This window comes from Phaethon aethereus (assembly GCF_964289735.1).
Source record: "Phaethon aethereus genome assembly, chromosome: 6".
Lineage (NCBI taxonomy): Eukaryota > Metazoa > Chordata > Aves > Phaethontiformes > Phaethontidae > Phaethon > Phaethon aethereus.
In genome coordinates, this window is record NC_138580.1 from 29,443,468 (window position 1) to 29,565,363 (window position 121,896).

General features: G+C 37.8%; 1 protein-coding gene across 1 annotated transcript; it reads left to right on the forward strand.

Moving 5' to 3' along the window:
- Window positions 1–37,004: 37,004 nt before the first annotated feature.
- On the forward strand, window positions 37,005–113,523 carry ADAM23 (ADAM metallopeptidase domain 23; the record flags this gene model as incomplete). The annotated part of the gene is given in 30 exon segments (XM_082001870.1): window positions 37,005–37,354; window positions 38,436–38,662; window positions 48,922–48,998; window positions 62,537–62,600; window positions 67,075–67,157; window positions 67,896–67,959; window positions 69,210–69,282; window positions 69,819–69,892; window positions 70,786–70,851; window positions 74,638–74,709; window positions 77,460–77,626; window positions 79,740–79,824; window positions 80,591–80,681; window positions 82,344–82,392; window positions 84,663–84,762; window positions 87,365–87,436; window positions 88,217–88,303; window positions 88,458–88,538; window positions 90,482–90,532; window positions 91,011–91,074; window positions 92,710–92,815; window positions 94,276–94,395; window positions 95,356–95,524; window positions 97,061–97,172; window positions 105,879–105,969; window positions 109,175–109,229; window positions 110,083–110,134; window positions 110,137–110,178; window positions 113,386–113,447; window positions 113,449–113,523. Coding segments are annotated over 30 exon segments (2,697 nt in total). The 5' UTR covers window positions 37,005–37,188.
- Window positions 113,524–121,896: the final 8,373 nt, after the last annotated feature.

Here is a 121,896-nt window from a genome sequence, read left to right on the forward strand (position 1 = left end):
TATTTTGGCTGAAGGCAGTTATATTGATATTATCAGGGATGTGACAGAACAAGCTAATAGGCATGTCTATGACAAATTAGCCTAGGACATGTACACATCACTACAAATAAATAAATTAATCCTTCCGTCTTAAATAAATAAATTTAATCCTTCTAGCTTAAGAACATCCACAGTTTTTTGCTAAGGAGAAAATACAGGATTCATTTTAAGGCAACACCCATATGAAGAAAGCCCTCTCTTGAGATGTTGCTAATACAAGGTTTTTCCTTTGGTGAACAAAACCTACTAACTAGGATAAAGAAGCTACCCATGTTCCTCTAAGTTGTTGGAAGAAGGAATGGAATTAGAAAAACAATGTACAAAATCTAGATGAAGATGGAGGGAGAAGGGGGAGGAATAATCCCAAATCTAGACAGAGTTTGGAGGAAGAAAAGCAAAGATGGAAAAGAAAGTATGAATAGATTTATGTTGTGATCCTGCTCTGAAAAATGACTGAATAAAAATGTCACGTTCTTAACTGACATCTGAGGTAAGAATTGGATTCTTTTCTTTATTATATAAAAGACTTGGATTGATACAGTTTCACTTGGTTCTTACTACCTGTTTTTACTATTTAGCTGAGCTTATACAAGGGATCTTAAGAGTGTCATTTACTAGGATTATAGAAATATTTGTGAGACTTGATTTGTTTTGCAGAACTAGTATACCTAGTATATGGTATATGATGTGGAAGAAGGAAAAAATTAATCAGAGCTTTGCCTTATACTGAACTTCAAAGGATATTGGTGTTCTGCTCTTCCCTGCACCAGTAAAAACACCACAAACCAACAAATCATTCCTTCCTCCTGGAGTGGAAGTTTTTTATGTAAAGAAATAATATTGAGCTTTGAAGAGAGTAAATCTTCACTCTGCTTTGGGGGGTCATTTGTAGCAAAACTGCCAGAAGTTCCTAACTATAGAGAATTGTAGTTCTATTCGCTCCACCTCAGAGACATTTGTTTATAAGTAATTGTTGAAAATTTGATATAGACTGTTAAGCGAGCTAGAAGCCTAGGAATTTGCTATATCTTATCCATACCAAAATCCATTTAGTCATATATTCAGTCTACCAGCAGCATCCAGATGGCAGGTGTTACACACAAAGATGGAAGAACTCTGAATTGAGAAAGCTAAAAGATTATCTCTGCTGCCTTTGGCCTTCCCTTTAGGTCCAATTCTGATCTGTAAAATTTCAAAGTTAGAACAAAGGTGCTTTATCTCAGCACTTAGGTGGACAAGAATGCATGCAGCACTAGGGCACCACAGTTCAGCTGACAGGCATTGTTTGATCATCTGGTGTATTTGATTACATTGCATTCATATGATAATAGAAATAATCCTCTTATTTTTTTTAATGTTTCATTATATGAGATTTCTCCTTTTGCTTAGTCAGTCCTATAACCCTTATTTGTACTTTGATGAATTCTATCTCCTTTTCTTGGATAACCAGAATTCCACTGTATTCTAAAGGTGATACATCTTTGAGGAAAATGTTGTATTTTTTTTGCAGTATACAAGAAACACTGCAGGTTGTGTCATAAAATTGTATTGATTTTCTTTTAAAACAATGCATCTTGAGCAGGGAGGAGTTGTAAACTGCTGTTGGTGAATCGATGTGGCTTGTTAGGGTCGCACAAAGTGTGAATCCTTCTAGCTTAAAATCCTTCTAGCTTAAAAGCTGTAAGTTTTATTATTTATCAAAATTTGACTGAACATCCCTATTGCGTTCCCTTATTTAAATTGTTCAGAGGATCTTTTTAGCATTTCACAAAATCACAGAATCATTAAGGTTGGAAAAGACCATGACTTAAGATCATGAAGTACAACCATCAACCCAACACCACCATAACCATTTCCTTGTCATCTGAAGATTTTAATACTTTTCAAAAATTTTGGAAGGGGCAAGTAAGTCATAAAACTTAGCCTGAAATGGAGGGCATTCTGCTTCTGATCTTTTATTGTTACAATGAGTGATTGCTCAGCCCTCCTATTTTATATTAGCAACCAGTTCTTAGTTTTTTTAATTGTTTTTTTTTCCTCCCTCGGTGATTATTTAGCTTTTTAACAGACTCCCAGGGACCTTAATGAAAGCCTTTTGCATATCAGAATAGTCAATGTTCTTTATCTACTCCTTTATCACTGCCTAACACACGGTCCAGAGATAGTGAGATGCAACATTTCTCTCTGTCAAACCTTGATGGTGGCTAGATCTTATAGTCTTCCAGCTATTTTGTTCTATTTTAATTGCTTTTACTTCAGCTAACTTGCCAGGTACAGCTCTAAAAGCTTTTAGTTGCCATGAAACTTTTTGTATTGCCACGTATAACTTCATTATGTTTTTAAATGTCAGCGATGCATTACTCCTTCCAGTCTTTTGTGACTGTAATTATTTATAATAGAAAAGTTTTGTTGTGGCATTTTTTTCTTCAGACTTTCAACTTGTGATTGTATTCCGTATATATTACCAGGAATAAAACCAAGGTCTGCAGCAGATATCAATTAAATATCCTTTACAGTAAGGAGGAAAAGTGTAATTTGGCGTCCTAATTATGTCAGGTTTTGTTTTGTTGTTTCCTTTAACCAAGACTTGTCTTCTGCAAGATTCCCACTTCTGGTACGCATGAGCCACAACAGCTACCACTTCAGTTTCCTTACTTTCACTTGAATTGTGTATTATTACAATACGTAAGTGTATATGCATTCACACATACTTCACTCCTACACACACACACTCTCCCCACACACTGTTTTTACAGTTATGGGAACGTGTGCGTGTCTTGTACATGCTTTTGAATATGTAAAATTACAGCAAGTTAGACAGGCATGGTGGCCTTTATCTTCTAGTCTCTGGAAAGTAAACAAAGATAAAATTTTCCAATGTGAATTTTTCAGCATTTAGTGTTTGGTCTCAAGAAAAACCTTGACTCAATTTTACCTGTGGAGCCATAGGTAGTGAGTCTTTAATAAACATTTTCTTTGAGGGGTGTGTTAATACAACGTGCACCATTAGATCAAGTATTGACAGTCAATATTTGATATGTGCATCACTTTAGTAAGTGAAGAATGACATGCTAATAGCCAAAGTAAAATATAAGTTACTTCCCTATGAGTTGCATGTAGTGCTTTATCACTTCTTATATAGCCAGTGTGATTTTTGTTACGAGTTGCAATGGTTGGAGGGGACTTCAGTCTACAGGATGTGCATGTGGCTTGCGTTTCCTTGGAAGGCTTTTTTTGTTTGATGGACAGTGCTTCAGTCTCTGTACTTGAAATACCTTGTAGGTCTGCGTCTTCTGGTAACTTTCATTTCCATGCTATTTTGCATTTAAAAACTTGCTTTGTTTATGACGGTTTAGTGGCTCTGTAGTTCTCCTCACATTGACCTCAGTAAATAGGGTTTTCAGCACTCATGATACTTAGTACTATGTGAAGCAGTCTGGAAGCTGTTAGTAATTATTTTTGAGACACCAGGGAGAATGTGTGATGTTTCAGAAGTACTGGGAAAAAACAAATGTAGCAATTGTCAATTATCAGTAAGGGCAGAGAAAGGATCTGCTTACAGACGTTGCTTAAATTACAGTATTTCCTTGAGAACCGAATAACCAAACTGTTTGTAAGACTCCAGAAGACAATGAAGTGATGAGTAATGGTTACTGCTGATTTAGTCAAGAAAAATCACATTGGGCCATCCTAAAGTCCTTCTTTAACAGGACAACAGGCCTTGTGAATAGAGGATCATCCATCTTGGTGTCATCTGTCATGTCGCATCTATTGTGCCATCTCTCAGAAGCCCAGCATTTGGCATGTTGTTGTATGAGGCTTATAAGCAAGCTAAGGAAAATGTGGTTGGAGATTAAATGGTGATGAAATCAGTATGTAGCTGGCTGGAAAACTTTTCTTAATTGCTAGTGGCTTAGAGAGAGAGAGAGCAAAATCTAATGGTGGATCACGAGCCTTATTACTGAGCCCTATCCTGAGGTTTAAAGTAGGTGCTTTCAAGTATGAGTTATTGGTGGGGTGGAGAGGTTTTTTTGTGTGTTTTGGTGGTGATCCTATGAAGTATGCTTTCCTAGAGTAATTCTTGTTAAGTCTTGTCCTGGTTTCAGCTGGGATGGAGTTGGGTTTTTTTCTTCCTGATAGCTGGTATAGTGCTGTGCTTTGGAGTTGGTATGAGAATGATGTTGATAACACACTGAAGTTTTAGCTGTGGCTAAGTGGCTGTAGTGCTTATACTAAGCCAAGGACTTTTCAGATTCTTATGCTCTGCCAGTGAAGAGGTGCACAAGAACTGGGAGCAGGCACAGCCGGGACAGCTGACCCAAACTGGCCAAAGAGATATTCCCTACCACATAATGTCATGCCCAGTACATAAACTGGAGTTAGCCGGGGGGTGGGAATTGCTGCTTGGGGACGGGCTATTGTTCACTGGGTGGTGAGCAATTGCTGTATTGGGCATCACGTGTTCCTGTACATTCCTTTGTCAGTATTATTATTATTGTTATCATTGTTGTTTCCTTCTCTCTTGCTGTCCTGTTAAACTGTTTTTATCTCAACCCACGAGTTTTTCCCGATTCTCTCCGCTGTCCGGTGGGGGGGTGGGGGGAGGGAGGGAGCGAGCGAGCAGCTGCTTGGTGCTTAATTGTTGGCTGGGGCTAAACCACGACAGTCCTTTTTGGTGCCAATTGTGGGGCTCGAAGGGCTTGAGATAATAACGATTGCAGGTCCCGATATCAGTTTATTTGATTTGCATTATGCTCTCATCTTTGCTGTACGTGTTAAAGATTGGTGTCGTGTTAAAGATTGGTGTCGGCTTCTGCAGGGTGCTGTACTCTGCAATGATTAGTAAGGTCTTGCCTGGGAGATTTGTTTTTAGGACACTGACCTTGAGCTTAATGTGGTATTTGAGCTCTGTACTAAAACTGTTACTGTATTTCGGGTACTATCTTGTGGAGACAAATAGCAATTATACTTCTTCCTCCAAAAGGCTTTTTATGGAGGAAATGCAGAATGGCACCTTTGCTACCCTCTGTCATAATGTTTCCTCCTTCATCACAGTAACTTTTCAGTATTTTGAACACCCTTGGGTAGTTAAAATAGAAGTCTATTGGTACTTCTTGTGAATATTGTTTTGGTTTTGTCTGAGGTTAGCAAGCAATTTAAGAATATCATCCAGTGATCTATCCTAAGGCTGTATAGTTATGAATGGCAGGGTGTGTGGAACAGCATGGGCAAATGCCTAGGGTGGTGGGCACCTTCAGTGTTTTGGAACTTTACTCCTGAACAAGTGCAGAATCCTGATAAACTAGCAGAATATTTGGAAGAGGTATGCTGTCGCCTTTGCAGTTTCAAGGAGACATAAAAAGGGTACTGGTGGGATTTTGGTATAGCTACCTTGGAGACAGAAGAAATTAAACAGCTGTCCACCTTGCCTGGGTCTCTCAGAGGACCCTTCTGTTGTGGGGTTGCTGAGGGTCGAAGAATAACAGGTGCTAATTGCTACCACAATAACACACCAGTGACAGTATCGCACCAACAGAGACTCCCTGATCCCCATCCATGAGCTGATTCGTCGGCTGGAGAGCCAAGGAGTGACCAGCAAGACTCGCTCACCCTTTAACAGCCCCATATGGCCAGTGCGAAAGTCTAATGGAAAGTGGAGATTGACAGTAGGCTATTCGTGGCCTGAATGAAGTCACGCTGCCACTGAGTGCTGCCGTGCCGGACATGCTAGAACTTCAATAGGAGCTGGAGTCAAAGGCAGCCAAGTGGTATGCCACAATTGATAGTGCTAACGCGTTTTTCACAATCCCTTTGGTGGCAGAGTGCAGGCCACAGTTTGCTTTCACTTGGAGGGGTGTCCAATACACCTGGAATTGACTGCCCCAGGGGTGGAAACACAGCCCTACCATTTGCCATGGGCTGATACAAACTGCACTGGAACAGGGTGAAGCTCCAGAGCACCTGCAGTACATTGATGACATCATCGTATGGGGCAACACAGCAGAAGAAGTTTCCAAGAAAGAGAAGAAAATAATTCAAATCCTTCTGAAAGCTGGTTTTGCCATAAAAGAAAATAAGGTCAAAGAACCTGCACAGGAGATCCAGTTTTTAGGAATAAAATGGCAAGATGGATGTCATCAGATCCCAATGGATGTCATCAACAAAGTAACAGCTATGTTTCCACCAACTAGCAAAAAAGAAACACAAGCTTTTTTGGGCATTGTGGGTTTCTGGAGAATGCATATTCCAAATTATAGTATGATTGTAAGACCTCTTTATCAAGTTCTTTATAAAGAACTATTTTAAATGAGGCCCTGAGCAACAGCAAGCCTTTGAACAAATTAAACAGGAGATAGTTAATGCAGTAGCCCTTGGATTATTCCAGGCAGGACAAGATGTTAAAAATATGCTCTACATCGCAGCCGGGGAGAATGGCCCTACCTGGAGTCTCTGGCACCAGGAGAGATCCGAAGTGGACCTCTAGGCTTTTGGAGTCAAGGGTATAGGGGATCTGAGGCCCGCTATACTCCAGCTGAAAAAGAGAGATTGGCAGTGTATGAAGGAGTTTGAGCTGCCTCAGAAGTGATTGGTACTTGTCCTGGTTTCAGCCAGGATAATTTTCTTCACAGAAGCTAGTGTGAGGCTATGTTTTGGATTTGGGATGAGAAAATGTTGATAATGTGCTAATGTTTTGACTTGTTGCTAAGTAGTCAAGGACAGTCCAGCTTCTTGTGCTGGCCTGCTAGCAAGAAGGCTGGGGGTGCACAGGAAGCTGGGAGGAGACACAGCCGGGACAGCTGACCCAGGCTGGCCAAAGAGATATTCCCTACCATATAACGTCATGCTCGGTATATAAAGCCGGGACGAAGAAGAAGGAAGGGGTGGAGGGACGTTTGGAGTTACGGCATCTGTCTTCCCAAGAAAGCATTACGTGTGATGGAGCCCTGCTTCCCTGGAGATGGCTGAACACCTGCCTGCCCATAGGGAGTGGTGAATGAATTCCTTGTTTTGCTTTGCTTGCATGTGCGGCTTTTGCTTTACCTTTTACCAGTTTAATAACTGTCTTTATCTCAAACCATGACTTTCCTCACTTTTACTCTGATTCTCTCCCCCGTCCCACCGTGGGGGAGTGAGCGAGCGGCTGCTTGGGGCTTAGTTGCTGGCTGGGGCTAAACCATGACAGTCCTTTTTGGCACCCAACATGGGGCTCGAAGGGTTTGAGGTAACAACAGATTTGACTGGAGTATGCTAGGTAGAATTTATAGCTGTTATTGCCGTTTAGCTCTTAATAGTCAGGCTCCTGTGCTTGCCATGAATTTGCTTGCCTTACTGTGTATTAAGAGTCTAGTGCTCGTTAGTGGCTGCTTTTTGCTTCCACTGGTTGCTGTACTGCTTATCGTCTGGCTCTGCTGTGCCTGGGAACATTTTGATAACAGCAATGAATGGCCTTGTGCCCGGGCTGGCAGATGGCCAGGGCATCACTGCGGTTTCTGTGCTGCTGTACTGGACAGGCTGGAACTCTAGTGTGAACTGGAGTCAAAGGGACTGTGACCTGTGGATGAGTCCACATGGGAGCAGGACACCCCAAAGTGTCTGTGGCCGTGGATAAGCCCATGCCAGAGCAGGTGTATCTCGAATCGTGTGTGGCCATGGTTATGTCTGTGCCGTGGCAGGTATACCTCTGATGGGATTGTGGAACAAGGATAAGCCCACGCTGGAGAAGGTACATCTCAAAGTGTCTGTGGCTTTTTTATCTCAACCCACAAGTTTTTCCCCGATTCTCTTCCCCGTTCCACTGTGGGAGGGAAGAGAGTGAGTGAGCGAGCGGCTGCATGGTGCTTAATTGCTGGCTGGGGTTAAACCACGACAACTCTGTAGATGTCAGTTTTAAATATTTAAAAAAAAAAAAAAAAAAAGTTGGCCAAACCTGTCATTTTTTTCAACTATAAAACAGTTCTTCCAAGCTGAGAATTCTTCTTTTATCTGTCATCTCAGTAAAAGGCTGAGACATAGCTGTATTCAGATAAGTTCTCTTGTGATTGTTTTTCAGTGTGAAGTGGCTGGTTAGAAATACTTGCTACAAGTTTGCTTGTTATCAGCTGGCTTTATCAACTAATGTCTGAGTCCTTCAAGGACTTCTGCACATGCTGACTATTAAGTATTGCTAATCCTATTGGCTCCTGATTGATTTTCAACTTTCAATAAATGTGGAAGCTGAATGTTTATAACCAAGGACATGACTGTACAATAAAATTTACTCACAATACTTCTGTTAGCAGATGAATGCACCATAAGAGGTGCATGGCTGTCTGCCATTTATTAAAGTAAGCATCCATTTGGGTCTCTCAAGGTCTGGTTAGAACTTTCAAATGAAACATAATATTCTTTCTTCAGTTATATTTACTTTCTTAAAAATTATTTTCATTGGATTTGGCCAGCTGTTACACATTGAAGTCCTGTAGGTTCCTGTGTTGCATAAGAGAAATAGTCCATATCTGTCTGTTCTGTAATTCTGCAATACATAAACACTTGTATTTGAGGCAGTCCTAAAGACAGGCCTGCCAGCTGCAGAATATATAAAAATCTGCTGTTGTCACAATAAGGCTGAGCAATCGTAACTTGGCTTCTTACAGAAGTGAGTCAGAAGCTGTGGTATGTCTGTGAGAAACAGTAAGCATGGAATTCCTTGGCAACATGTGCAGAGTTCCTATCAGGCAGTCACATTTTGTAGAGAAAGGGGCATTTGTAATCAATAATATTTTTATGCTGTGCTGTATTATAATGTTCCATTTCTTTACAAAAGCTCAATATTAATTAATGATAGTTTTACCAGTGAAAGAACCTCTGTATAAGCTCACAACTTCAAACATGGGAAATATCTTTTTCTTGCTTTGCTGTGTATCGTAATGTATGTTTGGCCATTCTTAATGGGTGGTTGCATGAAGAGGGTAACCGACTAATGCCTGAATTGTTATTTTTAGCATTGTGGAATGTTCCCCCCTCCTCCTTTTTTTTTTTTTTTTAAAAATTGTATATTTCTGCTAAAGTAGCAGAGCTGGTAACTTGAGTTCGTTCATTAGGTGTGATGCACCTAGGTAATTACTCTTTAATAAAAAAAAAACCCTACTGTTTGAAAAATCTAAAGCATATTTACAGTATTTATATAAGATTTTTTTTTTCTCTTCCCCTTTAGACCAACCTATGATGACATACCACTCTCTGTCACTCTAGAGGCTGCTAGAATTGCTTGCCTATCCACAGAAGAGATGGAGAAAAAGAGGATTGAAGATGAACAGGAGATCTCCAGCAAAGACCAGGAGTCTGTTGGTGAAATTGGCTCTTCTGCTCCATGCCTGTCTCATGAGGGCACAAAGAAAACTTCTGTAACACAAGCATTTATTCAAAAGCTAGAAAGAGGGCAGGAACATGTAAGAATATCCCAGCAGTCTGTAGACATTTGTAGCAATGAGAAATGGGATACCCTGAAAGATGCTCAAATTGCAAATCATAGCCATGAAGGCCAATTTACAGCTCTGAGCCCAGTACCTCAACGTTCTTCTGTCAGTCCTTTAATCCATAGTTTTTCTGTTAATCCTAAAACAGGAAAAAATGTTGGGAACTTGGCAGCATCAAATCTGATTCTACATAGTGGATGTGATAAAACAGAAATGGAGGTATGCAGTAGTGATGTGTTATCAAACCCGTGCTTAAATCCTGCTCCGGCACTGGTTCACCCCAAACGCTGTTCAGTTTCTCATCAGAATCGTATGTGCAGCCACAGCAATTCTTTATGTATTATCTCAGGTCAATATCTCTCAAAACGAGATGGTTCACAAACTCAGGATGAAACTTTGGTGTCTGATTTCCATCTCAGGGATACTGTGGGTATTAGCAGCTCCCTAGATCTTGGGACATCCCCACAACTAGCAAGATGCAAAAAAGTGAAGATGAACAGAGGTGATGAAAGTTCAGTGGATGAAACTATTGAAGATGTTATTTTGAAATACTGCCATGGAACTACATCTGAAGAAATCTATTTCAAAGAAGAGGATAATACCTCGTTAGCTTTTTCATCACTTCTGGACCATATTAATTTAGAGGGTTCTGAAATGAGTTTTGACTGTGATGTACCTATTCAGGCAGGAACAGACTTACCCAAGGCAGCTAAAAAAGATCTAGAATTCCTAAAAACAGTCCAGATAAGTTTGCAAGATAAAGACTATGGAACACAGCTCTCTTCTGTTTTAAAAAGTGAGTCCGTAGAGAAAACGGAAACAGTGAAACAGGAAGTCGTCAATACTGAAGAACCAGTTCTTCCAGCTCTGCCTCATGTGCCTCCTTCTTTTGTGGGAAAGACTTGGTCTCAAATAATGTATGAAGATGATCTAAAAATTGAAGAACTTGTGCGTGATTTCAAGGAAGGTCGTTTTCGTTGCTACTTTGACACTGAATCTTCAGCCAACTGCACAGGAAAGAGAATGAAGAAAAAAACCCAGAAGGATGAAAAAAAGAACAATATTGTTGAGGGTAATAAAACAGAAGGTGCATCAGCTAAAGCATTGCCAGAATTTAGTAATGGTTTAAGTGCTGGCTCTGATTTTGATAATCCATCTTTAGCCTCAGATACACTATGCAACCCACAAATTCTTAAAATGCCTAGGAAAAGGACATGGCGCCTGGCTTCAAGATGCCAGGTGGTTAAAGTCAGCCATGGCACCCAAACAAGTCTATTGAACTACCCTGTAGCAAAAAGAAAAATGTCTAGAAGGGAATGTGATCCAGCTGATCAGAAAGCGAGCATCATGTGGCCAGAGAATGAAAAAACTCCAAACATGAAAACTAGACTATGTGCACTTAAACTTCCTGAATCCTATAGCAAGATTATGAGTCCTGTACAGCCCAAGACAGTGGTGTATGTACTTTCATGCCCAGAAATAAAACAGTGTAAAGATAAACCTATAGATATTCCCAAAATGAGGAAAAATCCTAACTCCACAGATAGCAAGGACTCTGTAAGGTATAAATACAAACAGTGTTCTTTTAAGTATTATGATCCACTGACAAATCGAATTCTGAAAACGCCTCCGAAGAGTACCGTTGGAGAAAAGGCCAAAAAGCCCTCCCATGTTCGACAGCTTTTCAGAAGTCTCAGGTTTGATGCAAACATGAGGAAACTATCTGATGCACAGAGAGAAAGCACACCATCAAAGTCACTCAATTGGTCAGACTTCTATAGTTCATCTTCAGCATCTTTCCTGCCAGATCCAGGTAAAGGCAATGGTGCAGCCTCAAGTCAAAAGGCAGATGGATCTTCTCTTTCCACAGAAAGAACAGATTGTCTGGTATCTGGTCACACTGAGTACTCTTTTAAACACCTGATCATTTCACCTTTGAACTCTCACCAGTCTGTGGTAGAAGGAGATCTTAGATTAGCTCCATTTAACAGCAGAGTTACCAAAACTCCTCTGACTTCCGTCAGGAGTGAGTGGTTAGAGAGGGAGAATCCAAAGGCAATACGGAAGAGGAAAGAGGGCACTGCTAAAGAACCAGTTTTTTCCAGAAAGACTGCAGGACCTATGTCTGTCAAATGTGCTGTTGGGAGGAGAGGAAACAGGGTAACTGCAGGCAAACAAACTTCCAGAACTAAAAAACAGCAAAAAGAGGGGATGAGAAGGAAACTTCATCCTCATGCCCAGAAATCTTCTGCTTTCTCCATCCATAGATGCCAGACAAGGAAAACTACAGTGGGAAAGCACCTTAAGAAAGAAAAGCCTGATGCTAAAAAATTAAAGATGAGGGGGAAACCAAAAAGGACCTTTCAGAACTCAACAGTTGTCACAGGAATTCCTGAAAAGAGGCAGAAAGTCACATCAGAATCTTTTCCCAAGAAGCCAGGGGGAGCTTCTTCCAAAGTAAGGAACTGGGAAGTAAGTGGAGATCGCGGTCACCCTAGCACTGTGAATCGACCCTCTAGAAGAACTTCTACTGTACCATTACTTCGAAACTGTCTTGTTCTACCAGGTGAGAGCTAGCTACCAAAAGAACTTTTCTTTTTTTATAGCCAGCACCTGGAAGAAGATTGAAGAAAAGGAAAGGGAACAAAAGGAGGTCATAGACAAAGCAGTTGAAGTGCTAAAGCTGCAAAAAGTGCAAAGCCAATCTAATGTGAAACAACTACAACTCTAAACTCGGTTCTTGTTCCTGAAATATGGGGGCATAATATATTGCACTGTTCTACTGTGTGAAGCTGCAGAAGTTGTACATTTGAGTTAAAAAGCACTTAGAATTCTATTTACTAGACTTCACCTGTATATCAGAAGAATGAACTTGAATAGTATCATATTGTTTTTACGGTATTATCAGTGCATAATATTGCACTATAATAAGGTAAATTAGAAGCTGCATTAATGAATTGTGCCTATTCTCATTTTTCCACATAATTCTAAAGTGCAAAAAATGACTCAGTAGTTATGCTAGAAATTAAATGAAGATGCATTAATCTGGGCTGAATTCTGTGTATGTATTTTGTGTTTGTGTCTATGCACACCTCCTTCAACACATAATATATACTTGTCTGTGGAGTGGCATTAAGATTAATACAGTATGATACAATTCATATCAATTCAGTGCTTTCTTGAAATGAAATATAATTGTACATGTTTTTATATTGACTTTTTTCCTAAAACCTTGTCCAAAGCAGTTATTTTAGACAAAAAGTCACTGTGGGCTCTCATCAAGCAATAATGGACCATGCTGGTAAGGAAATATGTCTCTTTAGGGCACTGTTCAAATGGTGGTGGCTACAGTGAAATCTCAAATTCCTAAAGACATATAGGCTTAGGTTATGGGTTGTAGGTTGGTTTGGTTGGGTTTTTTTTTCAGTAGCTGATTGATTAAGTTTATAGGTGAATTTCACATTCCTTAGTGGGGGGGTGGGGTGGGGTGGAAAAGTTATAACGCAAACAAATAACAGTGAGTGATTTTAGAATGTCAGCCTTAAATTTGAGTTTCTGTGCTTTTTTGATTTTAATTGGATATGCTGTTGGTTAAATTTTTATGTACTATAGTTGAAATTTTCTTTCTAAACTTTCAGTCAAATATTTAAACAAATCTAAAGCAGCATCCATCTAAATGTATTAGAGTTCAAATATTTGTTGAAACAGATATTTAAATATCTGTTTAAAATATTTAGTTGAATTAAAATTATATTCCATAGCGATTCATGTTTGGCCACTGATGCTCTAACTATTATGATTTTATGGCAAAAAAGACAGTAGTGTTTCAATTTTTGGTTTAGGTTTTTTTTTTTTAATAGTTGTTATGATGACAGCTTATTTAATGTGTTTAGGAGACATAAACCCCAGTCTTGCAGATGTTTCTGTGCTTTAAAATCCAAGATTAATTGTTCATTTGTATTAAGTTAAGCATATAGTTAAGCAGCATGACAATCAGGGCTCTGGTTTGTAAATCTGCAGTTTGGTGTATTACGTAATCTACCTTACTTTAAAGGTCTTTGTAAATTATGTAGTTGTACAATTCATCTTTCAAAACACAAGAAAAACATAGAAAAGAGTAAACCCTGCTCTCTCTGTCATTGAACATAATATCTGTGCAGTTTCCCCTGAAAAAAACCAAAATAATTCTTGATTCATTTTCTGAAGTGTCAAGGTTTGGATTGAGATAAAGGTGGACTTTGAAATGTTTAATATACAGTATCTGAAGGAAACATAAAAGCTGTCATCATAAACCACTTGTTCAAAAATATTTTGGGGATTTTATTAATGTATGTGCATATTTCCCAGGCTAAATAAAAGATGTGCATGTACTTAAGCCAGCTGGAAACTAAGTTCCTTTACAAGTCAAACATGATCTGAGAGATTTTTAAATTAATTTTATTTTTGAAATAAAAGTTGATTTCTGTCGGTGAATTTTCGTATGGTTGTCAGTAGACACAGAATCTTATGACTGTATTGCAAATCACTGGAAAATGAAGGGTTATAATATGAGCTCTTATAGCCCTCTTAACTAATTGTGCCTGTATAATTTAATATTTTGTCTAATATAAAATGATTTTTTTTAAAGCAAACTTTTAAATGAATGGTTTTTATAGAAAGGCTAATTTTTAGATAAAGCAAAAGAAGATTTTAAAATAAAGTTTGTTTTAAAGCAAAGCTTTAAATTAACACTATAGATAAAGTCCCATTCTAACATATTTTTATGATACAAGAATGTTTTCCTACCTAACTTCTTCCATCTTATTTTTCACAATATTGTACACATGAAGAGCATGAATTGTTTTGTGTGTGAATAAGGTTTAATGCACATTGTACTTTAAAATCACTAGTGCATATTTTTTTACAGCCAAAAATGCTGTTCTCCATACTCATTCATTGCAAGCTTGTGTTTCTCCAGCACACAACTTTTCCTTGAAACCTTGAGTAATAAAAATATCTTGAGGACTATAGAATGACTAATATTTTTTACCTGTAATGTCATCTTTTTTTTTTTTTCTTTTTTGTAAATAATAGACTCAGCCTTGTCAGGATGGGTTTTTTATAAGAAAAATTATTATATTTAAATAAAAGTGTAAGTAGGTATATATTTTCCTTAAAAAAAAAAGTAGTATGAAATGTAACAATTTTTTTAGAAGAATAACACTTGGAATACAAGCCTAGAAACATTTCTGTAGTTGGTAGTGTCAAAATAAGATTTACTGTAAGCTTGGATGTTATTCTATGCCTCGCTTCTGACTGTTTAGAAACCTTTTCTGTGCATGCTCAGTGACTACTAGGAAAAAGAAGGGAGATTGTGGTATGAGAAGTAAATGTAGAAACTGCTTTGGAAAAAGAATTGATGCAGATATGTGCAAAACCAAAAATTGCAGGGGCACTCAAAATATCATGTGCATGAAGGAGAAAAGAGAAGTTTTCTGGAGTCTTGAGGAATTAGTCAAACACTTTCCTATTAGATAAATAATACAGATTCTGCTGCCATTATTGAATAGCATGTTTCATTAGCACCGTGGCTGAAACTTTGAAACATGATTGTGAAGTCTACACCAATGGAAAACTTGAGAGCTGAAATACTTTCTCACTCAAATTGATGGCAAGGTTGCTTGGGTTGGGTTTGAGGGGTTTTGGTGTGTTTTTTTGATTTTTAACATCAGTGGACAAAGATGCTTGTCAGTATGTTTGTATGGCTTAATGCAGAGAACCAAGAAAGGATAACTGGATTAAAGAGGAATAAAGTTGCGCTCTTTAAATCTAATTGGCAGCAGTTAGATGCAGGATATTTTATAATAGTTGAGAAAAATGTTACCACTTCTATGCATATGTAGTCTTGACCTTCTGCAAGTTCATAATTTTAAAAAAGTCTCTCCCCTCACAAAGTACTCATTCAACCTTTTGAAACAATCCCACTCTAAGCAGCTTGGTTATTATTATTCACTTGTATTGTGATCCTTAAGTGTGACCCAGACTCGTACTGTGCCAGGTGCTAACCAAACATAGAATAGCAGGTCCCCAAAACTGTAGATGTGTGATGCTTGCACCTAGCAGTTCTTCAGTTCCTTTTCTGATAGGATTTTTTGGCTTTCTAGTTCTTTCTGACAAGTTTGCATCCAGTGTTATTGTAATTGTAGTATGAAAGTGCTCCTCTCTGGGACTCAGATAAAATGAGGTATTTAGTTGTATTTATAATGAGACTATGTCTTAATATGAAGTTGTGTTTAAGTTTCATGCTGGGTTTGTGCCCAAATGAGAATACATGTTTTAGTGGTTTTCATGTTCTCATAACTGGTAATGTATTTTGCAGTACTTTTGCTTGATGCTGTAATTTTTTATTTTCTTCTCTCTTGCTACTGTCTGTGGTCATTTGACACAATGTGAGTTTGTAAGAATACAGTGATAGTACAAACTTGTCCAGCACTATTGCTGGATGTTCGTTCTTTGTATCTTCAGCTCATTTAATTTCAGATTTATTGTTTCCATATTTTTCTTCAGTCATGCATTTGGATTTTTTTTTATGTTGTGAAGAACTAAATTACAGGACAGGATATTCTGTTTGGGAGTAAATCAGCGACAGGTAACAGAAGTGGATGGTGTCCTGATCTGAAGTGTAGAGGGCAAGCTGGTATATGTGCTCCTGTGCTTGGGAGTCCACTTACTTCACTGAGTAGCACGAAACAGCAGTGGGATGATGATTCTTGATTTCTTTAGCTGTCTTCCTTTCTCTTTCCCTTAGGGTAGCTCTGCCTGAGAATGGAGTAATCTGAATCTGTATTTACTGTGGAAATAGAACAGTGTTTCAACTGTTGATGTTTTGGCGACAGCTAAGAAAAATAAAATGCATCTCACTTGCTAATGCAATTAAAATCCCTGAATTTTTGTCTTTAATGATTTATCTGCTATGAATTACAGCATTCCCAATAATCTTTTTCAGAAAACTTTGTAGTGGTATAGGTCTGAGCATGCCCAGAAGCAAAGGCTTTGTTCCTTGTTTGTTTATGTTTTGCAGTTATGAATGTATTCATTCCTTTAGCAGAACAATTCTTGTTTTAATAAAATAAAGACTGAATTTGTAGTTTTGGAGTTTCTTTATTCTTGAAGTGGAATGTAATTTGAAGCTATTTGCTATAATTTGTTGTGGAAAGAACACCACAGAATGCTATGGGATAAGCTAGTACTTTGAAGAAGGCCAGTCACAATTTAAACAGCTGTTCACAACTGTATGATATCTTGACCCAGTGAAGTCTTCTGTTGACTTCAGTGAAGCCAAGATTCTTCCCATCCTGTGGCAACTGAAGCAATGACTTTCTAGTATGGCACTCAAAAAGTGTCAGGTGTGTTTGAGACGTCCAATTGCATTTTGTCAGCAGTAACCAAGAAACACCAACCACGTGGCAAAACAGATCCCTGCAGAACTTACTCATGAACAGCTTTTTTTCAGAATGTGCACTTAAATAAAGGAGGGCAGTGGCTGGAAGTATCATAATGTTAAGTAGCTTTTTACTTTATGCAAAAGGAATTGGCTTCTCTGTAATCATAGACCAAATCAATCCTGAGCATGATCTTGTAGTGCATGCAGAACTGTCTTCAAAGCTGTGTGCAAAAATACTTTTAAGAGATTTTTCGGGTAAACAGAATACTAGAATACCTTGAACAATAGAATACCCCGCATAGAATACCTTGTTCTTTAAATTTAGTAGTCATTTGCTGTTTGTAACAGTGCCTGTTTAAACTAGTGTGATCTTTTGCAGGAACGATGCACACAGGTGTGTCAGTTTGGATCCATAAATGGCTGAAAGGCCTAGGCGTATTGTTTCCTGAGGCTTCAATACATCATAAAACTTCAGGACATGCCTTGCAGTTTTCAACCCATCCTTGAAGATTGCTATGTATTATGTAGCTGGCTGAACAAAGTTACTACTGTGCTGTCGGATAATTAATTCATTAAGACATACCGTTCAACCATCTAAACCTGGCGTTACAAACATGATACTGTAGCCAAATTTTAAGTCTGGTGATTGTATCTTTCATGCAAAATAAAAGCAATTAATGATGTGCTTACAGAGTGTCAGGTACAATGGAGGTCCAGTTCAAGTTGGAATATTTGAGAGTTATGATGAAATTAATAGCAGGGGTTTAGTTGGCTTTGGATTCATTGGAGTCATTAGTAGTTTGATGCAAAAAATTATTATGTTTCTGTGGTCTGGGAAGTCATAATGATTTTCTTGAAGTGCAGAAGCATTTTTGATCAAATATATGAACACAGATCACTGTTACAGCTTATGTGATTTAACAGTGTTGGTGACTCTAAACCTAGGCTTTTTCTTTGTCAGTGTTCCTTCATTAAGGAAAGCTCAAAAACAGTTCTTCCCAAATATTAGCATTCATAAACAGGTTTTTAAATCTGTCACATCCTCAAACAAAATGTACTTTAGTGTATGAAATTTGGTCAGCCTTTCCTATTTGCTGTGTCATACTGCGTTAGTGTTGCCACTGGTGCAGCTGAAGATGCTGGTTATAGCTTACTTAGTCATTATTAATATTGTACAAACAAGTTGCAGAATCAAAATATGCCCTTGCTACCTCATGCAGAGAGCTTAGACACTGTCTGCTGGCCCTGAGATTGTGCCGTAAGATTTAACAGTGAAGGGGGTAGGCAGAGTCCTCAGCATACATGTTGCATCCCTTGTGGATGCAGTGCATGTGCATGACTTGGTTTTTGTTACACTGGAGTCTTAAGATGAAGAGGGAGATAGAAATGAGGAGTAAGACTTAAAGATGTAGTATAGATTGGAACTAGACCAATGAATATTCATTTTTGGTTCTTTTTTTAGTATTTATCTCTGTTTTGTCTGAACCTTTGCAAACATTTGTCAAAATCCATCTACTTCCTGTGGTGGTTCAGTTCCATCATTCTTTCTTCTGGTTTGTTACTTTTATTTGCTTAATACATGGATAATACTTCACTGCTGCTCGTTTTGATCCTTTCAGCTACTGCTAAGAGGGGAAAAATGATTATAACAAAGATTGTGCACGTGCTTCTTTTTGAAGGCTAAAGAGAAAAATTGCAAAGCAGTATTGTGATTACAAGCAGATTTCTCCATACACCGAAAGGAGCTGTTGTGGTTTAACCGTAGCCAGCAACTAAGGCCCGCAGAGCCGCTTGCTCACTCCACCCTGGTGGGATGGGGGAGAGGATCGGAAGGGTAAAAGTGAGAAAACTTGTGGGTTGAGATAAAGACAGTTTAAGTAAAGTAAAAGCTGTGCGCACAAGGAAAGCTGTCCCAGCTGTGTCCCCTCCCAGTGTCTTGTGCACCCCCAGCCTCCCCGCTGGTGGGGCGGGTGAGAAGCAGAAAAGGCCTTGACTCTGTGTCAGTGCTGCTCAGCAGTAACGAAAACATCCCTGTGCTATCAAAACTGTTCTCAGCACAAATCCAAAACACAGCCCCGTACCAGCTATTGTTAAGAAAATTAACTCTATGCCAGCCAAAACCAGCACAGGAGCTCTCTTAAAATTCTGATTTAATGATGACCAATCAATCAGTTGCACAAATGATGATGGAAACGCTTGTGCTTTTCGTTTTAATGGCATTAGACTCAATCTGTATACTCACCTGCTCTAAGCTCCCAGACCCGCAGCAGGGGCGGAGGCTGGCAGGTACCTCTGGGGACCGGCTAGTCCAACCCTCCGCTCACAGCGGGCTCAGCTGGACCGGGCTGCTCAGGGCCACGTCCCGTGGGCTTTTGAGTATCTCCAATTAAAAAATAAACATACAATTAAAAATAAACATACTGACTTTTTGGTAACAGATACTTTATGGATTTCCCAATGTGTCTAACAGTTTAATTTTTCAGTCTGTTCTAGCAAATTGTCATTTCCTGGGTTATTGCCAACACACTGTAGTTCTGATTGAATCTGGGGTCAGGATAATGTTGGAGTCTAAGTAAGCATATTTTCACCTACCACAATTAGTTAATGTTCCTACAGCACTCTTTGTGGATGTAAAGAATGCTTAAGTGTTCAATATGATAAAGAATTATCTTCTATATTCTTATTTTAGATGTTAGTGTTCAATGTTTTTTGAGAAATGCATTGGTAAGCACGATATTTTTTTCTTTTCAGAGCTTAGAAGAGAACACACTGATGAAATTATATTGTATATATTTTTATTTCCAACTTTATAGAGACTGTTCACTTTTTCTGTGCTTAGCAAATTTCTTTTTTTCTCCCTTACACTCCTCCATCTTAAAATAATTCATCTGCAATGCAGAGTTCTCAATTTTTATTTTACCGTAGTAGGGTCTGATGCGTGTCTTTGGCTGTATCATGAATATACTTTTATGTAATTATGTAGTTATTGCCTATGCCTTCATAGACATCTCTGCCTTTTCATGGAAGCTGTAGAGGGGAGCCAAGCATCCACATCTGTGTGTCTCTGGTCCTTGGGTCTTGTTTTATCATCAAAAACAAGATGCTTTTTATCAAAAGCATCCTTTTCAAGCTCCCTAGTACAGCCAGTGGGTCAACTCCTCTATTTTCCCTTATTTCATTTAACTCTATGTTGGAAAACAAAAATTTTTAATTCACAGAAAAGAATGGGTTGAAAGCCCATTTTTCAACCAGTTTTTCCCATGAGGGACTCTCATTCTAGTGCGTGTGGTAACAACAAAAATCTGAGAGTTGTGTTTTGGCAAGCCTTGTGTTCCCACCACCTGCTCTAAGCTCCCAGACCCGCAGCAGGGGCGGAGGCTGGCAGGTACCTCTGGGGACCGGCTAGTCCAACCCTCCGCTCACAGCGGGCTCAGCTGGACCGGGCTGCTCAGGGCCATGTCCCGTGGGCTTTTGAGTATCTCCAAGCATCGACACTCCACAGCCTCTCTGGGCAACCGGTTCCAGCACCTGCCCGCCCTCACAGTTAAAAAGAGAGCGCGGTTGCCACCAACAGCCTTGCCAAAGGGGACCTGCATAGGCTTTTTCCCTGGGGTTTACCTGGCTTCTGTGGCAAAACGAGTCCTCTAAAGGAACTTCCTAAGGCTTAACCCTCCCTTCTTTTTATCCTACAGGAGTTAAGGTGTTTTTTGGGTTGTTTTTTTTCCAATTGAAGATTTTTCCTTGGTTGTCTTTTGAATATCTCAAGTTGTATGGCTCTGCTGACTGTAAATCTAAAACTTCGTAGCTGCTTGCTACAATTATAAATTCATTACAGATCTATGCAGTTCTTATGTATGTTCTTTTCATGGCTTTTTCCCCGTTTACTTTTAGCTCAGTTTGCTGTTGCTTGAGACTTTTGTATTGGTTTACTTTGTGTCCCATATTTCATTCTAACTGGCTTGGTTTTAATTTGATTTAATAAATATTTTACAAATGTAGCATTCAGGGTAACTTGCTGTGGCTTATTTCTTTTGGGCTTGTTTAGGCTGTGAGTTTTTTATAGTTGGTTTTGCTTGTTTCTTTTATACGGCCTCTCTTGCCTGTGTTTGTAAGGAGCTTGTGTTTGGTTTCCCACTGCTGATAATTAGGTTAAATAGCTTTTGATGAGAAGGGCTGGGGAACAGGAGTTAAAACAGCCCTCCTTTGCTGACTTGTGCTGCCATTGCTTTCTGCAAAGCCGGCTAGTGGCATTGTCCAAAAACCCTGCATTAAGTGGGAGTTTTATCACTTTTCTCTCAAGCATCAGTGATGTGTATGCTGTAAAGCACGGGTATGTAGATTAAAAATGTTGTGGAACAGTTAAGCCAGTGATATTAGACAGATTAGTGCATTTTTCCATTGCGGTCTCTTCTAAATTTGCTATGAACAAAAACTGGGTAAATTTACATCAGAGAGCTGAAGTTGCAAATGTTCCCAGTGTGTGAGCTTGCATTGTTTGTTCCTCTTTTTATACTTCGATTTATCTTTAATATGGCATTGTTTTAATTTTCTTTTTGTTTGAATACTGTGGCACTTCTCTACCATCAGTTTGAGTTCTTTTTCCTAGTCCATCTTAGATAGGATGATGGTGCTGTATTTTTTTTTTTTTGTAAATGAACTCATTTCTCTCAAGTTTATAAGGGGAAAGAATTGACATTTGTCAAAAGGTGACTTGTGAACCTGAGCTCCACTGTCATTAGTTTGAATGAACTTTACTAAATTCTTGAATTACATCTGAAGAAGGGGGGAAGAGATGATCTTGCAAGTCACTAAGACTCCTCTGGAAATTTTATGTGAAGTATTTAAGTTGTGCTGGGTTTGGTGTGGTGTGGGGTTTTTTTTCCTTTCTCTCTCTTCAGAGCTACATTGCACTTTTATCAATGTCTTGACAGTCAAAATAGGCTATAAGTGGATTTGAAAGGACTGACTGGTGCAATTGAAGCACAAGTTGATTCTTGTTTTTAACTTTCATTTTCATGTTTCTAACGCTTAGAAGTGAAGAGGACTATCACATACCACAGTCTCAGGTTTGTACTTTCAAGGAAGGAAAATTTTGTTTCTAAATGATGAATTTTGATGGTATTTGTATGCTAAGTGTGACTGCTTCTGTGAGGAAAGGTGGTGGTGTTTTGGTTTTTTTTTTATTTGAAGTAAATGTTTAAACTTCGTGAGCTTGATGTAAGTGAAGGTTATGTAGCATCTCAGCTGTCTAGAGATCATTTTGTAAGCAGTGTGTGGGAGGGTACCTGCTCTTTTCCAGCCTCTTGGTATTACGTCACTTAACACACATAAAATTTTTCTCTTGTGATTGCGGACTACGTGTCTACTATGCTGAAAATTAATGTTGGAAAAAAGTATTAGGTAAATGAGCAGGAAACACCGTTCTTGATTAAAAAAAAAATGTTGCATGTAGCGTGAAAGGCCTTTATGGCATTCACTGTGTGATATCAAGGTTTTATCCATTCATATTTGTGCATGCGCTGGGCTTTTTGTCAGCTAGAAAGTGTTTCATTGAAAGATGGATCTGAAGCAAATTACTATGTTGAAGTAACTGAGATTTTGTAAAGTTTGTATTGTGGATCCTAATTTTACAGTTTGAATACACGAATTTAATAAATACAAAATAATCTCTAGAATTGCTATATCTGTTCCGTTCAAGGGAGGGCAATAGGGCATGAATCCAGTAAGTCAGAGCCCAAATCATCTGAGAGATAAGCAGCAAGATTCCATCAGTTCAAGGGGACCTACTTCTGAGCTTCAGCTGAAATCTTTAATGTTTTGTGCTGATTCAGAGACAGAATACTGCAGGTATAGCAGAATATTCATCCGTGTAGTTGGGCTGAAATCAGCTGGTGTCAATGCAAAAACCTCCAGCGGCAGAAATGAGCCTGGATCAGGCTCCAAAAAGGATGTGCCATTCTGTGGGGCATCCATACCAATATTTGTGCTGTTCATTCGGCTTACCTGTATAACAAAATAATTAATATACTTATCAATAGTGAAAAAGCTTTACAACTACAGGAAACATGTAATTTTCACATGAGTCTACCTGCCTCGTGCCAAAACACCCAAGAAGGTTAGTTGCATTAAAATTTCCTACCTGCTGCTTCCAGTTAAGGACCTATTTAGCTTGCTTTTCTTCAATGGCTTACATGTTGGAAAACATAAAATCAAAGACCGCTTCCTATCACTCTGCCTTGAGCCAAAATGCTAATTCTTCCTGTGTTCTTAACTGGTGTTTTGATAGCGTGTATCACAGCACGGGCGGCTGCACAGCCAGCCTGCCAGTCTACCTTCTCCCAGCTGCGCAGCTGCCTCGGGCAAGCTAACTATAGCTTTGTTTTTGTGAGTGGTATGTCAAAGCCATCTATTTATAAACCAAATTAGAAAATGCCTTGGAACTGTAATTTTTCTTTCAGGCTTCGCTTTCAGCTATCTAGAAACTCAGTATTCCATATTCATAGATTTTGTTACAAAATTTAGCTTGTCTGAAGAATAAAAATAATATATTAAACAAGACAAAAAGAACCCTGTTCAATTATTAGCATTTTGGAATATAGGTATCAGTCATAAAACATTTTAAAATGTTTTTATGCTTTCACCTGCAAGGTTAAGTGTGAAGGATGTGGGGATATACTCATCAAATAAAGAAAACACATATTTATTTCTTCCATTTTCCATTATTTCCAATTAGTTGTCATTCTTGAAAATATTTCTTAATGATAAACTGATATTATGCTTGTTTTAAGGATTGGAAAAGTGAGGTAACATGTTTAAGAGAAACATTTTAAACATGTTCACTGGTTTTGACCTTCTTCAGTTTCAAATCAAGATGCACACTGACTAACATTTAGAGGTCTGAATGGTCTGGATGCTGGTCCAAGTCTTTGCTAGATATTTGTGAGGCTCAGGCCCTAAGTAACCGGAAGCAAATATCAATAAAAATGGCATTCAACATAAGTGGAGATCCTTGATAATGCAGGGATAAGCAACCTTCCAGAATCCACAAAAGAAACATGAACCCTCCAATTCTTTCCGATTTTCAGATCTATAAACTGTGTTGCAGGGGCTCGACTTTTCCTACGAGTCTGTTGGGACCTGGGTGAAGTGGGGGAGTTTAGAACCTGATTATATGGGCCAAACTGCATTAACCTAACTAAAGATATTAACTAATATCTTAGTCTGTGAGCAGCCAGCCTTTTCTCAGTGGAGCCGTTCTCTGAACGTGCGAGGAGGCAGCATGAGGATGGAGTAGCCTATGGTTACCCATAGGCATAATGTTAGGAGTGATGGATCACATAGGGTGATGTTAGGAGTCTATGCAAATTATTTTGGAAGTGTTTTCTTTATTAAATAATAGTCCTTTCTTGCAGATTAATCTCCTATAACTCAGCACTTGCTTTAAATATAGATGGCTCCGTGCCACTTTTAGAACACTCGGATTACTTTGTTAAATTATTAACCAGTTTTTATCATCAGTAGAGGAGTTTTTATAGAAATGAGAACAGGATCTTACTCACTGGTTATTTTTAAAATGTGCCAACATGAAGGCTTGCACTTGTGACAAGGCTCGTGAAGAATAACAGAGCTGTTGTATGGATTTTAAAGGAATTACAAAAATCAGAGTTAGAAAAAATGCTTTTTAGGCGTAAAGCTCCACCCAGATTTGGTCCTTACAGGGTATTTTATGTTCTGCTTCTGCAATCAGTGGATGCTGAGGCTGCTCAGCAGCTCTTGGTAAATTTTTATCGTATTTCAGGATCCAGCTGGTAGGCTATGAATATTGATGCAAGGGGAAAGCTGGTATTTAAGGCTTAATTTACTGGAAAGCATTTCTGCCTTGACGTAAGTCATGGGTTGGCAGTAGGCTACATGTCATCTTCTCTCTCATCTGCTGCTGCTTTTATTTGCATTAGGGGTGCAGGTAGAGAAGCACCGAGGTTCTATTTTCCTTGAAGGCCTGACAGGAGGAAGGTCCACCTGTAGGGCTATAGCTGGTGGATTGCTGTGGATTAAATATTTGGAAGTCCTTACTCCCAAGCTACCTATGACTTGCCAGGTACAAATTCTGGGCAAGTGGAATGGGGTCGGGCACGGAGAAGTCTCTGTAATGATATCTGCCAGCTTCTGAGCAGCTCAGCTTCTGGAGAGGAGAGACAGACTCTTCCAGAGCTGGAGCTCCATCCTCCTTGGTAGGCAATGGAAACCAAAACAAGTCTGTTTTGCTCCAGACTGCAATGAAACATAATGCAAGAATACATCAAAATCCACCAGAAAATTGAATTACCTTTCTGCAGAGTACAACTTATCTGTTGTTGTAACTGAAAATACCTTGGTGAAGGATGGTGTAACAAATGAGAGTTGAGAGAACGTGGGTATCTCTTCCTCTTAGGCCCTACAGCATGACTTTCTCCAAATAAATGTCAAAGTCTCTGTTTTAAATCTCACATGCCTGTTCCAATTTTCCCATTCATCTGGTTAATCATATAAGTATTTGCTGAACAAGTACGGATGTCATGAAGGTGATTTGTGAAATGTCTGAGAGCTTGCATTACATGGCCGTTTTTTCCTACTAGTGTCAGTGTGCCCAAAGTTAAAATTTATGATTCAATAACATCGCGCTCTGTGTCTTGTTATGCTGTGGTGCATTTCCACTTCTTTTTGCACTACCCAAAACCAGATTTTATTTTCAATGGAAAATTACTAAATTTCAAAATCCTATATGGATATATTCTTTCTGCAATTTATATAGCAAAATGCTTTTCTGACATTGGCAAGGCATATTCAGCAGATGGCTGGGGAGAGTCTAGTCCTCTCCCTCCTGGCACAAGGTACGCTAATTACTATGAGTCTTGAGCAAAGAGCCTTCTAGATACTCAGCCGCCTTTCATACTGGGGCAGAAATGTCTGCTGGGGAAGGTAATGGAAAGATCTCCATGTGAATTCCTGGAGGACATCTTTACTGTAAAAATGAAAAAAATACAAGAAATCTCTACTATCTCCAAATGTCAATTGGAAAAGTAACAGGGCTTGCTGTCAGCCTAATTCAGATCCCACCAGGGATTTGTGCTGGGTGGAGGTCGAGTTTGGCAGGGTAAGTGGGAAGAGATTACAGCTGCTTCCATCAAAACGGAGTCAATTTTCAGGGGAGGCAGCAAAGAATTTCTTTGTGTCTCCTCCTGACACAGCCATCAGAGACCTGTGAAAGACATGGTACGAGGGTCACCGGATGAGCATTTGGCACTTCTTGTCTCATTATTTGCAGCTCCACTGAAGTGACAATATAGCAGCAGCGGAGCCAGAAAGAGGCCAGGAGAAATGCTGCTTGCCTGACATGAGAAAACTGCTCAGTGAAACCTGGGACACTCCACCATGAAAGCAACCAAGAGAGCTCCTGTACTTCCAAGAGCTGTTCAAAACGGGTAGACGCTCCCAATGCTGACCCAAAGTCCTCACTCGCAGGTGCTTCAATTCCAACAGCAGCATGACTGGAAGCCAAAGGATGGGAAAGGCAAAAGGATGCGGCGCTCGCCCTGGCACCCGCAGGGACCTGGCTGCCCTTAGCCGATTGCTATGGCCACCGAGTCCTCCTCTGCCCCTGCCCCGCCACTCCGCACGGCGGCGAGTGTAAAAGGTGACCTGGCTGCAACAGCAAGTCCGCTGCGGGGGCTGCTGGTGCCTGATCTGCCTGGCAGCGGGCAGCCAGGGAATTTGGAGAGATGCTGACCAGCGTCTTCACCTGGCAGTGAGGTTTCCTCCACAGAAGAGCCTGGAGGTGGCGGTGGGGAGGGAGTAGGAGGTTGGTGCCTGACCTGCATACCTACCTGTGAGTGTGTGGTGGGAAGCCTCCTGAGCTGTTGGGAGGGAGAGGGTCACCTGGGGGCCTCCTTGTCTTTGTATTCCCAGCAAAGGCCAGCAGGGCCAAACCCCGCAGGTCCCGGGCATGATGCTCAGCACTTTTCCCTGCACAGCCTTGGAGCCTGTTACCCAGGGACTTACTCTGCCAAGATGACTCTCGCCAAACGAGCCCCCCATCCCTGCCCAAGCCTGTCCCCAGAAGGCAGATGCCGGATGGCGACCCAGCCTCTGGAGAGACAGCGGTCGTGAGCTCCGCCAAGCTCCGCTGCGGCAGTAAGCCAGCTGGGAGGATCTCCCTGCCCACAGGTTACGTGGGCAGTACTGACCCGTTCTGCCTGATACGGTGGCACCAGCGAAAAAAAAAAAAAAATCACAAATTGGAGATTATTATTTGCCCAATATCTGTGCTTTTTAGAATTTCAAGCTGTTACCACCTGCTATTTGCCACCTGAACGCTCTCACACGCTAGCTGCTTGAAGCTTCTGTGCTGACACTTTTCACTTGCCACTGGAAGGTCTCATTTCCGTCACGGCAATACTGGTGGAGAAGCTCTCGGGCTCGGTCGCTCCTGGCCTGCGTCGCTGCTGCGGCGGCCCTGCGAGGTGCAGCGCCAGAGCGTGGTGGGAGCAGCGGAGAGGCGAACGGGGCGGTCCGGGCCGCGGGAGCAAGCTGGGAAATCGGCACGCTGGGAGAGCGTTCCCCTGCTGCGTGGGCACGCTCTTTCCTCAGTCACCTAGTTTTATGAATAAAAAAGCCTTCCCTCTTCATAACTACAGCAACGGAGAATTTTATTAATGTTTGCCACTACGAAGAAAAGGTTACCGTGTCTTAATTTTACTAGGTTGCTTTAAAACCTATAAGATCCTTACGGAAGCTAGGAGGTAGCCTGTGATCAGCTGTCAGTCCTATGTGCACGCTTCTTCTAGAAAGGAGTCGGTAGGGATGGCTCAGGCTTGGCAGCCCAACAGAAGATGTTCCCTCTGCAAAACAGGTACATCTGAAAATGTAAGACTGTTTCTTCATTGCTCTCTTGGAAGGCGGGGTGTGTGTAAGAAATGCTAGGATGATAATGAATATTTTAAATTTGAGCTCTGCGGTTCAGCTGCATGACAGCTCATACAAGCCGAGTAACGTTTTATACCCTGGGTAAGCACCTTAGTGCTTCCAGTACCGATTCTAGTTCTGGCTCTGCAACTCATTGCCTTTACACATATGTCTGGGACCAAAAAGGGTTCCAGAAACTAGCTTTTAAATGTCACTTTACACCTATTCGTGTACTTATCTAAGCCTAGACTGAGGGCTGTTACCATATGGCCATATCTTTAAGGGCTGCTCTGGCACCGGGAATTACTAATGCACGGCATCTTTCCTTGTAGCCCAGCAGCAAAGAGGAGGTACCGTGTGAGCTCTGCCCAGCAATTTGCCTCTCTAAAAGGAACCCTTAAGAGAGCAGGGAAGGCAGATTTAGGGTTGCTGTACTGCTGAAGTTAGGACCACAGAGAATCCAAGGTTATGTGAAAAGTCTGAAAGTCTTAGTCGGTATCAACACTTGGAAACCAGGGAGAGGTTTCATGCCCGGTAGCTCCTGGGTGGTGACCAGTGCTATTTTACACTGGCCTGGGTACTGCACTGGAGTGTAGAGTGGGAAAGTCAAGTTTAAAACAACTGGGGTCAAGAGAATAGGGTGATTTTTTAGCTATCATAAAACAGGCTGACATTTTGAGCTGTACTGTTGAGGGGCCAACCTTCCTGAAGCAGAAGTAGGATTGCATGGCTTTCCTGTGGTTATAAGAAAGCAAAATAATGCCGGAGATGATATAACTCTGCATTGCATTGCTTTCATTCTAAGCATGGTTTTTCTTTTATTTTATTTGTGATGCTCCTTGTCCACATCTATTCGGCTGTTGTTATTTCCCCATAAAGATTGTAGGTGGTATAATGTCGTGAAAGACTGTTGTATTGCTTAAACTGTTGCTGAATCAATGGATGGTTGTGGCTGTTTAGAAGCAGTTTTCGACAAGAAAAGTCAATTTATCTATGGGCAGAATGAGGAAGGAGAGACATTTTGTGCTCAGCAGGATTTCTTTGGTAAATGGAAGTTTCATTGATTATGCAGCTGTGTTGGAGAGCAACATAAATTTTGGGATGGGGCTAAAATGATATAAAAAAATAAAGACAGGAAAACACTGTTCGGTGGGAAGAGTCTTGAACTGCCTTTGGCCTGCAGAGCTCAGATTGTCTTTTCGACTGTGGAGTTAATCTGCTTTGTACCTTTGGGCATGTTCCCCTGCTGTTTAATGCTTTAATCCACCAAGCTCTACCAGTTGAAGCGTATTTGCTTATTTAGTTAAAAAAATCTTTTGCACTCCAAGCTCCACATGCAGTATCAGAACATGAGAACAGTAATAAAAATTAAGAACAATTCGAGTTTCTGTGACTAAATTCTTGATTTTTCAGCCCTGGGATCCAAGTATTGTGTATGCATTTGTTATGGGAAGAGGATCTGGTCTGAAACCAAATTTAATGAGAGGTGAGATTTCTTTTTATTTTGGTTTTTGCTCAGGCACTTGATGCTTGCAATGCTTTGATTATCAGCAAACTGACCCCTTTCAGCTACAAGTAGGAGCAGCCAATTTTCTGGAGTTGCTTACAACAAACAAATATTTTCTGCTGCAAGTTAGTGCATTCCTATGGTTTTCTTACTACTTCTGTGAAATTCTTTAATGATGATAGCGTAGTTGGTGCAACTAAACCTTAATTGAAGGTGTGAACTGCTTTTGGTGGTGTCTCACTTCAAGCAGTATCTGGCACATGTATACAGACAACTTTGCCATGTCACTTTACTTTAGCTCATATGCAGCAAGAAGTTGTTCTGGCATCATTATGCATTGAAGCCTTTGGTTTCTCAAGGCAACAGTCTTGAGAAAGGAGGTGACATCCTTCTTTATTTATGGGGCTTCTGGTGCCCACATGTAAAAAGCAGGATGAAGAGAATGAGAAACTGAAAGATTGTTAAAAGTTGGGGCATTTCTTAGCCATAAGATATGGATGGAATTTAAGAGAGAAAAGCAAATTAATTCATTCCCCATAAGAAGCGGTTTTGTAAGTAATAATAGAAAAAGTTATTTCTGAAGTATGTGTTTTGAATAATAAAGATGTTCTTGGGGGGTAATATAAGAAAACTAGCATTTTTTCAATCATGTTTGCTACAAAGATACTCCATGCAGGATAAAATAGTGCTGCTTTAATTTCCAAGGAAGTCTTAAAAAAGAAAGTGCTACATTTCTATAGTAACAACAAATAACAATGTGTGTTTAAACTTATAGTTAACTAGTGGGATAAGCAACTCCAGAAAATCACAGGAAACATATGCATATAGAGAAATAATAAGATTTTTGAAGGGTGACTAAGTGTGAGTTCACGTGGGCGAGAGGAAGAATGGAAGCAGGCGGGGTAAAGGCCATAATCTCACATCCCCGAAGCGTGGGTTCTCAACATGATGATCCACACGGTCAGGCTGTGTGTGGCTCCTGCGGGTGTTAGAGAGGAATATCCACTTCCATGGTTGTGAGGACTTTTTTGTGCCCTAGAGATCTGTGGCTGAGATTTTTGTCCAGAAAATTAGCAAGAGGGCTGAGGGGTGCATACTACATTGGGAAAGACTGTTTGGGTCTTATTTGCCTTTGTACCAAGCTGACAAAGCAGAAGTAGTAATCCCCTGAAGTATCTGCTGCATTATGGCACTGGCAGTTCAAGTCTAGTAAACTAGTAAAATATTATTGGGCTGTGATTCTTTCTGTGCTTTGGAAGATTGACAATTTACGGAGCTTCCTTAGGAAGCAAGAATCTGCTCAAGGAATTAACAGCAGAAATTATGCAAAGCATTCACTGGCATCTGTGCATAATTGCGATGCAATGCTACAAAGCAATTATGTTGACGTTACCAGATGCTGTCTTTGGCAGATGGGTGATGAGAATCACCAGATCTGTGACTGACCTCTTTAAAATTTAGGAATCCATAGGTCCAGACTGATTGGCGGGGAGAAGCTGAAAGAGGACTTTGGTTGTATGTCAACCTTGTAAGGAAGTCAGTTTAGAAGGTCTTTGCTGGGGGTGATGATAACACACCAATCTGTGATACACATCCAACACCGAAAGTTATTTATGTGACAAAAGATGTATTTTAGTAACTCAAATGTGTTGGGGACATCCTAGGACTTTAGTGCAACACTTTGATAATACTTTGCACTGATTTTTCTTAAAAATTCAGACCATCTCTCTAGAGAAATGATGGTGAAACGTTTTAGGTTCTCTAGAGGCATCAGTGCCAAATCCTAGATACATCCTCAAATAAGAATATTTCAGGATAGCATGTTTCATGTCTGATTTGTCCCTACGCCTAATTAGGAAAGGAGCAGGGAAACTGGTACACGTCTTTTATGGAGAGAAGGCAGGACACCTAACTGGATATAGCAGTCTCTTTTTTTCCCCCCCCCCCCCCCATTTCATAGAGATGCATTTTATGGACATGCCAGATTTTCCCCATCTGACTAGCATTGCTGCTTCTCAGCATTTTTACCTACCTTTTATAGCATAGGATGACAGTAGTGACGGCAGCAGCATCAGGACAGGTGTCTCTGCTGAATGCAAGCCTCTGTGTGTGGAAGTCTCTTACCTGAGCAGCAGCCTCAGCACCTGCAAATTATTGGAGGAATAATAAAAATTTTTTTTATTTTTATTTTTGGATGAACATAAGAAGAGCAGCTCTAGCACCTTTAAATGCTGCATGTCCATGCCCAGCAAACCAGCTTCCAAGTAGCAGTAGCTGTAGCTAGTAAGTTCCTTTTCCCTGTGAGGTTTAGTAGTTCAAGCATGCGTTGTACTGGCATGGCCATATTCCTTCTGCTTCTCAAGCTAATGCAGCCCTTGCTATTCTGGTCATCTCAGTGCCGAAGATAACATCCTTAATGTTTTCAACTACAGTCTCATGAAATTTTCACCCATCACTTGGGCTTAGATGCTGTAAGCATTGACAGCCTGGTCATTTCTACCAGCAGAGGGAATGAGCTATTAATGCTAGCGTTGGCACAAGAACAAATGGGTTTCTGTTAGGCATGAATAAATTTAGGCTGGGAAGTAGGAGGATTTACTTAGTGATTCTAACAATGAGCTTCTGGAACAGCCTCCCAGTGGTAGTAGGAAAAAGCCCCAATTACTTTAAAATGCCATGTATAAAAGGAACCGTGCGATGGAACAGCCAGTGGCAGCTGAGGGATGGACTTGATGACTTAAGAGATCCCTTGCAGCCCTTTTCTCCCCTGTGCATGTGCAAGTGGGTCAGGGAAAGAGTGATGGTATCTTCCCTCCTCTTTGCAAAGTTGCACTGGAATAGCTGCGATCTGACTTTTTTAGAACCTACCACTTGGAAGTATTTGATCAGCTGTGGCAAGTCCTTGGGATGTGAACATGTACTTAGCTTGAAGGAAATACAAATCAAAGTACGTGTTTAAGTGAGATTCCCTTGCCACCCCATCTAACTTTCTTAACACTGGTTTTACATTTTTAACTCACAAGAGTGAAACGGGCTAGCAAGGAGCAGGCTGGTGTCACAGCCACAATTAGAAGCGCTTGCTTATTAGAAGAGCAGCATTTTTTTTTCTGCTGGTGGCATATGTTTTACTTGCTAAGTATATCCATATCAGAACAGCCGACAAATGTGTTCTAGATAGCATCAGTGACCAGCACGTTTCTGCTGCTTCTCTGTCTCTTATTAATAAATTGCACAATATGGTGAATAACTGGAGCCTTTAATGTCATGATATTTCCACCGAGGGCAAAAATACCTCACTGCAGTATCTTGTATACAGTGACTTACATGGAGTTGTTTAAAACATTGTTGAGGAATGCTACTAAACAGCTTGTAAAATCCTTTGGCTATGAATGCTTAGATAATTACACAAGAGTACCCAGTGAGTTAATAGTGAAATGGGAGTCTGGTGTGACTTATTCAAAATGAATTTTTCCTGCAGTCAAAAGTAGATCACTGATGCTAAGTTTCACCTGCATACAAATTGAACCGCAATTACTAAAACCTCTGACTTGTTTGCTGTCAGCAGCACAGCTGTGTTCACCTCCCTTCCTTGCTGAATGTTGGTAAGATATGCTCTTTTCGTCATAGTGTAAATTATCCATACTTACACTACATATGATACAAAGCAAGGAAACATGAGTGGCACGAAGTTTCAGTACAGCTTTGTCTTAGCCGTTAACCCCCTGTTGAGAGACAGAGAATGGCTGCCACCTTCTTTTGCACGCAAATTATGGGTTGTGTGGATTAGTTATGTGCCAACTAACGAGGTTCTGTTGTTGTTCAATGCCCCCTGTGTAATTACTGCTTTTTAGAGCTGCAGCGTGCTTGGTACCCCTCCTAGAGCTGTTACATTTCTTCTGTTATTTACAGCACTGGTTGACTTACTTGCTCCTGCAAATCAAAAGGAAATTTCTCTAACAGATCTGCCATTTTCTCCTGGGTCTGTACAGCACGGAGCACAGCGGGACCTTGGCCTACGGCTGAGCCTGCTGGTGGTACGACTAAGCCATAATCGTACTTGCCTACTGCACTCACCCGCTAGCAGAGATCAGCGACGGCTGCTTCTGCTCTGCTGTTGGTGCCGCCCGTCCCTATGGCGTTATACCCTTCATCACCCGAGGCCAGTCTTAAGCTGCCCAGCTGGTGTCACCTCTGTTACCAAAGTAACCGCGCCAGTCCTCCTGTGCTTAACCTCCCATTAAACTGAACATTTGGTATTGCGGTTTCCTCTTCTGTAATGGTCATTGCTATTGTAAACTTGATAGCCGGTGTTCTTAGGGCATCCTTGCAAAGACTTTTTGATACGGTAGTCGTCTCTGTTTGTATCTCCTGAACTTGTGTCCTTCATAATCCATCTGCAACAGAACTATTCCTTTTTCTGTTACAATGGTAAACAGTTTGTCTGTGTGAGGAATATCCAGGAAAACCCCACCTGCTCATGTATTACTGGACCCAACTGGATTCTTGAAATAAATGTTAGGTAAGAGGCTACTGTTGAAATCCAGAAATTTTCTTTATTTCCTAGTAAGACAGAGTCTTATTGTGCTCACTTAGCAAGATCGATATTATTTATGCCTTGGAAAGGAGCAAGTTCTTTAGGAACATATTCTACAGAGAGACTTTCCCAAATGAAGTGATATGCTGACTTTTTTCAGGTAATATCAGAAAAGTCATTTGATTGTGCTGGAAGGTTGTATCTTTACCACTGGGTTAACAGAGCCTGGGCTAACATTTCCCAACTGGCTGTCACTACGAACAGCCAAGACTACTATCAGCAGTTTTGCATCTGAAGCCTTTTTGATTTGAATTGTAGAATTGCAAAATTTCATCCCATGTACTCACTGACCCCCATCCTGATAAAGGAGGAAGAGATGGAAAAGCTCTGGGCAATCATCTGGAGATGTGATGTAAAGTTTATTTATCACCCAGATTGAAAGTATGTATATACCTTGCACAGTATACATTTGCTCCCTAGCCAGTCTTGAAGCACCGGCTACCAGCGGTCTCCTGCGTGCTTAGATGTTTCAATTTCTTTCATTTGGTGCAGGTGCTGCTACAATAATCTGCACTTCTGGTATTTTGTTTTCAGACATCTGCAGTGCGGTCCATCTGGGGTTATTTCATAGTGTCTCTCAAAGACGAAAGCAGGTTTAAAAACCCAGCAGCTGTCATTCCTAGCAGGGTATTTCATCTTGAGCCGATTATGCTCTGTGAACTGCACATGAGCATCCGAAGGTTTGTAGCAGGTTTATGAAACACAGCTTGAGTTACATGTCTGTCAGGGACTGGGAGACTAGGCGTGTCTGCTTCAGATGGCTGTTCAGGTGATTATTTCTGCTGCAGACTTCTACATGAGTTAAAAGAACTTTAGAAAGTCTTTGCCCTAGACAACGGCAATCATTATTTTCTCTTCTCAAAATCTGGACAGCAAAAATATGAACCGATCGTTTCAGAGAGCTGGTGTTTCTAGCATTCATTGTTGCTAGACTTGTTTTTTTGTTGTGTGGTGAATGTTACTTTCTGGATTGTATTTTTTTTAATTGTATGGTCATTTTAGTCTTTTGTTCTTTGCTCTTAAAATATTTTAAAAATTGTATTTATTTATTTTAGATCTAGATTCACTGACATAGCTGGTCCTTTGATCTGTTTATATGTTCATGGGGAGAAACAGGAGCTGCTGGTGGTTGAAATGTTCCAGTGATACCTAATGATGAGGAACAGCCAGGCTCCATGGACTGTATGGAAAGTGTCTGGGAACACGCACGTCAAAGACGACCATTTTATGTAGAAACCCGGCACAGCTTTTTCCCTAGACCCGGGCAACAGAGAAATTCTAAGGCACATTTTCTGTTATCTTTCACACCTGGTCAGCTCACGGGTTTGTATCTTCTATTTGTTTGTCTGATGTTACATGCTTAGATTTTGAGGTTCCACAAGTAGCACCTATTTGACGAGCATAAGATTTCAGAATTATTTTTTTAAAGTAATAATGCTACTGCTATGGAGTAGTCTGCATGGTAATGATTTGTAAAACTGCTTATACTTTCTAAATTAACAATGATAATGAATTCAGGTTAGAATCTAAAGCAAATTATGTGGAGCAGAGAAAATTCCTATGTTTCTGGAAATCCATGTGGTACCCAGATGCAGATTAGAAAGGAATAAGCCAACAAATAAAAAGCAATATCCAGACAAAAAGGAGAAACAACTTTATTTCCTCAGCAGTGAGACCCGCACTAAATTAAAACATATCTATTCTTGAGTATTAGAATTCTGCTGGGCAAAATGCATGCTAAGAACTCAATATCTAAACTTGTCTCTGAACTCAGCTTCCAGGTTTTTCTGACTCCTGCAGCCATGGAATGAATACAAAGCAGCAGGTTAATATTCTTCTATCTCTTTGAAGTTATTTTTATCTTTCAAATATTCTTCATATTGATGGTTCACCCCAGGCATGCTGGACTGAAGTCTTAGAGACACTACTCACTGTACAGAAATGCACTAGTACTTCTTTCTGTTCATGGTCCAGAATGTCTGCTGCTGAACATAGCATGCCGGAGAGGATTTACACCAGGTCACAGTCTGATCAGGCACCTTCCTGCAGTGCTCCTTTTTGTTGTACGCACTTCCATTTTCTTTGTCAATATACATACGCTCTTTTGGCAACATTGGTTCTCACCTGCACAACCACTTCATTGCACCTTGGCTGCAGTCAGTAAGGATGAGTACGTCGCAGGGACTAAAGAAGAGAACAAGGAGGGAGATGCAAGGAACAAAGCTGTTGGCTGGAGGTGTCAGGAGGGAGCAGAGGGGAGCCTGAGGGGTTCAGAGGAGGGTGTAGGAAAGGCCCCTTGCAGCCTTGCAGCCCCTTCCAGACTGCAAAGGCTCCTTTGCCTTACCTGTGCATGTGCAGAGCTTCCCTGGGAGCAGACTGACCCGCGGCTTCCTCTTCTTGTACCCAACGTCTTCTCCAAGCCTTGCTCTGGGCTGCTAGTTTTCAAAGTAATTTCGTTCTGGGAAAAGTTCTTAAAACGAATTTGAGTATTTCCAAAATCGGCTTCTCGCAATCGTGCACACAGCAAGGGGCGGTGCCCCTGTGTTACAGGAGCTTACGTACCCGCTCTGCGCCTGCCCCAGCTGCAAGTTAAAAGCCTCCTCAGTGCCCGTTAGGGCAGGGCGGAGGTCGTGCCCCGCTGCAGCTGCCGCTGCGCGCCGTGGCCTGCCCGCGCGCTCCGGGGCCGGCCGGCAGCTGCGGGCGGTCACGCCGCCGGCGGGCAGCAACCCCCTGGGCTGCTCAGCACGCGGCGTGCCCTGCCCCGGTGAGCACCTGAGGGGTGCAGGTGGCTTCGGGGGTGTCGTGTCGGTGTTCCGGCCCCCGGCTCCCAGCGGCGCGCGGCCGGCGACAGCACAACGGACAGCGGCCGCGCGGCCCCACCCCGTCCCACGCGCCCGCCGCGGGGCGAGGTCGGCGCGCGTGCGCCTGCAGTGGAGTTGGCAGTTGGAGGGGGGCGGGCGATCGGGGAGGGGTGAAAGGGAAGGTGCGCGCGCGCCGCTATACCGCCCGCCCTCCCTCGCGCTGAGGTAACGGCCTCCTGTAACGGTGGCGAGAGAAGCCACACGGGCGGCTGCCGCCGTGGGGAGCTGCCGCCCGCACCCCGCCGCCGCCTGCCCGGGCCCCCCGCCCTTCCCCGGCCCCACGAGCAGAGCCCGCCGGGGGTGAGGGCGCGGCGCTGCTCCGCTCCCCGGCCGCCCGCTCCCCGCGCCGCCCTGGGGCGCTATGAGCCATGAAGCCGCCCGGCAGCATCTCCCTGCGGCAGCCTGCCTGCGGCCGCCGCTCCGCCGCCGCCTGCCGCCCCACGCTCCTGCCGCTCCTCGGCCGCCTCGTCTCGCTGCTCCTGCTCCTCCATGGCTCTTCCTGCCCCTGGGCTCGCGCGGCTGCCGCGGCCGCCGGTGGGTATGAGGGGATGTGTGTGTTTGTGTGTGTGAGGCGTCTGCTGCTCCTCGGACCCGTCCTCTCCCTCCCCTGGCCCCCCTTCCTCCGCCGAGGATGATAAACCCCGGTAACATCCATTTCCCCTTAACGGTTTCTTCCTCCGCCCCTGCCAGCTTTGTGTACGTGTCTGCTTCGGCGTATAGAAAAAGGTGGCTCAGAAAACGTTTTCTTGGCTTGCTTACAAAAAAAAGGCAAATGTGAGGTTTCCCCCCTCTGATCTTCTGAAGCCAGTGGTGCAGTGTTTTAGATAGAAGATGGTGTGCGTAGAAATACACTGGTGAGCTATGCGACAAAAAAAGGCTTAGATGGTTTTTGTGTGTGTTAGGATGTTCGTGTACGCGGAATCTGACTGGGAAGCAATGCAATTTGTTTGGGGCTGGATTATTGTGTGTGCTTTTTGTCTGTTTGCTTTTGATTGAATATAGGTGACGTGGAATGCTGATACAGTCGGTTTGTGCATCATGTTATTACTGTTATTGTTACGTTGATTGTTGATTGACTGCATCTTGAAATTTTAATGAGGAAGGAATACAGGATTTCATCTGAAAAGCTGCCGCTAAAGAAAAGGGCTCCTCTCAAATTTAAAAGAGAGGTAGAAAACCTACGGGAATTGATTAGCATTCGGTGTGCATGGACTCTGAATTCAGTTTGTGTTAAGAACATAGGGAGTAGTCTTAGCCTTTTGTAGATGTATATTTGGGGTGTTTGTGTGTGTGTGTGTCTGAGAGAGAACTTAGCTATCAAAGAGCGTGTAGGGGGTAACTACATATCCATTAAGGGGTTTTTTTTCCTCTTGGAAGTTGAGAGGTATTAAAAAATTTATAATCCATGACTGCATATGAAAATGTATATGCATTTAAATAAATAATGTTATTTCTGAAACCATTTTATGTGTGGAAAAATGAATCAGATCTAGCTTAATGAGTAAGCTATCTTGTTTTTTTGAGTGATTAATAAAAGAGCTAAATATGTAGCTTTTTTATGGGAATAAACACATTTTGTCATCTAATTTATGTCTGGCATATCTTTCCTCCTCAGACCTGCACTGGAATAAAACAGCAGGCAGTATAGAGGGAGTACTGGCAGATGAAGAGAATACATTTCAACAGAATAAAAGCAGTAACAGTAAAAATAACAGCTACAGCAATGCAATCCAGAAAGAAATTACACTGCCTTCAAGACTAATCTATTATATCAACAGAGACTCTGAAACCCCTTACCATATCCTGGATACTAAGGCAAGGCACCAGCAGAAACATGACAAGGTAGGGTAAAACGAGGCTCAGCTGCAGAATTTTCAAAATGGTAATTTGTGATGTGGAACTGTGTGTGAACGTTTTATTCTGCAGATCTTTGAGACTTAATGGTGGTCCTTACCACCATTTTTAGGAATTAAAGGGGGACATGTAATTAAACAAAAATGTAATTTCCCTTGTGTTAATTTAAAAATAATTATTTTGAATTTCAGGATGGTTCAGAAGCTGAACTGTAGATAAAATGAATGGTAATTATGCAAAGTTGGCTTCTCTGATCAGTGTAGATTCTGGTGTCTTGACTTACAGTATACCATCATTAACAAAATATTTCTTCCAAAATAGCTCTAGACTGCAGAAATGTCAGCATAGGGAGTTTCTTTAGAATCCTGAACTTACAGCATGAGTTACTTGGCTTTGAATGTGTCATGCACTACCTAATAAATGCAGTATTGGTTTCCTGCCAGTGTATGACCAGTGAAGACCACTGTAAAATGTTACCAGTTTTTTTCAAATAATAGCTGTGTTCTTCATTTTTAATGACAAGATCTAATATTTCATTTTGTAAAGAGGTAGATAGTAATTTCTTTTTTCTGAAATTGTATGGAATTGAACAAACTTTGGTTTTGTAAAATAACTTGGTAAAGAAGTAAACCTATTGTAAACTATATCGCTTAGGAGGCACCCCTTAAAGTGATTTCCACTCTATTTTTATAAGTTCTTATTTAAAAAATTAATTTCTTCCCACAGGTTAAAAAGGTAAAGTGAAGGTAAAGATGAGTTGTATAGGAAGAGCTTGCCATGGTAGAGAAGAGAGACAGCAAAGCAGATCAGTGTGTGGTATTACTGAAGGACTTAGCTATAATGGAGTTCCTACCTATTGAATTGCATTTCTTTTGAAATTTTAGAAAGTGAATTTATTATGCATTATATATGCTTTTGTTGATATTGATTATGTACCATTTCGGATGTGGAATTAATATGGAGGCACTGTATATGGAAAAAAGATGAGATAGCTGCATAGTTTTGATGTTTTAATGGGAAGAAAGGTTGCTTCCTAGCTAATTGAACTCACCCCTTTGAAGTGAGACCACTCTTTTAAATAAACACTGGAGATTTTCTGTTCCCCTCTTTGGAGAGGGGCGTGGGAAGAAAGGGATTTGCAAGTGCTTTCAGATTTGCCTTTGGGAACAGTGCTTCCTCCATGTTTCTGCATGAGTGTTTTTTTTTTCTTGGGAATCCACATAGGAGAATGTCTGCCAATCTCTTTACTTACCCAGCATTCCCACAAGAACATTGCTGCCGTTGCCTATCCTTCTTATGCCCTACCCTGTATCTACCTGTTGGGGTAAAGCTCTGCAGAAATCGGTGCTGACAGAATTGGAATTGATTCCCTTGGGTATGCTTGCTGCTGAGCGTTGTGTAAAGTGGATCTCCTTTCTACTCGCTGTGTCCCTTTTAAGTGTAGGGAATGCTAATGCTGCAGTTTTTTCCACAGAAGACTTCTTTAAGCTTGGGGCTTCACGGAGAGTGACATTATGTTGACTTCATTCTTCTGGCCTGAAACTTATTTTGCTTTGACCCATTTAATTGAAGGAAAGGGTTGATTATGTTCCTTGTCTGGATTGATTTTTGCCTGTCTTGCTTCCAGAGCACTATAGAGGGCTTTCCCCTTCCCACCTTGCATCTTGTGTCTTTCCTGGTATGAATTCATTTCTTTGCCCTTTCATCTATTTTACCAATGATATAATAACAAATATTTTAGTTAGTTTGTTCTGTTTAACATTCACTATAATCATTTCTGTAGAGTAATAATTGAGGGGGGGAAAGTCTGCCTAGGATGTAAAAGGAAAAAAACCCATAAAGAAAACAGAATGGAATTGGATTGTGAAAGATTCATGAGTTTTGCTTTTTTTTTTTTGGGGGGGGGGGAGAGGGAGGAGAAGAGGAATTTTTTTTTATGCTAGATTGTAATAAAACCTACGTGTGAGACTTTGCTGTTTCCCACATTGGTCATAAAAAGAAGTAACCAAAATATCTTTATAGCTAGGTAAAGAAATCTATATTTAGGATTGATTTTTAGCATGTGGGGAAAAAGTGAAGATGTGATGACATTATATACATACACGGTGGACAGTAGAGGAAGAAAAATACCATTTTTTTCTTTTTTACTATTTTTGGAACCATACATCCTTTAACCTGTATTTTCTTGTCAGCCTTAATATTCCATTTATAGGCATATGATGTGGATATACTCTCTAACTGTGGATATTATTCAGTAGACCCCTTTCTGTGGAACTTCATTATAGTGGCCATAAGAATATAAGCCATATGGATAGTTTGTTGTATTAGGCCTGAATATCTCGGAAATGCTGAGTCACTCTAAGGAGAGGGGAAGAATAGAGGAAATTGTGTGCACGTGGGAAGAAAGAGGGAAAGCTAGAGAGGTATAATTATGTAAAACAATTTAAAATATTTTATTTTTTAAAGTCCTTTCCTAAAAATAAGGGTCTGCAACCTTCTTCATGGAATGTATGTAGAAATGAAGGGCTGGAGGAGAAAACAGTGTACCAGAAAACAAACAAACAAAAAATTGTTTTCTTAGCACTGATACTCTTTATCCCCTTTTGAATATGGTGAAAAGCCATCATAATGAGAGTGCCTCTGTTGATAGAACCTCTCTCATTCTTTCTTATTTTTCTAAGAAGCTTTTTCTCACTGTTGAAAAAAAGGAATGTTCACCACAGTTTTGAATAAGTGAAGTAGTCTATCTCTGAGGTGGACAGAGTTATAGTGTATAATCTATTTTCTCTTTGTGCTCTTAAAAAAAGCATATTTTAAATACTTAGTGCTTGAAGACTCTAAAATCTGTATACTTGTTTCCTCATAGTCAAATTAAGGCTAGCTGGTTTTGAGTCCTTCTGAAGTTATTTTTAGTGTGAAATGCTCAAATGAGCATCTGTTTATAAAAACACACTGAAGAAGCTCACAAGAATACTTAAACTTGCTGAAGAGGTCTGAGTCATCTGTGCTCTGTAGGTCTGTCTTTCTAAAATTCTGCAGGTGGAGGTAGTGTTCTGAATGAACTGGTAATCTCTTTATTGAACCAGATGGCTGCTTTGATTAATTTTTACAGATGGCATATACAGGATTGTTAGGGCCTAGCAGGAAGACTGCATGGAACACAACTTGTCGCAAAAAACTAGGAGCAAGTCCTTATGGTGGCCAGCAGAGGGAAAAAACCTCGCAACACAAGATGTGATCTCAAAATAATAGGATTGCCAGAGGAAACACAGCTCAGGGCAACCTTAGCAAATTTTGAGTAGAAAATGGCTTGGACTAGGTGCATATGAAGGAAGACTGTCTCTGCTGTACAGTTTCTAACTGCTTTTAGATCACTGCATCATAAGTTCTCAGAAGTTGTAAAGAAGCAATGTCTTAATGCATAATTCTAAGTTGTTAGAGTAATTCTGGGGAGGAGGGAGGTGTCAATAAAACTGTTTTGCAGACCTTAATGAGGAAAAAACCCGCAGTGTGATAGTAGTTTTGACTGCGAAGAGAGTTCCACCCCCTCTGCCTCTACCCCGCCCCCCAGTTATATTCATTTTGTGCTATTTTTCTTAGGGTGAAAACTCCAGCTGCTTGTGTTCAACGCAGCTGTTTGTCATTTAAAAAAAAATATTCCCACCAGGCTGAATGTTATGTTTTCTGCTATGTTGCCCTGCTGTAAAGATTGGGATGCAGTGCTGTCTCAGTCCTTCATGCAACTTTGATATGTAGCATATGAAAGTTGAGAGGGGGAAGCATCCTTAAGATGAAAGGAAAACAACTGTATCGCAGCCATTGCAAAGGGGGTGGTACTGAAGAAAAAGCAGGCCTGTTTTGTAAAAGATGAAAGATCGTGGTTAATAATCTCTCAAGAGGCAGCTTCCTGTGAATTCATACTAAAATCCAGGTAAAAAAGCTGTGCATTAACTATTGTATTCCCTTGCCTATTTTAGGCCAGGTCTTCACTTTTAATCCCCATGTAATAAAAACTGATCAAAATAACAAATGAACTTCATGTGGCTTACGTGTATGAGTTTAAGACTGTTGGAGAGTTTGTTGTATTTCAGCTGTCTTTGCATTTTTTTTTCAGAATGTTATGTGGTGTACCTTCAATTTACATTACTTGCAACTGGATGATTTTGTGTACTTTGTCTTTTTTTCTATTCTGTATTGAATTTATATTAATGCAAAAGGCTTATCTAGACTCTGTAACTCTTCAGTAGTTACTGACTAACAGGAGGGTTGAAGTTGGTCTTTCTATCTGGTTTGGTTTCTGGGGTAGAAGGCCATCTTCTTTATGCCACCTTCAAGTAGATCTACATCTTGATTTCCTAGCTGAAACGTGGATCATGGTATTTCTTAAACTTTTTAAATCCTTTTTTAAAAAAAAAAATATTTCTGGGTCCTCTCATGAGCCTCAAGTGACAATAAAAGTTTCAGTTCTTAAGTGTTAGGTAGTGCAACACTTGCACTTGTGAGGCCTTGTTCTGAAATTTAAAAAATGAAGTTTATAGGTTTTTCTAGTGTTTGTGGGAAGCTGGGTACTGCAGGAAAGTGGTCTGAGATACGGTTGCACTACTTTGTAGAGTCTTGTGACAAAAACCCTGAGAGGGATATGATTTAAGAGGCCAGTGTCACTACAGACGGGTATCTAAGTGTTGTCATAGTGGGAGAGAATGGTGGGTTCTGGCCCCTGGTTTAAAAGAGTAACGGTAGGATTACTTTCAGAAGTAGGCCTGAACCTTTGTTCACATGCTGACAACCATTCTTTCAAAGAACAGTCTGCAAGGCTTGAGATTCAAGTGTGTCAAAGTAACCTCGCTGTTGTTAATCATTAAAGACCAGAAACAGATAGTCAATAGGAACTTTTCTGAAATCCTGTATGTTTTAAGCATGAGTTTTTACATGCTGCTGTGACATTTATGTATGCTGTTTGTGTGAAATGCTTTATTTCCAATGAATAATGGAAGGTTATCTCTGCATATGTGCTATGTAGTACATGTTTTCCAAGCGCTAAAGAAGGGTGGCTTCTGTATGAAGTCTGGGCATAGGCAAATAAGCTAGAAGAAGAGTAAGGAACTAATATATAGTAAGTCACATTGATTTGTGACAAAACTTGTACTCTATCAGAATGAAGGTCTAGATTAAAAAATGTTGTAATGGTATAAAATCCATCTAAATCTGACTTAGGAACCTAATTCCAAAATGGGAGTGATGAAACCCCTTGCTCAGTTACTGAAATGAGAGAGGTGGCTTTTGGCCAGTATTTTAGTCAGCAGAACTATATGCAAAAATAGATTTCTAAAAGCAATAAGCTTGTCATTTGGAGAACATATCTGTATGAATATAGCAAAAAACCCATAGGTACTGTCAGTCAGTTAAATAATGCTGGTACTTTTGTTTAAAGACTTGTGACAGAACTTAGTATGTTTGAAGGGAAAACACATTATTGCATTTGACATAATTTTACTGTGAAGAAAGTAAAACCAATGTAGTACTTTAGGTGATATCGGTTGTGAAATTCCTGAAAGTCTGGAAAAAGTGAATTATGGACAAATGATGCCCAACTGCAATAATGAAAACAATGGAAGCATTAAAGTTGTGGCATGGATCAGTAGAACTGAGGTTCTAGTTACAGCCTTCTGGTCCATTTTTATCTTGAAACTTACAGTAAGCTAATGACTGATTTGAAAGAAACTGGAATTCTTTTTATGGATTTTTAGCCTGGAAAAAAACCTGAGAGGAGTTGCTTTGCACAAGCAGCTACAGCACATTTAGAATGTTCCTGGTATGAAGAATCTCTTATTATAGTGACTATGCTAGTAATCTGAGCTTTCAGAACAGTGAAAAAACACTTCTCTCGTTTAAAATTTTTCCCACCCCCAAACCCAAATTTTAAGATTCAGACCTTCATTCAGCCCTGTCTTCTATATATCATCAGGAAGTCTTTGCTGCAGGAAAACTTTATGTAATTTTGCAGCTTTGCTGCTGGAGTAGCTTATAGCTGTCAAAGCAGGAACCTCTGCAGAGGCTTTTAGATGATAAACAAACATGTACAAAGGAACTTGGTCTCCCTTTTATGTAAGTAAAGAATACTCAGGTGGATGTGAACATATGCATGTATGCAAGTGGTACAAGAAGGTGCTTTTTAATATTTTTCCTGTGAAAAGACATGGTAAGATGTCTAGCCCCTATATATTCTTCAAAATATATGCTAATCTACATTATATTCCTGTTTGAATTTATATTTCTATGCCAATCAGAGCAAAACTGTATTTCAGGTTATACTTTGGGCATTGTAATTACACAGTAGTTAAGAGAATACTGTGAAATGGTAAGCTGTATAACTGAATTCCACACCTACTTTTCTGAAATACTTCCTCCCATCATGGCGGTACGTGATGGTTGTAATGGCTAGAACACCTGGTGACAACTGTTTGGTAGCTTTCTGTGCTAACTTGCTGCAGGAAAAATGTCAGTTCCAGGATTAAATACTTTAGTCTCATTACCGTCACCTGATTTCTGGCTGATGGCTTTCAGGGGTGGCTATCTGTTATTACACTGGCTTAAAAAAGTCTGTGTTTTGCTGCAGCAGTGGTGTATCACATTCACCTGAACTCAAAACTGTTTTTGCTACACTGCAGGAATCTAAAATCCAGTGTTCTTTTTGTAGCCAATGGTTTGAGCTGAGTTTGGAGAATGTGCCCTACTGCAGGGTAGCAAACTAGTGTCAGCTGCTTTGCAGCAATTGCTTATGTGTACAGGCTATATCTGTTAAGTGAGGCACACTAATAGATAGCAAGTGGTGTTTTTATATACAAAAGTAATTGTTTTCAGAAATAGCAATGGTATTAGATATAATCCTACAAGATAAACTTTTTCTTTATGATATTGTAGACTGAGAATACAAGATAATTTTAAATTGCAGAAAGATAAAGAACACATGGTTGATGGCTTAGAAACTTGAAGGATGATATACATGTATCATTGAAAGGGCCTGATGGGACAAAAGAAAAGCTATAGCAGATCAGACTAGATGTCCATCTAGCTGTCCCTGAGGGCAATCAGTAGCAGATGCCTAGGGAGGGATATAGGAACATAAAAGTCATGGGGTGCTACTTCCTAGACTGGTCTCCCAGACTCCAGCTATTTGTCACCCAGTATCTTCTGGGAACCAGAACTTGTCTTTTGGGTTTAATAGCTGTTGATGGAGTTATCCAAGGTTTTTTTAATACATGTACATTTTTAGTATCTGTGATGTCTTGTGCTGAAGTTTCAGGATTTGGGCATGTTTTAGTATACCATGATTGCTTCTGAAGTGTGTTTTATTATTCAATGTGGTATGTTATCATCCATACTTAAGCATTTTCTTAATAAGTAGCTTGAATCTTCTTGAAAGCAAAGATGTTCAAGAGTTTAGTTTATTTAGTTGGTTTGGAATTGGCAATCAGAACAACATTAGTGACAAAAACAAAAAAAAGATTTAAAGTGGGAAACAAAATACTTGGGTATCTCTCTTGCAGGTGACTATTTAGCCTTGATGCTGCTCTTGGTCTAAAGTGTTTCAAAGAATACACATTTTAAGTAATGTGTAGTCTGTTAGGAGAAGTGAAAGAAATGCTGCACTTGTATTAAACTGAAAAGAGTGTATTTTTATTTCTAAACTAACCTTGGAAAAAATACGTAGTAACTTTTGATGTTACTTTTTTGCTCAACTTGGCCAAGTATAGTGTTTGGGATCAATGGTAGATAGTATTGTTTCTAAAATGACTTGTAAACATCGTTAACAGTATGCTGTACTGAGTAAATCCTGGTTGGGCAGTCACTTTTTGCTATGTTGCCATGTGTGTCAGGAATATTACATCATAGATCTGTAAATGATAATCTTATCTTAAAGGAAAGACTCAATCTTCATGGTTTGTATGTAAAAATGTGATGCACTCAAAATTACCATGTTTATCTTTGAACAGGAGATATTTTGACAAACTTCCAAACTGAGGTAGACAGATACATAAAAAACATAGTAAAACTTAGATACTTTAAGAAATTCTGTAGCTCTCAGTTCTCATGTTTCAGAATGATCTTAATAGAATAGTACATGCTCTTTTAAACTTTCCTGATTAGTTAATTTTGAAGTCTTGTTTGTGGCATATATATGAAGACACATAACTTTGGGTAAATGTTACATGTAAAGGAGACTCAAAGCAGTAGCTCCTGTAACTTAGGGGGAATCTTTATGGGATAAAACTAGTTGCAACCCTTTTCCTGCAACAAATTTTCATGCTTTTTTGTTTTCAATTAAATTAAAACATGTGCATGTTGAAAACATAATGAGGTTTGTTACCAACAGGTGCTTGAAAAGCTCCTTGTGACACTTAATCCTTGTTTTCACTGTGCAAAAAAGTGGAGCGGGGGCTGAAGAGCCTCTCCTATTATGCATGCCTTTAAACTAAGATTCTATCCTTTTTTTCTTTTTATATATGTATACTAGCTTTCATCCTTGCAGATTCTCTCTTGATGGAGATTCTCTCCATGTGTTTGTCTTTATACTGAAACTGTATCACTCTGGTGATTCAGAGCAGCTGTAAACTCAGTTTGCCAGGCCAGTGTTATGTCAGTGAACTGGTGAGACACCGGCTAATGTTCATTTACCAAGAAATGTAGCAGAGAGAAAACTTGACACTGGTTTGCTTCCATATTATTTTAGGTATCACCCAGGAATATCATATTTAAAATTCTTGTTCAAAGATACTGTATTTTTTAATAAACAAAAAACAGGCTTTAGGTAAGAGATTGTTTAATGATATTTAAGATCTCGGAAATATTTTGTTACTACACACTTTTTAAAAAAGAAACTATTTTGAAAGCTCTGTGACCCTGTTGAAAGGGAAATTATAACTCTGGGGGAAAAGAATGATAAACTAATGCAGGAAACATCACAGCTGATTTTAGTCACTATAGCAACTTTTAGAAATAGTTTCTTAAATTATATTGAAGGAGTTTATGAAAGGTGATGGATATCTTTGCTGAGAAATAAGGTGAAAATCAGTGCTGCTTTGTGTAGTGCAAGAATGGAATGGGAACATAAAGAATTTATCTGGTGTGGAAAAATTTCCAAAGGAGAACAAAATTGTAGGCCTCGTGGGCCATAAAAGCTAACCTTCATATTATTTAAGTTATGCCGTAAACTAGCTAGAACTTTATGTAGTTTTTGTGAGATACCTGAAGTTTCATTGTGGTGTTCATCAAAAAATACTATTTTTTATTAAATATTCATTTTAATGAAAGGGCTTAGTCATAATATTCCAACTTGATGTAATTACTAATGCTGTATCAAATTAGTGTATAAGTAAGCATGATTTAGTTAGAACATTATCAGAGAAGACATTCTATGAAATTCAGATCTAATCTCTTACACCCTGTTGGAACAGTGTCTTCACACAAAGAAATTCTTCGATTATCTCTTATCTTCTCCTTATTTTTCTAGAAAACAGGTGAGCGTGTTTTAAATGTCTTTGGCTTCAGTTACAACAGTGTAGAAAAGAACAAAGAATATAACTTACAGATCTGACAAAAATTGAATATCCTGAAAGTTAGTTAACTCCCTATACGAGACAAGCTAATGTTGTTTTGTTGTTTTATGTTGAGAAGCATCAGTCTTCTGTGCACTGGTTTGGCTACAATGCCAAGTTCAAAGACTCTAATTGTGAAGGGATTACTTTGAAGGAGTATTTCATAACATGTAAAACAAGCCTTGCCATGATTTTCTTATTTCAAGGCGTGTATTACAAATGCTTTAATTATTTCAGGCCTTTTAAAGTGTATGAATGCAATAATATACCTAAAAGAACTGTATACTACATTACTTAATGCTTTTGTTATGGTTATAGCAAAATATAGATATTTATGTGAATGTTCTTTTTTCTTTTTTTTTTTCTTGTTTTTGAGAGTAATGAGTGTGTATTTGAAAGTATGCTTTTCAGGTACCATTTGCTTCTCTCTCCCTTTACCCTATAAAAATGCAAATCCTTTTGAATCAGGATTTCGTACAAGAGCAAAGCTTTTTCATATGCCTATGAGATTATGAAAATACGCATGTTTTCCATAACTTAGTTTTTCACAGATGTTTGTCACATTTGTTGCATATAAAGCTCAGTGATTCTTTTGACAACTTTAGATGTTCTGCAAAACTGTATAGTACTCCTGTGTGTTCATGTTTACAGGCTGTACATCTGGCCCAGGCAAGTTTCCAGATTGAGGCCTTTGGCTCCAAATTCATCCTTGACCTCACATTGAATAAGTAAGTGCACAATTTGAGGTTTTTTTCTTTCCTGCTCTTACTGTATATGAGTTATGGTACAAGGTCAGTGCACCTGAAATCCCAAGATCTGTGGAAAAATGCACTGTTATCCAAGTTTGTTAATACAAAGTAACATTTAGCCTTTTTTAGGCGAGGTAACTGCTACCCTTGCTGGTGCCTGTAACATACAAACCTTTTAAAATTTTATCAGTCATGATAAAATAAACAATGATAAATGGAGAGATTATGTGCCAGTAGTGCTTGAAAGGCGTGGATTTTCATGTGCATTTTTTTACTTATTGATGAACTGTCATACAGATGTTATTTTAGTTGCTCCATTTGGTGTGCAGGAATATTGTAAATACTTGTATGAATGGCTCATCTTTAATGATCTGGAAAACATACTATTGTCACTATAATCATGAAGTTCCTAATGAAGTGGGAATCCTAATGGTTTGGCTGTGCTGAAAGGTGCAGCTAGAGTCTTTTTACCAGTAAGATAGACAATCTTATATAATTGTCAGGTCTAGAAGATCTGACTTGCAATACAGTTCAATGCCGGCTTAGTTGTTTGTATCACATCTATTTATATACCTATGTGTTTTTCTAAAAATTGTAATTAATGTTTTTTTGCCACTGAAAGTTTACACTGAGAAAGTTTAAGAATAAGGTAGAAGTATGAAATCAGTACTAAACACTGGACAGGTAAAATTATCTGCAGTGTTGCTTAAAAGTGCATTTGCCCCATCTGCTGCCCTCGAGCTTTTCAGCACACTTAAAGGAGAAACAAATTTACAGCAACAGTTGCATACTGGTTTAAAAAAACCCAATGTGTTACTCTAGTCTTGAGATCCATATGAGGCCTTATTTTGGTCTTAACTGTCATGTAATGAAAGTTTTGTTAGGGAGAAACATGCAAGCTTATTAAATTAATGGCTTTTCAAAGTGGCAAGCTATGGCTTTATAAAATTTGCTGAACTGTTATATTCACATATTTTGCTGCTTGGCTACTAGTTACCAGAAGTTTTGCTGTAAACATGAACAGGAAACATTTTCCTTCATCCTTGCATGATTTTGAAGTTAGGTTGCTCTTGCAGTCCCATCTTTTAAAATGTGACACAAAGTCTTGAGTGGCAGGCAAAACATGAGTTAGTACAAAGGCAGGGAATGGCACACAGAGTGGAAGGAGAAAGAAGGCTTGAAGGTAACTGCGTGTTCTCTAGCCTTTGGAAGAACTATAGTGTAGTGCAAGACTATGGTGTTTTATGAGAGTTGGACCCATGCACAGTAATTTCAGTGGAATAATCATGGCACATTTGTGGTATCTACTGGCCTCTAAGCTACAGGAAATTTCTCCTCTTGGTCTGCTTGCCACTGTTCCAACCAGTAGTGAGACTAAGCACACATGCCTAATATGGCATTATACATAGGATATGGCTGGTCACACAGACCATCACAGAAAACAAACATTGCCTATGCTGGTACCACATATAAGCACAAACAGCCTGATAAAGTTCTCCAGCTGATGGGAATTGGAAGATTGGTAGTCAAACATGTGCAACAGCCCTCTCCTGATTTACAAGCATGCCCACATTAACAGACTCAAATGTTAACACAGACTTTTAAGTTCATCAGTCATTCACATCTGGGCCTGAGGTCTCTTACTTGGCCACTGGCTTAGAACTTAGGTCTTTCCAGATGCAGATCTCCTCATAGTTGTTGACTGACTGAAGTTTGCTTGCACATTACACCTATGCAGAATAGACAGCAAAGTCACATAGAAAATATTGCAAGTAGGACTCAGTAAAAACATAGGCAGGCTGCAGTGATTAGGTGCAGGGCTGGGCCAAACAAACCTACTGACTTGCAGCTTACTCTAATGACTGCTTTTTATGCCACTTCTCTCCATTTTCCTGCACTTGTTCTATCTTTTGGCACTTCCCCTGAACATCCTATAAAAAGGTTTGCACACTTCCACAAGCTCCTGCAGATATAAGTTTGTAATAAGTTTGTTTTTTCCCAGAAGACCCATAATGACATTGTTTACCACTTCTTATCTGTTCTAAGGTTCTGGTTGAACCTCTTCAAGGCCATGCCCAAGTGGTTCCTTCCATGGCCTGTCAGTCAGTGACCTAACAGAGATAATAACAAAGACCAAAACTCTTATCTCCTGTTCTTTAGGGTCTGTGTGTCTGGGTGTTGATTGCTTCTTCTGTCCTAGTCTCTTATGTTGAATGGCTGTTAACTGAATACCATCACAAATCTGATAGCCTTACATTGCCCATATCCTTGCAGTGTTACCCATTGTCCAGCCCTGCTGTTTGTTCGTGCTTATTTGTTACACAGATGGTCCATAAAGAAAGTAAATGTACATATTTTTTCCAACTGTAGTTGCTTTATCAGCAATCAAGAAATGCAATGTCTCTCACTGTAAAAAGAGAGAGGGAGGTCACTTGCTGTGCACCTTATGCGAAGTTCTGCTCTTGAGATATCAAGAATTTTCTTACTGGCTGTATGTAACGTGCAGAGTGTTCAGGTGTCTTACTGGTATCCCTACCATTTGCCTCTTTGTACATTAGGTCTTCTCCTAGCTTCCGAAGTGGTTTTTGACTGCTAAACATTTGACTCTGGTTCTGCTCCAGAAAATAATGACTTCAAAAACCTGTCCTACTTTTTGACCTAAGACTCTAAAATTGTAAGTCATAAAATTTGTAACATCATAAATTGTAAGTACCCATAGACAATGATTTGAAAAAGACCCAGTCTTGTATCTCAGTTATACTTACGTGTTCAGCAAAATGCTGCCTTTTGCTACTATGTTGGATTACAATGAATTTAAGTTGGCATGCTGGTATTACTAATGTCTACTCAGAAGGAAAGGTAGAAGAACAACAGGGCCACAGACATGAGCTGTTATGTGCTATTGGCTGAAATAATCCAGAATACCCTTGAATATGTTGAATATATGTTTACATCAGTTACTCAAAGGTGAGTTAATGTCACCTACTCTGTGTATTCTGGTTTTGTCCCTGCCTCTTTTAGGAAAGTTCTTGGAGTATATAAAGCTAAAATCAGAGGATGATGGTTGCCTACAAATAAGTTCTAGTTTTAAGTTTTCTTTACCTTTGTTGGAATCTGTGCAGTTGCCCATGTTCCATGTTCCAGCTGCTCTTTTTTTCCACAGCAAGTATTATAACCAGGAGGTGAAGAAAATTGGATATTCACTTGCATTAATAACTGTCAAGATCTTGTAAGAACAGCTGGCAATCTGAAAGTTTCTGGAGCATGTTAATATACATTTTTACTTGGTGTTTTCTATCTTGCTGTAGTGCAACGGCACAAACAGCTTGAAGAAAATATAAGCCCATCAAACCTCTTGAATCCAGTGTGCAGACACAGTTCAAATGTAAGATTTGTATGGATTTTGAATGTGTAATCAGCTTCAGTTGCACAAGGCCTACAGGTGTTAAAACAGATGAGATACAATTTGTTATCCTAAAGGTTATTGTTGGCAGCTTTTTCTGACAAGAAAACTCAAGAAAAAAGATTGGTTTTGAACTCTTTAACAAGGTGGGCTACTCTGAAGTTTCAGACATCTTGCCCCTCGTTACACTTAAGTGTTTAACCAATTTCAGGTTGTCAGTGTGATGTCATTTATGACAATGCATAATAATTGCAGATATGTTGATTATGTAGCACTGTCTTAAAACACAATTTATATAAAGAGCCTTTCAACTTTTTTCATTAATTTCAATAAATTCATATTTTTGTCCTGAAACAATACTGTCAATTCATTTGTTGTAACAATATATTTGAGTGATCAATGATCCTAGCAGTCTGAACAATTTCTTAGTTTTCGGTTTATGTATTTTATATATACATAATTATATATATATATATAAAAACACAAATATCTGTGAGGTGGTGACAAATTCCTTTTTAGTCATCTCTCTTCCACCAACATGTAAAACGCTTTTAAGTTGCTGCTCTTCTGTGGAGGCACAAGTGTGTCTGCAGATAACTCTTACGTCCTATTTAAAGCTAGCAGTCTATGTTCTGGTGTAGTACTAAAATACATTAGAGAGCAACACTACCAAAAGCAGTGACTTAAAAATGCCTACTTGCTGTTTTTTTTAGTGATGAGTGAAGTTGGCTATATTGCCTGGCAGTTTTCAGCTGATGGTCTAGTACCAGTTTCTAAATAAAGGAGTGTCCTGCAGCACTGGGGGCTGAGGCCATGCTAGAGCCTTCCTTCACAGGGACTGTGGTGGCTGAGGCACATACAAGGAATAGGGAATTACCTGAGCTGGACAGAAACGGAAGATAAACACAGACAAAAACTTCTCTCCTGTCCTAATGAAAACTTGACTCAAAATTTAGGACTTTGGGGGAAGGGGGGAAAAAAAAAATCGCCAAAAATAGCCTGTATTTTTCAGCTTTTCTTTCTTTTCCCTGTAGAAGTCCACCTTTGCAGGAAAATCAATTTCCAGGAAAATGGATTTTCTTTTTAAGCAAGAGATCATATGAAAAAAAATCTGGCATTTTTGGCATGAACTGAAAAAAAATAAACAAACCCAAAACCCACCACATTTGACTGTAACATGACTTAAATATTTGAGACATTAAAATATGATGACTCTTGTGAGCAGTCACTCTCATGTGAAGTGCAGCATTCCAGCCAATTTTATCCATCAGTTTAAAGCTTATAATTTTTGTATAGTCTTTGTGGTATATGTTTCTGTAGGGCTGAATGTAATTTGAGGATAGTCGCAGGGGAGATTACATTGTTAGCATAATTTAGAAACAGTAGAGCAATAGCTGGATTATTTGAGAATCTATTTGATTCTTGTTTTTTCTCAAAACTCTAATGGAAATGGGGAAAACCATGTAGCTTTCCAGAAGGAAACTTCAAATATTTATAACATTTTCTTAAATAAAAGCTTAAACATTTAGGGTACTAAATGGATTCCATAAGATATACAAGCAGTGTAAATTAAATGTGATAATATTACTGTGGCAAGTTTAACTCTAGTCTGCTTTTTAAAATTTGTTACAGATGAGATGCAAAGAACTCAGTGTTAGGATTTTACAACAATGTATGCATACTCCTGTGAGTAAATGCAGTCTTGAGTATCTCAGCTGTAGGCAACAGAGCTTTACTGCCTCATTTGCCACCCCCAGAACTGGAGGCAACCTATTAAGTTATCATTTGTCTCAGTGGGCATTTCACATGCAAAAAGACTTAGAGACAGATACTAAAACTTCTCCCTATTTTTCAAGACATATTAAGGTGTGAAAAAAGCTTTCTTTCGTTGTTTTAAAAACTATAAAAATCTGACAATGTGAAGAAATTTCCTTCTCAATTACTGTATTCAGCCATAAATGAGAAGCATTAATTATAAGCAATATTTCAGTTATTCTTTCTTCTCTTAGTATTTTGTTTCTGCAATTTTAAATGCTTAGTACAATTCTCTTCAGGTATTCTTTTCCATCCTGTCACTAAGGCTGTGATAAAAATGTGTATTTTATAATATTATGTATATACACACACTTGTATGTTCACTCATGTGCACTGTCTAGTGTTTATTCATTCACTCTTCCAGGAGTACAGTAGGAGGCAACACCAATCCTGCCATTGACCAAGGGCTTGCACTCTTAGCTCAATGTCTCGAATATTTCTCAGCAGTATTTCCAGCTCCTTGTCATCTACTTCCTTCATTCCTCCTAGAAGATTCCAGATCAGTCCTTTTAATATTTTTTCTTCTTTTTTTGATCTAATTTTTCTTCATCTTATCCCCTTCTCTTTAGCAAATATTTATAAAATAACGTGGTGTATGTGTGTCTGTTTATATATTTTATAGGGGAGAAATTATAACTGTAGTCATAGAAATTAATGTTGCAGTCCCTGACTTTCAAGTACTCAAGTTTTGGATTCCCCTGTAGTAATTAAGTAATGTCCCTATGCCTGCTGTGCAATGCATGAGTAGAGTTGTGCTCCATAAAATGGCTATCAATAAAATCATTGACAGCAGAGGTTACTTCAAGACTGTAAGAAACTCACCATAGGCTAATTTGTTTGAAATGCAACTTTTTTGTGTGTGTGCTGGTGTTAAGAGCTCTTAGGAAGTACGTCCATGTATGAGATCTGGGAGCCTCTGGAAGAGGCATCTTAAAGAATTTGTTTTTAAAAAACAAAACAACCCCACCAAAAAAACCCCCACAACAAACAACCCCCCCCTCCCACCCACAAACTTGAGAGGACATGCTGTTTGTCTTTCAAAATGCAGACACTGGTGTTATGAATGTTAGCCCTCCTGTCAGACCACTTGCTTGTGGCATAAAAAGGCTTTATTCTGTAGGCTCCTGATCCTGAATTTAAGTGTGGTTCTTGTGACTTCCTGAACAGGGTTTTGAATGCTTGTCAGCTGAGATGCAACCACAGCCATTGTTTTGGTGGATTGTTAGGGTCAACAAGCTCAGGGCAAGGCAAATACACATCTGGTGCAGTATGACAGTGCTATAAAATTCTATGTGGCAGGATGAAGATGTTTATTGCCTCCTCCTGTGTAACAACTACAGATATCAAATACAGGTGAAGGTTTGAAAGGGGGTGCTTCTCTCAGGAAAAAAAAAAATACAAATCTTCTTGTCATAGGATATTGTGTATATCGAACTATTTACAGGAGTTAAAGAATTGGAAGAACTTAACAGAAAAGAAATCTACTGAGGGCCATGGACGACAATTATACTAAATCTACTTTATGAAATCCTGGTGTCACCAATCACTGGGTGCTGAGAAAACTCTGAAAAACTGCTGCATGTGCCTGTTTGCTCTCAACAACATACTAAGCAGTTGTCTGACTTCATACATCCTTTCTTAGGATATGTTCATACTCCTTGCTCACATGTAATGTAGCAGTGATGAAGAACTGTCATCTTTCTAGTCTAGCAGATTTTTTCAGTCTGTTTCTGAGGTCTAGTCTTGTCATAAGTGAGATCTTTATGCTGAAGTGAATACTGGGATGTCAGGTTCTGTTATAATTGGACTGAAATCTTTGCATTTGGAGCTAGTATAAAGCCTGTGTATGCTTGACATATGATTGATTAATTTCATCAAACTAGCTCCCAAGAGCCTATATCACTGAGTTTAATTTGATTCAATGACAGGACTAAAGTTGTGCAAGATAGTTCAACATGGAAGCATGGATTATAAAATAATCCAAAATAAACTCGTTTGCTGGAATACCAAAATGTATCTCTGACTCTACTATAGTTGTTATTCTAATCTGATGGTGGTCAAGTCAGCTCTTCATAAGTGTAAATAAACTTATTTCACTAGTTTTAGTATTAGAAGTAAAATAAAATAATAAAAAAAAACCCTGCACACATCTGGTTGGATTTTTTCCTCATAGTAAGAGTTGGTTTAGACTGGACAGTTATCATTAGGCACAAAGTGTTAGAACAATGCGGAGAATTTGGTGAATTCTTTAAGAGGAGAAGAAACTCAAGTTTCTTTTGTATATGAAAAAGCTTGCTTTAAATGAAGGAAGCTTTGGGAAGAATGGTTACCATTGAATGAGACCATTCTGGCAAAGGCAGATGGCAGCCCTCAATCTTACGCTGCAGTTTAATAAACTTGTTTGAGAAATCAAAACTACCAGTTTTCCAATCTGGTATTGAAGAAATAGATCAATTAAAACGCAGTATTGAATGAACTTGAACAGTTGTTTGAATGAAATCTTTATGTTGTCGATTGCTGTTCTAGCAAAGTTCTGTCATAGCAAACTACATTGATGTATTTTCCATATAAGATACAGTATTTGATTCTTCTGTAATATTGTCTGGCCATTCATTTCTTCATATCCTTTTGCATAGCACTTTTTAAAATGATATCATCTCCAGTGCTGTGGTAAAGGAAAATATGGTGCAAAATGAGAAACATACTGTTCTCAATATTCTGAAGAACTCTTTAAGCTCTTACTTTCAAAATGCTTACTGAAGTAGCCATTAAAATGTAGCATGCTCCACTGTCAGATGGAGGGCTTCAGGACTTAACAAATTCTTCATGATCCTTTCTCTAGTTATCTGAACTCTCTTGAACTGACTCAGGGTTTCTTGCACTGAGGGAGGCAGACAACCAGAAAAAGAAGCTGGAGCATTTTTTGCACCATTCTGTATGACTTCAGAATGCTTTCCTGTCAGTCTTTTTGGAGATCTTTCCCCATTTGAGGACCTCCTAAAGAATACATAAAATATCACCTAGGTAATTTCAGTTTAATAAATTTGTTGTCAGGTCATCCTGTTCTCTACCTGAAAAACAAGCCAAACCAAAATGAACAAGAGCAAGACCATGCAAGAAGTGATTTTTACATAAGTGTACTATTTACTGTTATAGAATCATCATGGTATTAATAGCAGAAGTGAGTGGGGACTTTCTTTGATTTCATAGTTAGGAAGAAGTTAACCTATATGCATGCATCATCAGTTGTTTCTTTTAATTGCTTGTGAACACAGATGCTTGATCCACAGTATCATGTTTTGCTTTTTAAGCTCTTTCAAGATAATGTATGAAAAAGTAGTGAAACCTTGATGTGTTTTAAAAAATAACAATGCATATTTGCAGTATGTTTATTCCTTGGAGACACTCTTGTCAGAGTAGCTTCAAAAACAACAGCCAAGTAAAGACTACTGTAAATACATATTAGAAAATAATAAATTCCCAGAAGAACAGTTGATTCAACTAAGCTTGTGGATATAATTGAAACTGGTAATAGAAACAAAGCTATAGATGGCCATTTCATTAGGTGACAGTGTCTTGATGATCTAACAAAATGCTGTATCAAGGTGTCAATTTGTTAGTTACATCTTTATGTGCTACTAAACTATATCTGTCAAATTGACAAAAGCATCTGATGAGTGTTCTGTTAAGTAATTCAGCGAAGCTAGGTTGCTCAGACAGTGGGTACTGAGCTTGAATCATTTCAGAATACTTAAAAAAAATAAATGATTGCTTGGTAGTATGTTAGTATAATTTAAGAAGTATGCAAGAAAGATAATTTAGCTGTGATCCAATTTTCTGCAGGCTGCATACTAGGTTCCTGGAAGCTAACTTGGTTACTTGTGTATGAGAGATCTTCTAGTCATTTCATAGCCTTTACCTACCCAAATCAATTCTTTTCAGCAGGATAGTTGGATGCCAGCAGGATAGTTGGATGCCAGCTGAGGTAAGCTACTTTTCACACTGCAGCTCTCCTGCTAATGAAAACAACAGCAGTGAAATATGTGCCAGGGAAGTGGAAGCGAGTTCTTCAGAAAGCATCTGCTGCTTGCCTTAACAGCTGGCCTGGGTCTTCAAAGGCAGCAGCTACTGGGAATGGCATATCGCCCTGGTGCTTATTTTGCATCTCTCAGCGTACCTTTGATAGAAGAGCTGGTGATGCAGGACAGCTTAATAAAAACTATTACCGAAGACAAACAAGGCAGAGTGGGAGAAACTGTAGAAAAAGGACACAGCATACTACTTTTTTTTTTTTATTAGTTCATTCAGCATGTTGTAATTTGATGTGTTCATTGTAAGGCATCATACTAATATGTCACTAGCCTAAGTATGCTTTTGTCTTATGTGACTTACACAATTGTTTCAATTAAAGCTTGCACTGCCTCTGGTGCTCATAATATTGCAAAACAAATTTGCTGTGCTGGATGCATTTCTGCTCAATTGAAATGTAAATGGATCAACTGAAAGGTGACAAAACACAGTCCAGTGTAGATGAGGCACAAATGTGTTTTGTAAAATTCAGAGCTGCCTTACAGACATAAATGTAGGCATTCTGTAAATGACAATGAAGGAAGAGGCATTATTTTATTATGTGGAGACCCTTACTTTATGCGCGAGTTCTGTACCATATCCTCAGGCACCTGTACTTCTACATGAGCTCTTAATTGGTGTATTCCAGGCCTTTCTTTTTGATGCCACTTGCATAAAGGATCCCATCACACCTACTGATGAAATTACAGTGCTCTTCTGTGTATCTGTCTCTCATGTTGGAAGAAATGTTTGAAAGTTATTTTGGTTAAGTGTTCTTTTTTTTTTTTCTTTTCCTTAAATCTAATTTCTCCTATCCCTTTTCATATTTGTCAGCAGTAATAACAGGTAGAAGCTTCGGTTGGGAAAATTTGCAGTAGCAGTTTTATGCTTATTTTTACAGCTGTTGTTATTCATGACACTTTAGCAAAATATAGAACAAACTCCCTTACCCAAATTCTGTCTTTTTCTTTGCAGCAGTAGTGGAACATTTTTGCTGAATTTTTGAGTCCTAGATTACTCTCTGCAGTATCACATTTCAATACTAACCATTTATAAACACAGCTATGGATGTGTTTGTACTGATATTGCTGTGAGTGTAGAGAACAGGAGACGGAGATGAGGTTTATTATAGAAGAAACTGGTTGTGTGTACTAGCAGAGCTATGTTGGAAAGCACCTGCAAACATACTGTCCCTTTCCCACTTCTTCCCCTGAATAAGATCATGGTTGTCTCAGATTAGCAGTATACATTGAGGGATTTCTAGATGGTTGGAAGTAAGGTGTTCTTTGGGATGTTTGCTGGTGTAGGCAGATATTTGAAATAAGAATAAGTGATACAAGGTACCTTGCAAAAATCAGGTACCTACCAAGGTAGAGGCGTACTGTTTAAGGAGAAGCTGATGTGATTTTTTTCAATGGAAAGTTCAAAATTCTTGCTGCCCTGTGGGAAATGTTAAGAGAAAAATGCCCTTGCAATACATTGGTGGTTATATGTGACAAGCTTAAGAACATAATAATGATCAGAAACTAGGGTTAAATACCCTTCTACAGCATAGCATGAGAACAGGTTTGTGGAAGACAATAGCCGTATAGATTTTCTACTCCAACTTCTAGGTGGTAGATACTGTGTTACATTTGGTAAAAGGATAGTTCACAAATTAAAGGTATGTTTTGTTTACAGCATGGCATTTGGGAATTGAATAGCAGGCCTCAATTTTCTTTGGAGGGAATTTGTTCTGTATGGAGAATTTCACTGATGTGCCTTGTATCCAGATGATTCCAGAGGACAGTTGCATTGGAAAGTCAGTGATGAGAAAAGTGTAGAGTCTACTGGAAAAGCTGCTGTCTGCTGCATCTTTGCTTTATACTTGTGACATATATATAGGATTATTACATCATAAGCATATCATGTTAGATATTCTATCATGTAGGACACTATAGTTACTACTTGAATCAGGAAACCCTTTGCAGTTGGAAGTATTGAGCAGCTAAAGAATAGAAAAGTTTGGCAGATGAAGAAAACAACTGGGTTACAACAGAAGTTCAACCAAAGTCCAAGAAAAGAACACTGAACTCTGGAATGATTCTGCAAAGGGTGGACTAAAGAAATTTTGAGCAGCTCTTATGTCACATGAAATGCGATAAATCTAAAAGACAAATGCTGTAATTAAACTACAGTTAGTTGTGAGTTGGTAGACACAGTGTGAAATCACCTACTGCAAGTCTTACAAGATGCCAAAAGCACTAGATAGTACTGAAAGCAGTTCTAAGATCAGTCATGTAAGGTTGCTGGAAGAGGCCAAAAAAGAGGCTGTGAGAGTGTGAGCTTTGTTTGGAAACAGGTAGGTAAATGCTGATCCTGGAATTGCTTTGAGGACACCAAATGGTCTCCATGCATTGAAGCAGAAGTGTCTGTAAAAATCTGAATCTGGTCAAGGCCTTTTCAATTTGAGCATAGTTCCAGTGTTTAGCTGTCATCAGTGATTTTTTTTTTTAAAACTTATATCTAATCAGAATTTTCCATTTTCCTACTTGTCTCAGTTACCTCTAGCCTTGTCTATACTATGCCATTAAGTACTGAGGGCAGCAGTCTTTATGCTTCATAATAAGTATGAAAAATACAAAGAAGAAAAAGACATTACCAACACTGTAAAGTTTAATTGCTTTGTATATGTAATCCTCTTCAGAAGCTTCCAGCCATGCCACATTGAAGAAGTGAATGTTTGCATTATCATCAAGAGCTTACACTATCTATAAAGCATTTGTATTCTCTTGCAGAAAATTTATAGCTTACTATGATACAAATAGAGAAGGTTAAATGATTTTATGCAACTCAATTTATTTTTCAATCTGGACTTTAAAAATATATCTATTAAATTTTGCTATCAAAATGGAAGTTAAGACAAATTATGAGACTTCAGTAATTATTCATGGCTGTTGGTGTTGGTTTTGTCGGCACAGAGTGCCCATAATATGGTCTCTCAGTTCCAAGAAAAAGGACTTTTGAGAGAACCACTGGTAACTGACTTCTGCAAGATCTTCTCTGCCAAGTATAGTGCCTGATAAACGTGGCATGAAGAATTGATTTTATGAGCTGGTAGTCCCAGAGGTGAAGTGTTATCAGGATTGCTAATAGCATAAACTGGGTCTGAGATACCTGTTATCAGAAATTGTTGTTAGTCGTGAATTCCCATCAGAGCTATTTTGTCAGACCATGCTTCCATAATGATGATGTTTTTTATTCATAACAACAATATTTTTGTTTTGAAATACGTACCACTATCAAAACTTTAATGATTTTTTTTTTTTTTTTTTAAATTTGGAAGGGTACAGGCTCTGAGAGGCTTGAAAAATGCTGGGAATTCTGGATCACATTAAGTAAAATGCTTATCTTGCATATATGGTGGGGAGTTAACATACTTAACTGCTTTGCTCTCCCTGGGCCTCTATGCTGCAACCCTGATTATAACAGGGTGAGATGTGAATGGGGCATTGAAGTTCTCCCAGGATATGAACAGGCTAGCTAGTCTTATTTAAAAAAAAAAAAAAAAAGAACTGTAAATTATATAGCGTGGGGAATTTTTATGCTTCAGAAATTGGTCTTGCCAGAGCTAGGAAAAAAATAAGAGTGAGAAAAGAGTCTGAGAAGAAAAAGTGAAAGGAAGAAAAGGACTAGCATAGGGGGGTGTTTTGTGTTTTGTTTTTGGTTTTTTTTTTTTTTTTAACAACACTACTGTTTTTGGAAAAATTTGACTATTTGCAGTTCCGAAAGTGAGATACAGGTAAAGTATACACTCTTATCTTTAAAACAATGGTGTATTTGCTCAGCCTTACATATACTCTGTTTAACTTTTAGATAAAATATAAAACTTATTTGAAAACAGTTATGAACTAAACATACATTTTGTCAGTACCCAGTAATTGGCAGCAAACAAAGTTCTAAAGCCATGAGATTTCTTTTTTTTGCATGTTTAAAAGGCTGATAATTCTAATTTTAAAGCTAAAATGCAGGGGATTAGATTGCAGAATGAAATTCCCCTTTCTGTAACACACTGACTTCCAGTGCACCAGCAAATCATTTACTGGACACAAGGTGCTTGATTTTTTTAAAACTAATTTACAAGAAAAGAAAAAATGCTTTGAAAATTCTAAGAAAAAAACCCAAACCCACCCAGAGCAGTAGACAGAATATTCAGATTTTTCTCATATTGATTTTTTTCTTTTTTTGACAGTGACTTGTTGTCTTCAAATTATGTGGAGATTCACTATGAAGATGGAAAACCAAAGTTTTCTAAGGTATTGTGCTCTTAAAATGTGTCAAAATGGTCTTTCTGAGGGAACAATGCCAATAAAATGTTAAAAAAAGAAAAAAAGTTTTGCAAGACTTAAAAACAACAGAAGACTTATTCCACACATACAAGTTAACTGTGATCTCATCTTGTAAGGATACCTCAGTAATACAAGAAGAATTGTACAAAAAAGGAAAGCTGTGTGTTGGAGTGAGGGGTAGGAAGTGAATAGATGGTAGTAGTGAAGATGATCCAGATACTGTCAGAACAATTACATCTTGTAAAATGTAGGGGGTGGAGCGGTTGAAGTTGCCATCAATATAGTTTTCATTAATTATTTACAAGTCCTTAGCACACAGTGCAAGGGGAAGGGATAATGGTAATATAAGACATTCAAACAAACCAATAAAACTTGCAGTGACTTTCCTTTGCAAGAATTATCAGTTGTGAAACAGAAAATTAAAGACTTAACTCCAGAGCTTAAGGTTTCAGTTATTACAAAACCAGCATATTGCTTGACATCCAATTAAATACGTTTGTCAAACTAGCTCCCAAACTGAATTCAGTGCCATAGGCTATTGATCCAAAGACAAAGAGATTAAAGTTATGCAAGATAGTTCAGCCCTGACTGAGGGAACCAGATCAATCTTTTTCTTTGTTGTAGTAACAAAATGAGGACTGCTAGGTTCCTAGGAAGGTTATAAAGTACATTTTTAGGGAATGATTTTTTCCGTATTTCGTATGAACACTGGAATATTTGTTTAGAGTTTATTACATGTGAAATATATCTCTATTCTTAGTGGAGGAAAGCAAGCATTCACGCTGCATTTATGCCTTCAGCAAGTCAGGACTGTTGTTTGCTCAAGTATTAGATGTCTAGTTTTTTACTTTTCCCCGTTACAGAGAATCTCAAATAAAACAATATATGGCAAATTAGGGCAAAATTAAACAATTAAATTGCAATATAATTATTGCAATATAGTCTTTTGTTTTCTTCTACTGAAGAAGAAAAATAGTTTCATGTAACATACGAAGGAAGTTGTTTCGTTAAGACTCAGTACTCTGCAGAATAGGCAAAAATGCTAAGTGATGCAAGAAAACAATTCCCTCTGGCATTTAGACAAGTTCATGCAATTGTCAGCTGCAGCACTAACACTGAGCACTGCGGTTGCTGAATCATGAATCTGACTGGAAAATTATATTAGAACTTTAGACTCAGCAAATGGACTACCTTTGCAAGCTGCAGTAACTTGATCCAAACTTCCTAGGGGATCTTTTCTCAATTGATTTATTCAGAAACAATAATAGAGCTCCTAGAGGTCACATTAATCTGTAGAAGGCTTTATTATAAGTTCAGAAAATATACACACAATTTGTGTAGGAGATCAAATAAGGATTGTATCCTGGTTTTTTGCAGTATCTTATAATCATTTTTAGACTTGAATAAGTAAAAGATTGTTTTGTTTCCTTGTGTGGATGTAAAGAAGTGAGATCTTGATGAAAAGTATTGTATTTTCTAGAAAGCGGTAGTTTATTACAAGAGTGAAAACACTGAAGAACAAACAGCAATTTCTTTACTCAGATGACTGCCTTAAAAAAATTCTTGAAAAGCTACTTGTGCGAAAAAGATAATTACGATTTAGTTAAAAAGCATGGTTTATGCATTCTCACTGACAGCAATCACTATGTTTATCTTTCTTTCTGTGTAGTACTTTGATTTAATTATGCACAATAATTAGGCATAGTTGGGAATTTCAGAATCTGAATAACTCGTTACATAAGATGCAAAATGCAAATGATGCTGTGCATACTTAAACAAAGAGCATTTACATTTTTGGTACTTCCTTGAATTATAATAATTGTAGAAGGAATGGGTCCAATATGCTTGTTGGAATTCAGATGACATATGACACCAGAATTAAGAATATTTTGATGATGAATGGTATGTTTTTTAAACTATGTATGAGAGAGACAGCTACACTTCAGGGTTTTTAAGAAAAGTTTTTGACAATACTTTTTAGTTTAGCTGGCGTTATTGCTGATAGGCATTGAAGACCAACTACTTAAATGAGGTAAATTAGTATTCAGTTTTCGTTATTTTAGCTTCACTGGCATACAGCAGCAGAATTTGTGGCATTTAACAGCTTCTAAATTCACTAGTCTTTTTTCTTTAGAAAAGTCAAAGTAATGCTTTAGAAAGTCAAAGTAATGTTTCTTTGTTTCCTTCTAAACATTCATAGCTTGAACCGACTGTTAATGTTGCTCTTGATGCTTTGTTTCTGTTGATAGAAAATTAATACACTCTTATTGTTTACTCAGTTGAACCATTCTTATGATACCCTTGGTCATGATAGTAGTTCTGTAAGCCTCTAACAATCTAATCAATTTATTCCTCAGTGATTTATGGAATTTTAGGAATTATTAATTCTGCTGTCCAGCAGTAAGTATAGAATTAATTTCTGTATCAGAATAGAGATAAAGGATTTAATAATTTGCCATGTGACTGCCTATAGTATGCAATCCTAAAAATATGCTATAGATTTTAGGGTTTTATACATATTTTAGCTATTTACAATCAATAATACAAAACTCTTGATAGTGTGGTATTGTACTTCCATTACATGGAGAAATTAAATCACACAAATTTAGTACATAGAAGAAAAGTAGTACATACAGAGAAAAATGACAAATTGTGAAACTATAGAAAGTAAAAAAAAAAAAAAAATTAAAAGATCTTAATGAAGTTATATTAACATTAGTAATTCTTGTATGTGAGTAGATAATGCTTTGATAAAACAATTATTTCCAAATTTCTCATCTGAATAATTTATTTATTGTAGTCTGCTGTTAAGACCTCCTCTCAGAAGCTTCCTAGCCTCTGGGGTACAGAATCATGCTCCCTCTTTCTAACTTAATAAATCTTTGTGTTTTCTGTAAAATGAGACTGCTTTAGCTTGATTCATGTAGGGTGCTCTGACACAAAGTAGCCAGTAGCTTTGGAGATAGAGCACACTTTTAGAAGGTGGGGAGATGTGAGTTTACCGTCCTCAAGGTGACCTGTGAAATTGTTCAGCATTTGAGAAACCTGGGATGAGTGCTGTAGTTACTAGCCAGAGAGGTGCATTGGCATGTAATGGTCAATATTTTGAAAAGAAAGCCACTGCAACTCTATTTTGTGAGGCTCTCTCTTACGTGTGTTCTGAGCATCCTTAATGTTCTTTGCCCACTTTGGGGAGAACTTAGGAGCTAGTTGCTTCAGGAAAAGAGAGCTCAACTTAGTTCATTCTATGATGAAAACCAGGCAGGTCCAGGGAACCTGCATTTTTTAACTTGGAGGGAAACGTGTAACTTTCACTAGAGTTTAGTGGGCATCTGAGCAAGGCTTTTTTGGATCAGAACTTTAAGGTTTTAAGTATGTACCAATTCTTCTCTGTGGTATTTTGGTTTCCTGCTTTGTCCTGTTCCCCTCCATATACACATATTACAACTTCGCTTACTTCTTGTGGAGAAGTGGAAGGCTATACACAGAGCTTCATTGCATGCCCATTTGGTAGCACATTTTGCACTAATTTTGTTCAGCCTAATCCCTGCATCAGTTCACTGTTCAAATCTAGCATTGCAGCGTTCAGCAGCACCTTATTTACTCCATATCATTGAGGCCTTTCAGAACTGAGGTTTTGGATCACAGTTTTGGATGTAGTTTGCCTATTTTTATTTTTTTTTAAGTCTCTGACATTTAATCACAGTTGTAGGTAATTTAAATGTTGTTATTTTTAAAATGAAAGGCATGACCGTGTCTAAAATGTGACTGCTGACTTAGAGAAACACAAAAATACTACTTTTCTTGAATAATTTGGGTTTTCCATCTATTTGGAATTTTATGCAGTTAAAATCAGGGGACTTTTAGTACCCTTTTGATATGTGCAGTAAAAATGCAACTGTACAATTTAGTGTTGCTAAACTGGATTCACATTCTGGCTCATTCATCATCAGTGATATTGGTACCTACAGTCTAATCATCTATCACTTTAATTGATAAATTTTTAGTGAGACAAAATTGGTAGAATCCAGATCTAAGCCAAATACATGCCAGGTGATTGATGAACACTATTACTCATAATTTTAACAGACCTGGAAGGCATCAAGAAACAGTTCAATGCTCATGTAACCTGCATTGCATAACATTTTTACAGAATCAATTTACAGCAAAGAAATGCGCTTAAAAAAAATGAAGAATGCTGTGACTTCAACAAAAGAATAACTCATGTTATGGCTTGAAGACTGGTGTAAATTAGGCTTTACTGGGCATAGGTTTTCTCTTATAAGTGATTAGGGCTAGTCATTGGTATTTACTTTAACAATCACTGCTTTCTCTGGAATTTTACCTAGGTGTTAGATCTTTCTTTGCCTTGGTTTTAAGCAACAGACATTAAATCAGGGTAATTGTGTGTGTGTGACTGTTTGTTTTTAAACATTATTAGGGTGGGGAGCATTGTTACTACCACGGAAATATCAGAGGTATCAAGGATTCCAAAGTTGCTCTTTCAACTTGTAATGGACTTCAGTAAGTGCAGATTCTCATTTTTGAAACAAAGCTATTAACTAGTTATTACTCTTGAATATATGAGAGAATTATTACTCTTAATATATGAGAGAGTGAAACTCTACAGGCTCAAAGATTTTTGACATTTTGAAATGCCAGTACCAGCTATGCCAAACTGCTAGCAATTTTTTGTTAGTATCATTTGGATTAAAGTCTTTTTGATGCTGTCTTATAAAACCTTCGAATCTGGTAAGTGTAAATAAATATTTCACCAGATGTCTTATTATCGTAAATGATAAAGACTTGTACTTTAGCAGTTTACGTGCTCATATTCATGTATGATTCTGTCATCCAGTAGAAAAATTGATCTTTTTGTTGGATTGTATAAGGAAAAAATGTAAGAAATTAGTCCTTACTAGGATTAGTTACTGTTAAGTGCAACTCAGCTGTTGATTATATTCTGCATGCTAATGTGTGTCTTGGGACTTCCTCTTTCCAAGGTCAAATCTTTACTCTTTTTGGTGCTTTATCATTACATTGTCATTACATTGCGTTAGTTCATTAAAATGCGCCTGATCTCTTAAAAAAAAATTCTTAGCTTTAGCCACATGCAGTAGTAATGAACATATATGGAATTTATTTTAATATTCATCAGTTTTTCAGCCCTGTGTTTGATTTTCTCTTGTCAGAAATCATATCCTGGAGTCAAATTAATTGCCATGCAATCCTGAGTATCACTTCTTTTTCTCCATGTTCTAGTGGCATGTTTGAAGACAGTACTTATTTGTACTTGATAGAACCGATGGATCTGATGCACAGTGCAGTAAGTTTATTTTTATCTAATTTATTTAGTTTGGGAAAGAGAATGCTCAAGGAATAGAAAATAAAAGTGTTAGAATAAATACTTTTATTTTTATAAATAAATTTATTTATGAATTAGAATAAATGAGTGACCTCTCTCATGCTTTCAGATATAAAACAAAAGTATTTTGAAATACTTGATTGGAATTTATTTAAGGCAAGAAATGTGGAAGTATGAATTACCTAAGATTTTCTTTGCTTTTCTTTAATCTTTCTTTTCTTAGTTATTATTGATCATTTAGATGTTGGGAGTAGACTAATAAGACTGTTTCCATAGAAAATTGTTATGGACTGTCAAAATGTGTTTAATAATTTGCTCTAGTACATGAACTAAAGGATTTATAAATTCATAGAAAGGATCTTTGGAAGTCATTTATTCATCCTCTCTCAATAGTTGGATCAGATTGCTCTTGACCTACCATGTTTCCACAAAGAGCTTAATGATGTAGATAATTATATCTCAGTATCTTACACTTTATATGTGTTAAGTCAGTGGTCACTGTACAGATTATAACAGCAGCAAAAATATGCAGTATTTTCCTTCAGTGGGTTATATATTTCTTAAGGAAGTTATAGACCAGTAGAATCCTACCCTTTGAAAAGAATTGCTTGTTTTGGCAGGCTCTGCAGAGGAAATGTTATGGAAGAAAAGATAGTTGTTTTCTAGAGCAGATACCAAAATCTGGTCATTTTGGGCATGTCAGAGTTTTAAAGAAAATAAGCGTTAAAAGTCTTCTCCTTTTTCAATGTTGTACACACTAGTAAAAGAGGGTGAAATAATCCTCTTAGACAGCATATTGATTAGTTTCTTGCATTTTGCTGCAATTAGAAAGATACATTTTTGTCATAAATAGTAATAGCTTTTCATCTGTGGGAGGAAGATTTTGACTAGATATGTACTCTCTGATTTATTGCAATAAATGGCCTGTGCTCTCTAACACTAAGGCTTTTAAAGCACTTTTTTCACATAACCTGAAAGACATCTGTGATACTTCAGTTTTGTAGGCCAGTAAACATGCTGAAGCAGAGTGAGTCCCTAATTTGCTCATGATTGCAAATAGATTGCTTCAGTTTAGTACTATGTAAGATTGGTACGATGGTTGCTTGCATTTTATGGAGAAACAATAAAAATTATAAATACTGAAAGAAGTGCCTCACTTTTTACTTGACATTATTAATTAGAAGAAAATGTCACCTTTTTTTTTTTATCAGGAAAGTAAAAGTAGGCCACATATCATCCAAAGAACTTATGGAATACAAGCCTCCAAGCAGTTGCAGGACTTTGGTATGTTTTTGCTTACATTATGAGTTTTTCAGTATTGGAAATAATTGTATATATAACTTTAAAGATTTGAATATTAGGCTAACAATCTATATAAAATTGCTGATTATTTAGAAAAACTTGAAAAATAGATACTAACCTGATTTTTTTTCACAATTATTGCAATGGGATTTAGAGCTGTCAAAAAGCAGCTGAAAGATTTCTATCCATAAAGACCTGTATTTAGCTTTCTTCTGCAAATCATTTAATTTAACCAGTGATATTAATGCTATTGAGGACATGAGATGGAAGAAGACGTATATTCTAAGCCCAGGTTACAATCTCTTCACCTCCCCTTGCATGCTTTAATTCCAACTTTAGATTTCTACATGACTGGAGTTTTGATACGAGATATTTTACGTTTTGTGTATTTAAAATATGAACTTTTCAATATCAAAAGCTCTTCTAATTTTGGTGATCTTAATCTAGTTTTGGTTTGGACAGTATACATAAGGAGTTTAAAATAATGCCATGAAATTCTTAAATTGTAATTTGTACAGAGACTGAATCTAGTTCTGAATGGCCCTTTCTGTCTGAACTACAGTGGCTGAGGAGAAAGAGAAGAAAGAGAGCAGTGAGTAGAAGTGTGACCCTGAGTTAAGACCATTTATAAAAATAAAACCAAAACCACTAATTTCTGGATTTTTTTTAATGTTGAGAGAACATAGGCTTTAGAAAACAAATATTATTCACATAATCCAATCAAATGATAAAACAAGATTATTCTTTAAAAATAGGGTATATGGAGAAAAGTGGATCAACTTTCTAAAGTGGCAGCAATACTATACATCAATTGAATGGAAGTTTAGTAGTGAAAATTAGTTTAGAATTTTAAGTTTTGAGTCTGCTTGAGGATAAAGAATAATTTTGAATGAAGTCTTGCTACTTTGTAGATATCTGACTTTATTTTAATGGCTCATTAAGTAGCATGATTAAAAATTCAAATGAGAACACCCAGAACTGAGTTATTGAGAGACCAGAAGTGGACAGTCCTCATGAGCTGCACATGCATACGTGTCAGGGGAATAATTGAGTTAAAGAAGATTAATCTGTATTTCTTCACTGAGTTGCACAATCCACAGCGTATTTTTTGAGGGCGCATCTATTTTTAGTAACTACCTTCCTTATTAAATCTGTGATGAATAGTATGTAGACCAAATGTTTTTAATGTTTGAGATTTTTCTCCTTTGTGAAAATGAGAGGAGGGAAGAAGTGGTGGCTTCTGCGCTGAACCAAAAACAATAGACTCTAAACATTCTTATTGATGTGACTCAGATTCTCAGCCAGTGTCTATCATAACTCACTAAGTTACTGGAGCCATGATTATTTACCCTAGTTGAATGTCTGACCCAGTTTTTACAGGCTTACATGCCCTATGTAATATTTATGGGTTAGCCTAGGAAAGCACTGCAGTTATTTTTGAAAATCACTACATCTTCATGATTTCTCAAAGAATTTCTTTATCAGGTATCTCGTGGTATCTTTGAAGAAATGAAATATCTGGAGCTCATGATAGTCAATGACCATAAAATGGTATGTATATAAATTCAATGGTAATCATCCTTTTGTTTATTATTTGTAGGTTGATGTACAGCACTGTGCTGCATCAGCTATTTGTGTCAAATATTTCGTTTATCAGCAGCTGTTAACATTTGTACTGTAAGTCACTGTATAGACCATGATACCTAATAATGCTTAATATTACCTAAGATTTTCTACAACAATTATATATTCAAAATACATCTGAAACGTTTTGTTGTCATATGGATAATTTAATATGTCCATAACCAACAAAGTAAAGCAACAGAACATTTATGTCCGGAACAAACACCGTAAACATTCTAAAATTACATCCTATCCTTAAAGTAATAAAGAAAGAGGACAGAACTTGTTACTTTGAGTTTAGTTTTACTAATTTAAATTTTAATGCAACAAAGCTTATAGACAAATGCTATCTGATTGTTCTTTCCGGCTATTTCACACTTATAAACAGGATTCATAATAAAGTGCAAGATAAGTTCTTTGTTCGATTCAGAAAGTGTTTGTTATTTGATTAAAAAAAAAAAAAGGGGGGGGCACTTTTTTCCTTTTTGTCTCGAGGGATGACTGGAAAAAATCAAACCAAGTGACATTTGTTATTTACATGTTACTGCTTCCACTAATGATGCTAAGTAAGGCTATGGAAGTGTCTGTGGGTTACCCTTATGAAAAATCAGGAGAGAGGCCTAGGGAGTAATAAGTTTTGTAAACCTAAACAGCTATTTTATAGTCCCTTTTTGAAAAGCATCACAAATTTGAGTTCAATAGCTACATTTTAACTAGAGCATTATCTGTTGTGGAAAAATACTCCGTGTAGGTTTAAAAGTTTTCTAATAACAAAGAATATACTGTAACTGACAGTGAGTTACTGTAAAACAATTTGATTGTGCCTTGTTCTGAGCCCTTGTGTTGCTGAGCTTTCTCAGATGTTCATTGACTAAGAGGTAAATAAGGATCATCAACTCTTAATATGACTTTGTTTCTGTGTGAGCAAGACCTTTTTTTAAATCAAATTCTGTTGATAAAAGTTTCTGCTTATTTTCTGTGCAGGTAAAATAAACTTTAAAGTTTCTGTAAGACCTCCTTGCATCTCTCACTCTACTGCATGTTTTCCTAATGCTTTATGTTTGTTGTTGTGGACTCTTTCGTCAACACTGAAGGAAAATTTTAAAGAGCCAGAAATAGCTGATATCAGAACAGGATGCAGTATTTTGTACTTCTTCCAGTGCAGAGTAGACAGATAACATAACCTTCCCTCATCTGTTTAATAAATCATCGAAATAGTCTGGGCAGAAATAACCTATATTTAATCTGTGTCAGTTCAGCAGTGTGGGGGTAATTCAAATGGGTGGGAAGATGAAGACAGAGATTTCTTCAACTGTTTTCGGTTGTAAAGCCACCTGGTAGGAAACTACTCTACGAGTGCTTATGTGTTAGTTGTTTAGGGGCAGGGCACAGTAACTGAAGTTATGAACATTTTTTTGTATTGTTTGAGGTCTGTAGTTGGTGTTCCTTATGAAGAGATAATATTTCTATGTCTGTCTGTTTCTTCTGGCTTCTCATATTACAGACATCCTTAAAGGACAACCATCCTGTTCACTACACTTGTTAGAGACACTGTCTCCTCTCAGGCTTTATCTGTTAGAACTTTAGATCACAAGCATTCAAGATTTTTTGCTTCAGAGTTCTCAGTGACTTCAAAGCAGATAATAATTCTTTTCAAAGATTAAAATGGATATACTTAAGGAAGTGTTCACAGTTACGAGTTAAAGCCTGCCAATCCAGGAGCTCACTAAATGTACTTTTAAGGTTTTCTGTTTACCAGTAGAGGGCAGATTTATCCTGCAGCAAGGTGCTGTGTTGGAAGAAGTATCTTAAACCTCTTTGGCCATTGTGTTGCTAGGTGGTTAATAGTATGTATTTTCACAAAATTTTCCTTTCCTGTAACACTAAAGACACAGCTAAACACATTTAATAGGTTGTTGCACTTTTTACCGACTTACTCATCTTAATTTCTGTTTTAGGAGCTGTTTTTATAAACACATTATGTTGTATCTTGCTATTGATTTTGGCATTTAAATACTTTCATGCAAACCAAAAAAACATTTTCCAAAGAATATTACTTTGCCTTTCCACTTCTGGGAAAGTCTGTGACTGGCTCAAAACAAAAAGCCAAAGCCAGCCTTCCCCCCTCTCCATTATTTTGTTCTAGTGTCATGGTTCCGTAAGGAACAGAGTCCCATGATATGGCTACACTTCTCAGTGTACATCCTAAGCGCCTACTAGCACTGTAGCTGAAGGTGCCTTGTTCTGAGAATAGTTATAGGGGAGGAGGTTTCTGCAAACCTATGTTGTAGAATATTTGGGTACTAAAACCTGCTGTGGATGTACTGAAACATTGTCGAACTTAACAGTGAGTAACTATATGTAAAAAATTTATCTTCCTGCAGTCACATGAATGAGTGTCATCATTAAGTTTGATGAACTTTTTGTCATCTCTATGTCATTTTGTCCATATAAAACTAGATTGTTTGTGCAAAAATAACTGGAATTTCAAGGGATGGAAAACTTGTTATCTAATAATATAGTGAGTCTGTACCACTTTTCTGACTTTCAATTTGAAAAACAGATTATTTAATTTTAAAAGCATATATGTCTTCCAGTTTTACTTTCACCTTCTCACCAAGCATAATTCTGGAAAACGGGATTTGTCTGTTTTGGGAAGGTAGTTAGTCATGTATTTGATGTTGCTCAGAGAAGAGTCAGATCTTCTTGTTTCAAAGCCTCTTTTTGGGTACTGTGTTTCGGAGAGGGAATAGCTGACACTTTCATGGACTTTGATAATGTTTGCTCATGAGATGATGAGACTTGTTGCTTTTAACCAGTAGCCGGTTTAGTAGAGTTTTTTAATGAAGACATTTTACCCTCTTTGTTCTATGCAATTTTGTGTTCCTTTTCTGTGAAATTTTGAAGAATTATTTTTCCTGCATGCAAATCATGTTGTGTAATGCAATTTTGGTTTATAATTCTAGAGTTTTTTGAAAGTCATGGATTCATGTTCAGATACCATAGCAGTGTCTTTGGAAAATTTGACTGGGAACAGAGAGAACTTGTGGGGCAGGATGAGGAAAGACATGAAACAATTGTAATGACATGCACAGAAATTAGGAAGCAGAACTTGTAATACAGCTCATCTAAGTCTATAGAAATTGAAAAAATTTGAAGTAAAATCTTAAGATATTCAGCTTGACTCTTTCCACATTCAAACACATGACACTCCCTCTTCCTTTTTGCCTTTTGGTATAACTAATGCTACTTGTCATAAAAGTCTGGTGCTATAGCTGAGAAAGAATGCCTTTGCAAAGAGCTGTACACAGGACAAGCGGTAAATGCTTCATCTTCATGTTTCATCATTATTAGTCATGGAATGTGGCTAGTACAGTCTGATATTTAACACATCAGGTTAAGCACAGTTTTAATGAGTACAGCATCCTCTCAATTTTGAGCTCATGTTTATCTTCATGTTTACCTGTAATTTTGTCTCGAACTTTTGAAATATGATTCTAAATAGGATATTTCTTGTGGCTAAATACTCCTTTTATAGATGTGAAAGGCTGTCTAGCATACATGGCTTCCTTGATCTTCCAGAGATTCTTGAATATGAGATATGGGCTGTGATCTGAAAAGCTTTTGAGCTTTTTCCTTTCTTGCTGTAAAAATAAAGTATTAGTAATAAATATTTAAGTTCTCACAGTGCTCTACTTTTTCTTCTCCTTTTAGTTCAAAAAGCATCGTTCTTCAAATGCATACACAAACAATTTTGCAAAGTCTGTGGTAAACCTTGTAGATGCTGTAAGTATCAACGTTTCTTCTGAAAACTATATCACTGACTTTCTTAGTTTAGTGCTGTATTAAAAAAGTTAACATTAGCAGACACTAGGATAAAAAAATTATCAGCTATAAAAATTACATTTTAAAACTCATTTCTAGTTCCTCTGCAGAGCAATAGCCTGGGGTGAACATCTAGGAAACCACCAAATTATCCTTGGCTTTATTCTCAAAGCTTGCAGCTGCCAGAGTTTGCCCTGGCCAGGGTGGATTTCAAACTTGAAGGAGCTTTCAGTAGCTGTCACTGCTTAAGAATGAGATTTAATCGAGTTTAGATTTGTGAAATAAATCTAACCACAAGTGGTTGAAGCTGCAAGTATAGTTCACAAAGTATACACATATCTAGGGGGAGAAAAAAAGTGTGAATAAAAATTATCCTTTATAAGTCTGTACTTATAACTTAAAAACAATCAAAATCACATTTTAGTACATTATAAATGAGTGGCACTGACACAGATGCCATACTTGTATCTGTGACTAAATTTAGAACAATTTAACATAGACTGTATAAACTAAAAGTAAGATTTGTGGTAAAATTTGATTTTTTTTTTTTTCCTCTTTTGATATACCTGTAATGAGCACACACATTTCAGAGCTGTGTTTGTAGTGAAAACAGGATAGATTCTCTAGTAGTGATAAATACAAAGGCTAGAAAAATTCTGACTTTTGAGTCCCCTTTCCATGTGATGTTATGGGTACCAGTAGAACTGTGTGATATGATTCAGTGCAAAACATTGTCAACAGTTTGTTTAACTTGGAGGAAGCAATACAGTATTTGTTCTTAATATCTTACATATGAAGTATTATGTATATGGTATGTGCATTGAAAACTTAGGTGAATATAATACATAAAAAACTGGAAGTGTTCTGGAATATTTTTGTGTGATGGTCTGAAAGTGCCAATAGTCTGAAGAAAAGTTAATAGAGCAGATAAAAATACAAATAATTGAAATTATATTTCTGCAATTTATATTGGACATTCCTGAGGAAAGGGTGGCATCTTCATTTTTTTTCTCATCTGATCATTATTTTTTGTATTTCTTCTGCATTTCAACAAGAGTTATTTAATCTATCTTTCCTTTCTCTGACTATTCCTTCTGGTTTTCCATTTTTATTTGCTGTATGTGTATATAGAGGAACATTCAGCTTCTCTCCAGTGTAGAATTCAGTCCCCTGATAGAGATCTTGCAAAATGACATCTTAATGGCCTTTTCTCTAAACGAAGCATGAAAAGTAGCAGGAATTCCTGCCTTGTTATTCCCTTGTGCTCATAAGGAGAGGGCTGTATTTCTCACTGCTATATTATTGGGAAAAGGATATTGGCTTTCAGGGGCTTCCAGGTTCTCTGCCCTTCTTCCATTCTTTCCTTCCCATTTGCTTCAGGAAGTACGGTTTTCCTCTCAGGAAACACAAGTAAAGTCTTTATTGATCCTCCCATATGTAATTTCTGCTGTTCAATTTTATTGATTTCTCTCATGTTGTTAACCTTTTTCTGTTTATGTCCTCAGCCTGTCTCTCAGATTGCAGTATATCAATATTCAATTTTCTCCAAGAACTTTGAAGGAAAAAAGAGCTTAGCTGGTTGCCCTCTCTTGTTTTTATATTTATTGCCTTTTTTTCTAAGCTGAATATTATACATTGACTTTTTTATAAGGATAATACAAACTTGATACAAAAGACTAGCATGCTAGTCAGTGCTAGTTTATTCAATATAAATATCTATCATAACTGCAGGATGATATTTGCGATTCATGTTGTGTATTGTAGGTGTAATTTGGCAAAAAGTTAATAAAAGCATATATTTAATATGGTGCCTTGTGGAAGTGACCAAATAACTTGCCTTTTTTTATTTTATGAATTAGGCAGCCAGTGGACTAATTATCCAGTGCTTTTAGATCATAACTAAGTATGATCAGTAAGTGTTCCTTGTGTCCCAATAAGACTTTTGATGGGAAGACTGTCTGTTGTGGATAAGGAATGCATCTTTTGTAGATCTGCAATTTCCAAATAACCTTAGTTAATAAAATTTCTCATTTTATGACCTGAACCTAAAGGGAGCAGCAGTATTATTTCAGAATCAAGTATCATGCACAAAGTTTAAATGAATATTTTAAAGCCGTTTTGTAATTATTAGGGCCTGATTGTCATTTCCTTGTCTATTGCTACAGTGACATTAAAATTAATAGAAAAATTAATATTCTTATACTTAATTATCACATTACTTGAATAGCATTAAGTCATCATACTATAAATGAGAATCAAGCATTATGTGAATTAAATTTTGGATGTATTGGAGGACTGAGAAATGATTTAATCTTGACTTAAGCATTGGCTTTGGCTGTTCTTTGTCTTTGAGATCTTTCTTTTCTTTTCTTTTTCTTTGAGATCACCCAGTGTACCTTTACATTTCTTCTTTGCTGATTTTTGTGCAGGTTTTATGCAAAATTCAGTGGTGATATTATTTGACCTGAGAATTTTAAAGAAAAGGTAATAGTTCAAAAAAGGAGCAGCAAGGTTTTTTTGTCCTCTGAAATAGAAAATTTAAGTTGATCAGAATATTAACATTTAGGAAATCCTAGGCATTACCAGCTAACTGTTCCCCCATGTTTCCCTCCTGCTTTATCCCTCTTGTCCTTCCGCTTTACTCTTACTGGCTAACTGTGCATGTTTGACCCAGTGTTCTACTCCTGTGCCTGTCCTGTCTCTGCCCTCAGATATACAAGGAACAGCTGAACACCAGGGTGGTTCTTGTTGCTGTGGAAACTTGGACGGACAGAGATCGTATTAATATTCACCCTGACCCTCTGCAGATGCTTCATGATTTCTCCAAATACCGACAACACTACATCAAACAGCATGCTGATGCTGTGCACCTGCTGTCGTATGTACCATTGTACAATGGTTTAGACTTACAGTTTTATATACCTTTCTGTCTGCTGCTTTTGTCTACCTCTCTATTCTTGCCTACATTTTGTCTGCTGCTTTTGTCTACCTCTCTATTCTTGCCTACATTTTGCTTGGTAGTCATCGCGTCGGTCAACATCTGCCTTCCTTAGGAAGCTTAATCTATTTTTTTAACATGTTAGTCTATTTTTAATAGGTGTAGTATATACCATGGTCATGTTGATATATACCTATAATGAAATTTTAATGTCTTTGCAAACTGGAAGCAGCGTCACATATTTGAAATGTCTTCTGATGAGCCTTTAAGGACACATAGTTTTGCTAATCAGGTGTGTAATGTACTGCTTTCACAGAAAGAGCAGGAGAGGGCAGAGCTAGCAGTATTATATGTTGCCACAAGAGCATTTCATTTACTATATTTATTCAAACATATAGGTGCAGCAATGATTTGTTAATGGAAGGTCCCCTCCCTTAGAGCTGTAATGAATTGTTTTCTGAGACACAAAGCATGTTGAGGGGAAATTCCACTTGCATCATTAGGCACAACATCAGCCTTGAGCAACAGGATTTTTTTACTTCAAGGCATTGTAAGCAAAGAGGGGGAAGAGTGTGTTTCTCTGTGCAGCATAAGGATCGTAAGCCTTCTCTCAGCAGCATGACATACTATGAGGATGGAGTGACAGATGTCTTCCATGTGATTCTCCTATCATTCATCTTCTGCAGAGGAAGATAAAAATAGGGGGTGAAGAATCTCCTCCAGCCTCTTGTCATAGCTGCACTACCCTAATACAGGCATTGCAACACAATGCTCATTACGTTTTTCATAACATATGCAACGTGCTGATACTGTGCACTGTTAATTACTTTTATGCATGTATTGTGTCACTTGCTGAAGAGTTTGCCAGCGGGCAAACAGGCTCTTCTCAGTGGTGCACAGTGAAAGGTACCAAATACAAACTGAAATGGAGGAAATTCCATTTAAACATAGGGAAAAAACCTTTTCACTGTGAAGATGGTCAGATGCTGAAACACATTGCCCAGAGAGGCCATGGTGTCCATACTTGGAGATACTCAAAAGCCAGTGGAACATGGTCCTGAGCAGCCTGCTCCAGCTGAGCCTCCTTGGAGCAAGGGGGACGAACTAGACCACTTCCAGATGTGCCTGCCAACCTTACTGTGGTTCTGTCTACTGTAAAGCATCTAGCTTTAAGCATTTAGTATGGTTAAGCTGCAGTTTGAAAGTTCTGATGGTTGTCAGAATGCTCTGAAAAAATAAATATATACCTGTCTGGAATATCCTGTCATTTAAAAAAACAAAAGGGCCATTGATTCTGCTCTTGTAAAAGATTTAATTTTCAAAGATTAGAGTCATTTGCTATGCATGCCCAAGGCTATGTAGATTTATTATTATGGCTATGAATTTAAAAGAGGTATCATTCATAATAGTGTATAGACATTTTATAGAATAATTCAGATCTTAAATAGTTATTATTAAGTATTTAAATAAAATTATCATGTGTTATATCAGTTCTTTGGAAAAACCCCCACAGCGATTAACCATAAATTGATACTGATTAACAATAAATTAAAGGAGGCAGGGTTAAAGAGCAGTATTAAATTACTTTCCCTTTAGGTATGCTTCTCAGTCTTTTCATTTGGAGTTGAAACTAAAACTTGAATTGGTTTGGATTAAGAGCGTAATTTAAAAAATTCCTAACACTGATACATTTCAGTACAGAATTCCTTCCTGACAGATTATAAATTGGAATATATTGTTACCTTTTTAAAGGGAATGTTATAATTATATTTTCTTAGGAATCTGGTACTCTAACTTTCTCTGCTTGGTTTGTTTATGGGTTGGGGCTGATTCTGACTTTACAAGATAAAAATAGTATTTTTGTTGAAGGTTGTATCTAATCGAATCTTTTGATGCAGGTGTTCTGTTTGTAAACTTGCAGTTGCTTTTGGTGCTAGATGAGGATTAATGTTCATGCAACGTATCATAGTATGTGTGCAAGTGTGAACTTTCAGTAAATTCTTGGTGCCCAATGTCAATGTGTTTATATTTTCTTATTTTATTTGTTTGTAAGGAATGTGACATTTCATTACAAAAGGAGCAGCTTAAGTTACTTTGGAGGGGTTTGCTCTGTGACCAGAGGAGTAGGAGTGAATGAGGTAATACTTCTTTCCAATGACTAAAGTGAAAGAAAATAGAAACTGTACATTATAACCTCAGAGTTTATGTGTTTCAGTATTTAGGGCTTTAAAGATAATGTCCATATTAAGAAGTTAGGATTCTCATAGCCAGCCTTCTTGTATCATCATTGAACTGCTGCTCACTGTGCTTTTCTTTTTTAAAAAGCATTCCTCCTGTCTGTATTATTCTCTTAATAAGATCTTAAATTGGCTTTTAGTATATTTGACAGAAATTTAGATCTGAAAATCTCTGACAGAAGTATTTGCAATACAGCACTGAACATCCTTTTGGGTCTTCTCATTTGATCAAGAGGCTTGATCTTCTAAGGTGCTGATGACATGTAGTTCTTATTGGTTTATTTTAACATTAAAAATAGACAAAATTGATTCCTGTGTATTGATATTTAAATTTTTATCTTTTTCCTCAGTACAGTGTAAAATCGATAATGAAAATCTATTTTAATGTGGGTTAATCATACTATACAAAACTATATTACATATGTATCAGACATACTCCTTTCTCTAGGTTAACCAGCAGACAGGGATTTCCTCAGGTTAAGAGAGGAGAATATTTTCCATTATGTACTTCATTGTGTTTATTTTCCTTATATGCACACAGAATTGTTATTGGCTGTACAGAATTACTGAACTAGTAGGTACACCAGAATGGGCTGGTGTAGTGTTCATTAGAGTAACTTACTTTTTTTTTTTTTTTTTTTTAAATTGCACTCCTCTTGAAACACAGTATGGCCTCCCTTTGGCCATGGCACAGGAACTAGCACAAAGTCTTGCTCAGAACCTTGGAATACAATGGGAGCCAGCTGCCAGGAAACCGAGTATGTACATGGACATGGAGTCTTCTTTTGTCCTCCTTAGCTAAATATATGAAGTCTTCCTTTGTAATATTTGAAGCAAACACCAAACTTGCTGTAACTGTAGAACAAGAATTGCTGCTTTTGGAAATATATGCACCAAAATTTGAGTTTAACCAAAATAAGAGCCACCAGTTTAGCACTCATTTTGCAATGGCCTCAGTGATGTCCTATGTCATAACCGACATTCAAAGGTATAATGGTAAAAACAACATTAATCTAACTCAGAACTCCTTATCTATCATAATGAGATCTTTAACTTCTATGGAAGTATTGTTGATTTATTAAAATACAAAAATACCTAATTTATAACTGAAGAAACAGTAAGAAGCTGTAACCTGGTCCACAGTGACATTTGCTCAGCTTGTTACCTTGCTGCTTCACAGCCAGAAGATGAGACTGATGTGACCTTAACACATACAGAGTGTAGGTACAAAAGCTGCTGCAAAAGCTCTTTTTGGGACTAAAGAAAATTGTTGGGTTTTTCCACTCACATCTTGTAAGCAATTTGGCAACTTTCTGTTTCTTCTTTAAGAATGTGAATGATAATGCTGAGTTCATTTTGGAGTCACTTCAGAAATCTGTGAATTAGGAAGCAATGTAGAAAAGTTTAGGGAATGTTGTTTTGTAAAGCATTGCTTTTAACTTGTGTAAACTTGGAAATTGCTAAAATATTTTCCATATCATTGTTTTTTGATTACAGGTAAAACAGAGCTCATACAATTTGGAAATCAATCTTTTTTAACTGTAAGATAGGGGGTTTAAAAATGATAGCTTAGTTTCCTTATTTGGATACCCTATAAAGGGTATATATAAATATAAAGGTGTATGTGTGTGTGTATATATATATATAAAGGTATCTCTATAAAGAGAAAGATTAATGAAAACCTGGGTAGAGCAGGAATAACCATATAAATAATCTGTGAATGTTTTCTGTGGAATAACTATGGATTTGGTGTAGTAACTAGAATACAGAACCTTTCTTCTTGAGAATATTACTACTTTGGTAGAGAATTTTTATGGGTAGTTTATAACTTCTATTTTACCAATGATAAGATGTTGATCTTTTGTTTTTATTTTATGAATTTGGTCACTGTTGACTTACATGCTGTAGCTGTAAGTAAACTGTAAATCCATTTTCACTCAACTGCTTTTTCTAATGAATGTTTGATTGGCTCATTCATATATTGCTATTAATAATTCTATGCCAAAGGGAAAAAACGTGGCCTGTCCAATAAGGATTCTCCTTCAGGGTGTTCTGTACACATTTCAGGGAGGAGGAAATGTGAACGTTTTTAAACATCAGTATCATGTTTACTGCACATACCCTCACGCTGCCTGTTTTGAGAGCATGTAAGGAAGAATGTTGCCAGCTATTTTTAGCTTTCTATACTGCCTGAAACTTTGTGTTGAGTCTCAGAATGTGCACATATGGTATACTTTTATGTTAAGTATATTAGTATCTCTTCAAGTGGGCTGGCTTCCTTTTTGGGGCTAGAATCTGTATAGCCAAGCAATCTTTGTATAATTAGTCAAGGTCCATTTCATAGTGAGTAATTTATATTTATTGTAAGCATATTTGTAACTGCTTTCCTTTTCTGTTGTATTTTGGTCTTGTCTGAGAAGAGTGTGACTGCACTGAATCCTGGGGTGGTTGCATCATGGAGGAAACAGGGTATGTCATAACTATCAGTAACTGAGGGCTCTGGAATGAGTTCATAGTTTACATTATGACATAAATATTTATGTATTGGGTTTTGTCCATGTGTGTTAGTACTAATAAATGAAAAACTAGAAGCAGTTGGAACAACCCAAACATACAGATCAATGATTTCAATTTTCAGCAACTCATTCCCTTTACTATTCACATTTTAGGGAGTTATTAATAAATCTTATATTTTGAAGTGAAATGCAGTGTTTTCACTAATGCTTTGCTCTACCTACAATAATTGAAAAGTAAAAAATGTATATTTTTCATTAAATAAATCCAGTTAGACTTTTTATATGCAGCTGGAAAAGTGTTATAATACAGTTTTTGTGAGTGGTATTTCTATTTTCCTCCTAAATTGTAATTATTTTCCCCCCAATTCCTTCAAAATTATAATTTTTAGTGAACAGATCTCTCTGCTTCGGTTCTGGTGAATAGAAGTAGAAACCTGAAGCTTTCAGAAAGCAAGTGCTCTCAATCCTTAGCTAAATGGTCAGTGAAGTCTGACGGGGAAGCACATCTATACAGAAGGAAACCAGGTTTCATTGCCTTCTACCCTCACACACCACCAAAGATTCTGTTTGTGATTGATTAGAAAAAGATAGCTTCTGAAATGTAGGTTTTTGAGTCTTATAAATCACTTCCTATCAGAATTCTTGCTCACTGTGGAAGCTTGATTGCAAAAATCATGGAGAAAATTAGTTATAAATAAGACAGAAGGAGCTTAGTTTTTTCATATGGTATTTGGAAGTTGGTTCTTCAGTAGAATTACTGTGTGGCTTTCCTGTAGACTTGTAATTGTCAAGCCACCATATGAATGCAACAGAAATGTAGACAGAAAATCAGTAAGTTTACTTCTGCAATCTAAAGTAAGGCATTGATCAGAATAGATACTAGCTTCCTTCCTATGGTGAACTCATCAAAGTATCAGTCTCAGATGGAAATACCAGTAGAAGAGGTTGTGGAACAAACCTCTTCTATGGATTAGGTAACAGTAAAAAAAAATATGCCAGGAACAGATGATAGTCACCCAGAAGCTGACTAATGAAATGAGTGAATAATTAGCTGCAGTGTAAAGCCTTTTCACTTAACTCCATCAGTGCCAGAAGACATTTTTTATTTATCATGGAATAATTCAATGGGGAAATGTCGGCTCGGTAGCAGTGAGCTGCTAGGAAAGGAATGGAGAACCTTGTCATGGATGGTTACCCCCATTTTAATAGCGTGAATAGTTCTCATTCCCAGACCTCAAAAAATGGCTAATAAAAATATCAGACAGTTTCTGCATGTGAGAAATTACTAGTAAAGTATGTTTTCATCAGGCTGGGAAAAAGATGGAGATGAGGAAATATGGGAAAAGTCTGTAACGTCATGAACAACATGGAAAATGATTACTGTTTCTTCCAGTGTAAGAACTAGGGAGACATGAAATGAGACTAGCATGGTGACAGAAAAAAGAGGATGAAATTATTCTTCTACCAGTCTGTAATTTAAAGCTGTGAAACATCTTGCCATAGTATCTTGTAGATGCTAAAAGATTTTGGGCGAATTCATGGGAGAAAATATAGTGAAGATTATTAAATAAGATAAAACAAGGCTTCCTGAGAAAGTTAATTGAGCTGAAAATTGTTGGAAACTGGAAAAATATTCTGCAAGTAGTAGTACAGTGCTCTGTTCCCTACTTTTTCCTGGGCATGTTCTCAGGACCAAAATCAGAGATGGCATTTGGATAAAGTGGATTTTTAGTCTGGCCTTATACAGCTGTTCTTATGGCTGCAATTACTTTTACTTTAAAAATTAACCTTATTAACAGGATCAGAAGAATTGAACAGCTTTAAAACCTTAGCATGAAATCAGGGATCTGGAATGCAATCCATCTTTTAAACTGAAGCTGCAGGGAAGACAAACCCAAGAGAACACTGGATTATGCATGCAATTGAGAGGGTGCCTAGCAGCTATTATGATAATGTGGTTTCACATTCTTAAGATTAGAAGACTACAGCTTCATGCACTGTAGATCCATATACTAGATGTATAAAAATGCAAGATGTTTAAAAACCTTTTCTTTTGTTCTGATTTTATTATTTGCAAATAAGACTGAGATGACATACTTTTGCACACAGTGGTTGTAAGAAACTGGGATTTACAGTATTAAAAAAATGTTGTGACCCCTCCACCCCCTTCCAGTAACTGTTGGTGTTTCAGGCATTTATTAAGCTAATTCTTTGCCATTTTAGGGTGTACCATTCCAGGAAATTCTCCAAATGCAGCATTGCAGAATACAAAGAATTTTTACTTCGTGGGGGAGGTGCCTGTCTTTTCAACAGGCCAACAAAGGTAATAAATATGTTGGTAATCAGCACCTCTGCTAAACATTGTAATGAAAATGTAATAATTTCACTAACACCCTTCTATTCTGAAATTTATTCAATTGTCTATGTGGGTATTTTCTTGAGATTGCTTGTAGTTAGCTGACTGTTCATTCCCGTAACATTTAAAAATAATCTTAAGAGGAATGCAACTTGTTTTCTGTCAATTCTTCATGCTCAAATAATGACAAATATTGCAGTTGATTTTTCGCAGCTAGATACATTCCCATTCAGCTTAAATGCACTACATATTACGCTGGAAGTAGTGCAAAATAAATCCAGAAGTGAGGTTGTAGTGGATGGTCCACATACACTCAATTCTCAGACTTTTTTCCTGAGGTTGTTAAAAAGAATGCCAGTTACCACACTAGGAATTAGAAATCAATAACTTACTTCATATAGGCAGTAGCAGCTTGTGGTTGTTCTCAAAGTTAACTTCATTTATTTTCCTTTCAGACATACATCTAGCGAACTCTGTAATTGGTAACTGTTTTCTTGTACCGTCCACTTCTTTTTTTGCCTAAAAACTTATCAGGGTCATAATTCTTTCTAAGGTAGTATTAGTGTGACATCCTTCTAAAGCTGAGCAGTATAAAAATATTCCATGTGGCTCTTTTTGCAAAGTAAGATCAATCCAAACTATTAATATTCTATTTAAACATGGTGTCAAACTTGCTGTCCTTGCAGAATTTAATACCACATGATGAGACTATTAGGCCGCTCCGTTTACTGTGCTGTATCCTTTGGTAGACCACCACCTTGCACAATTAACTAAAAAAATTTTGCTTGTTAGAGTGTGTTTTAATCTTTTCCCAGGGTAGCAATCTTTTCTTATAGAATAAGCATGTAAGAATATTTACAGAAAAGAGTAAGTAGGGAGAAAGAAAAATACAGCTTCATTTTTTGATGGTGGTTGTCTAGCAAGGTAATGTGAACAAATTGTCAAATTGACTGTATACAGAATTAAAATCTGGTTTACTTACATTAAAATACCCCCAGGAGAATGGTTGAATTATCTTTATATGTTATTTGTGACAGTGTATCACAGCTTTGAAGTTTAAGGCACTTTGTGGCAGAGGGGAATCATATAGTCTTTTGAATCTATAATTTGGAGGTTGGGAGGTAAGGTAAAAAATGGTTTGTTTAATCTTTAGGGAAATAAAATGTAACTTAAGTGATTGTTTAACAAAGTTAAGCAGTCACTATGATCTCTGGTTGACACCTTTTTGTTTTCTTATGAGCTACGGGTCAGACGACCAGGTCTGTCTGATAGACAACTGAATTTCAGGTTGAGAATAAGAGATCTTGCCGTCTCCACTGAAGCATAGTAGTCACAGTAGCTTGGGGGGGGGAGGGGGAAATAATTTCAGTTTTCTGAATCATATCATCATTGCTAGTGAAGAAGAATACATATGGGTATTGCTTCAGTGTAGTTTTGCTTCTGACACCCAAAATTGTAGGTGCGATTGATTACCTATGTGGTTTATGGAACAAAAGTAAAATATTTTCTTTCTTTTTGATTAAGCATTATGGTTCCTCCCTCCCTCCCAAAAAAGTACTAAAGACGACTTCTATCCAAGTTTATAAATTAATTTGTATTTTATTATATGTTATGTTTCATGTCTTGATGATCCTCAACAGCTGTACTGCCACTAAGCCCATGCAGAAAGAACATGTTTACTCACATCTTTCACCCTCATCTAGTTGTAGATTTATCTGTTCTTATTTTAACGTCTTAACTTTTAACTTCTCATTTCAACCTATTTCTAGTGGTGAATGTGTTTCTGTTGCTAATATCCCAGTTAAATTGGAGATTCCGGATATTCTTACAGGATTTTAAAGCAGAATTATTATATTGAAAGCAGACAAGGTTTTTGAAAAATTATTTATGTGACAAAAATAAAAGACTGAAAAATATCTTAAATCACCTTTAATCAAAATTATGATATGTGAAACCAGTATAGAATCTATATCATCCTGAACTGTAGAATTTATCTGTATTGTATACATCTGGTCTTAGGAGTAACTGTTTAGCACTATCTATATGTGGTTGTGTTATTCTAACTTACTAATAAGGCACATCAAACTTCCTTTTGGCAGTGTTTCTTAATATTTATTATTTTCATGCACAGACATGTTAGATTGGAATAGAGAGTAGCTAATTGCATGAGCAAGTATGGGTACCTGAGTAGGTCACGGAGATCATATTGCTGCCTGGTTTCTTGAAGGAATTGTCAGAGAAATGAGAGTCTGTAGAATTGGAATGAAGTTCAAATGTTTTCACCTTGAGTATTATTTTATTGTCTCTCTGTTTATCATAATTTTCTAAGATCAGTATTCTGCTAAAGAGGGCTTGCAATCAAGTGATTCAGCTGTACATCTTTCATGTCTGAACAATTCTGACTAGCAGTACTTGAAAAACATGCTGCCTTCCCCATCGCAGTAGCAAGGCATATATGTTCTCTGTGAGAGTGTGTTACCGTAGCATTGTGGAAATGGGCTATTTGTAACAGAAAAGTCATTTGAAAACTAGTTATATTCTTACTTGGGGGGGGCTTTTTTGCTTTCAGCTCTTTGAAACCACTGAGTGTGGAAATGGATATGTAGAAGCAGGAGAAGAATGTGATTGCGGTTTCCGAATGGCAAGTAGAGTTATATATTACTCCACAAGTCTTACACAATATATTAAAATAAATTATGTGATTGGTAATGGAGGGGGAAGAGTGATGGAAATGAATTTGTTTTGCCTATTGTTAGGGAACAACTTAAATAAAGGACTGTGTTAAAACATTTTTTCAAGTGAGAACGAGTGCAAAGACAGAGAGACTCCTCAGAACAGTCTTCCTGTTGTACTGCTGACAAGATGTAGCTCTTTCCCATCATTTTTGCATTGCACTGTAGAAGTGCTTATGCTTTACTTTTCCTGGACAATGTGCCTGGAATGGTAGACTCCTTATCTATGCTTTGGAGATAGGTGCCTGTGTTCAGACAGAATAAGTAAACTGTTGTTTTCTTGTCTATTGTAGAAATAATCCAATAATGTTTTTGCAAAAATCTGCCCTGTAGATTCAAGTCCTAGTTCTAGTATTTAAATATAATTGCACCCATAATTACTTTCCTTAATCTTTTTTCTGCATTGAATACAATTTGACTAAGCAGCCTGCATTTAGCACAGGCTGTTACACACCTGTGAAGAGGCTTCAGAGGTGTGAATCCCCTTGTTGCTATAGCATGTATGTCACCGTTTTCCCTTTACTTTAGTATTTGAGCATTGCAAAGGATTATTCCAGCTGATAATTTCAAGTCATCAGTGCTGAACTGAATCTTTCGTCTGCTGGTACATAATAGTGTGTTGGAAAGATTGTGAAGAAAAAACTTATTTAAAATGGAAAACTAAAAGTGTTGCTTAATATTTTCTTTAGGAATGCTATGCAGACTGTTGTAAGAAGTGCTCTCTTTCTAATGGAGCTCATTGTAGTGATGGACCCTGCTGTAATACATCATGTCTTGTGAGTGTTGCTGCAGTATATCTATTGTTCTTTTCAGTTGTCCATGGAAGTCGTGTGCAGCATGTTATAGTTCAAAGCGTGTTTTATGTAGAATGAAAAGGAACCACCTATGTAGACATAATCTTAGTCCTGAACTATATTCTTAATTTTCTAGTTTTTCCCACGAGGCTATGACTGTAGATACGCAGTGAATGAATGTGATATTGCAGAGTTCTGCACTGGAGATTCTGGCCAGGTATGTATGCAGAAGCTTTTGCTGCTTATACTATTGATGTTTGTTTGCATTTATTTTTATATCAATTTAAGATGAAAATTCAGATTAAAGAACTGCACACTCATATACCCACAAATAACTGGGGGGGAGGGGGTATCTTTTAATCCTAACAAAAATTTTTAAATGGAAGAATAAACTACCATAACCTCAAAAAAAAAATCTAAGTGGACTCAAATATGACTTCTGTAGGTTTGTTTTTTAAAATTTGTGTGCGTGTGTGTATCTGTATAGTATTTGCGACACTCCTTTGCTCTCTGCCTGCATAAGTACTAAGAATATACTGCAAATGTGAATGGATTCGAAGGTAGTAACAGTAAGATTTTATGAAATAAAATAGTTTAAATTACAAATGTAGAAAATTACAACTAATTGAGTATAGAATCATAGAATCATTTAGTTTGGAAAAGACCCTTAAGATCATCAGGTTCAACCATTAACCTAACACTGCCAAGTCCACCACTAAACCGTGTCCCTAAGCACCATATCTACATGTCTTTTAAATACCTTCAGGGATGGTGACTCAACCACTTCCCTGGGCAGCCTGTTCCAATGCTTGACAACCCTTTTGGTGAAGAAATTTTTCTAACATCCAATCTAAACCTCCCCTAGCACAACTTGAGGGTGTTTCCTCTTGTCCTGTCGCTTGTTACTTGGGAGAAGAGACTGACACCTATCTTGACACCCACCTTGCTACACTTCCCTTCAAGTAGTTGTAGAGAGTGATAAGGTGTGCCCTGAGCCTCCTTTTCTCCAGGCTAAACAACCCAGTCCCTCAGCCACTCCTGATAAGACTTGGATAAAGCGTTATGTTTTTTAAGACTGTGCACATGTATGATAATTTTAAAAGTTGTGGATCTTATGCATTTCTCTTGAAAACATTTGGCTAATACTCAAAAGTTTAGGAATAAACAGCAACCAAAACGTTGTTCCGAGTTCTTTTAAATGGTCAACATTCTGTACATTTTCCATTTTCACAGCATCTTTGACGCTTCAGGTGATGTGTGCTCCTTTTTAATACTGATTAGCCTCAAGGTTATATAAGAACTCCATAGCTGCTGCAGTCATCTACTGCATCAAGTTCTTAGCTTTGAAGAAATAAGATTCAGGATAGATCCTATGTCTCTCTCTGGCCATTGGCTGTAATTATAGATGCCAATAAATTAACAGTAACTTCTTTTTCTATTATCATCTGAGACATCCGCACTTACAGATAAGTAGCTATTGCTCAGGTTCTATTGTAAATCTTTTATTCTGTAGATGGAGCATTCTTATTGGGAGGGAGAAGGACTTTCTTAAGCTAGAAAGCTTGCCCTCAAATTATTGTCTAATGTGGTACATTGCAGCATACCCTTTCCAGATCTTCACAAGTCACTGTTTGAGGAGGAAAAGCTTTGAGAATGGTCTGCTTCTGGTTTTAGTAATCTGAGGCTTCTGGATCTAATGACCTGTTCATACCAAAAAAGTTTCCAATGCCAAGAGAACACGACTATTAACATCATAAAAAAACCCCCTCCACAGCTCTGTAAGCAATAGACTGGTAGGCTACAATGAGGTGCTGGCTTACTTTTAGTGGAACAGAAATGAATGCAGTGGCAGTGTTGCAAACATGGCCCCAGTGTTAGCTACCAAATCCTGTTGCTGAACACTTTTGTTTTGCTTTTTATTTGCCTCACCTCCTTAATTTCTACTTGGAATATGCAGAAATCAAACCTTGTATTTCGTGGCTCAAGATGTTAATTTTTTCTTTAGTGTTTGTAGCTATAAAGATTCCTGCACTGATTATGCTGTCTACCCCCTTTATATGTCGTGCAGTTCTATTTTAAAACTGGGAAAATTCCATATGTGATCCTTTGATCTATTATTACAGTACACATGATACAAAAAAAATCCTTAATTTTTTTCAGTGTCCACCAAATCTTCATAAGCAAGATGGGTATGCCTGTGATTCTAACCAGGTATGCAGTGTTAAAATTCCTGCACATCAGCAAATAGAAATCAACCAAATATAAATTTTCTTTTTTTTTTTTTTAATTTAAATCCTGTCTTCCATATTTCTTCATAAATTTTGTCTTTTGGACCTCTTGCTTGTACTTTATGCACTCTATGAATAGTAAAAATTTTTACTTTGAGTAAAATCTGCTTGGTATCTTTACATTTTGCATGTAGATCTTTTATTACACTCCATGTTAATAAGTTCTTTACAAGTATGTAAATGAGAAGTATAAAGCAGCTTGCTGCTATGTCAGTGTGTATTAGACACCAACTGACTTTGAGAATCTGGGCTAAAATGTGTACTCCATCTACCCAAATTAATGAAAACGATTATCCATCCCAATATGTGTGTGAAGAATCAAAATGAGACGTTTGTTGGGGAGGGGAAGGACATGAAATACGTGTTCAGTTCTCGTTGCTAACATGTTGTGTTTTGTTTAGGGTCGTTGCTATAATGGTGAATGCAAGACAAGAGATAATCAGTGCAAATATATCTGGGGATCTAGTAGGTTGACTTTAACTACCTTAAATGTATTTTATTTCTGGCCATTCCTGTCTTTGTTTTGTGTTTTTAGTATTTTTATTTTTTGTTCTTGCCACTGTAAGTTAATGTTTTCTGCTCAGTAGACTGCAGTGAGAAACTGTGCCTTGAATGCCAAGTGAAATTTTGAGTTTGGGAGTGATGACAGTGTGATTGTTCTGACGCGATGTGGTTGCAGACATAGGTAGGACAGCAAGTGCTGGACTCTGGTGGAATTAGATGAGAAAGCATACAAAATATTGGCAACTTTGAGTTACTGGTGCTGGGGCGGGGCGGAATGGGTTTGAGGATTTTTTTGGTATAGTTCAAAACAGATGTGTTTGGATTTTTTAATGATAGGTGTCAATTCCATTATCCTAGCAGTGGTTCATGCTAAAGCTGCTTCGCTTTGCCTCTCTTTGCTATACCATCCTGCAGGTCAGGAAAATTAGTACATTGGTGTGAATCTAAATATATATAGTACAAATTTAAGCCCAGAGGTATTGAGTAAAATAGAATTGCAGTTGCAATGGATTTTGCTTGCAGCTGAGGGGGGATAAATGCTCTGTGTAATGACTTTGAGACAGTTAAGCAGAGCAGAACTATCAGGATGTCCTGTACTCTCACACTTAATGTTTTCTTGTGCGTTTTGTCTAATCATAGCTGCCACTGCTGCCACTGCCTATTTGAGGCAGAACAATCATTCCATTCTGGGGAAGACAGGAGGGGAGTGATACAGTTTTACCAATTGTATTGTACAGTACAAAAGATGCTATATGAGTGTAAAATTGGATGGAGACAACATTTTCTTTGTCTTCTGATGCCTTTTTGAGCTTTATGTTGCCACCTCACATTTATTGATAGATGTTTTTGTTAAATAATTTATTTTCATATTACACACTTTTATTTTAAAATATTTGGTTTGTCTTCCGTACAAGTGATTTTACTGCAACTACTCTGTCTTATTTACCTTTAATATTTTATCTTTCTCTCTATAATTGTTGTGCTTTTCTTTTAATTGAATTTTTGAAAAAACAAGTGGGCTTGTTAGTAAATAATTGTGGTTTTAAACCTATTAGTTCAGATTTCTACTCTTAAAAAGCAGTAGAAATTGCACTCTGACTGTTCAACCTTGTTTTCTCTGTGAACCCCTGAAAAATAAAATAAAACAAACATTGAGTTGATGTCAGAATATATACTTATGGTATATGCCATATATAAAATTTTTGATCTCCTTAAATACAGATCGGGATTAATTGTAGTGCAAACAACTAGATTAGATCTATGTGCAACTGTTATGAAGTGAACAAAACTGGACCACAGATAAATTCAAAGGCAGAAGACAATACAGACATTGTGGAGATTGCTTTTTTAAAAGTTCAGAGCAAATTTTGAACATTGAGCATTATTTTAGAAAAGCCATCTGTAGGTATTGCAGTTCAGTCTGCTAGGTTCCCACTGTAGTCACTGGAAGATACCATCTGTGCACATACACATGTGCTTAGATTTATGTTTTGCATTAAAAAAAAACAGAAAATTGCTATAATAAATTATGCAGGTTTTCAAAGCTCTCATGTTGCCAGTGGAAAATACATTCCCTTTTCCTTTCTTCCTCAACAGAGTCTTCAGGATCTGACAAATTTTGTTATGAAAAGCTTAATACAGAAGGCACAAAAAAGGGAAACTGTGGAAAGGATGGAGATCGATGGGTTCAGTGTAGCAAACAGTAAGTTCATTGCGGTAGAGATTATTTGTATTTCAAATAGATTAATACTGGCTTAATATTGTCTACTTTTTCATTAATGTTTCATCAGTTTGTTTTGCATTATTTTCAGTAGTCTTTTCCTCACAAGGTTTGCATCTTGAAAAAGTTCCATACCTCATTCTGACAAATCCACTCAGCTATACACTTGTAAAGAATTCCAGATTTTCAGAAGAACATACTGTGACTTTTAATTCTTTCAGAGAAACTGGGGAATAAGGTGGCAAAAAGTCAGAAGTTCATAACATACAAACACCTCAGACTTGGTAGGGGTAAATTAGGCCGCAAATACACATGGTATTTTTGCTTGCTCTGGGATTGATAACCAGATTATGCTATTTCAAGTTTGTTCCAACCTTTATTTTGACTAGAGAGGACCATTAGACATTTGGATGCTATAGAGAAAATGGCTGATTCATTTGCCTGTGATCATTACTAGATTAATATTTTATTCAATTGATTTTTCAAGTTAATGATCATTTAGTGGGTAGGCTTAAATTTCTCCTAATATACTTAGTGTTTTTTTAAATTTTTAAGTATGTGTGTAAAAATTTCAATCTTGGAAAGGTGTTTTCCTTCTTTGACTATCTGATGTTTGTCAAGTAGCATTTTGGGGGGGCATTACATGATTCACTTTTCAGATGGGTTCATAAGCATAAAAGTTGTTTAATGGATTTCTTTATGTTTAGATGAGAATAGTGTTGTTATGTATATTAAAAACCTAATTTGTATAAAAGCTTCTCTTGGTCAGTAGAGAGATTCAGAAAAACGGTCTAGCTGAAGGGCCATTTAAGTTTTTTGCGATTTTAACAAATACAGTTTCCAGCATTCATCCAGTTGCTACTATGACTTAGTGCAAATAGAGTAAGAGATGCAAGTTTTTAAACTAATATCCTTCTATTGAAGATTGCATATATAAAACAACATCAAATAAAGCAGTTTGTTTACCAAAATTCAGGCACATACACTGCTTGCTAATGATTATTATTATGGTTCTGTTGTCCGGCAAGGGAAATAAAATACAATTAAAAATTCAAACTTCACATTAACATACAGCTTCCAAGCTGCTAGAGAGGGGGAAAGGTAATTTAGCCAGATATGACAAAGCTTTGTACAATTTGGCTCCTCTTACTTGTACTGTATTGTATTTAGAGCACAGATAATTTTTTTGTTGATGTGAACATTTACTGGTGCATTAGAATGAACAATTACTTGTTTCTGCCTTTTGTCCTTTATATCAAATAATATTTTATTTCCAGACTGCTGCTCTGGAAGTCTATCATGTGGCTTATGGTGATATGACTATCATGATTATGGCTTATGATTACTTAATGTGATCAGTAGCATCATTGCCAGTCTTCCTTTTTTGTAAGTTTACTTTGTATTATTCCAGTAACTTTTTGATTTATGTTTTCATTTTACAGTGATGTTTTCTGTGGCTTTTTGCTCTGTACTAATCTTACTAGAGTTCCACGAGTTGGTCAAGTTCAAGGAGAAATTATCCCAAATTCGTTTTATCATCAAGGACGAATAGTGGACTGCAGGTAAAAGATAATGCAGTGTTCCAACATGATTTTGCTCTGTCAAACCTAATTGAATTAACATAAGTAAAATTGTATGATTTTTTGGGTAATTAATATCTTACAGCAAAATCATTCTTCTGAGTGGTATTTCTTTTTATTAAAAAAAATAAGAAGGCTAATACTCCACATTTAAAGAGAGTGAAATGTGGGTTATCCTACTGATTACTCTATCTGATCTCTCCAGTAGTAGAACTTCACAGTCAGAATTTAATGCTCAGAATTGTATTTTTCTGGGACAGGAAAAAAAAGTTTGTAATTGCCAAAGACCTATATATTAAAACATAATGCTTTTGAGTATTATATCGTCAAAGAAATAGCTGTAGGGGAGTGAAGGCTGAGAGGGAGGAGACTGAAGAGTTGTGGCAGGATGAGATGTTAAACTACAGTTCAGTTAAAGGGCAGGTAGATGGGTTTTAGTCTACTGTGCACAATACAGGATTTGTATTTGAAAGATATTGGCAACATTGCTGTCATGCTAAGAATACTCTCTTACATAATTAGGTCCTGAGTGACCAATGATTCTTAACTCTTCTATTATTCCACTAGTATTTTTATTTAAATGTCGTCATGTGGGAAGTTAGTTTTTTAACATTTTTCTAGCAATAATATTTCACAGCATTTGGAGGGGAAAAAAAAAGAAAGAAATAAAAAAGCATGGCCCATCAAAGACTGTTAGAAAACCCCCAAAGCCTAAAGTGCCCTTTTTGAGGATTTAAGTCATTATCTAGACTTCTTTTTAGTCTGATGAGAAGATCTTGTCAATACTGTGGACAGATAGGAAAACTTTATATTTGTTCAACCTGTCTGTATGCTTGAATGAGGGAAAGTTATGAGGCTTTTAGTATCTTTACTGACATGTTTAATATTTTCAAAATACTTCAGTCATAATACTAATAGTATCTTAACACTTATTTCTCCTAGTGGTGCTCATGTTCTTTTAGATGATGATACAGATTTAGGTTATGTGGAGGATGGAGCTCCATGTGGACCTCACATGATGTGTCTGGACAAAAAGTGCCTGCCAATTCAGTCCTTGAACATAAGCAGCTGTCCCATTGGTTCTAATGGAAAAGTCTGTTCCGGTCATGGGGTGAGTCTGTACTGGGAGTTAGCAGCTAAGCTTCTACAGCTCTCTCTGCTGTATCTGATCTTAATGTACCCTGTGGAGTTCTCTACCTGTAAGTGTTCCTAAGACCTGCTGATCAGGCACATTATATTCTCTTACTCTACCCATAAGTCCATTTGTCTAAGACATTAGGTATGTTTTGATGAACAGATTCACTGTTCCATGTCTTAACTGTAATACTGGTAAAACCTTTCCACTATGGGATCCAGTGGACAGATCTTGCCTAAGGGGCTAGACTTTATAAAAGAATTTTTTTTTTTCTTCTTGTTATGTGTAATTGAAGATGAATTTGAGTGGTTCAAAGAAGAGGGTTAGGTTCAAAATCAAGAAGAAAAATTTTAAAATTGGAAAGTAAAGGATCTAGGAGATCTAGAAATCATCTTGGTACTTTTGGAGAGCGGCATGAGTGGTGAGAGAACTATGTTACCTTTTTTGTTTTTCTTTGGATTATTCCAATTCATAATTTTAAAAGAATACTTCAGGTGATCAAACCTTTCATATGATGTTTTTATCTTCAGCTTCCTAGGTAAGATTCTTCAGTGAATGCTTTAAGAAGCAGAGTGAGATAAAAGTTAAATTAAAAAAAATCACATGTACTATGTACTTGTAATTAGTGTGTAGGTTATTTTCTGGGGGGTTTTTTTGACATTGTGTTCCAGTGTCCAAAGACATTAAATGACGCCTGGTGACTGACTTCACTTCTAGTCCCATAATGAAAATTTCATTCTTTGTTTCCTGTCAGTTTCTCATGTTGTGCTTTTTCCTTAGTAACCCTCTTCTAGCAACACATTCCATGTTCTTTTTCATATGGAAAGTTTATAGCTATTAACTTTCATTATTGGTTTGATATTTTAGGTTTTGTCAGTTAGATAGGTTTTCCTGTATCTGATAAATGTATTGCCAATTTTTGTAAGTCCTAAGTCCTTTTTTAGAGGTCATTCAACTAAATATAGACTTAGGAAGAACTATTTCCTCTCTTTCTAGAAGATAAGCAAGCACTCCTCATTGCTGCTTAGAAAAAAAAAGACGATAAAATCAATGAAAATCTTACTATTTTTTCTGCATGGGAGCAAGCTGCAAATGAGAGGTTGTAAAGCATGACGATGTCTTGAACCTTTTAAACACAAATGCTTGTATTCCTTCTGGACATCCATGCTCAAAGTCTAGATAGTTGGTTAGTGCAGCTCTAACTAGTCTAAATAGGTGTTTTTTTGGATGAGAGTTTGTGTTCTTTTTTATCTGCTATGCAGGTGTATAGTGCAAGTGACGATGGAACCACTAGGAACACTTCTGCTTGTCTTAGCATTTGAGTGTATTTAGAGGCTTAAAGCAAACTTTCAGGTCATTGATGTATTATACTCATTCTAAACACTCAGTGATATTGCTAGAATATATAAATGGCTAAGTTTTATACTGTGAATTAAAAACCTAATTACATGTTAAATAAACTTAATAAGATGTAGTGAAAAAATGATTGCTGTCATTTATTTTCTTTTCCAGGTTTGTAGTAATGAAGCCACTTGCATTTGCAATTTCTCCTGGGCTGGGACAGACTGCAGTATTGATGATCCTATCAGGGATGCTGGTAGCAAGAAGGATGAAGGACCCAAGGGTTTGTGTGATTTCAGTTTTGATGTTCTTTCAAGTGTTTATGACATTTTTCTGTTGATACATGGTAGTAGAATTAGCATATAGGTAAAGAATAATACTGTGCAGTCCTGTTTAGACCCAGACAGTAAAATTCTGCTTTGTTTAGGTGAAGTAGGTCTTTCTGCTTTGAGAATTGATGAAACTTATTTTTCTAACCTAAAATTTGGAGAAGATATCAATAAGTAATGGTATGTACTTTCTGGTTTTTTCTTCATCCCTTATTCTCTATTTTTTATGATAATTTTATTTGTGATTGAGATATGACTAAGTGTAGCTCTTATTATTTATATGATAATTGAGTATTTACATTTTACTAGAGATTTCTAGTTCCCTTGGTTGTTCTCGGAGTGCTGTGGCATAAAAAAAGGGAAAAGTGGAATGTCTGTGGTGAAAAAAGCTTTGGTTCCTTGAAATCAGATTTCAAGGGGAAGAAAAAGAAATAAATCAAGATTTTAAGGACTTAAATTATTCTTACAATAGTTATTATGTATTTAGTAGGTATTTCAACTGCATATGAAGTATAAATATAAAGAGGAGCTATTGAGAAAATAATTAATCAAAGTTTTTTCAAAGAGGAAGTAAAGCACTTGAAATTCTCTCTGACTTGTCTGCCAAAGAATGTTTTTGGATTGTGCTGTTCATTTTTTTTATGTCTTTCCTGTCATCAGGACATTGTCCAACATCAGACTATATTTATCCAGTGTTCTGCATTTACAGATAAAGTTCCCAATAAACAACTGAGAAACCCAAACAAAATTTTTCTGCTATGTTCCAGTTTCAGGTTCTTCTGTCCCTCATACAAGGCCTATGCAAAGAAGATAGAGTTGTTTAAAAATGTAGTCCTTAGAGCTCAGACTCTAATTGATTAATCTTTAAAATGTCCAAGGTTTCAAGGGAGGACAGGATTTTGGTATGTCCCTCTGGAATGGCTCTACTTCTGTCTTGTGTGCCTTATTCTTTTGCCCCTTAGCAGAATGATTCCACTGGACCTTTACCGAGAACGGTTGAAGAAATTCTCTTAAAACAAGTGACCACTGTGAAGGAGGCTCTCTAGAACAGCCCAGATTTGTATTAGGGAATCTGTACAGGTGCTTCCTGGACTCCTAACCCCACCACTGTTCAGTGTAGAGCTGCCTGGTTTGTACGCTCCCTGACAAAGCTACTTGTCATTTCATTTCCTGTGAAAACCTTCCTAACTGTGGAATGCTGCTTACAGAGTCTTAAGAAAAATAGTGGAGAACGGCACTATAGAGCTGGTTACTTTTCTTTTTGTGTGGATGAGGAGAGCAATATTTACAGTTGTGACACAGGGTACATGAATTTTATATTGCTCATTTCTAAATTCTGTAGGTAAGAAATAAGTCCCTCCTCTGTGAAAAGATCTATAGGAAAGGCAACACAGAAAGTACACCTATCATGGTTAGATTTTTTGTAATTCAAAATGGAAATGCCTTTATGAAAATTAATGTCAAATCTGAAATATTCTGGGGAACAATCTTAAATTAATAGTATATGCATGGATTTCTGCCAGTAGGTACAGATGCAAAGTTCAGACTGCATTTTTCAATGGAGTCGTCTGCAAAAAGGCAGACTATGTTTTTGTATGAGATGGCTCAATGATTTCAAAGGATGGATTATTTTTACGTATGTTGTAGTAATTTATTGATGTCGAATCACCTAGAAATGAATTAGGAACCTGAACACTGACAGCCACTGTGATCTGTCTTGGTGTGCTAATAGAGGAATTTCTTTGTGAGAAGATATCGGAAGAATACAGAAGTAATTTTCTGTATTGTAAAGATACAGTGTACTAAAGTAGTTAATGGAAACTACTTTTACTACGTTTTTCCCCCCTTATTACCAGTATTTGTATTACTATGTCATATGCTAGTTTACAAATCTGAGACAGAAACCAAAATACTTGTTTTTCCTTTTTCCTAAATTTGAGTTTTGTTACATTTCAGAAGCATAACACTCATGCTGTGAAAATTCACCTAATAGATTTAAGGGTTTTCCACACCATAAATCCAAGCATTTTTCTTATTACAATTAGAGCATGTATAGCTAGGAAGTATTGCTATTTATTTATATATTGTTATGGTAATTGACAATTGACTGCTGCTCCTGCTGCACTTTTCAGACCTTTCCATCATCCATCAATTGCTTCTGGATCCATACTGTATCTCAGGGTCCTTAATTATATTGGTCTTAAACCAGGAGTCTTTAACTACTCAATGCAGCAACGTACTGTATCCTGTACTAGCAGACCTTCACATCATGCTAGCAGTTTTGGGAAGACAAAGAGTTCTTGCTGTTTGTTTTTGGCTACTCCAGAAACTGAATTACTTTAGAGTGTTGGCTAGTAGTTCTGAAATCAGTAGGACCCCTTATGCACACAAGATTCTTTATTTGCAATTTAATTTGCAGAATTAGGTCTTTGTTCAACTAGTGGAATAGTGTTTTGTTTTTTGAATATAAAACTTATATCTCTAGTGTGTGTGTCTATATTTATGAAACAGGAAAAAAAATCCTGAAACCATTTCAAAACAGACTTTATTCAGCATGAAGACTCTGAAGCTTTTATCCCTTGGAAAAGTTCCCATTAGACAGGGAATTCAGCTACTTGCTAGTGGTCTGTCATGACTCAGTGAATCTATCAAGCTTTTAATCTTTAACATAGGAAATATACAGATTTTTTTTCTCAAAAGATTCCCTTAAAAAATGAAAAATAAGGCCTCAAGGTCTTAAGAGAGACTATCTGAACATACTGAAATTTTGAGGGTGTTACCTGAAGCTCATTTCTAGGGTAGGTTTTTACTTTTAGAAGGTGTTATCTGTCTTTCAGTCATGTAGGTAAATAGAGAGTCCTATTGATAAATGCCGTAGCAAAGGCAAATGCTACTCACTAGTAAAAGAATGAATTAAACAGTTGGGGTGTTGTCTTTTCCTGTGATGGTACTGTTTCCAAACAAAAAGTGTTAATTTGCTTAGTTATATTATGCATACAGTAAGTTTCTAGTCATCAAAAGGAAACTTTCTTATTGGTGATTTATTTACATTTTGGCTGTTTTAAATAAGTGGTAGGTTGAGGATATTCCCTTTTTAGGTAAATAATAGAATCACAAGCAAAAAGGGATAGTCTTACCTTTATGGGAAAACTTCTCATTGAAATATTTGCAAGCATTCAAAGACAACCAAATATAGATAATTTCAGAATTTTTAAAGCTACAGTATGTGGTAAATAAAGGTTTGTTAGGAGGTTGTTTATTTGATGATGGATTATAGAGTAAAGTAATTCCTCAAAGGAATGTTTAATGTTTTCATTTCAGACATATATGTGATCATTTCCTTAAAAAAATCTTCCCTTTTCCCTCCACACAGTGAGCATGGCCACTAACAGGCTAATAGGTGCAGTGGCAGGGACCATTCTGGCCTTGGGGGTGATTTTTGGAGGCACAGGGTGGGGAATAGAGTAAGCATTTTTCTTAGTTTGAGTTTTATGTTTGGTGCCTAGTGTGTGAGGTAACCGTATGCACCCGAGCCCTCTGTGTATTACCCCCATTAGCTTTGTTATGTGGTGACTGTATTTGTCGTGTGATTTGACTGTGTCTGTGTCATGTGGTTTGCTCATGCAGTGTTGAACCTTCTCCTGTCTGGGATAATGTGGGGCATAAAACAATAAGTCTGTGAATTTTTACATTGTCACAGTAAAATTAAATGTCTAAATGTTTCCATTACACCAAATTATAAAAATAGTGGGGAAAAATGAAAGTTGGTGACTATTTTGCAAAACAGACTGAGTGTTTCATAAAATGCAGAAATTGTTTATTACAGTCTGTGGGGCTTTCAGTCTTACAATGGGTCACACAATCTAGGTAGGAAGATGAAAGCTGACGATAGTGGTATAGACAGCTGTTTTTAAAGTAAAGTTTCTGAGTGTTCTGTAGCTAGGATTCTGTTACCTCAAGGCAGTAGAATGCTGGAGTATAGAATTCGTATATAAAGAATATGTACGAGTAATTTTTATTGTCTTTTCATAATTTTAGGAAACTGTAATCTTAAGTGTTAGCCCACTATCTCAATTTTAACAGTGGCTATTTGATTTATATATGCACACACACATGTGTGTATGTGTATATATATCCACACACACCGCCCTACAAAAATGCCCATATAAGAACTCTTCATTCTGTATTCACTGTGCAAAATACAGAATAAATTGCTGTTCCTCTGCTTTTCTGAGATTTCCAGTTTCACTGTGTTTCTGATACTATAGATGATGTCTGTCATGTGACAGTGCCATCTCTCTGAAGGGGGAATCATAACAAGACCGTTTGTGATTTCTAATCAGGCTGTGTGAAGAAGCATTCATGTACAGTTCTGATTACGGCTGCGTAGGCAGTCTTCTGGTAGGCAGCATTTTGTGTCCGAGTTTGCAGCCCCAGATACAATCGTTTTAGCTTTTGCTGAACCAGACTGTTACGTGAAATTCATCTTAGATTCTCAGAAGAGTAGAGAGCTTTGCACTCACAAAGGACAACTAATAAAAAACAAATGGAAGGAAGGAAGTAAATAGATCATCTGCCTGAGGAAGATCAGATTGGTGTTTTACTGGTGGCTTTAAACAGCTGTTTGCTAAAAACTGACAACTGTGAAGATCGTAGTGGTTTGGGACCCAGACTCTGGAGCAGAGAATTTACCTGCAGGTTGAGGACCTTTTGCTTACATTCTGCCTTGTACCCTTCTGTTTTTAGCTTCCCTTACCTGCTGTCTCAATCCACTCAGCTCTGACCAACCTCCCTGACCATTTGTTCTTGCTCCTGTACCCTTCTGCTCTAATTTCAGCTTTTCTTCATCTTTTCTCTCATCTCGTTACTCACTACCTCACTCATTCTTCTTTTTGTTTCTATCCATTCTTCTTTCCTGGATCCCATCAGTCTTTTACTCTGTCCTCTGGCTCCTTCAGATACCAATGTACATTCGGGACAAGCCACTGCTACTTTTTGTTGCTTGGTTTAAAGAAAGCACATGGGGAACATAAGTACCCTCTCTGTTCCTAGCACCCTTTAGGCCCTGGTGGCTGTTGCTATCAATGGCTGCAGGGAGAGGTTGTGATCATCACAGCCTGATGCCAGGTCCTGCCCTGCTTCCTCCTTCCTTGCCTCTTCACTTGCAAATGGCAAACTTTTCTTCAACGTGCTGAAATAACTTTAATTTCTTAATGTTTTATGAATTTATTTTAGTAATCACAGGAGACGAAATGGCAGAGTCTTTTTTTTTCCAGATTTCATCCTTTGATAACTTAAGCTAGAGGATTTGGCTGGCAAAGTGATGGGCAAGAAAAGAAAACACCAAACCACCACAGTGTGTTGTTACCTGCAGGACAATCTGCAGTAAACTTGCCTCTTCTACCACTATCAGAGTTTCAAAGCAATGTATCTTAATTCTTGTATAATCTTTCTGATGGTGGTGAAGATTTAGGGAATAGTCTGAAGTCCACTGAAATGAAAGTGTGTTCTGTTTTAACACCTTCAGTAGGATTTGTATCAGGGTCTTAAAAGATGACTAGGGATGATACGATGGCTGTGCCCAAGCAGGTAGTGCCTTGCAGGAAAGGGGGGTGTGCCAGGTGGTTAGGGTGCAGTTAATCGCAAGAGCTTCCTCCTGATAAATCTGTCTGCAGGTGGTAGCAGTAGTATGGCAGAAAGAAGAACCAAGGGTCTCGCATCTGGTGATAGTCTGGGTGGAAAATGGCCCCCCAGTATGGTGGTTGGTATAGCCTTCCTCTTACCTTCAGCTTGCGTGGATTTATGATGTCAGGCACCCGAGTCCAGTGACTAGAGAAGCTGATTTAGCTGAAACATGCTGATTTATACTTTTCTTCAATAAATGTCACTCAGCTGAGCTGATGCAAAGTGGGCTTCATACTGGTAGCAAAATTCTGGTTTATTAACAATACAGTTTCCTTGATAATGCTTAATAAAACATAAGGTATACATCTTTAAGGTAAGGCACATAAAGTAGTCTCATTGTAAATACTTTTATCTACGCAGTCTGTTATGGTCTTGAAATGGCTCACCAATAATCCTCTTAAATCTCTGTATTTCAAAACTGGAATTCATTAATTGGAGGACTCTGTTCCGGTAAACAAGTATTGCTGCTTAGTAATGATAAGTATTCCACTAGCTTTGTTTTTGTATTGAAGTCAGAAATGAGATTATGGTCTTGTTGATTATCAGTGAAATTTTACCTTGAATGTAGCCCTTTCAGTTTCTTAACTAGGAAAAGTAGCTGTTTCTCTGCATTCCTAGGAACTGCCACTCCCAGCATACTGTGAAACAGTGTTAAAATTATTACGGAGGAATGGACATGCCTTTATCCACAGCCATCTATCATTTACTCTGCTCTTAGGCTCTCTAGCGGATAGCCTAATTCTCAGAGACATCTGATTTTCAGGGTTGTTTTTGTGTTAAAAATGAACATCACTTCTTTAGTCACTGACACCTTACAATAAAACTGGGTCAGATCCAAAAAGTTTTTATCAGGACCCATTTATTATTTAATATAATTAATTCTAGTAAATTTTCTATTAACTGGACCTAATTGTTTTGTATATTATCCTCTTCTGTTTAAATGTTGATTGAATTCTTCCATATTTATAGTAAAAAAACCCACTGTTGATGTTCTGTATTGAAAGGACAAACTGCTGTTTGTTGAATAGATGCATGCTACGAAATAGATTCCGGCCCCCCACCCTAACACTGAACAACCAGGGAACATAGAAAGAGGAGGCATGTAAAAAGTGGCCATTTGGTACTTCCTTATCTAAGTTATGACTCTATTACTGTCAGTTAATCATTGTACCTTTTTTGTGGGAAGGTACAATTTTATGGCTAGAAAGAAATCAGCTTTAGAATTTTTCAAGGCTTCTAAAATTTATTACAGCTAAATTACTTGCTGTGTTTTCAGTCTTTTGTTGTGTGCAACCATCTGATAAAACCCAGAGTAAGCCATAGATCTGACTCAGGTACAGCAGCTCATTAGGCTGTTGTTGAAAGCAAGCCTTAATTGGGAATATAATGCCTATGGAATGGCATTCATTTACCCTCTACCATGCTCACTCCTGTTGATTTGAGCCAGGTGTGACTTTAAAGGTAAGTCCAAATAAAATATGTTCTTCCAAATTGTGAAAAATTACCTTTTAATTATTGTTGTCAAATTTGTGCACTGCTCATATCTGTAAAACTCACTATGTTTCTTTTCAGTCCAAGTCTTTTTTGTTAATTCCTGAATATTCTTTGCATAGGAATTGCAGGAAGCAATTTTTAAACCTTGGTTTTCTTTTAGCTAATCTGATCTCCAAAAGCACTGATCTGGGAAACATGTCACTGATACAGTGAAGTCAGGTCACTGCAGTAGATTTTAAAACTTAGGGCACAGGCTTAATGTAGTGTCTGGGACTGGGCAGAAGCTTTTGTGATACCAACCTAACAAACAGCCTAAAATGTTTCAGTTGTTGCAGCTGCCCTTGCTCTTTCCTTTGCTGACCTCTCGCTGCTCCTTTTTCTTCCTTACGTTAGCTGTCTGACAGTTCTCCAAACTCAGTTTCAGAACATTTAAAAAGAGAAAATTTCAGTCGCTTGGTTTGGGGAGATGGGGTTAGGAGGCAAGAACTGCTTTTGAAGGCTATTCCTGGATATGTAAATGTTTAAACAAAAAGTGTGTGATATGTTGCAAAAGAACTAGTGGGTTGGTTTCATTTTGCCTTGAGCTCAGATGCACTTAGCTGTACATCAAAGACTGCTCAATAGGAAACTTTTGTACAGAGCAATTAAAATGTTACAATCAAGCCTATTGTCAGTTTTCTTCCACCCAAGTGTAAATAGAGCACTTAAGGGTCAATTATGAATATCTTATTTAGTTGTTCTCTTGCCCTCTTCAGAAAATTGCACAAACATATTTTGTGCTGCTGCTCTTTATTGCTCTCTTTTTCCTGCTCTACCCTTGCCCACTTTGTTGTTAAGTAGCTTCTTGAGGATGTGGAAGAGATGCTTTGATGTTTGGAAAGCCTAATGGGAATACAGCTTTTATTTCGACTTTTGTTCCTTATTATGTAATCCTTTGCTTCTGTCACAAATAATTGTTTGTAAATGTAGCACTGATGTAACTGTAGGGAGTCTGGCCTCTGATTAACAAGTGGTGAGAGAGGCTCTCAGCACAAATCAAAGTATTTATCACCTTTCAGGATGTCCAGGACAAAAGTTAGGCTTTTTGATTTTCATTTTTTCCCTCTCTAATTTCCTGTAGTCATAAACCATACAGCATTCATACTTTTTCCTTTAATTGAGAATTATTCACAAATAGTTTAGTGTTCTCAGCTGACAGTCCATTCACTAGGTAATGGAGTAAGTCACAATGGAATTTGCTGTCTTAACGCTAGATTTTTATCTATGGTAGAGAAGTCAACATAGCACAATGCAGAAACCAACAGTTTTGTTTGTTCTTACTGTTAAAGAAAAGTAAGTTGGGCTTGCTGAAATTGTCTAGAGACATCACCCCGTGTGCTGTCTGTATTCCTGGAATTGTCTGACTACCCTGCAGTTGCTTCACTTCATGTGAATAAAGTGGTTGGTTCTTATGTCTGTCTTACCATAATCCTTTATCGCAGGTCCTAGTGCCACCAATCTTATAATAGGCTCCATCGCTGGTGCCATCCTGGTAGCAGCTATTGTCCTTGGGGGGACAGGATGGGGCTTTAAGTAAGCAATGCCGCATGTCTTCTCTTCAGTGGCTATGGCATTTCTATTTCTTGCTTACATCACTAAATTTTGAGTTCCTGCTACAAGATTTCTAAGGTAACCTCCCCCCCTGCAACCTCTAACAAACTGCTGTAAAGAGAAAGAATTACACATGCACTGACCAAGAGGAGGAAATTGATTTGAAACGAGCAGATGTCATCAGGGTGCAAAGTTGAAGAACAATAAAAGAATTAATTTAACTGTTGTGAGTTTACCCTAACACTTAGGGAGCAGAGTCTCTTTTTCACCTCCAATTTGTAGTGTTGTTCTCAGAAGTCGACTACAGTGGTTAAAAACCCTGAAAGATACATGTCTTGATGCGTGTTTATTTTGAATGCAGTAATCCTTTCAAACTGATAAATTTTTTACAGTTAAAGACTTCATGTGTAAATGCTAAGTGGTGGCAGCAGCTGAGTAGTTTTCAGTAATAGGTTTTGACACAGTTGACTCAGAAGTACCAGAGCTGACTTTTGTGGTTACTGCTTTATTTTTTTTTAATTATCAATTCACAATTTTTTTTAATTCAGGTTTAGAGAGAATGTTTTGAAATCTTGAACTGTCTCCTGAATGATGAAAACATTTCTCACCTGATTCTAGTTCAAGGTGTTTTTTAACTATGAAGAGTAACATACTAGTCATTCTGCTTGCAACCGTCAAAGCAAAGAGAGAGTCTTGTACAAAGGTACTTAATTCTTGCTTTTTTTTGTAGAGTCTAGTCTACCTACATGCATAGTCCATATTTAGTAAAAAGGATCTAAATTTAGAATCAACTTTTACAACCTTACAAATCATGGAAGTGTTAAGCACAAGTAATTTATCATGGTATTCAAGTTGCTATTTCTTTTCAATAACATGAATCAAGATTAAGCCATGATACAACAATAAGCCATAATTCCTCAATCATGTTTTTATAACAATTCAAAGAATATTTTATATGGCCTCTATTCATACTCCATGTCTGAGTTGAGAAGAAAAAAAAATTAATCAATTAGGGAGTAAGGTGGCTGTCAAAGTAGAATATAATGACCAGGTTGTATTTATCTGTTAATTCAAAGGTCACCTGAAAATGTTTGTTTACTTCTGGGTTAGACTGAGTGGCCTTAATTTAATTACACATGCATATAGAAGCAAAATACTTCTAGATCTCTTTCGGCCCTGCTGAAAACAGACTTTGCCCTTCCCTCTGGGCAAGGCGATTGCCCTGTTGCACTGCCTGCCACTGTTGGTGTTTTCAGGAAGACCCAGCAACCTGCTGTGCTGATTTTTCTCTAAATGCTTGTTCTGAGAGAAGTAACACTTCCTGTGCTTCCCCTTGAGGCTGGCACAGGCTGCAGAGCTACATGCATCGGCTGTGGGAGTCTGCGCTCCTCATTTGCTTTAGTAAGAAAAGATTAAATACAAAATGCACCAAAACATCTGTCTGCATAAGCATAGGTGTGTGATCTTTATAGCCTTTTCAATTCCTGCTGGTAGACTTACCTTGAGCTGCTGTATTTTTTTTCTTAAAGCATTTCATTTAAATCAGATCCACTTCTTTGTACAATAAATACCCCTAGGTCAGCCTCCAGTATTTATAAATTACTATAGGGCAGCTCTAAACAACATAGTTTTAATTCAGTCTTCTATCTTTTGCATCGTGTTTCATATGGCAGAGATTTTTATTTTCCATATTTATAAACAGTAAAATAACTTAGTATTTATGCATTTTTGATTTATGTTGTTTCATCAAAGCTGTGTTCAAAAGGCAGAAATTCAAAGGGTATTTGAGGTGTGCGTTTTAGAATATGCAGTGACAGACATGGATGTGCATGTGGTGGTAAAACAAGAACAAACTGGGATTCTTTTCATTTGATGGATTGAGAGATTTCCTGTGTGTAAAGGTCTAGTCTGGGAATTATCACAGAATCATCAAGGTTGGAAAAGACCTTTAAGATCATCAAGTCCAACCATCAACCCAAATGCTCTTTTACAGACTCTCTGTAATACTTGTACTTGGACATACTCTATAGCATTAACTAATACATTTACATTGTTTTTATCATATCCTACTAGATGCAGAATTATAGGCGAGAGTTGTCTTTTAACTTAAATAAAGCATATAAACAATACATAAAGTTTTCGGTTAGTTGCAGAACTGAGAGGTTTCCCCCCACCCCTTCACTGCAATTAGCTTTTTAAATAAATACAGCCAAATTGTCTGCAAGGCTGGCTTTAGCATTTCTGTTAAAAGTTTTGATTTATTGAGAAAAACAGTGCATGCACATTTAAAGTGATAATATTAGAAACTTTGATATTGCAAGTTCCCATGGGAATTAACCAAGCTAGATTTTGCTGGAAAAAATAAATGTCAGATTATAATTTTGGACCAGTTTTCTGCTATCAGAGGCATGTGTCAGTCATCTAGCATATACTTTCCGGACACAGAGTACTTACCCCTAAATAATGCATTTGTATTGCAGAAGGTAATTTGTTGAAAACAGAGTACAAGTCATTAAAATAGAAAAATTTCAGGCAGTTTCTTCCTCTTAGTCTTTTTAAGCTGTCTTGTGCTGTAACAACCTTTGCTCTTTTGCATCAGTGCTGCAGCACCCACTAGCCACTGTGTGAGCGGTCTGGCTGCTGACTAGGGAGGCCCATGCTCAAGAACTGCAGGAACACAGATCTTTAGAAGAATCCCTCCCTGTCTGAAACAGCAGAGTCTTTAGCTGATTTTTTATTTCTCCTTTGTGTTCCATCTCTCAGACTGCTCTCACAAGTGTTCAGCTTTGCATCCTGGTGTCATTCATTTGCCTAAATGTAGAAGCTCGTTATCCCTGTAGAGGATCTGTATTGGAAAGGTCTCTTGAAGCTCTTATTCTCAACAGAGCAAGACACATATGTTTATTCTGTAGCAGAACCTCAAATACACTGGCCTGGCCTAGCTCACAGCTTGAAGTGCATGTTTCTTTTGGGGGTCAGAGGGGAACTGAAGAGGCTATTCAGCTTGTGTATCCAAAAGAGAGCTAGCACATGTGGGCCCTCTGATACATTGCTGCAGTGATATCTGGAGGGACAGATAAGGATTTTAACTTTTCCTTTTTAAGCAAGTGATATGTTTTGCCTCTGCAAATATGAGAGAAGGTAGCTAATGCTTTACAAACTGGGAGATGTGATTTCTGTTTCGCAGGTTATCAGATGTTCATATGAACATACGGTACTGTGGTGTCAAGTCCATATCAAACGTAAGCTGCAACTAAGCAAACTTTGTTCATGAACTGAGGTGGTGGGGGTGGGGGTTGGAGGGCAAGGATAAAAGGTGGCTGGATGCAAGTTTGGAGAAACAAAGTAAAAGAGAAAAACAACAACTTCCAGTTTCAGGAATGAATCCTAGGTTCATTTTTCTAACCAAGTTAACATGTGGGTAGAATCCAAAAGAAAAAAGTTAACTGACAATTTTAGGGAGCATAGAGCCTCATGACACATTTCAGGCTGCTATTTCAGGCTGCTTAGAGTTAAAGGCTGGGGATGGAAACCTTGTTAAGAAGTAGATTTTACTTCAGTTGAGCCATGCATAGTACTTTTAAAGCTGTTGGTGTTCAGATTGCAGTAGGGGACTCCTACATACCTCTACCTGAATTCTGCTGGGTAGCGTATAGAAGTATGGCATTTATGGAACCTGAAGTTCATTTTGAGGTAGCAAGTCTGTGCAAGGTGTCAGTATATGTGGTTTAATACAGGACCGTTATAGGAAGGGCATTTTTACCATTAGAGGAGTTCTGTGCATTGGCTGCAATCACAGTCTTAGGAGCCTATGCTCACTTTTTTTTCTGGCGTATATTCACTTACTATTGCAAATCTACTGCAGTAATATAGGCCAATTAAATGCTTTTGTTGCTAACAGTGTTAAAGCCATTTTTGGTAATAAAGCTCACTGCTAAGAAGCAATGCTAGTAGAAGTGCTGTGGAAATGCATATGAGAAGCTGCTTCTCATATCAGAATGCAAAAGTGGCTGACAGAGAAGAGTTGATTGTATGCACAATTTATTTCCAGCAGTTGTTTCTCAGCTGCAGCGTTTACTGTCCCTTTAGTGGAAGATTAACAGATGGACCAAAGACTTACCCCGTCCTTACAGATGCCAAGCTTTTAACCGGTCTGGGCAGATGCATTTAGACTCCAAAAGTTTCTGCAAGATAAGGCAAGGGGAATGCTAACAGCTATTTTGCAAGGAAGGAGGCTTTGGTCCCTTACCAGCATTTCCATAAAGCATGTATCATGACCTAAATACAGTCATCACTACACAAACATCAGCATTTTAATCAAATGTGACATATTTTCTCAATTTTTTCCAAACTGCTAGAATAAACGGCATGTCCAGCTGCTAATTTTAGTCTCTCATTTTGTTAGTTTGAATCAGTTTTGTAGCAAAAGGTCATCTCTAAGCTCTTCTACAGCATTTGAACCATGCTTTAGGAATGCCTATGAAAACGTTAACTATTTGAAGTAGTTAAAATACTGGTTTTGGATAAACCTTTAAATACTTAAGTAAAGCTTTGTATTCATGTGATCACAGACAAAGGTACAGATTTGCAAGTAATGTACTGTGTATCTACATTCCTAACTAGTTGCAAAAAAACCCCCAAAAACCGTAGAGGATTGCAGCAAGGTATTTCTTATATACATCCAGCCTTTTCTGAAGCCAATTTTCTTTTCTGAAATATTTTTCATTTGTAAAGATGACCACGTTACAGAGGCAGTGACATACTGTAGCATGGTGTGCTTTTTTGATTCATAGTCACCTGTAATTTTGTTTTTGTTAGACACTATTTCTGGTTGGATTACAGACTGAAGGGCTGACCCTCGTTATTTAAAGAGGCATTAAAACATTCAATGCAAAAAGAAGTTAATGCTCTAAGATCTTCCACATAAAACAACAAAGAGCGAGCATCATTCCTTCCGTAGAGGTCTGTTCTGCCCCCTGCCTTATACTGAAAGGAACCTTGCACTACTGTAATACATAGCTACAAAGAGGTGCGAATATCCAGGACCTGATACCTCATTTCCTTTCTTTTTATTGTCATTTTCTTGGGGAAGAGAGAGACTTGTTCTATTTGCCTATTTAAGTAAGGCTACTGTCTTCATTTTAGTATTAAAGTGGTTCCTAGTTCAGCATGAAGGTGTTAAAGCAGGTCAGGGAATGAGAATAGAATTATTATAATTCTAATATTATTTCTAAGAGAAATAACACCTGACTGCCTACCTCTGTGAAATGCTACTATCACAGCAGAGAGCTGTGGCAGTCTCTTCTTAATGCTTTGCACACGTGCACTGTCTTCCCTTACCGACACCATACCTGATGTTCTGTATTTCAGAGGCTGTTTCAGGCTCTTTATGTTAAACGTTCTTTTAGTTCTTCATGTTTCTTTCTCATACAATGGCGTTAGCAGACCATCCTAAGTGAAGAAAGGCAGTGGTTTGCTTAGTATCTTATTCCTCAAAATGTGTATTTCTGCTGGATAAAACTAGGAAATGAGTAAATACATGGTATGGACAGATCACAGAATGCCTGGCAGGGGCACAGCAGACTTCGCCTGTTGCCCCATGGCATGGGTGTGGTCCGAGCTGTTGTACAACCATGTGGTCCTTACTAGAATACTACACTGGTGGAGATCAGTTAGAAGAGAGTTGATAGGATGAAAGTCAAGAGAGTTTTGTTACAAGAGCTGTACTGGGAAGCTAGCACAGCATCTGTCCTCTGCACCTTATAAAGTCCATTTCTTTAATTAAAATAAGCTCAGGTAACAGAACATAATTCAGTATATGTTTTAATGACTTGTCCTCTTCAAGCCAACTGGAATATGGTACTTTCCCTAGAGTAGGAGGAGAAGTTAGGTCATCTGGATTTTTTACATGCATTGATGATTTGTTCGAAGGGGACTGACTAGTTACTCATCAGTAGTGTTTGAACTCAAGTACACTAGACAGTATTTAAGGGGGGGGCAGAGGAGGAAGAGAAGCAGACATGTCCTTTCCCCATTGACACTGGCAGGACAAGCAGACACAAAACAGGTTTTAACTCACATTTAACCAAGTTATATTATACTCATACTTCCTATTGTGCAGCTCTGCAAGTTGGCCTGAAAAAGTTATTTGCTCATTTCAAATTTACCTTTAGTACAGAGGAAGACGGATTGAGATATTGAAGTAGTGTCAGCCTAATTCAAAAGGAGTATTAGAACAGTACTACTAGAGGGGAAATTATTGAAAGATTAATATAGTGATCTTTCAGAAACCAGCAATTCTTAAGCATTCACCTTGCAAAAATATAGGCAGTGGTAGCCAAGGAAAAAACAAAAGAAAACAAAGGATGCACAAGAATTACCAGTCTCTGGAAGCCTTCTCAAAAAGAAGTTGCTTTAGCATACATCCATTAGTCTCTTCAGCCACCAGGCAAACCTGGTGTATAGTCTGTCTATAACTATTTTAGCAGTGGTAACAGTTAGCAGGGCTGTAGAAAACAGAAAATCCTGGGGTTGGTATGTTGCTTTAGGGAATTTATGAATTCCTGTTCCGTATGTTTTGCATGTCAGTTTGGTGGCAGTAGTGGTGCATATGCCCAATGTTAAAACTAAATGCATGAGCCCCTTGCTTGATGCCCCACATAAAGCCAGAAACTGGGGAGGTTGCACCCAACTTTTGTTGTCGCTTCCTAGTGTCTTGCTGTTTGACATAGGGTATCAGTGTCGCAGGAGACTGGATATCACTGACCAGCTTGCTATCCACTCTTAATGCTAAAGTCTAATCACACAATTTACAAAGCTGTCCAGTCTCCTTCGAATGCAATGTCTTTGCTATATTTTGCACCTTACTAAGATTCACAGCAGTTAGTGTGGTCAGTAGTGTGGTAAGAGCTCACCGAGGCACTCGCTTCTTTTGTCGCACTGGAATAAGGAAACTAAATTTGGGTATTTTGGTATAGCCTGAGATGGGCACTTGCTCTGGGAGCTCAGGTGTCCATGTGCTTAAGTATTTCCAGTACTGGTACTTGTGACTCATTCCCTTTAGGGATGTGCATGCTTTCTTGGCCTAGTGGACACACATGTCACTGTGGGCTGAAAGTTTCTACAAATTTAGAGCACCACTTGAAGCACTACAGAAATAATTGAATTCTGTATGCCAGCCTGATCTTTAAACTGCATAAGGAAACCAATACTTGGTACTATGCTACAGAAAGCATGCAGCCAAATTCCTTAAATTGTTACCCCTTGGAAAAGTTACTTGCCAAACTGTCTCAATGTGAGCCTTTTACTTTACTATGACCTTGGCAATGGCTTTGTTCCTGTTATATCTAATTAATGTCTTGCATTTCTCTCTTTATCTCCTCTTGATGCAACTGGAAGAAACGTCAAAAAACGAAGGTTCGATCCAAGTCAACAAGGCCCTATCTGAAGAAACAAGATTCAAAAAAGCTGCTTCTTGCACTACTGGATTTTGGGCATGATGTCTTTGCTGCAGCTGCACAGGAACTAAATCAGTAAGGAAGAACAAGAGAAATAGTAACTATAACCACAATGGTGGGATGTTAGAATCTGAGGTGGTAGAAGACTGTCCTTTTTGGAGATAAGTTTGAAATACTTCCTCCATTCACCTTTCTCTTGTTAAAATTAACTGACAAGTGTTACAAGCAAACTGTTGCAAAACCAGGTGGATTTGTTTTCTTTCCTCAAACAAAGGAGGAGAGACACAGACCAAGTGCAATAAGAAAACTGTTCCAAAACAACAAAATAGCAGAAGATTTTTCCCCAGGCTGCTGGCATTCTAACTTCACTTGAGTTCGCATGACTTCCTTTTTCTTATCCAACTCCAGTAGCATGAGGAGCTGATTTTGAAAGGGTAACCTGCATGGCTCACATACAACCAACCAACCTAGCAAGCTGACCCCAAGCAGAATCTGCAGCCCAACAACTACGAACCACTGGGAAGCTGATAACCAGGCTCCGATAGCTTTTCCAGCCATGCAGTGCATTCTGCTGCTGGACATCAGAGTTCCCTGCTCTGCGAGCTCGCTGTCTGCCTTGTCCTCCGCAAGGAGGCTGTTGGGTATGGAAGCTGTCGAGTGATGGATGTAATTCTTCCAAGAAGGAAAAAGTGTAAATATGGAAATAAGATTTTGACATATCATTTTCACAGATTATATATAAATATATATGAGAGAAAAGGATTTCCATATAAAAAGGTTCTATTCTTTATGTAAATCTATTTTTGATGTTGGGTTTGATTTTGGGTTTTTTCTTCCCCTTTTTTTTCTGTAGCATGTTGTACAGCAGGTGTTCTGGGCTTGCTCAAAAAAGGCAGATAACAGCATGCAGATGTAGGGACATCTGACACCAAATAGATGTGATCTAAAGTTTGTATGCTTGAAACCAAAAACAATTAAAATGTATAAATGCGCATCTATTTATTGACTATAAGTGTGCATTACTTTTTTTCTGGCTGTTATACAGATTTTTCCATAATACAAGTGACACCCTCTCAAACTAAATCACAGAAGTGCCAAGCTTTTTTTTTTTTTAAACTATAGCTACTTTTTTTCCTGTTTTAGATCCTGTGAAATAAAAATTTAAATAAGCCTTAAAATACTCACAAAATCTCAAAAAGCTTGGAACGAATTATTCTTCTCACTTTCTGCCCACCCACCCAAACCGGCTTGCAACAGTGACCGACATTTCTAACTCCCTGTATCTCTTTGATGCATCTCACTCTTCAGAGCGTAATGCAAAATTAATACTTTGACCCTTAGCTGACGACAGCTGGTTAACATCACAAAGTGTGCAAAATCCCATGTAATTTCAGGGGGTTGTGTGTTGTAATTACTTTTAGATACGCCTTGTGTACAAACCTAGACTTTTGCAGAGAAGTTCTGGGCAGCAGTACTGTTCCCCTAGTAACCAGGCTAGCCCGGTATATCTGGCTTGAGAAAGGAATGGAGATACCTAGTTTAGGCCTCCCTTAAAGTATAGGGCTATACAGTCTGGCTCATCCTTTTCATCTTTATTTAAAGCTTAGGTAATTCAGTTTGTGTGAGTGAATGAAGTGACCTGAAAATTTCATTGCTCTGTCTGATAATCAGACTTAAACTTTTGTAATTTTGGATTTAATTTAAAAGTTGGATATTAGTAACAACAGAAGTCCAGCTACACTACTTACTCCATCTTTGTTCAGCAGAAATCCATTTCCTGAGTTAGCTTGAAGAGCCAGAACAACAAGAAAAAGCTGCAGACTTCCCCTGACTTACAAAATCTCATTTCAATTATATTTCCTACTATGATAATGTAGTTCTCTTGAACAATATATTGTTTTGGTTGACAGTTGTTATTAAATATTTTCAAACAGCTTTAACAATCACATTAACACTTACTATGTTATGAGTCAAAGGTGCTGCACACAGGTAGTCAACATTGATATACATTATAAATCTTATTCTGAAAAATTCCTTCCTGGCTTCAAGCAGAATGAAGTTAGTGACAGCACTTCTATGGCAAACCAAAAATACTTGCAACTGTATTATTGTCCTCTAAAAGTACTTTGCTTGGGAAGATAATCCCCAACTTTGTTAGGGTTCTGTTTCCAAAGCAAGTAAGTATAAGCCACAACAAACACTAGTGGTTACCAAAAATTAAGTAAAAAATTAACTGGATATACATAAACTACCTGTGTGATAAACCTTTGAGAAGCATTTCACAAACAACATCGTTAGTGTGTGATGTGATGTTTTCAGTCAGACCACAGTGGTCACCAGCTTACTATGTACATATGTTCAGTGCTGGAGTAACTTTTTTATTTACACCAGCAGTTTCATAGGAATTATGATTTCTTGACCAAATTTAAGCTCTACTCGTCAGCCATTGTGTGCATGTGGAAGAACACGTTCACTTTCTGCCCTGTGTGTACAGAACACAAGTGACAAGACAGCTCAGAGTAGATACAGGCTGAAGCACTTTCTGTGGTGATAGACAATTAAACTGGTTTTGGTAGGTGTTAATTTTTTACATCCCACCCTTGCTGTGCTTCAGGAGGCACGTATGCATTTAGTGCTAATTTGTTCATCACAAAGCATGATCAAAAGACGACCTTGGTCAGCACTGCCTCCATTTCATCCACTACACATTTGTTCCATTATTTATCTATTCATCTGGACAAGAAACTGTGGGAGCCGTTTAGCTCATTCCAGTTTGCTGCATGATCTCACCGACTAGATCTGATCCTCCTAAAGAGAAGTCTGCTAGGCAAATTAACAGCTGCATAGGTGCATGTTAAAAGAAACAGATTACTTAAGTCTGGAGTGGAACCAATTTTTCTTTTCTTTACTATGCAAAGATGGGTATTGCACAAACAAACAACTTTAAGAGAAATGTCTGAGGAAATGCCATAGAATACTTGGAAGTTATGTTTTAAGCGTAATGAGTCATGTTTTGTATTCATTATTGCTTCCACTGTTACTCTTCCTTTTAAAAATTATTTGTAATGATTTTTTAAGTGCACAGCTTGATGAATCAGTTTTTGTTTGAAGTTAATACTCATTCATATCTTGTTGCCTGCTAATGAATGGAAATTCAATAGTCCTTGTTTTGCATCTTAGCAAGATGAGTATTAAAAACATCATGAACATGGAATGGAGTAGTTTAATTTTCAATAATTCTTTCCTTATTTATTCTCTCCATTTTATTTAATTTCTGTGTTCAAGCTATCACCACCTTTATAGTAGCAGAAATTGACTGGCGTTTTCCTTCACTGAAGATCTCTAAAACCGCGTCCCATCTCACAGGCTTTCTGGCATGTGTGGGACCAGCGCCTCAGCAGACATACAGAAGGAGGGTTGCCAGGCCTGCTTCCGTCCCGACACTCATTCACAGAGTTGAATGAGACCTGTATGCACTAGTTCATCAAGGGAAGCCTTTTGCAGTTCAAAAATCCAAATTATAGAATTACAAAAAGTCTAAAATAAGGCAATTATTAAAAAAAAAAATATTTTGAAGGCCTCATAATAACCAACTTACATGGTCAGTGTTTTAATGGATTACTGAATGAAACTGTTTCCCTTTCTGTTTTTTTGCCAGACTAACTCTAGTGAAGCCAGCCTGGGAAAACTAAATGCATGCATGGCACAGTTACCAAATAACTACTGATATTTTTTTGCTTTCTCCAGCTCCAGCCTGGGAAATAAAATACACTTTTGTCTTAATATCTCCCAAGGTTATATATGAAAGTATGTTTCTCCTTAAGAACTATAGTGAGGAAGCACTGTCATTAACAGATCCACTATCATTCAACTTTTATTTCCTGTCATTTGAATATAGAAGGATTTATCTGTAAACTCATTATGAACACGCAACAATTGGGCTATAATAATAGCCGCCAGTCATTCCTAAAATAGGAGTTAAGCCTTTCACAGGATATGAATACAAAAGCAGTATATAGATAGATGCATATCTCCTTTTGATTTTACAAGAAAAATTCTTAAAATTGTTTCTGAAAACTTTCACAATTACATCAGGAAGTGCTGAAGAGTGATCTTGCTGGGGCACTTCATAGCAAGAACAAAACCAACACAACAGCAAGTCATGTTGTACAAACCCAAAAAACCCTCTTTTGTTCCAAGTGCACTTACTACAACTTCCTACCCACAAGAGCTGAAAAATTAGTTTAACGTGAATCATCCATCAGAAATATAATAGAGACTGTTTGAGTGCCCTCAGAAAGCTTGAAGAGAAAAAACGAAGTAACGAGGAATTTTAGTAGTAGTAATGCTCAAAGCAATACTGTTGAAAGCAAGAGGTCACAAAAATATTATCTTAAAGCTGCACATACTATAATTCAGTTCAGAGATTTATTGCTCAGAACTCAACAAGCACAGCAGCGCATCTTCACATTTTTGTAGGTCTGTTGAATAAGTTATTTAGTGGAAGCATGTAACACAAGAGGACACATGGCCTCTAGGTAAGTGCAGGGGCTCCATGTCAGCCCACCATAGACATCCACTTAGCATGTATTATTTCTGAGCAACCACAAACTGCTGAAAGTAGCATAATTCAGAATGCTCCAAGCTGTAGAAACCCTGTAATAAAGTCTATTTGTTCTTGTTAAAATTTTCTTTTAAGAGAGCTTGTTTTTGTCATCAGTCATGGGACACCCCTCATCTTTGGCACTAATAGTATCACAGGACATGCTTTAGTGTGGCCCTTTCGGAGCCAGTGCAGGAATTTCCCTGCCAAAGCTGGCAACTCAAAGCATGAAGAAACTAACCATGGTTTTTACCTGCCCTTGCATGCAGGACGCAGCTGTGCCCAGCATCCATCGTACAACCCCGGGGGAACGGCACCGACCTAACCAATGCCTCAGTCTCCCAGTAGTCCCACCCAAAGGCTGGGTTTAGTCTGAAGTACTAACCCAGGAATTTGTCCTTTTCAGGAAACACACACTGCTCCCTGACATTTGACTGCAGAGAGGCAGAAACCGGAACAAACCTCCTGGTCTAAATCCAGTTCTCAGACTTCATAAACACAACACTACTACAATAATACAGAATTATTCAAAAATAATTCTCTAACTGCTCATATATCCTACATTGACAGATGTCCTCAGCCATCAGACCAAATATTACAAGCTTTGAATTTGGTTTTGAGACTGTGAAGCAATAGGTTTTCGTCTGTACTACCTGTGGCTTTGTCTATTGCTCAAAGTCCTGCAGATACACAGAGAAATTCAGAGAGCAGTACAGGTTATTAAAGCTATGCTTTTAACTGATAACCAAGGCATGAGCACATGACATACTCATGACACTACAGACTGGTAACATGCTGTGGTTGCGTAACATCAGTTTTGCCTCTGCTGCAGAGCGGAACTGTCCCCACACCTAAACATGTCTGCAGTCTAACCTGGACAGTGTCCAGCTAAATAATGACACAAGCAAACAGTACATTTGACTGGTTTCCTATCTCCAGCTAAGATTATGACCAGTTTCTTCAAGAATGAAAAGCATCTAAATGCCTCAAACCTAGTGCTATTTGCATAAGCTTTAAGAGAAATTTAAAAATGGGAACTTCATGGCAGCTGTGCTAAACTTGCTTCCATATCAATTGCAAGAAGCACTGGGCTAGGAACTGACGGCTCCAAGTTGCCCCATTTGACTCCTTTGAAAGTATTTTGTGCATATTCATGGTTATATGGAAACACGAATTAATAACCTTATGCATGTTGCGCTCACATATTAGATCCAAGATATAAATTTGACAGCTTGCCTTAGAACAGAATAAGCACTGACCTTATTAATACAGGACAGTTTTCCATAGATTGGGTCTTTGGACTGTAAAGGTTGAGGTTTTAAATATCTACTACGTATCTGTTCTTTAGAGGGGACTCGTCAATACACTTATTATGTAGGATGCTATGGATTCACAGCACAGTGAAACACTCCTGATCATACATGAAGGCTTTGCTGTTCCCAGAAAGGGGCATTTAGTATTCCAGAAAACTGAACAGATCTAACCCTAGTGTCTAATCCAGGTGACGGGGCCTCTAGATGCCATGTGGAGCTGCAGCACAAGTAACTCCCAGTACTTGTAACAGCAGAGGCATTTTCTTACTCAAGAGGGAAACCCTGTGTTCTCCTCCCAGCTAGCTACCAAGCTACAGACCAGCACAAGTGGAAGTCCCATCACCCGGGGCGGGGCGGGGAGGGGCAGGGATACAGAAGAAACCAGCACTAGCAGCAGCAACCGATTTTCCTGTGACCCTGCAGCTTTGACTCAGCATGGACAATGTCCTAAGGACCCTGGCACAACAGCAATGGGAGCACTGCTGAACGGCACCTTTTGCTGTCAAGCCGAAGGAAGAGCCCAGATCATGCTGGCACAACAGCCACCCTGCTTTCCACTGGTCAATGTGCTGAGCCACGTAGCAGCAGCATTATGGACACTTAAAGCTCCAACTGTCTATAGCACTTAAGTTTGGCAAAGCCTGCATATCAGCCTTGGTGCAGTCACACAAACTATGCTTCCGCTCATCTCCAGCTTACGTAAACAGACATGATTATCTTCCTAACAAGGACCTCTTCCCAAAACATGATTTATAGCAGTCTAGTTTGCTCCAAAACACACCAATAACTATATAATTGAAGAATGACTGTACAGGATTTGCTGTAGCAGTGCTCATGGTCACGTTAAGCAGCCTCAATCAGTGCTTCCAAAGAGAAGGCTCAAGTTACTTTTAAAATACAAGTACCACAGCCTAAGCCTCCATACTCCATTCATATATTTATGTAGGCATTTGACATATTCTGACCATCCATTTCCTCCCCAGACGTATTCCCTTGTCAACATGCCCCGCTCTAAGTAAGGGTGGCACAACAATGAAATCGGATGGATGCAAAGTGCACAAGCAAGCCTGTTTGCTTTGGAGTCAGTCATTTCCCCTGTATTTTCTTTCAGGCACATCTGAACTCTGTACTATTGTAAGACTTGCTCCATTACAAAGTTACTCCTACAGATACTGTTAACAATAACATAGATACTGTTAACAATAACATAGTTTACAGACAATGCATGCTTGACAAGAATTTCTGTGTAATGAGAAAGCAGTTCCAAGAAACTGCAACTGTTTATAGTGCTCTCCAGCATTCACTGAAAAGCTTCAGGAAATTAAAAGATCTTAAGCTCTTCTTTGTTCAGTGAGGAGGCCCTGAGCTCAAGACTGAAAACTGCCTCATTTGCAGGAAGAAAGAAACTATTCCCTCACATAGCAGGATGCTGACTGCATGCTGTTGGATCAGAGGGCTGGACAGGTGGGTAAAAGATTCAGATCCCGTTATGTGTTGCTTCAGTTTTCCCTCCTCTGATCTGGCTGGGTATTTTTTGCTTCAAACACGAGATCTCTAGCACAGGAACAGTCTTACTGAAAGGTGACCTTTAGCACCTAGCCCAGGGAGCTCGGATTTTAGGGAGAGCTGGTTGGTCAATAAGTTTGACAACCCCGCATGCAGGCATTCAAAAAAAATTATAATTCTTCATGAAATATGCTGCTCTTTAGGCATGCCTAGTTATGAATAGAACAGGAGAGAAAGGACCTTGTTAAGTCAAACTACACTCTCCAGAAGCTCTAATTTAAAGATAAACTTTCTACATGGAATTTCCACTCTAGTATCACCTTTGTAGCATCCCCTTGGAGAATAAGTTTCAAAGGTAATATTTGTGAAAGAAAAATGGGGGTTTCAAAGGCTGAGTGGTCTGAGTTATTAAAAAGATGAAAAATAATTTTAAAATAATCAATGCCCAATCTTCCTCTAATCACACTGCTCCTTATGGAACATGTATGGCTTTTGTCTGGTCTAAGTATACTAAATACAGAGCTTGTACTACTTCACTTGGAAAAATCATTCAAGGCGGCAGATTTCCTTGCCAATAAGTTATGCATGACAACATATCAACACTTCCAATCAGATTTTGCATGGAAACAACCATTCTCCCCTGACAACAGCAGTAGCATTAGCATACATAATAAGGCATCACATCTTTCATTTAGCAAGACTTTATGACTCCCAAGGAACCCCAGGCCAGAACTAGTAGCAGAACATATAATAAAGCATATTATTTGCTGAACTATCTGAGAATCAGCAGGTAACTAATGAAAGCTGAAGATCTCATGAGTCCATCCCTTTCACAGAAGACAGAATATCTCTATTACTCTCCAGAACCTCCTGTGACCCATTTCTTGGCCACAAATAATTTGCTGCCCCACCTCCAATTTCTTCTTGCAGACTAGCTTCCTGAAATAGCTATGTGCAGGCTCCCAGCATCGGGTCCTGGCTGCCAGGGGAGCGCACTTGCTGTGGGGTGAGCATGACAGTGGTGGGGCTG